Source organism: Cervus canadensis, chromosome 3 (genome assembly GCF_019320065.1).
Source record: "Cervus canadensis isolate Bull #8, Minnesota chromosome 3, ASM1932006v1, whole genome shotgun sequence".
NCBI lineage: Eukaryota > Metazoa > Chordata > Mammalia > Artiodactyla > Cervidae > Cervus > Cervus canadensis.
The window spans coordinates 29,461,722-29,605,900 of record NC_057388.1 but is presented as its reverse complement, the minus strand read 5'-3'; the positions used below and the strand labels follow the sequence as shown (position 1 = coordinate 29,605,900).

General features: G+C 36.7%; 1 protein-coding gene and 1 pseudogene across 2 annotated transcripts; one reads left to right on the top strand and one right to left on the bottom strand.

The window, feature by feature from the left end:
* Positions 1–28,190: 28,190 nt before the first annotated feature.
* LOC122437794 lies at positions 28,191–28,851 on the bottom strand (annotated as a pseudogene).
* Positions 28,852–35,793: 6,942 nt separating this feature from the next.
* Positions 35,794–124,573, top strand: FAM126A (family with sequence similarity 126 member A). Of its 2 annotated transcripts, XM_043462819.1 has the most exons (12): positions 35,794–35,979; positions 75,359–75,437; positions 80,927–81,028; positions 85,320–85,499; positions 86,362–86,442; positions 86,965–87,080; positions 87,459–87,554; positions 100,753–100,869; positions 103,816–103,903; positions 104,377–104,536; positions 118,642–118,937; positions 119,734–119,869. In XM_043462819.1, exons 2-11 carry the CDS (start codon positions 75,387–75,389, stop codon positions 118,908–118,910), a joined length of 1,260 nt encoding a protein of 419 aa, XP_043318754.1. In that variant the 5' UTR covers positions 35,794–35,979; positions 75,359–75,386; the 3' UTR covers positions 118,911–118,937; positions 119,734–119,869. The 2 variants fall into 2 exon arrangements, with proteins under 2 accessions (XP_043318754.1, XP_043318753.1); XM_043462818.1 differs by lacking the exon at positions 118,642–118,937 and having other exon boundaries at positions 119,734–124,573.
* Positions 124,574–144,179: the final 19,606 nt, after the last annotated feature.

Genomic DNA, 144,179 nt, shown 5'->3' with positions numbered 1-144,179 from the left:
GGGTTTTGCCCCTCTTTGTCCTTGCCATGACTATTACCTTAAGGTGTTTACAAGAGACAAACACTGGCTATTTACCTTGTTTCTGCTGTTACTTCCATTTTGCAGAGCAAACAGGAGACTGGTTGTAAATACCTTAAACTGGAGCCCACCAATGTCTTGTCTCAGAAAATGCTAACAGTTTTAAGTATCCAGCCTGAAGCCTTCTTCTTCGTGCCCGTGAAATGTAAACAGGAGGCCAGTTGTGAATGTCTAACCTGAAGCCCATCTATCTCCCACATCACTAACAGTTATCTACTAGGTATTTCACCCTCTGAATTTCTCAGCAAAGGAATCTAGATACTGAGTAACAGGCAAACACACCTGCCTAGTTGCTGTTGCAGATTGTAATAAATACTTTTAAGCAGAAGTGCTGCTGTGACAGTGCTTTTGGGCAATTCCAATACTTTCTTCTTCCAAAATCATTCCTCCTTCCTATCTTCAATAGATATGTAAGAGCACATTAGTTTCTTTAGAGTCCTGTTTTTTTTGACCAGAGGCTATAAGAGTGAAATCTGACAGATGAATTCGTTCCAGAGTGTTATAGAGAGTGAGCAGAAAGAACTGCAACTAACAAAACAAGATAAATGCATTTCTAACAGGAGTCTGGGAAGGTAGAGGTGTTAATATAGATAGAGGTCTTAAAGAAGACTCTCTGAGGCTGGTCACATCTCATGAGGTCTGCTCTCCATCAGAAAGCTTCCCTTGGCCCTGGTGGACTAGACTTCTGTATATACACACCCAGCAAGCTAAGCACAAGCTAGAACTCCAGTGGGAGAGCAGAGATCCACTTCCTTTGGCTTTATCTCTTCATTTGGGGGCAGGGTCTTTTCCTTAGACACAAACCAAGTACATTTAGTCACAGCAAAATAATATCTTTACACCTAAATAATATGAGCAGTTATAGCTATAAGCTTAATTTGTGTGCGTGTTCAGTTGCTCAGTCATGTCCAACTCTTTGTGACACCTATAGACTGTAGCCCACCAAGCTCCTCTGTCTGTGGAGTTTTCTAAGCAAGAATATTGGAGTGGGTAACCATTTCCTCCTCCAGGGGATGTTCCTGACCCAGGGATCGAACCTGCATCTCCCTCATCTCCTGCATTGCAGATAGATATTTACTGTTGAGCCACCAGGGAAACCCAAGCTTATCTTACTATTATTTACTTTTCCCCCGGTTACCTAAGGTTAGGCCTGCTCCCTGGTGAAGACATGAAGGTATTTTGGGAAAAAAAAAAGACCCAAACTTCAAGTAATTCAGGCCAGAAGACAAACTTCTGTTTTGAAATTGCTCAAGCTATGGCCCAAAGGTTCACCTCCCTTTGAAATTTATGGGGAAGGATTAAAAATATTTCTACTTTGGTAAGCACCAGGGGTTCAAAAGAGGACTTGTAGGAATCATGATTTGCTAGACAGCTATTCTGCTTTCTAAGATAAAGTGAAGATCAATTTTTAAGCCTAAGACTTTTTACAATGCAACTGACAGGCCAAAAGCAATTTTCAGTTTTTCACAAAGATCCAGGGAGTAATACTCTCTACCACACGATTAAACATTTCTTGGCAACAGCTTGCTAGATGGGCCTGAGAGCTCTTGGCGGAAGCCATCATTAAATCATCCTTCTTCCCTCTATCACATCAGCAAACCACAGTTGATTTACAGTACTTTCTGAGAAAGGCAAGTCTCAGTCCGAAGGGATATCAAAATGAAAAGCACACCAAATGAAGTGTTTAATTTCATCAGCCCAAGAATTAAGTACAACGTTTTTTTCTCTGTAGTGTTTATAATAGCCTTCTGTTAGACAGACTTGATTACAGGAGTATGTAAAAAGTAAACTTTTTGCATAGAGTATGTGGGCTCCCCAGGAAGATCCACTGGCGTAGGAAATGGCACCCCACTCCAGTATTCTTGCCTGGAGAATTCCATGGACAAAGAAGCCTGGCAGGCTACTGGGCTGCAAAGAGTCAGACACGACTGAGCAAACCCCGCTACCCCAAAAGATTATGTATCATTTAAAATTGTAGCAGAGAATAACATTAGAAGGTAGACTTGTTCAATTCATCCCTCATAGGACCACATGCACTTTCTTCACTGTAACAAATCATATGTCAGTATGACAGTTTATTTCTTCTTATTTTTTAAATTAATAAACTACTTTTTCTTTTCCTTTTTTTAATTGTTGGGGCATAATTGCTTTACAATGTTGTGGTAGTTTCTGTTGTACAACACAGAGAATCAGCTATACGTATACATATATCTCCTCTCCCTTGAGCCTCCCTACCACTCCTTCAGACTACTTTTTCTTACAATTGTTTTAGGTTTATAGAAGAATTAATCAGGAAGCACAGAGCTGCTATACACCTCCTTCACTGCCTTCCCTTCCCTCGAGTTTCTCCTATTAATAAGATTGTGCATTAGTGTGATACACTTGTTGAAATTGAGCCAATAGTCATCAACTATTATTGATTCAAGTCCATGGTTTACCATACTATTCACTCTCTCTGTTGTCCATTCTCTGGGTTTGAATAAATGTATAAAGATAATGAATGACATACCCATCATTACAGTATCCTACAGAATAGTTTTTTGCCAGCCCAAAATATCTCTTGGGCTTGTGGTTTATTTTGAGCTGAAAACAATCAAGGCCAGAGAGACTTAGGAAGAAACTTTGACCCAGGTGGCACTAGTGATAAAGAACCCACCTCCAATGCAGGAGACCTAAGAGACGCACTTTTGATCCCCGGGTCAGGGAGATCCCCTGGAGAAGGGCACGGCAACCCACTCCAGTATTCTCGCCTGGGAGAAACCCATGCACAGAGTAGCCTGGCAGGCTACAGACCACAGAGTCTCAAAGAGTCAGACATGACTGAGAGACTTAGGATGCATAGCATGCATGCATTCGTTGCCTAAAGAATTTAAAGGGTCTGTTTCCAGACTAGAGATATCACTAGCAATATATGAAAAGAACATGGGTGAGATGTGGTGGGGGAAATTTGGCAGGGCCTAAAGATCAGAGTCCACTCTGTGTCCCCTTGCCATTGAGTGGTCCAGCATACATTTGTTTACCAAATATTTGCTCTTCCAACTTTATGTGAATTGCCTTCCTCTGCTTTCAAGTCCCAAATTACTACCCCCAATATACTCTTGTATTTAGCTGAAGACGACATTTCAGTGAGGGTTTCAGTCATTTTGCAGAATTACTCAGTTTTCCTGGGTCTGTCCCATGTACACGTTATTAAACTTTTGTGTGATTTTTCTCCTATTAATCTGTCTCATGTCAATTTAGTTCTCAGACCAGCCAGAAGAACCTAGAAGAACATAAGAAATTTTCTTCATCCTTAAGGTTCATCCAAGTCTTTGCATGACTTAACAGTTTATTTATTTTCATTGCTAAGTAATGTTTCATTGCACAAATTCCAACCATTTGTTTATCTTTTGTTTGTCCATTCTTTATCGCTAAAGGACATCTTTGTTGCTTTTGGAAATTATGGATAAAATTGTTACAAAAATCTGTTTGCAAATTCTTGTGTGAACATAGGTTTTTAACTCATTTGGGTAAATACCAAGGAGCATGAGTATTTGGTCATACATAAACGTATGTATACATAAACGGGAGAAACATCAATAACCTCAGATATGTAGATGACACCACCCTTAATGGCAGAAAGTGAAGAAGAACTAAAGAACCTCTTGATGGAAGTGAAAGAGGAGAGTGAAAAAATTGGCTTAAAGCTCAACATTCAGAAAACTAAGATCATGGCATCTGGTCCCATCACCTCATGGGAAATAGATGGGGAGACAGTAGAAACACTGTCAGACTTTACTTTTTTGGGCTCCAAAATCACTGCAGATGGTGACTGCAGCCATGAAATTAAAAGACGCTTACTCCTTGGAAGGAAAGTTATGACCAACCTAGACTGCATATTAAAAAGCAGAGACATTTTACTTTGCCAACAACGGTCTGTCTAGTCAAGGCTATGGTTTTTCCAGTGGTCATGTATGGATGTGAGAGTTGGACTGTGAAGAAAGCTGAGTGCCGAAGAATTGATGCTCTTGAACTGTGGTGTTGGAGCAGACTCTTGAGTCCCTTGGACTGTAAGGAGAGCCAATCAGTCCATCCTAAAGGAGATCAGTCCTGGGTGTTCATTGGAAGGACTGATGCTGAAGCTGAAACTCCAATACTCTGGCCACCTCATGCGAAGAGTTGACTCGTTGGAAAAGACCCTGATGCTGGGAGGGATTGGGGGCAGGAGGAGAAGGGGATGACAGAGGATGAAATGGTTGGATGGCATCACCGACTCAATGGACATGGGTTTGGGTAAACTCCGGGAGTTGGTGATGGACAGGGAGGCCTGGTGTGCTGCGGTTCACAGGGTTGCAAAGAGTCGGACACAACTGAGCGACTGAACTGAACTGAACTGAAACGTATGTTTAGTTTTATAAGGAACTGCAAAACTGTTTTCCAAAGTGACTGTAACAGTTTACTTTCCTACCAACAACGAATGAGAGTTCCTGTTGCTTCACATATTTGTTAGTCTTTGGTGTTGTCCATGTTTTGGGTTTTAGCCTTTCTAAAGGTACATAGTGACATCTGATTGTTTTATTTATTTATTTATTCATTTATTAGTCTGCACTGGATCTTAATTGTGGCACTTGGGATCTTTAGTTGTGGTATGTGGGATCTAGTCCCCTGACCAGGGATTGAACCTGTGCCCTCTGCACTGGTATATGTGCTGCCGAAGCGAGCACTGCCCTCTGCGTTGGAATCAGAGCCTTAGCCACTGGACCATCCGGGAAGTCACTCATTGCTGTTTTAATTTGTCCACATTCATATTGAAGTATCTTAAAGCATATTGCTCCCTCCTGAACTGGGATTCTTAACCTGGAGGTGAGAGATGGGATTCAGGACCTTTGTGAAATGGCTTGTAAAATTGTATGTGAATTTTCTGGAACATGGGATCTATTTTTATTGTTAGAATTTATGAGCTTTATCAATCACAAAGATGAAGGGCTACCATTGTATTCTATTATTTTAAAAAAATGTAAATCACTGTTACAATATTATCAGATTTCATGCTTTTAAAGGTTGTGAAAGTAGTGAAAGTGTTAGTCACTCAGTTATTTGTGACTCTTTTTGATCCCATGGGCAGCATCCCACCAGGCTCTTCTGTCTGTGGAATTTTCTGGGCAAGAATACTGGAGCAGGTTGCCATTTAAAAAGGTTACTACCAGCGATTACGTTCATGATCTTCCAACACATTTGTGGAGCATCTTGTGAGAAGCACAATATTAGGTACCAGAGAGTCAAAGATCAAAACCACATGAGCTTTGGTCTTAAGAAATTCTGGCTAGTGCAGCTCACGTTATCAGTCAGTAATCATAAAGGAAAACTCAAAGACTGCTATGTTGTATTAAAATTACCTCTGGATGTTCAGTCCTGCTTGTGCCAGTAGATGTCATTGTAGTCTAGGCCAGCTCACTGATCAGCTACCTCAAAGACAAGGAATTCAGATTTTTTTTTTTTGTCTTGATGCATGAGGTACATACATAAAAGTCTTCATGCAGATTTCTCATGTAGATTTCTTTCTCTTACTGACACAGACACAGAACTGCCCTAAGTACAAAACTGTGGTTATTTTGAAAGTTAAAGGAGATTTTAAAGCCTAACTAAAAAATATTTCTGCAAAAAGAATGTACCTAACCAGTACTATTGTAACGCATAGTGTAATGTGTATTTTGAGACTATTATGCTTTCAATATGATCTTGAGGCTTATTAAAGCTTCCATAAAAGAAAGCAACAATTATTATTACTTACATTTAATACAGTTTGGCTATTCTCCTGTAAAACCCAAAGACAAATGGAATACTTCTAGCAAAGTGAAAGATTTAAATTTTAGTATTTATGATATATATGTTGTTTCAGAGAGTATTATTCTGTTCTGAAATAAGAGTTATGTACAAGGAAAAGCTGTACAAAGTGTAGCTTTTTCTAGTGCTCATTCATTCATTAAATAAATTATGCTGATGCTCAAGATTTTCCAAGCCTAGCACTAGCCTTGCAAATACAAAGATAATAAATTATATGCCATGTCCATAAAGAGATTATATTCCAGTGTGAAATAATTTTTTTTAAAACAAAAATTAGGGTAGCAATTACAGAGACGCAGACAATTATATTTAACATGTGTTTTTTGGCTATTCTCAAGCCAGTAAGAGACAAATGAGGTATATTAATATACAACTGTGCTGAGACTTAGAATCTTTTCTTTTATACTAAGTGTCTGAGGTTCTAGATTCAGTTAATGAACCAATGAGTATGTCTACCTTACTGCTTGTCATCCATATCCTAAAGAAGCTTTGTTGATGCACACTATTTTTCATATAAGGAGTCACTATGGGGGACTTACCCAGCAGTCCAGAGGTTAAGATTCAGCCTTCCACTGCAGGGGTTCAATCTTTAATTGGAGAACTAAGGTCCCACATGCTGAAGGGTATGGCCAAAAATTTAAAAACAGAGAAAAGGGAGTCGCTTTGAAGAGGCTCTTTTGTTTTTCAATGTTCGTCAAGTAAGTGGGTATAAATTGAAAAGCTGTCTAATTTGTACTGGGATGGTTGACATAGGAAATGGTTTTTATGAGGCCAACGTTATCATGATACTGAAATCAGACAAAATTATTTTAAGAAAATAAAACTATTGACTAATATTGCGCATAAAATTCCCAGCAAAGTATTGTCAAATCAAATCCAACAATATAGATAATGCATATCCAAAAAGGATAATGCATCTTGTTTAAGGAAGTTTGTCCCAGGAAGGTGAGTTGGCTTAATATTGTAACAAAATCAATGTAATTTACACTATCAATAGACTAAAGACGAAAAACTGTATGATCATTCCGATGGGTGCAGAAAAAGCATTAAACAAAATTTGACATTTGTTCATGGTATAAACTCTAAGCAGACTAGAAATAGAAACTTACTCAACTTAATAAAAGATCTATGAAAAAGCTATAACTAACATACTTAATGGTGAGAGACTGGGTGTTTTCTTCTGCTTTCAGAAACAAGGGAAGATTGTATACTCCCATCATTGCTATTTACTGCCCTATTGGAGGTTGTAGCCAGTGCAACAAGGAAAGGAAAAAGATGCAGAGATTGAAAAAGAAGAAATTAAGCTGTTTCTATTTGCAGGTGACATGACTGTCTACATAAAAAATCCCAAAGAATTTACAAAATAGCTTCTGTAACTAATAGGCGAATTTAACAAGGTTGTAGGATACATGCTCAATATGCAAAAATCAATTGTGTACATATGTTAGCAAAAGTTGGAAGGTGAAATAAAAAGTACCACATCACAATAGGACTAAAACCATGAAATACTTTGTTTAACTTTGTTTGTTAGGTATAAACCTAACAAAATATGTGTCAGTTTTATATGCTGAAAACTGTAAAATATTGGTAAGTATTAGTTGCTCAGTCATGTCCAACCTTTTGCAACCTTATGGACTGTAGCCCACCAGGCTCCTCTGTCCATGGAATTCTCCAGGCAAGACTACTGGGGTGGGTAGTCATTCCCTTCTCCAGGGGATCTTCCCAACCCAGCAATCAAACCCAGGTCTCTTGCGTTAAAGGCAGATTCTTTACTGCCTAAACCTTCAGGGAAGTCCAAAATATTGATAGTAGAATCAAAATCCCTAAAGAAAGAAGTATCTGTGTTCATGGACTGGAAGACTCAATATTGTTATGATTCCAATTATTCCCAATTGTTGTATATTCAGTGTAATTCTAATAAAAATTTCAGCATTCTTTCTTTTCTTTTCTGGAAACTGGCAGGCATATCTTAAACTTATATAGGAAAGTGAAAAGGAGAGTCAAAACAATTCTGCAGAAAAATGGCTAAAATAAATGAAAGGTAAAACAATTATGAAAAAAGATAAAAGTTGTAAGAATCACATCACTACCTGATTTCAAAACTTACAAGCCACAGTAATCAATACAGTGTAGTACTGGCAAAAGTATAGACACAGAATAGTCAAGCAGACTACACCAAGAGTTGTCAAACTACAGCCTAAAAGCCTAATCTGGCCTGCTCTCTGTTCTGAAAAGAAAGTTTTGTTGATGCAAAAAAATTGTCAGGCTTTTTTGTTTACATATTGTCCATGTCTGCTGCTAGGCTGTAATGACAGGGTCGATTAGTTACAGCAAAGATTGTAGCCTGCAAACCTAAAATCTTATCCATTCTTTTACAGGAAAAATTGGCCAAACCCTAGAACAGAATCCAAACATAAAACAACTCATACATGATCAACTCATTTTTGACGAACATGCTGAGAAGAATATGCAATCATGTGATGTAGAAATTCTAGGCTTTCAGTATGTTGCTGCTGCAATAACAGATGCTGGACATACATGTACAAAAAATGTGAACCTTGACTTATACCTTACACTATAGTAAAAATTTAACTTAAAATAGACCACAGACCTAAATGTAGAACCTAAAGTATAACATTTCTAGGAGGAAAGAGGTGAAAATCTTTGTGAATGTGGGTTAGGCAAAAATTTTGTAAAGAGCATCCAAAAAAAAATTCAAACCAAAATAGAAAAAGTTGATAAACAGGACTTGATCAAAATTAAAAACATCTACTCTTCAAAAAACAATATTAAGAAAATTAAAGAGAAGTCACAGACTGGAAATAAATATTTATAAAACACTATCTAGTAAAAGACTGATTTTATTAACGTGTTGCTGCTGCTAAGTCACTTCAGTCGTGTCTGACTCTGTGCGACCCCATAGACGGCAGCCCACCAGGCTCCCCCGTCCCTGGATTCTCCAGGCAAGAACACTGGAGTGGATTGCCATTTCCTTCTCCAATGCATGAAAGGAAAAGTGAAAGTGAAGTCGCTCAGTCGTGTCCAACTCTTAGCCACCCCATGGACTGCAGCTCACCAGGCTCCTCTGTCCATGGGATTTTCCAGGTGAGAGTACTGGAGTGGGTTGCCATTGCCTTCTCCATCATTAATGTGTAAAGAACTCTAACAACTCAATAATTATGAACAGACAATGTCATTTAAAAAATGGAGAAAATATGTGGACAGACACTTCATGCATAAATTCATACATAATGAAATTTCATGCATTTCATAAATTAAAACCACAATGAGATATCATCATAGATCTCTTAGTGTTGGTGAGGGGTTGCTGTGCTAGTGGAACTCTTATACACTGTGGGTAACATGAAAAATGGTGTAGCTACTTTGAAAAAAGAGCATGACAGTTTTTTATGAAGTTAAACATGTTCTTTCTACATGACCTAACTCATCATCCAGGTTTTTACCCAAAAGAAATACAAATATATGTTTACAAAAGACTTGTACATAAGTGCTTATAGAAGCCTATTCATAACCATCAGAAAAAAGATGCAAACAACACAGATGTTCATTATGTGTGAAAGGATGAGTAAATAACAGTATGTCTGCAATGTGTACACACATACTGTGATGCATTCCATACGATGGAATTCCATACCATGGACTATGACTCATCAGTACAAAGGACAGATGTCAAATGCGTTACGCTAACTGAAAGAAGTCAAACTTATCAGGCCACATGCTACCTGTCTCAACCTATGTGACACTGTGGAAAAGTTAAAACCATAGGGATAGAGGTAGGCCAGGGAGTGACCACAAAGGGGTTCACGGGAACTTTTGGGAGTGGTAGAAATGTATTCTATCATAGTTATATGACTGGATACATTTGCCAGAATTCATAAAATCATACATCTGAAAGGTGAATATGGGGAATTCCCTGGAGGTCCAGTGGTTAGGCCTGTGCTTTCAGCCTTGAGATGCTGCCAAAAACAAAGGTCAATTTTACTCTCTGTAAATCATATTCCAGTAAGTCTGATCTTAAAATGCCAGGAACTTCCTTGGGGGTCCAGTGGCTAAGACTCCACACTTCCAATGCAGGGGGCCTGGGTCCGATCCCTGGTAGGGGAACTAGATCCCACATGCTCCAACTAAGACCCAGTGCAGCCAAATAAATAAATAAATAAAAATGAATTTTAAAAAGTGGCCATAAAGTAAAAGAAGGATTTCAAGTGAAAGTAAAAAAGCTGACTATCTTGTGTTGGGAGGAAATTCAGAATTCAAGCTAGAGATTTAATTTAGAAGAAATTCAGAAACCCATATAAACTTTCGCAGAGTCAAACTTTTGGATCTGTGAGGTCTCTGGGCATATACCTTATGAATATCAAGGGGCTCTGATATATACTATAAAGTACAAGAGTCTAATAAGAATCTATTTTTCACATGAGAGATTTACAAGCATTTAAGGAGGAGTTTGGTAACTCTCCCTAGAGGATCAGGACAAGCCTAGTAGAGAAAATGATGTTACCTCTTAAGTAGCTTCTTAAAGGAAACTGAAACTTAAAGGAAACTGTTAGCCACTCAGTCGTGTCAGACTCTTAGAGACCCCATGGACTATACATAGCCCACCAGGCTCTTCTGTCCATGGGATTCTCCAGGTAAGAATACTGGAGTGGGTTACCATTCCCTTCTCCAGGGGATCTTCCTGACCCAGGGATTGAACCTGGGTCTTCTGCATTGCAGGCAGATTCTTTACCATCTGAATCACCAGGGAAGCCCTCTTAAAAGATGAGCCAAGGATAAAATTGAAGAGAAAGGCGTTCTAGACAGAAAGAATAACCTAATGAACTAAGGCTTGAAGGAGGAAGGTGTAGTAGGAAAGATAGCTTTTTTTTTTAGCTTTATATTTCACAGAAAGGGGTGTGTGAGTTAGTCTCTCAGTCGTGTCTGACTCTTTGTGACCCCACGCGCTGTAGCCCACCAGACTTCTCTGTCCATGGAATTCTCCAGGCAAGAATATTGGAGTGGATTGCCATTCCCTTCTCCAGAGCATCTTCCTGACCCAGGGATCAAACTGTGGCCTCCTGCATCACAGGCAGATTCTATACCGTTTGAGCTATAGGGAAGTCTTCATAGAAAGATAGGTATTTTTGAAAGATTTAAGTACAGTTACTCATTATATTGAACTTTTAAACTTTTCTCTTGCTTAATTTGTTCCCTTCATTTATTGCACGTGTTTCTGAGCACCTACTTCATGCCATGTACTGAGTAACATTTAAGGAGTTAAAGATAAATAAGCTGGAGTTTCTGTTCTCTAGGAGCTCATGGGATCTCTCTCTTTCACACACACACACACACACAAGTTACTATTATAAGATTTTAAACAGGAGTATATGCATGCATGTGCAAGTTGCTCTGAGAATAGAGGGTCTGACTCAACATGGTGGCTGTGAGCAACTGGTAGTGAAAGGCTAAGAAACCAAAAGCATACTGAAGTATGAGCAAGGTTTGTCAAATAAACAGGGAACGAATGTCTTGTAAGACAGAGGGAATAGCATGTGCAAAAACACAGAAGCAGAAGAAAACATGGCACTTGTAGAAAATGGCAAGTCATTTAGTAAAGCTTGAGAGCAAGGGACAGGGTGCATTTGAATGCACAGATGAAGAGGAGATGCGGTTGGAAGTGCAGACAAGGGTTGTTTCCAAGCTAAGGCATTTGAACTTGTTCCGCAGAAAATTGAGAGCTACAGAAATATTTTACCCAGAGTAATGAAATGATCAGATTTGAGTGTTAAAATGCTGTTTTTGCCAGCATTTTGCAATATAATTAAATAAAGAAGAAACTGGATATAAAGAAACCAGTTTGATGATTGCTGCAAAAATTTAATTGTAGGATGCTGAGGACTTTGCCTAAGGCATCAGAGAGATAAAACTGATGACTTGGGAATCAGTTAAAAGTGTGTGGGGAGAGAAGTGGTGAGGGGAAAAAAGGGAATGCGATGTCTACCAGAGTTCTGTCTCTTGAGAAACCTGTATGCAGGTCAGGAAGCAACAGTTAGAACTGGACATGGAACAACAGGCTGGTTCCACATAGGAAAAGAAGTACGTCAAGGCTGTATATTGTCACCCTGCTTATTTAACTTATATGCAGAGTACATCATGAGAAACGCTGGGCTGGAGGAAGCACAAGCTGGAATCAAGATTGCCGGGAGAAATATCAATAACCTCAGATATGCAGATGACACCACCCTTATGGCAGAAAGTGAAGAGGAACTAAAAAACCTCTTGATGAAAGTGAAAGAGGAGAGTGAAAAAGTTGGCTTAAAGCTCAACATTCAGAAAACTAAGATCATGGCATCTGGTCCCATCACCTCATGGGAAATAGATGGGGAAACAGTGGAAACACTGTCAGACTTAATTTGTTTGGGCTCCAAAATCACTGCAGATGGTGATTGCAGCCATGAAATTAAAAGACGCTTACTCCTTATTATGACCAACCTAGATAGCATATTAAAAAGCAGAGACATTACTTTGTCAACAAAGGTCCGTCTAGTCAAGGCTATGGTTTTTCCAGTAGTCATGTATGGATGTGACAGTTGGACTGTGAAGAAAGCTGAGCGCTGAAAAATTGATGCTTTTGAACTATGGTGCTGGAGAAGACTCTTGAGAGTCCCTTGGACTACAAGGAGATCCAACCAGTCCATCCTAAAGGAGATCAGTCCTGGGTGTTCATTGGAAGGATGATGTTGAAGCTGAAACTCCAATACTTTGGCCACCTGATGCAAAGTGTTGACTCATTGGAAAAGACCTTGATGCTGGGAAGGATTGGGGGCAGGAGGAGAAGGGGGCGACAGAGGATGACATGGCTGGATGGCATCACCGACTCGATGGACATGAGTTTGGGTAAACTCTGGGAGTTGGTGAAGGACAGGGAGGCCTGGCATGCTGCGATTCATGGGGTCTCAAAGAGTCGGACATGACTGAGCTACTGAACTGAACTGAACCAGAGTTCTGGTTTGAGTAACTGAATGGTAAAGCCAGTAACTGGGTTAAGTTATTATAGAAAAAGGAGCAAGTTATAAACATGACAACAAACGTGACAACAATAATCATTTTTATTGATCATTATTAATAGCAATCACTTTTCACATAAGAGATCCATGTGACTCGGATACACACATAATTAAATAAACTAAATTTAAGTACAACTGTAAACTAGAGAAATGTGTCAATAAAAAAATTCTGGATTCTATTCTCCTCTTCCCAGCCAAGGACATTTTTCTTTCCCCCTTTCCATTCAAATGCTGAAGCAGAATGGAATCTGAGACCTTGCAAACCATGTCCAGTTTATCCTTGGATCATTTTACTAATGATGCAATGGTTACCTTAGAAATGAGATAAATGGAAAGTTGTTTTCTTTTGTGTTTGGGATAATTGTCTTGTTGCCTAGGAAAAGTTTTAACCTCCGGCTCTTGATGAAAGGGTACCACCTTTTGTTTTCTTAGTTTACTTCTTTTTGCTTTGAGATTTCCATTGAAATCTCAAAACATGTTGTTCCAAGTTTCTTTGAAATGCCTGTGTCTTCAGTGTCTTGTACAATTATAACAATACTTACTGTCTACTTTTATCAGGCACTGTGTGAGGTGCATTATAGATAGTATTTCTTTTAATTCTCAATATTCTTATGAGGTACAAGTTAATTATTTTAAAGATAAAAAAGAAGCTCCATGAGTTTAAGAACCTCTTTACTAACTGGTTAGTGAAAAGAACTAGTATTTGCACTCTGGTTCACCTGCCTCTGAAGCCTTTGAAATTTCCATATGGTACACTCATAAAATTTATATATAGAAAAGCAAAACTTTTTAATGGAAAATTTTAAACATAAACAGAAGGATAGAGGATAATATAACACTATTTACTCTTCACTCAGCTTCTCCAATGATTAATGTATCGCCAATCTAGTTTCATTTTTACACATCTAATTTTTCTTCACTCCCTCCCTCTACCACTGAACTATTTTGTAGCAAATCCCAGGTATCCTATCATTTCATCTATACATATTTTTGTATGTAGCTTTAAAAGAGAAATATCCTAAAACAATGGCAACAAAAACTAACCACAATACCATTATGACACCAAAAGAAGTAAGCGATAAATTCCTTAACATCATCCTTAACATCAAATATACAGTGTTCATATTTCCCTGATTATCTTAAGTATTGCTTTTTAACACTTGGTTGTTTGAATTAGAATGATTGGAGCTAAATTTTACTTGAGGTACATTGTTTAAACTAGTTAAAACTCCACCTCATTTGGTCCATCTGTCATTACACCCACAGACACAGCAGGAACTTCCTGGCAAGTTTGTAAATGAACTATGGAATCATTTACAGTAAGTTTACAATACTTTCAGACTTGCAGGTCTCTCTTTCTCTTGTTTTTATTGAAATATAATTGATATATAGCATTACATTAGTTTCATTATATTTTTATAATAGCATTATATTAGTTTCATTATATTTTTTCAATATAATGGTTTTATATTTGTATGTACTACAAAATGGTCATCACAATAAGTCTAGTTAACATTTATCACTACATATGGTTAAAAACTTTTTCTTATGAGAACTTTTGATATCTAATTTCTTAGCAACTTTCAAATATACAAAACATTATTATCAACTATAGTCACCATGCTATATATTACATCCCCAGGACTTAGTTATTTTACACCTGGAAGTTTGTAACTTTTGATCCCCTTTACCTATTTCTGATATAGACCAAGACAGACATGATTGGAAATCAATCCTATTGGCTATCTGTGTAAAATGAATCATTACTTTGGCACTTGAGCCAACGTAAAAAAAATTCACAGTGTTTATCTGCCTAGGACCAGATCCAGTATCTTGGATCCCTTTGCTAACTGCCTCAGAAACAAGATGAATTAAATGAGTGCAGAAGTTGAATGTATATCTTCCATCAGATTAAAATGTCACACAGTAAAAAATGTAAGAGATTTAGTTCCTACACAACATCTAATAATGCTCAAGTATCAGAACTGGCTTTATAGTGTTCAAGTTTTTGGATTAGGTGATGTTTGTCTCTAGTTTCCTCCTTCTCTTTGTCTTTCTTCCCCAATTCCCTTGTGTGTTCCCCATGTCTTCCTAGAGACCTCTAATAAAGCACTTATTTAGGCCTGGTGTGACTCCAATTTCACCTTGTCTCTAAAACTGTCCATCTTTCATCATATCCTCCAATCAAAACCCCTTTCCTCAAGAACAAGCAAATGCAGTAGAAAACCTATGGACTTTGAAACTAGGCAGTCATGGAGCAGAATCCCATCTCCATCACTCTGTGAACTTAAGTTGGTTAACTTCTTTAGCATTGGTTTTAAGATTAAAACTTTTGATTTGGAGTCCCTGATTTGGAGGCAGGGGAACAGCAGGGAGGGGAGCACATGGTATTGTGCCTGGGACTATCCATACCAGGATCTGGAGAGGAAAAACATTCTAAATATTCACAGTAATTGGTGTTTTGTAGCCAGGCTAAGGGCAAGCAGAGGTTGAGCCAGGACTGCCTGGGTGGAGCTTCTTATTATACAATTCAGCACATTGTTCTGGGGCCCTTGCTGGCACACCAGAGGCGAGTCTTATCCCAGTAACTACTAAGTGAGACAGCCAAGTTCTCTAGGGTCTGAGAGGCAGATTTTAGAACGGCACTTTGGAGGGCCCTGGGGTCCCAATGATGATGGAGAAAGGGGTTTTCTATTTTTGTTCTATATGTTATGCTTTATTCAGTCTTATTTGTTGGGTCTGAAGGAAATATCATTTGGAAAAAGAGCAGAGAACTTTGCTCCTACCACTGCTACTACTACTCTTGGAGAAGGCAATGGCACCCACTCCAGTGCTCTTGCCTGGAGAGTCCCAGGGATGGGGGAGCCTGGTGGGCTGCAGTCCACGGGCCACAAAGAGCTGGACACCACTGAGTGACTAAATCCAAAATTTGTTATTCTTCAAGCTGGCAAAATTAAACAGCCTACCATGAACATTAGATTTTAAAGCAAACATCAGAACTTCTTAGTTTTCAAGTATTTGAAAGGGCTGTGTTTTCTAATTCTATGACTTTTCACCATTAAAAATGATGTGATGATAGAGCCACAGAAAATTTGTCAGTGAAACAAGTTTTTAAATCCCATGGGAGTGATTCATGAACTATTAACTACACACACCCTTCTGAGCTTGGAGGATAAAATTCTTTTTTCCTTAATGTAGCTGATTCAAAGGGAGCAGTCTTTCCTTGGGAGCCATGGCTTTTCTTGTCATGATTCAAATAAATAGCTTTCCCCAAACTCTGTCTGTGGGTGTTGTTACCCCTCCATTTGGGGGGCACTGTGAAAGGAAAGAATGGACTCCTTACCTCAAAGAGATAGTTTTATTTTGAGATTAACACAGGTTAAGAAGACTACTCCTCTAAATTTGGAAACAGTCTTCCAAATTCAAATGTAGACGCACATAGCCCACTTGAAAAAACTTTGGGAAGAGATTGTTAGGATAGTGTGGATATAGGGGAACTGATAGTGTGGATATATATAGTCTAGTGTTGTTCTTGTCCTGGATGTGGTCTTCTTTCTGTTCTTATATCTTCTGGGTTTTTATATCTAGAAAAATTTCAGCCAAGAGTTACAGGCAGAATTTTTCCATTTCTGGTATAACTTAATAAGGACACTTATGAATGAAAATATTTGGGGAAATTAATAAACAAATGTTCTAAAATGTTTCCTATTCATTCAGCAGATAACATTTCCCACCAGGCAATAAGCAGAGGAGGAAATGAACATTTATCGAGTATCTATTATAGTCCAGGCTCTGTGCCAAGAACTTTAAATGTATTATCTCCTTTAATCCTCACAAATGCTATGCAAAATGTTATTTTACAGATTGGAAATTAAAGTTTCAGAGAAGTTACATAACTTTCCCAAAGTCATATATCAGGAGAGTGGTGAAGCCAAGATTCCAATATAGCCTAAATGAAAAGCCCACATTCTTTTCGTTATGCTAAAATTTGTCTTTCCTAAAAAGCATAATGAACTCAACCATAAGAAACCATATGAATTACAGAATCACAAAGAATTAGTTTGATAGAGATTAGGGAAAGTGGGCCAGTACATGTGGAATAGTGGCTTAGCAGGTGTACTGTGAGGTCAGATAGACCCGAATTTCAGAGATTTTTCACTCAGTAGCCTACTGAGATGGAGGCAAGTTACAGACTTTATAGCCTGGGGCTTCCCTCATAGCTCCGTTGGTGAAGAATCTGCTTACAGTATTCAACCCGGATTTGATTTCTGGGTCAGGAAGATCCCTTGGAGAAGCAAATGTCAACCCACTCCAGTATTCTTGCCCGGGAAATCCTATAGACAAAGGGGCCTGGCCAGCTACAGTCCATGGGATTGCAAGAGTCGGATATGACTGTGACTAAACCACCACCACCACAGACTTTATCGGGGTTTTTCTTTTTTTGAATTTATTAATTTATTTATTTATCCACTCACATACCTATCCATGTACCCACCCGCCCATCTATTCCCCCATCCACTCATCATTCCTGAAGCTATTTTAAGTAGTCAATGATAGCATGCTAAATAAAATCCTTGGCAATGTGTGATTCAGAGTAAGTGCTAAGTAATCGCTGGCTACAGTCATTTTTGCTTTTGAGAATTTGAAGACTTTGTTTCAACACCCTTACAGAAGTAAAAGCTGGGTTTCAGAGAGTCCCAAGTTAATTTCTCAATGACACTGGCTTAAACAGTGACACAATTAGAATTAAACCTCAGCTCTTTTGAGTTCTGATATATTCTTATTGTCTTTCCAGGACACAGTACATTCACCAGAGGATTTCGAGAGAGTTTTGAAATAGTCATCTTAAAGATGATCATGTTTTACAACCCCAGTGGAAGAAAATAGTTGAAACCAGGGTTTTTTTTTTTTTTAAGAAATCCAGGATGTGGACACTGTTAGTAGTTCAATAGGCATAACTTCCACCTCCTCCTTCTTAACATAATCCCAGTTTGGTCCAGGTGTCTACTCCTTCCCCATCTCAAAGAGAGATTCTTCTTAGTCTAAAGCAGTGATCCTCAGTCTTTAGAATACATGGCATGTTTGTTAAAACTAAGATTGCTGGCCCCTCCCCTCAGCATTTCTGATTCAAGAGAGCTGGAGTGAGGCCAGAGAATTTGCATTTCTAGTAGGTTTTCAGGTTCCCGGCAGCTGGGAACTGCTTAAACTGCTGATCTGGGGACTGTCCTGTGAGAATCATTGGTTTAGGACAATCAGAGTCATTTCCCTGTTCTTGGAGTAGCCAAGCTTCCCTGGTAGCTCAGTGGCAAAGAATTGGCCTGCCATGTAGGAAACCCCAGTTGGATCCCTGGTTGGGAAGATCCCCTGGAGAAGGAAATGGCTACACTCCAGTATTCTTGCCTGGGAAATCCCGTGGACAGGGGAGCCTGGTGGGCTACAGTCCATGGGGTGGCAAAGAGTTGGACATGACTGAGTGACCAAGCACTGCACAGTAAATTGCCCCCATCAGACGAAAGGCAAAGGTGCACATCCCTTAGTTGGAAGATTTACTCTTTCCTGTTGCAGTTGAGTAATGAACAGTTATTGCTGGCACCCATCTTATCATGCTGCTGCTACTAAGTCGCTTCACTCATGTTTGACTCTGTGCGACCCCATGGACAGCAGCCCACTAAGCTCCTCTGTCCACAGGATTCTCCAGGCAAGAATGCTGGAGTGGGTTGCCATTTCCTTCTCCAAGCATCTTATCATGAGTCTCAGTAAACAGACAGTGGGGCAGATGGCAGAGCAGAGAGAGGATAGGGCCCAAGGCTGATGAAATCACTGAGACACTGAATTACCCGTCAGAGACTTGATCTTCCTCTGTACCTCCTGGTATGTGAGGTTACGCAAATTTCCTTGTTTAAGCAACTTCAAATCACAGCATCTGTTACTTTCTCCATGCTTAACCACTCGATGTCAGATATATTCCTAAAACTCAATGAAATGATACTAAATGCATTTGAAATCTGTAACATTTTAATTTATTCAATCTCTTCCTCTTCCAAATAACTGATAACTTTGTCTTTCATTAATGAGATAATACATATGTAAAGACAAATCTATTTCTATGCTTTAAATGGCAGAAAGTGCTCAATAAAAGCATGATCCTATTCTTAATGCTTTCATGGTATACTGTGGGCAGGAAAGACAATTCTCTTTCACAAGATTTGATGTGATTCGTTAATAGTTGTCAGTGAGAAACAAACTCTGGTACATCCCTAAATTAGGAAACACTTGAGATTCTCAGAGAAGATAAATTTCTTCTCAGGAAGCTTAGAAGATTATTCACATAATCGTAACAATTGCAGCTTGTTAGAACCTCCATTCTGTTTATAAGCTGAAGTAGGAGCAGAAGTGAAATGAATGACTTCAAATCTCCTTCATGCTTTATGTTATTACTGTAATTACAACTATGGTAAGAATATTAAAAATAAAAAAGCAAAATCTCAACAAACTATCTCTTTCTTCTGACATCACAGAACTGGAATATATATGTATATCTATTTATCCAGTTTATTTCTTCCTTGTAGAAACATGCCATTCATTGCTTGTGACTCTAAGCAAACAAAATTTTTATCTGTGGTTGTGATACATTTCCATATAAGACTTCTTTGTGTGAAGGGTCATTTTATTGTGGCTTAATCATTCAGTTCTCCTTCAGAAAATGTATGTCACCCCATGACAGAGCCCATCTAAGTCTTTAAGTTATTTTGAAGCGGAGCAATAGCAAATTTTTTTTTTTAATAGGAAGTTTTGAGTTTTTCTGTTTCCTTTAACCAGAGATCATGATGAATAGTAATAATAACCTCTCTTGCTACTTATTCTGTGTCAGGCATTGCATAATTTATAGGGACTAGCTCATTTTATTTAATCATGAATTCATTCAACAAACATTTGCGGAACACTTAACGTTTGCCAATCTGGTGCCATATACCATATAGACCATTTAGACCATTTTCAGCTAGATTTTTCAACAGGTTGGAAAAAGAGTAGTGATCTGACTTCAAATCCTAGGGTGAGAGCCCTGTTTCCCAGGAAGTAAGAAAGAGATGAAGACGATATAAATCATGTTTTCTCTTTCTTTCTTTTGGCTGTGTCCCACGGCTTGTGGGATTGAACTCACGCCGCCTTGCAGTGGAGCAGAGAAAGAGCAGAGTTCTAACCACTGGAATTCCCCTGTCCCTGAGTTTCTGTTCCCAGTATGATAGACTATGTTTTCTGAAGTTTGTTCCTTGATATTTCCATAAGAAGATGATAATAGGAGTGATTTTTAAAAGTTCCATGACCAAGAATTTTGTGGGGAAATGTGGGGACTCAATCATTAAACAGATTTCTTTACTAGAGGAGTTCTTAGTACCTTTAGTATGCTTTGGGGCTTTCCAAAGAGGTTGTCCACAGGATAATAAAGCCACATGTGGCTTTATTTCTCAGACTTATTTGATCATAATGTTCCCCAAACCTGTACCCCCACAGAAGGCACAGTGTTCAGGATCCTTGGCACACACTTTATAAAAGACTCTTGTAAGGTATTTCTGCTTTTAAAAGTTTCTTCATTCCTCTTTCTACTTCAAATAAGACTTTCTTCATTCCTCCTCCTACTTCAAATCTCTCTAGTGCTCTCAAAGCTCCAGGTTTTTTCCTCCACAAGGGCAAACTCCCCACCTCCCTGACAATCTTACATGTCTTCAGTACATCTAGTTTTTCAGAACTCACAGACATTTCTAGTAAAATCTGAGATATCTATGAAAGACATTTAGCCTCTCAAATTTCTTCATTCCTGGATGATGTAGTGGCCTCAATCCACAAGGAATGGGGAAGGAAGGAAGAAGAAGACATAGGGGAAAAGGTTATAATCAGAAAGGCTAAAAAACTGTAAATTTCAGTAAATAGATGAAACTTGGCACAGTCCTTCTGAAAAACTGCCAACTCCTGACTGAAACTAAAATGTATAAAAATTGGAGTTATGCATTGCGTTTATCTTGGATGCAAAGTGAAAGAGAAAACTTGGAAACTGCCTGCTTAATCTGGTCACGTTTCAAAGTCAAGTCCCATAATTATTGTTGGAGAAGATGGGGAGAGGGAGGGGGTGGTCTTTGAAACCTGGACCACGTAATTTGGCATTTATGTTAGCCAAATAACTTAACCATTTTCCTACCTGGATTTCTTCTGTGTGACCTGTGAGCCTGCATGTTGCTGTGAGTTGCTGCACTGGTAAAGTCCACTTGAAAAACAGCGGTGTTTGTAAAAATCTATAATGGAAAAGAATCTGAAAAAGAATATCTATATTATATAGATATTTATATATCTTTATATATATTTATCTTTAAATATATTTATATATATAGACATATATATATACACACAATATATGAAACTAACATAATATTGTAAATCAACTACAGTTCAATAAAAAGGAAAAAATTATGGAGGCAATAAAAAAAAAAAGGAAACCTCTTAACTCTGTATACCTTTCTCTCCTTCAAATAAATACATCCATCAGACCTCATCATTCTCCAGAAATGAGAAAGAGAGTAATAGCTAGCTAGCATCAGGTAGGGAGAGGGGGGACATAGGGAGTTCTTGAAACTTGAAACTTCCTTTCTTGAAGAGAAATTTTTTTATGAGCCAGGATCCTGGTAGGAAAGTGAATTCTCCTCTCAAAGTTGTTCAGTGGAAGAGGTTTTAGTAAAAGGAGTGTTTACAGTGATGAGGGCAAGGTTAAGGGAGCCAGTAAATATGATAAGGTACCCAGGGACTAGTGACAGGGGGAAGCTATCACCATTAGTAGGTCTGAGGGGGCAAAGAGAGTAAAGGTGCCCCATAGAAGCTGGACTTGTGGACCCAGCACATCAAAGCAGGAAGGAGTAGGGGGAAAAAAAAAACCTCTCTCTCTATCTCCTTCAGCTCTCAGTTCTGCAGATATCACCTACTGGCCAAACTCAGACAGAACCAGAGAGCAAAATAGTGCAGGAGATGCAACGTGAGTAGTGAGAGCCTCTCTGAAAACACAGCGCACAAGGCTTTGGGGAGAAAATGGAGAATAACCAGGCATCTCTTCCCATAATCTAACTTCTGGGTAAAAACTTTGAGCAAAACCCCAGTATGTCAAATAAAGGAACATTTTACTTTTAGCACAGAGTCCAATCCCCTCATTTTATAGATAAGAAAACTGAGACCCACAGAGCTTGTGCAAAGCCACACAAGATCACTATGAGGTTTCCAGCCCAATTCTGTCTTTAGTTCCACAATGCAGCTTTTCCACCTGGCCATTTTGCACCCTTCAGACCCTCTAGGCCTACTAATTATCTTGTTTCTCCCTCAAAATTTAGTTTCTCAGTTCTCCTGTGTCGTCTAGAGAAGGAAAAGAGAGATGAAGATTTCATCTCTGGGCAGATATATGCCACCAACACCAGGTTATTCACCTGAATAAAGTGCAAATTGCATAGAATTGAAAATGTGATTATATTTAAGCTCAACTATAGGCCCTTGGGTAAGCTGGGTGGCTAAGAAAAACCTGGCTCACCTGGTCAGCTTGTCCTTCCAATTGCGCCATCAGTGTTCGAGAGAGATCTGAATGGGTAATTAAGGTGGCCAAAATGCCAGGCCTGTTTTAACTTCGGTGGCAGGGAATTCAGGCCACTTAAGTTTCAATACTTCAGGGTCAGCCTTAGGGAAAATTGGGAAATGGTTGACCTTTGCCTTAAGTTGCTTCATGCTCACTCCCCCTTCCCAGATTGCTTCCTCCCCTTCACTCCCGATCAAAAACTAGTTACCAGCTAAGTCAGGAGCTGGTCTACCTGTCCCCTTAAATGTTCTGGAGTTTCAGACTGTCTCGGCCTCTGGGGCCTGTTTTGTCCTTTAGGATTTTCCTTTCAGTGATTCTTCAGCAGATCTGCTAAACAAAGGTGTGTCTAACTATTCTAGGTTGTTACGCATCCTGTTTACATGTTACTCTTCCTGAATACTCTCCCCATATTCTCATTCCTCTCCACTGTTTGCACATAGACAGCATCCCAACAATAAATAGAGCCTACAGTGGCATGGGTTCCCCACGTGGCACAGTGGTAAAGTATCCAGCTGCGAATCCCTGGGTCAGGAAGATCCCTGGAGAAGGAAATGGCAACTCACTCCAATATTTTTGCCTGGGAAATCACAGGGACAGAGGAGCCTGGTGGGCTCCAGTCCATGGGGTTGCAAGTCAGACACAACTGAGCGACCGAACGTGGACATGCAGAGTGGCACATTCATACACTCAAGTCAACCTGTGACAGGCAGCAGGGAAACGTCACCTAGTACCTCCTTTTGACTGAGGTGCAGAGGAAAGTAATTTGCAGTCTCTTTTTCTAGAACAGAAAAGAGCTTCTCACCAGCCCCTATTGCTATCTCTGGAAAGAATTGCCAGGTGGAATTTGAAGCCAGATAAACTTTTCCTTGGCCTTCAAAAAACCTCCTTTTCCCAGAGGTTCACTGACATTTTTAGAGAACCTGTCCTGTGAGTCAATCAAATGAAGATCTTTCTAGGAGATTTCTATTTCTCAATACCATCAAATACCTGTCAAAGTTCACTTTTCCTTTGCTCATGAGGACTGGTATAATAGGTATCAGTATTAATGATCCTCTGATTTTATGGCTGATAGGTTAAATTATTTCATTGTGGGAACTGTCATCAACTATTTTCAAGCTGTAAAATTTGAAAAACCAGCTGGTTTTCACTGTTTATACTCAACTCCTTTCCTCTTTCCCTGCCCTTGCTGGCATATTCTTCCAGTAATGTTCTCCCTGGAATGTCAGTGAAAATACACTGGCGCTAAGCCAGCAGATCGGACCAGAAATAACCTAGTCCAGAAAAACCTCTCACCACCATCTTCTGACCACGTGATTGGAGACAACGAACATATGCAGTCTCAGATTCAGAGAAGGAACTCAATGAATGACTATCAATCTTGCAACTAGTCAACAAACAGGGCCTGGAGATCTGATGCATGGTATGGGGAATATAGACAACAGTATTGTATTATAATCATCCAACTTGCTAAGTCTAGATCTAAATTATTTCAACAGCAAGAAAGAAATAATAATTATGTGACATGACAGAGGTGCTAACTATAGCTACAATGTAATCATATTACATAAAAATGTATCAAATCAACATGTTATACAACTTAAATTTACAAAGTTGCTTGTCAAATATGTGCTTCCCAGGTGGCACTAGCGGTAAAGAACCCACCTTCCAATGTAGGAGACATGAGATATGTGGGTTCGATCCCTGGGTCAGGAAGATCCCCTGGATGGCAACCCATTCCAAAAATCTTGCCTGGAAAATCCTGTAGATAAAGGAGCCTGATAGGCCACAGTCTGTGGGGTCACAAAGAGTTGGACATGACTGAAGCCACTTAGCATACACCCACATGTCAAACATATCTGAAGTGAAAAAGGATTTTTGATTCTGAATCCACATTTGACTGAGCAGTGATTTGCAATGAAACAGACAGGCAGAGATTCTTTAAAATTGCTGAACATGGAAAGGTCTGCATTAGTTATTCAGGAGATGCAAATTAAAACCACAATGAGATACCATTATCTATCTGCTAGAATAGCTAGAATTTAAAAGGCTGATAATACAAATATTGACAAGGATATGGCACAACTAGAATTCTCATATTCCACTGATAGATATGTAAATGATACATTTACTTAGGAAAATGATTTGATAGTGTCACGGTAAAGGAGAGCATAAGCTGACCCTATAACCAGAAATTCCACTCCTGGGTATTTACCACAAAAGTACACATACTTGAGCGCTGAGAGTCACATAGTATAAGAATGCTCCCAGCAGCATTATTTGTGACAGCCCCCCTTTCTGTGCTGCTCTTCTTAGTCGCTCAGTTCTGTCTGACTCTTTGTGACCCCATGGACTGTAGCTCGCCAGGCTTCTCTGTCCATGTGGATTCTCCAGGCAAGAATACTGGAGAGGGTTGCCATGTCCTCCTCCAGGGGATCTTCCCAACCCAGGGGTTGAACCCAGGTCTCCCACATTGCAGATGGATTCTTTACCATCTGAGCCACCAGGGAAGCCCAAGAATACTGGAATGAGTAGCCTATCCCTTCTCCAGGGGAATTTTCTGACCCAGGAATCGAACTGGGGTCTCCTGCGTTGCAGGCGGATTTTTTTTAATCAGCTGAGCTACCAGGGAAGCCCACCTTCTGACAACTACCCAAATGTCCATCAGCTGCAAAACAGTCAGATACATTTTGACATATTCATATAGTAGGATTCCATACAGCAATGAGAATGAATAAGCTATATCACAACAAGAAACATGGATGGAACCCAGAGGGAAAAGAAAGCCAGACTCCGGAGTATAGATTCTGTATGATTCCATTTATATCAAATTTAATAAGCATAGCTACATTAAAGTAATAGGAGTCAAAACGGAGGTTATCCATTTCACACCAGTCAGAATGACTGCTATCAATAAGTCTACAAACAATAAATGCTGGAGAGGTTGTGGAGAAAAAGGAACCCTCTTACACTGTTGGTGAGAATGCAAACTAGTACAGCCGCTATGGAGAACAGTGTGGAGATTCCTTAAAAAACTGGAAATAGAACTGCCATATGACCCAGCAATCCCACTGCTGGCGTACACACCAAAGGAAACCATTATTGAAAGAGACACGTGTACCCCAATGTTCATTGCAGCACTGTTTACAATAGCCAGGACATGGAAGCAACCTAGATGTCAATCGGCAGAGGAATGGATAAGAAAGCTGTGGTACATAAACACAATGGAATATTACTCAGCCATTAAAAAGAATGCATTTGAATCAGTTCTAATGAGGTGGATGAAACTGGAGCCTATTATACAGAGTGAAGTAAATCAGAAAGAAAAACACCAATATAATCTACCAACGCATATATATGCAATTTAGAGAGATGGTAACGATGATCCTATATGTGAGACAGCAAAAGAGACACAGATGTAAAGAACAGTCTTTTGAACTCTGTGGGAGAAGGCAAGGATGGGATGATTTGAGAGGGTAATGTTGAAACGTGTATATATATTATCACATGTGAAGTGGTTCACGGTCCAGGTTCGATGCATGAGACAGGGTGCTCAGGGCTGGTGCACTGGGATGACCCTGGGGGATGGGGTGGGGAGGGAGGTGGGAGGGGGGTTCAGGATGGGGAATACATGTGCACCCATGACTGATTCATGTCGGTGTTCGGCAAAAACCACTACAATATTGTAAAGTAATTAGCCTCCAATTAAAATAAATAAATAAATTTTTTAAAAACAAGGTTGTCTTTGGGAAGGAAGGAGTGAGTGGTGATTGGGAGCAGGCCCATGGGAGCTTCTGAATTGTTGTCAGTTTTTTTGACCTGGATCAGTGGTTGCATTGTTCACCTATGACAATCCACTGAGGCAACGTATTTTTGTTTTCTCTGTTTTTCTATATATATGTTATACCTCAATTAAAGCAAAATTGCAATTGCAGAGCTGGCAGGACTATTCCGCGTCAACATATCCTGTCCCTCCTTGACCCCTTTAACATTTTTTATTTTCATCAATGATCCACCTGATTCTTCTCATCTCCACATAGCATCCTACTGCCCATGGAGCTTCTTAGATACTGTCCCAGTCTCAGATATCTACGTTCCTGCCATCTGCCCTCCCCATTGTCTTTCCTAATGCCTTGCTTTGTCTTAGAGATAGGATAAAATAATCTCTATATATTTTTTTGGTTGTGCCCTGGGGCTTAAAGAATCTTGGTTCCCCAACCAGGGATTGGCCCAGGCCATTCACAGTGAGTGTGCACAGTCCTAGATGGTAAAGAATCTGTCTGCAATGTAGGAGACCTGGGTTCAATCACTCGGTTGGGAAGATCCTCTGGAGGAGGGCATGGCAACCCACTCCAGGATTCTTGCAGAGTCCTAATTACTGGACTTGGTTAGGGAATTCCCAATCTCTGCTAAGTTTTTTTTTTTTTCTATTACATATTTCATTTCTGTTTAATTAAGACATTTTTACTTTAACAGAGACAATGACCAGTGACAAACTAGAATGCATTCATAGGAAGACAGGCTAGTTGAAGAATTAAATAGAATGTTTATTGAACAAATGCAGAATAAATGAACTAGGAGGTGAGGTGGTTTTAACCTGAAGATACAATGAAGTGAAGTGTGAAGTGCTAGTCGTTCAGTCGTGTCCAGCTCTTTGCAACCCCATGGACTGTAGCCCACCAGGCTTCTCTGTCCATGGAATTCTCTAGGCAAGAATACTGAAGTGGGTTGCTGTTCCCTTCTCCAGGGGATCTTCCTGACCCAAGAGTCAAACCCGGGTTTCCTGCATTGCAGAGAGATTCTTAACTGTCTGATCTACCAGGGAAGCCTGAAGATACAATAAACAACTTCAAATATTCAGAGGGCTGTCACACAAAAAAATGCAAGATTTGTTCAGTATCTCTCCCAAGGGCAGAACTTGACACAAGGGATAAATATAAGCAATCAACAGGCTGCAGGACAGCTGTACAAAGTGTATCAATAGCTTCTTTCCCCAATAATGCATTCCACCCATATACTTTCTTCTTCTGAAAGGAAATAATACAAATGAATACTTCCCATGAATGTCTTAAGCTCATTCTCATGGCAAGTCCTCTGTTGCCAGCAATGGATGTAGTCACACTCTCAGAAAAAAAATCTAAAGTTAACAAATTGTTTTACTAAGGAAATGATCTTTTTATTCCTCAGCTCTCAGTGTTTTATATTTGTGATTCTTAGCAGCTGAGAGGAAAAGAGCATATTCTCCAAAGAGGATGAATTAGGGTCCTCAGCAATTCAGATACTGCCCCTGGGGATAGTCCGCCTCAAACTGTCGGTGCAGCTATCAGCCTATGGTACAGATGGGCGTGTGATGTGCACTGGGGCAGGAAAAGACAACTGACAACCACTGTTCTACATGAAGCAGGAAGGCAGTATTCTATGAGTCGGTAGGAAATATAAACTGACTGCTTAATACTGATGGGCTCCATCAAAACTGTCAAGTATTAAAAAATGAGAATTGTTTCAACAACTGTTATAATCTAGTTTATATTATATAGGTATTTTATCAAATATTTAGGAATGCTAAGGTGCTTAATCCATCTGATAAAATTGAAAATAAACACTTTACGTTTCTCTATTTGTCAGTATTCAGGATTCAGAAGGTGGATCTTGAACTCAGAATGATAAATGATAAGGAAAGCCACATAGTTGGTGAGTCAGGCTAACTGCCGCTCATTGGGAATGGGTGGAACAGGGGCAGGCTGTGATAAGGGAATAAACCTGTTAAAGGAATATCCAGGGCCCCTGCAAGTGGCTTTTTGGGTATGACCATCCTTGTGGTGGAATCAGCCTGCCGTCCTTCTCTAGTATACCTTTCACAGCCTCTTCCACTGGAAGTCCAACAAAGGCTGCAAAATAGCAGGTGACGATAGATGTATATGCTTGAGAGACCAGGGAGAAGGCTCTTCTCCAGGTTGCATCTCTAAGCACTTCCATGATTGGCTGGACCATCTCAGACCACTAGTGAGCTTTGATGGTGGAATAGATTCTGGGGAAATCTCTCTGCCAAATTCTTTGTCCTACTGACCAAGTTCAGAATTTGCAGGTTTTATAGTATATAGTATATTTTTTTCAAAAGTATCCTGCATTATTCATGTTATTATGGAGCAGATACAAATTTAGAAGCTGACCATACACTGGGGGTGTAACAGTTTCTCCTGGAGCCTCAAGCTCCTGGTTCTCCCACTGATCTAGCAACTTTCTGAAACTGAAGGAACTTGCCGCCATCACTGCCACTGGCATTTTCCTGGCTGGTCCTCCCCGCAGAGCCAGACCCCAAACTCTGCTAATTTATTTGTGACCAATGTGATATCTTCTCTTCCTAGTATAATTCAAATTTGAAAAAAATCCTTGAGAATGACTTTAAGGATTAGTATCACGATTCAAACCACAGAGGTAGAGGTTTTGGGACGACACCTTTGAAAAGACACAAGGGTGCTGGGCCTGGACATGTGTCCCGTGCCTGTGCTGAGGACTTGCCTCGAGTAAACAGAGAAGTCTAGAGAAGGTGTTCCTTGTTTTTGCTGACATAATGGGTATCAAGAGAGAACAGCTTGACGGAGGACTGAGTCACTTTAATATGATGGTGGAGGAAAAAAGGGTGATGGGCTTATCCTTACTGAACACTGGTTGAATTTGCTCACTGGAACTTTTTTTTTTGGCATAAATATCAGGGTGTGGTGATAGTGACTAAGTAAATGAGAGCAAAGTTGAAAAATAGAAGTATTATTCTTACATTGGACTCTCTTAACTCAAGAGTCACAGACCAGAGTGAACGGGTTGGCAAAACTCTTTGGGGATGCGCCGCTTCCTGCCTCTCTTTGTTACCCTTCTTGCAGCTGGGCCTCGACTTCCCAGACTCACCTACTCTTCAACCAGTACTTGTGCTTGTTAAATTGCTTCCAGGGTAGCACTGGGCAAGGGAACCAAGGAAGTGTGCGGCTCTATTGATGCCTCTCTTCTCTGGGTGAGAGATTAAGACATGAGAAACAGTTTTGGAGCAAAACTGTTCAATCAATTGTTCAACAATTGATACATAATGAAGTGTTACACTGCATACAACCGAAATACTCATCTGATGAATGCAATGAGTAGGCTGAAAAGCAGAGAAATCAGGTTTCCAGTTGGTGTATGGACATGTAGATAGGTGTGAAAACCTGAAAGAGATTCATCAACCAAACGAAGACAGAGGATGAAAACTGCTGTCTTTTTAGGTTCTCCTTTAATCTGTGTTCTAAAGTTCCTCTTTACTATTGTGGGGCACCCAAAGATGGCACAACACCTTTCCACTTCCTCTGGGAGCTGTGTTTGTCACAGTTGTCTATATATATTTTCTGTGTTTTCTGGGACCTCATTTGGAAAAGAAAATCTGCATACAAGTTTATGCGTCTCTTAAATAAGCACTGATGGGGTCTTTTGCTTCTCAGCAATAACAAGAGCTTCTCTGCGGGATTTATGAGAGCACTTTAAAGAATTTTGAATAATTCATTGGCTAAGAGTAAAAGAAAGAGTGTTTAACTGAGGTTTGCTTGGGCAGAATTAACAATAAGTGATGTCCAGTCTGCTGCCTTTTCACTGTAAAAATAATGTGCCTTTTTTTTGGTTGCAAAACTAACACCTGTTTATTATAGAACATTTGGTAAATTAAAAACATATGTGAAGAAGAAAATAAAATTCAGCCATAATTTCTCCATGCTTACATGTCCCTGACATATCTCCCAGACATGAATATTTGCACAGTTGTGACCATGTCATATTGGAGTTTTGTACCCATCTTTTTCCCATGTCATAAAATATTTTTCAGAAACATGATTTATAAAACCTGCAAAACAAGACCCCTTCAGCAATAATTCTTCTAGAAAACACTGGTTAATAAAATGTTTTAGAAGATACATGTGGATATTTTTTATTTCTAATCACTTGAGGGTAGTAGTTAGTAATTAGGCTTTCCACCCCTATCTATATGACTTTTTAGAAATATGAACAAGATTGGCTCTACTGCTAAAAGATAAGAGAAAAAAAGATTTTTCCCCTTAAAATATCTGTTACAAAGTTATTGAACTTTTAACTTATGATTTTTTTTAAGCTATAGAGAATATTGTTTTCTTTCTAGGATGTTAGTCCTAGAAAAACCTGGAACCAGCCTTGGAGGATAAAATTCTCTTTGCAAAATGCAGTTGATCCAGCTTCTTTCACTTGTTCCATGATTCTGGAAGACTGCTTATTGGTTTATACAAGTATGGCAGGCCCCACAATTTACTTAGAATGTCTTAGGTGATGCAGAGGGGAACCTTGTAGGACTCTGGAAACAGCTGCAGTTGGTTCTTACAGATGTTGAACACAAACACTGGGAACCGGAGTGATTCAGGGCAGCAGGGGAAAATGGGTTATTTCACTGTTCCCTCAATAGCAGAGTTGCATTGGTCCCCATCTTTATTATGGTGACTTGTTCTACCTGGGCTCTACTTCTACCGCTCCTTTGTTACCAATTACTTCATCCCCTACTTTGTACGTCTCTTCTCTGCCTGATGGCTTCAGTTTACTCAGGACTTGCCCCTCTCAAGGCCCCTCAGGGCTTCTTTCTACACCTTGAGAAGCCTTTCTACACCTAGCTTCTGCACCCACCACGTGATTGACTTTCTCTTCCCATTTCCAGTTCATATTCTTGAAAGAGAACGGGCTTAGGTAGTCACCGCCACCCTTGTTTGGGTGGAGTGTTCACATCATTAGGCCTGGCTTCCCTTGACCAGCATGGTTCTAAGAAGGGGGTTGTGTGGTGTAGATCATGCCTGTGGCCTCTGCCGGAGGCACTGGCTGAAGTGGCTTTCTTAGGGGAATCTGGCATGGCACAGCAAGACAGAATGAACTCTCAGCACATTCTTTTTGTTTTAAGTTTTTTAAAAATATGTTTTAACATGCTTGCCACTAATGTAACACATTCTTCACATTTTTTTTCAAGGTAAAATTCTTTTAACTCTTTCACTTAAAATAGTCATGGTACATAGAAACAAAGAATAGACTGGTGGTTACCAAGGACTAGAGACTGGGGGAAATGGGGAGTTACTACCGGTCAAAGGGTACAAATTTCTAGTTATGAGATGAATAAGTTCTGGGATATAATGTACAGCATGCTGACTACAGTTAACAGTACTGTATTGTATACTTGGAAGTTGCTAAGGGGGTAGATCCTACATGTTCTCATAACAGCAGCCAAAAAGAAAAGAAAGTTAACTATATGAAGTAGCAGAAGTATTAACTAATCTTATTGTGGTAATCATTTCACAGTCTGTGTATATCAAATTATCATGCCACATATCTTAAACTTACACAACGCTATATGTCAACTCTATCTCAAAAACTTGGAAGAAAATTGTCATATTACCCAGATGTTTTACAGTTAACTTTAATAGAAATATATTTGAGCTAAATTTTTCTTAAAGTTTCTGAAATTTAATATCACAAAATATATAATGTTCAACTGGCTTTATAATGTTCAACTGGCATTTAATAAAGTTATTTGCAAGAAGGTAAAAACATTTTAATAGTTAGTGTAGAATTATGCCGGTGGATACTAGAGACTAGCAAAGATGGGTAGTTAAGGTTTGGAATATGCTGACTTTCATAAAGAGGTTAAAAGCATTTTCCTTTTGAAACAGAATGTTCTTGGGCATTTTCCTAGTGCTTTGCTACTAAAATATAAATGGTTATGTGTAACTGTTAATTGCAGAGTGTTACTGTTGGAAATTGTTTTTGTGTGCACAAATTGTGACAGGAGAGTGGACCGCAAACATAAACTTGAGTTTTGGTTTTACTCTGACTTAGAAGGAAGGTGACTAAAATTGCCTTTTGTATCATCTTACCACTGTAAAACAGGAAGTGAAGTCAGCCAATAAATTGCTTCCTCTCTTTTTGCAGAAAGGAAACAAATATATAAATATATACAGGCAGTCTCAGTTTCTTGCCACTCAATCCATCCTATGTACAATATTGATTTAGTGTTAGTGAAATGTTATGATGTCATTCCTCTGTTTACAACCCTGGGAGTATGTTAGATTCACTTGGAAAGCTTTTAAAATAAACTCTATATCCAGGCCCTGTACCCCAGTTTTCTGATTTATTTGATGTGGATATTTCTATTTTTGAAAGTCATCCCAAGCAATTCTAAGGAACAGACAGGAAGCTACTAGGCAAACTGACAGAATCTGAACATTGGAGTTGGCTTTCAAGGCACTCTATTGTCTTCCTCCAACCTAGCTTGCCAGGCTCTGGCCAGTTCAAAGGCTTCCCATGTCCTCTGTACGCTGCTTGTATTTCTGTTCTGTCTCTTTTCCAGGAATTCCAAGAGTTTCCTTCTCACACTTTCCGAATTCAAATTTCTGCCCATTTTTCAAGACATGGCTCAGTGTTTACCTCCCTCTGTGATGCTTTGCTTTCTCCAACCACCCTCACCTGGAAGGCTTGCTCCCTGATCTGAAGTCACACAGCAGTTATTGCCTAGCACTGAACAATGAATCAGTCATGTACTGCTCTGTGCCATCTCTCCTATTGTTGTGATAAATGATGAAACTTTGCTCTACTTTTCACCTCTTTGTTACCCAAGGACCTATACTATGAGCTTCTGGCATTCCTTTGTATGCTTGACAAGTTGGTTCTGTGTATAGTGCAGGAAGTCAGTAGGTATTTGCCTCCATTTCCCATTTCCGAAGGTGTGGTTTGGCACTTTGTCTCTGCTGGAGTCTTGCCCTGCTCCTACTGGGCCTTCTTGCCAACAGACTCTCTGGCTCTTTAAATCAGGCCAACATATCCAGTGGCCCAGAGGGCTGATTGCCAGTAAAACTGATTGCGTGTGTATTCCTCTGCTCACCCTTGCTCTCTCTCTATTTTTTGATCCAGCTGAGGTTTTGGCTTTCTTTCCCTCTCTGACCCTTCACTCTCCTACTCCCTATCCTCTCAGGACTTGATGGCAGAATTCAAGTTCCTGGGATTTGACTGCTTGCCTTCTGTGAGAATGTTAGAGTACGACACACTCTCTGGATCTTCTTATCCCTCTTCCTTCAGCCAACACTTCCCCTAAATTATACTGCCAATCCTCCACTAGTACCCTGGTCTAGTGGAGGTGAGAGTGACAAGGAATCTAGTGACAAGGTTCCTGTCAAAAGAGAGACAGGCATTGTCTTTAGGATTCTCACCCTCTAAAAGAAAACTGATTGTATTGTTCACATGATTATAAGCTTCTGTTGGTTCATGATTGCCTGTAGAATAAAGCGTAAGCCTGAGCTGTTCAATATGGTAGTTATTAAAATTCAGATAAAAAATTGAGTTTTTCTTCTGTTCCCAGGTGGTGCTAGCAGTAAAGAACCTGCCTGCCAATGAAGGAGATTAAGAGATGGGACTTTGATCCCTGGGTCGGGAAGATCTTCTGGAGAAGGGCATGGCAATCCACTCCAGTACTCTTGCCTGGAGAATCCCTTGGATAGAGGAGCCTGGTGGGCTATGGTCCATAGGGTCGTGAAGAGTTGGACACAACTTAAGTGACTTAGCAAGCATGCTGTGCCATATTTCAAGTGCGGGATAGCCACTTGTGATTATCCTATTGGACAACACAAATATAGAACATTTTCACCATTACAGAAGTCTCTGTTGGACAATGCTTATCTACATACCTTAGTGTAGATCCTATGGCCTATATAATCTCTCTTTGTAATGTTTTGTTCTAACTTAATTTTTGGCTGCTACTTACCTTTCAAGCCTACCAACTTTCTCAGTGTTCCCCAGCTACTCAGAGCCCTTTCACAGCTCTGCATCTTTGAACTTGCTGTTCTTGCTTCCTGAAATGTCTTTTGATTTTCTTCTCTGGCAAACTCCTATTTCCCTATTTTTTTTTTTTTTTAATTTATTTGGTTTCACCAGGTCTTTAGTTGCAGCATGTGGGATTTAATTCCCTTACCAAGGATTGAGCTCAGGCCCCCTGCATTGGCAGCTTGGAGTCTCAGCCACTGGACCACCAGGGAAATTCCCTATTCACCTTTTTAAGATCCAACTCAAATATTACCTTGTTTGTGAAGTTCCCTGACTTTCGTAAACACAATAATTTTTCCTGTGTTCCCTTGGCTCATTGAACCTGGCTCTGTTGCGCTTATCACCATATTTTATTATTTGCTTATAAATCTGTCTATTCTCTTGGATGACAGATCCTGATTGTTCTATAGATCTACCCTAATGAATACCTGAAGTTGTTTGCCTGATGCTCTTTCAATATTAAGTAATATGTTTTCTTACTGTGGGCTTGCTATTTATGTGTTTGCCATGTTTGAAAAGATCTTGGTGCTTTAGAAGTTCTTCTTTCTTAAAAACTAGAGTGGCTTCCTGTCTTTCAGGTTGAAAGTTCATTTTCTTTCTAATTAATTCTGATGAGACTTGAGAGGGATGTGGTAGGAGAAGGGTGACAAGGTCAAAAACAGAGTAACTATATGTAGGAAACAGTTTGGATGTGCTTAGGTTCCAGTCGTTACATAAAATATTTAGTATCTAGGAGAAGAGAACGGAGGGAAGATGAAGGAAAAAAAAAAAAAAAAAACAGCTGATGGAACGGATACTGTGGAATTGTGTTTGACTTTTTCCAGACTAAGGCCAAAAGCAATGATGTAAGAGGAGAAGAGTTTTTATTACCATTTTGCAAAAACGTATTTTATTACCATTTTCCTCCTCCCACCCCCCACCCCCCACCTCAGGATTTGATAAGATTTTGAGAAATTCTGGTGACTCAAATTACTGTGAAGTAAATCCTCCTGACCAAGAAATAAAGAAACTAAAATATCAATTAGTTTCTCTTCTGCGATTACGGTGAACGTCATTCCGAAAGGCTTATTTTCATCTGGAAGAGCTGTAAATACTAAAGGCTGAGTCCAACAGACCTTCTCTGATCACTATCGCCTAGTTGCAGCTTCAATCTTAACAGTCAATCATCTCCCCTTGGGGACGCCGACCACGCCTTATCGCTTAGACCACGCCCACCAAGTCTCCCTCCCGCCCACCTCATGGCCCCGCCCCGGGCCTAGCAAAAGAAGATTTTCATTGGTGGAGAAGTTGCTCTGATCCCGCCCCAGCGGGCGGCGATAGGCCGAGCTGGCGTGGGGCGGTGGTGGTTGGCTGCCTGGGGACGGGTCCCTGGTCTTGCCCGTCAGAGTAGCTGGCGGCAGTGGCGGCTCTCGGGACTGGGTTGTCAGTCAGTGAGCGGAGGGGGAAGATGGCTCGCCAGGACCCGTTCTGCTAGGAAGAAGTGGGGGGGGCAGGTGGTGCTGCTTATTCGGAGCAGTAGCCGTCGCTGTCGTTGCGAGACAGACAAGTCGAGGTTCTGGAGGTCGAGCTCTGGTAAGTCCCGCAGAGAGAACCGCGCCGGGCCCTCAGGGCGGCCGGCGACCGATAACTTTTTTTGTCAGGGAGGAGCCGGGGCGAGGCGACGGCGGGGAGGGGACCGGGACTTTGTCCCCGGGGCGGCGGCTTCGTTGGGGGTAACGGCTCCAGCGCGAAGCGCCGCGGATGAACGCTAGACTCTGCTGGACGCCCAGGCGTCCAAGGGTCTGAGGGGAGGAACTCGGTGGTAGGCTGCGGCCGGCGGCTTCTCGCCCCGAAGTTGGGCGCAGCCCGCCTGCTGCCTGGGCGGCGGCAGCTTTGTGCGCGAGGACTCGGGTCTTTCTCCTTCCCCGGCGAGGAGCCTTCCGACCTCCGGGCGTGACCTGGGTGCAGCCGCCTCGCGCGGACCAGCAGCCCTTCAGCCGGGTTGCCTGGGGTGGGACACCCCCACCGCCCTGCAGCGGCTGATGCTCCGGTCCGACCTCTTCTATCCCTCCCACCCCTCCGACTCCTCCTTGCCACTTCAGCGAGGCTGCAACTACCCGTCCAGTCTAATGGCCAAAATGGTCACTGTCGCCCCCCTCGTCTTTGAAAGCAACATTCTTCCCCGTTCCCCCACAAGTCGAAGAGATTCACAAAGCAGCCACGATTCCTTCCTTGGTTATTTACACTGGTGAGCTCTTCATCAGTCCTTACCCTCTTTTTATTATGAGTTAGTCCTCCCCAGGTGGTGGTGGTTTAATCGCTAAGTCGTGTCCGACTCTTCTGATATACTCAAGAATCGTCAGGGTTTTGTCCGAAAATTGTAGCATTGAAAGACCCGCCGAAGTTTGCACGCTCTGGCAGAACTGGGTATCCCCCGCTTCGGTGTGCACAGGTGTGCGTTGTTCCCTCGGAGTATAGACGTTTCTGAAATTTTAAAATTTTGCCCTGGTAGTTTCGTACTGCACAGAATCAGTTCTCCGATACATTATCACACGCCGGCAGCCGCTCGGCTCTTCAGGTAGGGGGAGTTTGTTCAGCGGGCAGCTGCTGCTTATCTTCAGAGACCGTCCTACCGGCTGTAGGGCCAGGTTGTCCTTTGGCAAATTATTTGTCCTTGGATCACACAGTAGTTTTTGTAGCAGGTATGCCGCCTCTTTGGTTCGTGTATCACTTTACAGTTTGAAATTTTCAACTTTTAAAACCTTATCTGCATAAAGTCATAAATATTGGTGTAAAAAAAAAATATATTGGTGTAACCCTGAGTCAATGTAGTAGTCCTGGGAGGCTTGTTTCCCTAAGAACATTCTCCTAACATCCATAGATCACTGCTCTGAGTGCCTCCCCACCCCTTCCCCCAATTTCTAAGCATTTTTCTTTAGGTTAACACATTTTAAGTCTCAGAGCACCATATTTTTGAAGTGCAGGCAAGAAAGAAGAAAGAAAGAAAAAAAAATCTTTAGGATATGCTTGGCTGGCCAATAGTAGCTTCAAAGCCGGCTGTTGTAATAATTCATTTCAACAAAGTGGCAAGGGAGAAAATAATTGCCTGTTTTGGAAAATAAATTCTGGATTTGGCGTATTTATCCTTTTTTGATTTACTATAATTATAACAACAAAGGGTTTTAAACCCTCTTAGTTACCAGCATTCACAGTATCTGGGTATGGACATCAGATGAAGCATTGGTTAAGTCAGTGTGTTATCCCTGCTGTGCTTCGTTTTTTTGTTGTATTCCTGTTTGATGAAATCTGCTCTCCATTGCATTTTTAGAGCAGTGGTGTTTTGACAGTCAGAGTTTAATTATATCTTGTAGTCAACTGTTTTATTCAGGATCTTGTTGCCTGATATTTATTTTATAATGAATATTAGGAGATCTTTTAAAAAATGTTAGTATCAAGACCATTTTGGCGCTATCAAGTTTGCGTCTTGTAAATAATTGAAATTATATCAGACATAAATTTGCATTACCCCAGGCCGAATAGGTATACAAAATGAATGTCACAGCTCTTGTCATCAAGGAACTTACTATGTCATATACAAGACAGGTAAGTAAAGTAACAATTATAATACTCTGTGATGAGTGTGAATAGAAATTTGCCTAGCATTGTAGGTGAGCAGAGTAGGAGATGGCTAACTCAGCATGGATGTATGTAAAGTTGGGGGCACATAGTAGAGCTTTAAAGTATGGTATAATTTTGCCAAGTGCACAAGGTGAGTGAATACCTTTCCAGGAAAGTAGAGTAAGTGAGAAAACAAGGAGGCAGGAGCAACCCTGGCAGTTTAGAGAAGTCATTGTTGGTGACAAGTCCAAAGTTAGTAACATTGGTCCTGACTTGAATGCGAGGGTTAGATGGGAAAACAGTGGAAGATGAGAACAGTGAGGGTGATGGAGGGCCAACCCAGGATGTTGTATCCTTGGCTAAGGGGATTGCATTGAAAATGATGAATAAGAAACCACGTAATGGATTTGTGTTTTGGATTCTAATTCTGGTAGAGTGGGGTAGAACCTGATAGATCCTGTCACCTCAGGAAAGAAAAGAGGAAGAATCAAGAATCTTGAGGGTTCCATTGATTGGAAATGAGTTGCACGTAGATAGAGGGAAGATGATGCATTCTATTTTGGATTTTTTGAATTTGAGGAAACTATGGGACATTCAGATGAAGATGTAGATAGGTGTTTGAATGTAGGGTGTGAAACTTGTAAAGGAAATCAGGAATAGAGGGAAAATGGGGGGGTTGAATTGAAGAAGCTGTATTGACTTGGGTATGTTGAAATGACTCAGATTGGAAAAGACTTTAGCATAATAAAAAGCAGAAATTGGAGAATAGACAAATAAAAGGTAGATAAGTGGAAGAATAGTGTGAAAGAGAATTAGTTAGAAAGTATTAGTTAGAAAGATAGGAGGAACTTCAAGAAGGATGCCAAGGGTGGAGAAGTTTTCAAATAGAGGAGGAATGGGTCAACAATTTTGAAGGCTTTAAACAGGTGTCAAGTAAGAAGAGGACTCCAGGGCCCAGTGAATTTGTCAGGAGTTCATAGGTGACTTTAACAAGTACAGTTTTAGCTGAGTAGTGGCTCAGAAACTAGTCTCCAGAAGACTGAGAAAGAATGTTGTTTGGTCCGACTCTTTGTGACCCATGGGCTGTAGCATGCCAGGCTTCCCTGTCCTACACTATCTCTTAGAGTTTGCTCAAACTCATGTCTGTTGAGTCCATCCTGCCATCTCATCCTCTGTTGCCTCTTCCTTCTCCGGCCCTCAGTCTTTCCCAGCATCAGGGTCTTTTCCAGTGAGTTGGCTCTTTGCATCAGGAATGGATGATGAAAAGTAGACATGCTTGCATGAAGCATTTTAAGAAAACTAAGGAAGGAAGAGAGAATGACAGCCTTAGAGCAGTGGTTCTCAATCTTGTCTACACATTTTCAAATCATCTGAGGGAGTTTTTGAGTCCTGATTTCAAGGGGGAACCCCTATACCAATTTGAGGAGTGGAACAGGACCCAGACTTCAGTATCTATTTCAATAGCTTTATGGAAGTATAATTGGCGTGTAATAAACTACACATATTTAAAGTGTGCCGTTGAATGTTTAACATGTTTATATTCATTAAACCCATCACCACAATCAAAATAATGAATATATCCATCACCTCCAAAAGTCTCCTAGTGCCCCTTTGTAATCTCTCTCTCAATCCCTGAAACCACTGGTCTACTTTTTATTACTATAGATGAGTTACATAGATATTTCACAGTTCCTTAGGAAATTCCATAGGCGTAGTTGAAACTGCTGCAGAGGGATATGAGTTGAAGGGATATTGTGCTTGGATTTTTTTTTTTTAATATGCATAAGGAAAGTGAGAAGTAAGAGGAAAAATGAGATATCTATTGGAACTAAGTTCCTGAGGAAATAGTAGATGGAATTCAGAGCTTTGACCAGTAAAGAAAGGAAGACAATATCTTTAACAAAGAGTATGATATTAAAGATAGTGCATTTTTTTGCTATCAGCATCAAGGTTGTCATCATGTAGTATCAAGATGGGTTCTCAGTAGTACTCAGAAATAATTAGCATCTTAGTGTTATGAAAATGAATGCCCCGTAGAAAAACCCCTTAAATGTAGGCCCTGGCACTAGCATGTAATGCTTTGTCATTTTTTGGAGGGGAGCAGATGGAATTAACAGTTTGACTATTGCTTACTGTTGAGAGCCAAGTACTGCTTGAATCTTTTTGACCCCCTTGGAGTTAGGCTGCATGTCCGTACTGGGGAAAGAGAACATTTAACATTTACAAATCTCCTGTTTAAAGCATCTTTGTTCAGAAGAAATCCTGCTTATTTGCCCTTTGGATATATGCCTTTTAAACACATTAGAGGAAAAAAATCATTCTTCTCTCTACCAAGGGAGACATAGAAGAGTTGTGATTGGAAATTGTCAAAGGCCCACACTTTGTATCCCGAGAAAGGTAGTATCTATATTCCACACTGTCCCTTCCACCTTTTTTTAAAATTTCAGGCTCAAGTTTTAGATGTAGGTGAAAGCTGAGCCCTGCTGGTTCTGAGGTCCAGGGTTTGTTCATCACTTGATTCTTACTACCTTTGGTAGGAGCTGAAAGCAAATAGTTAATATCTAAATGTTATTTGACATTGCACTTGACCATAAATAAAGATGGGAGTGAAAACTTTTGTCTGATTGTTTCCTAGAGTTCTGAAAATCTCTTTGATTGTATTGTTCAGTTACTAAGTTGTGTTTGACTCTTTGTGACTCCATGGACTGCAGCATGCCAGGCTTCCCTGTCCTTCACTATCTCCTGGAGTTTGCTGAAATTCATGTCCATCGAGTTGGTGATGCTATCTAACCATCTCACCCTCTGCCGCCCCCTTCTACTTTTGCCTACAAAATCTTTCATTATGATTAAAGTGTAAAAATATGATCAGATATAGAGAGGGTAGACCTCCCTAGTTTTGGTGCAGCCTATGTAAAACTCAGCAGTGGCCACAGGACTGGAAAAGGTCTGTTTTCATTCCAATCCCTAAGAAAGGCAATCCCAAAGAATGCTCAAACTACCGCACAATTGTACTCATCTCACACGCTAGTAAAGTAATGCTCAAAATTCTCCAAGCCAGGCTTCAGCAATACGTGAACCAAGAACTTCCAGATGTTCAAGCTGGTTTTAGAAAAGGCAGAGGAACCAGAGATCAAATTGCCAACATCTGCTGGATCATCAAAAAAGCAAGAGAGTTCCAGAAAAACATCTATTTCTGCTTTATTGACTATGCTAGAGCCTTCGACTGTGTGGATCACAATAAACTGTGGAAAATTCTGAAAGAGATGGGAATACCAGACCACCTGACGTGCCTCTTGAGAAACCTATATGCAGGTCAGGAAGCAACAGTTAGAACTGGACATGGAACAACAGACTGGTTCCAAATAGGAAAAGGAGTTCATCAAGGCTGTATATTGTCACCCTGCTTATTTAACTTATATGCAGAGTACATCATGAGAAACGCTGGGCTGGAAGAAGCACAAGCTGGGATCAAGATTGCTGGGAGAAATATCAATAACCTCAGATATGCAGATGACACCACCCTTATGGCAGAAAGTGAAGAGGAACTAAAAAGCCTCTTGATGAAAGTGAAAAAGTTGGCTTAAAGCTCAACATTCAGAAAACTAAGATCATGGCATCCAGTCCCATCACTTGATGGGAAATAGATGGGGAAACAGTGGAAACAGTGTCAGACTTTATTTTTTGGGGGCTCCAAAATCACTGCAGATGGTGACTGCAGCCATGAAATTAAAAGACGCTTACTTCTTGGAAGGAAAGTTATGACCAACCTAGATAGCATATTAAAAAATAGAGACATTACTTTGTCATCAAAGGTCCGTCTAGTCAAGGCTATGGTTTTTCCAGTGGTCATGTATGGATGTGAGAGTTGTACTGTGAAGAAAGCTGAGCGCCGAAGAATTGATGCTTTTGAACTGTGGTGTTGGAGAAGACTCTTGAGAGTCCCTTGGACTGCAAGGAGATCCAACCAGTCCATCCTAAAGGAGATCAGTCCTGGGTGTTCATTGGAAGGACTGATGCTGAAGCTGAAACTCCAATACTTTGGCCACCTGATGCGAAGAACTGACTCATTCGAAAAGACCCTGATGCTGGGAGGGATTGGGGGCAGGAGGAGAAGGGGACGGATGACAGAAGATGAGATGGCTGGATGGCATCACTGACTCGATGGGCATGAGTTTGAGTAAACTCCGGGAGTTAATGATGGACAGGGAGGCCTGGCGTGCTGCGATTCATGGGGTCGCAAAGAGTCAGACATGACTGAGCGACTGAACTGAACTGAACTGAAAAGAGTAGAACTATCAGTGTTAACATGATTTTGGATACTGTTGTTACTAAAGTCAAAGCAATATTGTAAACATTCTGTATTTTCTTAGTTACTAATTCAATATATAATAATTGTAGGAAGTTTGGAAAATTCAGGAAAGCATAAATGATAAATAACATCTATAATGCCTTTATCCATTGATGGGCTTCCCAAATGGCACAGTGGTAAAGAATCCATGTGCAATGCAAGAAATGCAAGAGACGGTGGTTCGATCCCTGGGTTGGAAAGATCCCCTGGAGTAGAAAATGGCAACCCACTCCTGTATTCTTGCTTGGAAAATTCTATGGACAGAGGAGCCTGGCGGGCTATAGTCTGTGGAGCTGTAAAAAGTCAGACATGAATGAGTGACTGAGTGTGTGTGCACCTGTTGATAATCATTTTTAACACTGGTGAATATCCCATAGGTCCTTTTTAATGGGATTTACTCTTTTTTTTTTCAACAACTGCCTCCCCCCGCCCCCCACATATTGTACCTACTCTTTTGTTTGTTATTGTTGACACTGTTTTGTTTCTAGGTTATTTTTACACAATTGAATGAATGCTTAGCTGAGTCAATAAAGCATTACTCTTTTATAGCATACCATCATTTTAAATGTGTGGCTAGTAGTCCAGCATTTGGATTTTCCATTGCTTATTTAACCAACATTTCAATTGTTAAAAATTTAAGCTATTTCCAATAATTTGATGGATTAATCATTGCTTATATCTTTTATTAAGATAAATTCTAAAGTTAAAGGATACACATAATTATTTTTGATAGATATTAATAGATTGGTTTCCAGAAAGTTGTGATAGTCATTTTTATTAATTGTGCTTGAGAATGCCAGCAATCTCTCCATATTAAAAAACTGCTATTTTGATATGAAAAAAATCTCTAAATTTCTTTGTTTCATTTGTTATTAGTGACTTTAAATATTTGTATTTTTTGTGAATTATCTATTAATGTCCTTTGCTTATTATGCTATTGGATTTTAAAATACCGAGTTATAAAACCTCTTTGTATATAAAACTGTTAGGTATTGGTCAAACTGCAATGCAGATATTTTCTCCACTTTGTCATTTGCATCCTAATTTTGTTTTTGGCTTGAATTTTTAATTTTTAAACAAATTTTTAACATTTAGTGTTGCTAAATCTATCAAATTTTTCTTTTATGGTATCTACCTGCTTAGACTTTCTTGTGTTTGCATATTCTATAAGTAATTACTTCTTTTTCCTTATATTACTTTGAGAGTTTAAAAAAAAATTTACATCTTTAATCTATTTGAAACGTATTTTAAGGTAGAGCGGCAAGTCAATTATTTTATACTATTTACTGAATAATTGTCTTTCCCCAGAGATTTTCTGTTCTGCTTCATTTGACTATATTTTTTGCTCCAATAATTCCAAACAGTTCTATTTACTGTAACTTTTTAATGTATCTTACTATATGGTTGTGTGAATTCCTATTATCTTTTTCAAAACATTTCATAATTTCTCATTTTTTTCAGATTACCTTTAATCCAATTTGTTAAGAAAGAATTTAATTGAAAATATAAACTAATTTTTTAGAGATAGCTATGATATCTTATGATCTGTTTTAGAGATAGCTATGAAATACTTTACAGTATTTTCATCATTTCTTCAAGTCATCTTTTATGACTCAGTGTTTTGTAGTTTTCTTCATGTGGTTCTGCCTATTTTTAAAGTTGACTTTTGGTATTTTAAAATCTCTTGTTGCTATTGTGAGTGAAATACTTTTTCATTGTATTTTAAAGAGGGTTACATCCTCCTGATGGAACATAGAAAAGTTGGTGATTTGTTGTACTATTTTCTAATTAGTCATCTTATGAAATTCTGTTTTTTAAATTTATTTTTTATGAGATTCTTAATTGTAATAGTTTCTATTGGATTTTATAATAAGGCAGTTACAGAATTTGTAAATGATGATAATTTTGTTTTCTTGCCAATATTTAACCTTTTCTTTTTTTAAAAAGAATTACACTGATTAGGGTGTCTAGAAGATTGTTAAATTATAGTAATGAATAGTGAGCATCTTTGGCTCATTTCTTATTTGAATGAATGCCTTTAGGGTTTTCATAGTTGTGTATTCTTTTTGACAGTTTTTTTTTTTTTTTTAGTATGTTAAGGAAGTAGTCTTTTATTCCCCCTTTTTAGAATTAAGTTTAAATTGGATCACATAAATTTCATAATATATGATTATATGGCTTTTCTTCTTTGCCTGTTGTTTGATGAATCATATTAAAAGTTTTCCTAATAGATTTCACCAGTTTTGTCTCTTTGGCATGAAGACAACTTGGTAATAGCATACATCTTTAAAGCTAGATTTGATTGCTCTGTAAGATCTCTAGTGTTCCTTTTGTATTGTCTTTCTCAGGTTTTGGTTTCTGAATATGCTAGCTTTGTGAAATAGAATGGGGACTGATAAGTTCTGGCACTGTCTTCCTTGAAGGTCTGAAGTAATACAACTTCCTTGCTAACACTAGCGAGGGAGGCGTTCTCCATCCCCCTTCTGATGTCTGTGTCAGAAGCTTGCTCTGTCCCTTTTCGTACTTTAATCACACACACACACACACACACACACACGAGGTAGTTTAATAACACACACACACACACACGAGGTAGTTTAATAACACACACACACACACACACACGAGGTAGTTTAATAACACACACACACACACGACGTAGTTTAATAACACACACACACACACACACACACACACACACACACACACACACACACACACACACACACACACACACACACACACACACACACACACACACACACACACAGTAGTTTAGCTATATGAAAATGTCCAGGTCTTTTTGAATTGAAAACAGTTTGTTGATATTTTAATATCTGCTACTTTCTAAGTGAGTGAGTGAAGTCGCTCAGTAGTGTCCGACTCTTTGCTACCCCATGGACTGTAGCCTACCAGGCTGCTCCGTCCATGGGATTTTACAGGCAACAATACTGGAGTGGGTTGCCATTTCTTTCGCCAGGAGATCTTCCTGACCCAGGGATTGAACCCAGGTCTCCCGCATTGTAGGCAGATGCTTTACCATCTGAGCCACCAGGGAAGTCCACTTTCTAAGTACTTTGCATAATTGATTTCATTTATCTGTGTACAACTTGGCAAGGTAAGTATTAGTTATCCTTATTTTTCAGATAAAGAAACTGAGATGAAAGAGATTAAGATACTTGTTCAAAAGCAACAAACAGTGGTAGAGATTAAACTCAATTCCTCTCTGATGCCATAACTCATGATTTTTAATTATCCTAATTGCTTTCCTAATTAAGACGCTTTCTTTATTCTTTGTTACTGAGAAGTAGGCTTAATTATTTTATTTGAATGTTTTATGAACTGTTTTCCTCTTTGCCCAATTAGTTTCAGTTTTTGGTAACCCTATCATAATTATGACTCGTCTGTTCTGTGTTGATATCATATTTTCTGCTGTTTCAACAAACAGTCCAGTATGGTTATGATAGAAGATACTGGAATGGGAATGGGATGATATTTATTTAATGTACTTTATATAATTCACATTTTAATGTGTTGGATATTCAAGATCAGTTTGCATTCCTAAATACTGTTTGTACCCAGTAAAGAATGTTAAGCACAGCACATCAAGGAGCTTTAGTACTTTTACATTCTGGTTTAAATATTTGTCACTATTGAAGCTTGCATCACGGTAGCCTTTTAGTAGTAAATGTTAAATGATACTTGTTGGTGTGTGCTTTCTGGAACAAAGGGTCTTTTGAGTAGCAGATGAACCGTTAGTTGCCTTCTCATGTAAACGCGTAAACATTCATTCAGTTATTTGCACTGGACCTAAGGAAAACAGTACATATGAGTTTTCTTAAGCTGTACAATCAAAATTATTTGAGGTTTCAGCTATTTGGAAGATATACATTACTCTTCTATGAAGGAACTTAGAGGCTTGAAAATTTAAGAGAATCATGTAAGCCTTAAAAATGCTTAGTTTGGGCAAGCAGTTGTAAGTGCTGTTTCTATCTTTTTGAGCTCCTCTGTTTTTTTTCCCCTTTAGATGTAAGTCATGTTTAATTAATTCATTATTGGTTATAATCAACATACAGACTATAGTCACCACCTTTCACTGATGAGAAGCATGAAAATCTGCTAGTCTGACCTGGTGTTTATATACTCTTGATCTGAATGTCAAAGTTCCTGTTGCTTTGTTAATCTGTAGATATTGTGATGGACGGAGTAACCACATAGTCCTCAAAGCAGTACACACTTTAGTAGTTTAGAAAAGGGAGAGACTATTTTGGGAAATTATGAAACTTTGAGTGGATTTGGATAAAGGAATGGGGTGGAAGGTGGAAGTATTTTAGAAATAGGTGAGAGGAGACCATCCATTAAGTATGAAAGTAGAAATATGCAAATCAAATAGACTATTAGAGAAGTACAGAAAATCAGAAGAATGGGTTACATGGATGATAGAAGTAGGATATTGAAGTCAATGAAGTCTTAGTAGGGTTTCAGAAAGGAAGATCCTTGTGGCAAGGTTAAAGAGAAAGAATGAGTACTGAGACAGAACTAATAGAATTGTCATTTTTGAAGTCATGGAGAGTGTATGATGAGAACCAAATAGATATTGTAAAGGGGGTTAAGGAATAAATTGGTGTTGGAATAATTGGAGGCAGTGGCAGTAGATAAGGCTACTAAATCAGAAAGTTAATCAGTGAAGAACAAATAAAGATTGAAGTATTGTAACTGGAGGGTATTAGAAGCTAATGAAACTTCTCTCCCAATTCCATCCTAATCCCTTAACCCGCTCTCCACAGATCCTGAAATGCATTTTGTTCAGTTGAATGAAATGCAGATTGTCCAACTGAAAATATTTTGTTAGTGATAGAGCTATGGTCATGGATCATCTGTGATATGCCAGTGCTTTATTTATATTTAATCCTTAGAACGTTCCTGTAATACAGATGTTATTACTTACTTTTCACAGGGGAGGAAAGTTTAAGTAACTTGCTGGAAAGTGGGTATAGGTTTTTTGGGCTCTTTGTGTGTGTTTGTGTGTGTGAAATTTGAACAAAATCTGTACTTTAGTTAATAATACTGTATCACATGTTAATTTCCTGTTTTTTTTTTTTTTTTTTAACAACATAGTGTTTCTTCATATTCTCAGAATTGGATTAGAAGTTTCAAGCTTCATTCAATTTATTTTTAAATCACTAAGGTAATAAATTTTCTAGACTTTTAGCAGTAATACTATATGCCAAAATACATGGAACTATATCAAAGTTTTTAGTGAATATATATTAGAAGTCTAGCATTCTATCCATACTAAGTCAAACAAGTGGAATCAAAATGTCATAAATTTTTTAGACATGCAAAAATTCACAAGTTTTCTAAAATATACCTATTATATTGTACATACGATTTATATGTATACAAAGATTTTCTACTATGCTTGATAAAGGCTTGAGAAAGAATAGCAACAAGAAAAAGATGAAGAAATTGGAAAACATAAACTAAATGAAATGGGAGTACTAAATATGGAATACAAAAAATGAAACAAACTAGATAAAAGTAAAAGGTCGTCATATAATCCAGTGGTTTTTAAACTTGATTGCTCATTAGAAATACATTTGGAGCTTTGGAGAAAAAGAGCAATAGCTGGGCATTTGTGTTTTTCAAAAAATTACAAGATAATTCTGATATGCATCTGGATTTTAAAAAGTGATTACAGGTTTTCATATTAAATGGTAGTTTTAGTGATATAGAATTCTATTATTTTCTGCTGACCAATCATGATATAATGGTATAAAGAGAATGATAGTTACATAATCATAGTAGTAAAAGATGTTTATCAGTTTTCATAATCCATAGCCAGACAATAAATGAAACATAATTACAATTGCAAACTATAGTGAAAACATGATTAACCAGACAATAAATAAAACAATTACAATTGCAAACTATAATGAAAACATGATTAACCTAACAATATAAAATAATTACATACAATTTGGGGGGTCAAGCAGAGTGATGTGGTAAGTGGAAGTGCATACATGCACATGTTTTTATCCACCCAGCCAGTCTATGTCTTTTGGTTGGTGCATTTACATTTACAATAATTATTGATATGTATGGGCCTATTACCATTTCCTTAATTGTTTTGAGTTTATTTGGTGTAGGTTCCTTCCTTCTCTTGGGTTTCCTGCCTAGAAAAGTTCTTTTAGCATTTTTAAAGCTGGTTTGGTGGTGCTGAATTCTCTCAACTTTTGCTTGTCTGGAAAGCTTTTGATTTCTCCATCAAATCTGAACAAGAGTCTTGCTGGGCAGAGTATTCTTGGTTGTCGTTTTTTCCCTTCCCTCACTTTAAATATATCATGCCATCTCCTTTTGACTTGTAGAGTTTCTGCTGAGAAATCAGCTAATAATCTTATGGGAGTTCCCTTGTAGGTTGTCGTTTTTCCTTTGTTTCTTTTAATATTTTATCTTTGTCTTTAATTTTCATCATTTTGATTACTGTGTGTCTCTTGGTGTTTTCGTCCTTGGGTTTATCCTGTCTGGGACTCTGCACTTCCTGGACTTGGTTGACTTTCCTTTCCCCTGTAAGGGAAATTTCCAGCTATTATCTCTTCAGATATTTTCTTGGGTCCTTTCTATCTCTCTTCTCCTTCTGGGACCCCTATAATGCAAATGTTGTTATGTTTAATGCTGCCCCAGAAGTCTCTTAGGCCGTCTTCATTTTTTTTTTTTCCATTCTTTTTTCTATATTCTGTTCTGTAGCAGTGATTTCCACTATTCTGTTCTCCAGGGCATTTATGCATTCTTCTGCCTCAGTTATTTTGCTGTTGATTTCTTCCAGAGTATTGTTCATCTCTGTTCTTTAGTTCTTCTAGGTCTTCTGGGTAAACATTTCTAGCATCTTCTCCTTTCTGTTTCCAAGATTCTGGATTTTCTTCACTATCATAATTCTGAATTCTTTTTCTGGAAGATTGCTAATCTCTACTTCATTTAGTTGTTTCTCTGGTATTTTTCTTGTCCCTTCATCTGGGACATAACTTTTTGCTTTTTCATTCTGATAAATCTGCAATGTGGTTTTCGTTCTAGCTGCTGCAGGGTTGTGGTTCTTCTTGCTTCTGTCTGCCCTCTGGTGGATGACACTAAGAGGCTTGTGTAAGCTTCCTGACGGGAGGGACTGGCCATGGGAAAAATTGTATCTTGCCCTGGTGGGCAGGGCTGTGCTCAGTAAAACTTTAATCCAATTATCTGCTGATAGATTTGTCCCTGTTAGTTGTTTGACCTGAGGTTGCCCAGCTCTGGGGTCTCCCACCTCTATGGTAGGGTTAATGGTGACCTCCAAGAGGACTTACGCCAAGGGGCACCTTTCAGGACTGCTTCTGCTAGTGCTCCTGTCTCCATGGTGACCCACCGCTGACCTCCATGACCCACACCTCCACAGGGGACCCTCCAACACTAGCAGGTAGGTCTGGTTTAGTTTCCTGTGGGGTCGCTGCTCCTTTCCCCTGGGTCTTGGTACATTCTAGATTTTGTTTGTGGTGTCTCTATTTTCCCCAGTCCTGTGGAAGTCCTGAAATCAAATCCCACTGGCCTTGAAAGTCAGGTTCCCTAGGGATTCCCAGTTTTTTGGAATCTTTTCATTATGCCATGTTGCTTCTGTTATTGAGCTGTGTTAAAACACTTGGAGAAGGGGGTGGTTGTCAAAGGAATGTAAGGTATGATTCCTTTCCTCATAGAAAGAAGTGGAAGATAAATATTAGTTATGTTTGCTGTAATTTGTGTTAACTATTAATATATTTTCTATTTTAAATGTTTCATAAAAGGATTCCTTTCAATAAACTCTTCTATCATATGTATGTTATTTAAATTTTAAGAGTTTTATTTGGAGATGATATTTATCTGTGATAATTTATCTGTGATAATAGTATGTTGAGGTTAAAGGAAGGACAGTCCAAGAAAGATGATGTCAAGAAAAGTAAGGGGAAAATTTGTTCTTTCCACTGTGAGAGCTACACATATGTTATACAGTTTTCAGTAGCACTTTCTTTTTTTTATTTTTAATTTTTTAAAATTTTTTCCAGTAGCACTTTAGAAAGACCAGCTTCTTTGTGGAAATTGTATTGAACTGGTCGTTGGATGGTAATCAGGGCAGATATTTTTCATGACACCAGGTTATAAAACTCCAGAATTTATTGTAATATAATGTGATTTATTAAATTTGGGTTTATCAGTTAAAAATTGGTTATTGGTTAAAAAAAAATTGGTTATTGGTGACAGAATCCAAAGATATTTAATTTTCTGTTATAAGCCCTTTCTTCAGAAACACTGCATAATTGAATAGAAATACTTAAACTACTATAGGGATTAAACATTCTTACAGGACTTTCAAATACTTTGAAAGAACCAAGATAGAAATTTTTTGCTGTACTAATTTTAGTTTCACATTCAGCTGCAAAGCAACATCAGTTATACTACTACCATAAGGCTTAACATTATTAGAAACTTTATTGAAAAAATAAGTTTATAATTCAGCCTCTGCTAAAGCAAATTGACTGTTACCCCCGTGAATCAACATGATCTTACTGAACTGCTTATTTTATCTTTGGTTACTGTAATTTTTTAAACCAAGGAAAAGCAGCTGTATTAATAAGACCCACTGGGTTTCTGTTGAGGCAAGTAGGACTTTGTAGTGTGGTCAAGATGTGTGCTTTTATTATTATGGCTCTGTTAGTACACATCACCACCATCAACTGGGTTTATTTGCATTTTATCATTATAAACCCGCCCCCCGCAGCCCCCGTGTGTCCTCATCAGTTTCTAATTGAACATCTGAACTTCTGTTGGCAGACATCACTAATGGTTGAACATCTCATTCCAATTTTTGAAAGGGCAGTGACTCACCCTAAGACATCAACCTAACCCATGAGTCACTTCAAATTTGTTTAACATTTCTCTCTCCTTTTTCTCTAACACTAGAAAAAGGAAAACTGCTGGTTAAGAATGCAAAAAAACGTTGAAGGAATTAAAGTAGAGCTGTGCTTTGGAAAGTGTATTTCTTTATGCTGTTATTTTGGGGAAAGAGAAAGAGGGGCAAGTGATAGCAAAATGATTGCAAGATAATATTTCCACTAGACTTCCTTCAACATTCCTTCTCATTTTTCCTCATAGTGTTTGCTTTTATTATTTTGTTTGCTTATACCCTGATTTGCCTTGATTTGTTTCAAAAGGGATGAAAGGACACTCATTTCTGCCGTTTAGGTTTACTCTAATGGTTTCCTCTAATGGCCTCTGAATCCCTCAAGTCAGGAGTTATATCATATTCATTTTTGTAAATCTAGCATCTAGGACTTAGAAGACATTTAATAGTTTATGAATAAACAGATGATATTTCAGCAACTCTAGTACAAGAGATTAATTGCTGCAACCCTAGTTTATTGCATGTAGCTTTGATGGTGTTAGCAGGCTGAACCCCCACTCCAGCCCCCTTTCATATGTTGAAGTCCTAATCCCCAGTACCTCCTAATGTAACTATTTGTTGGTAAGGTCTTTATTTAGGTAATTAAGTGAAAATGAGGTAATTGGGATAGCTCCTAATCCAATGTGACTGGTGTCCTTATAAGATGAAGAAATTTAGGTATGACTTTACAGATAGAAGATAATGGGAAAGCACAGGGAGAAGATGACTTCAAACCAAGGAAAAAGGTCTGGAATAGATCCTTTCCTTAACGACTCTCAGACGGAATCAACCCTGTTGACACCTTGATTATTAGACTTTTAACCTCTGGAACTGTGAGAAAATAATTTCTATTGTTTAAGTCACTCAATATATGGTACTTTGTTACAGCAACCATAAGGAACTAATACAGCTAGTTTGAATGCTTGGTTGTAGCAACATCTCAGATACTCTTAACTTGTCCATCTCCAAGAAGCAGTTTGCTAAACTCAGTGCCAAAACCTTAGAACTTTTTAATCTTCCCCTAGGCAAGGCAAGGGAGAGAGAAATTTTTATAGCTTAATGGAGAAGGTAATAACTGTCTCAGATAAATAAATAGATAACTGTTTGTCTCCTTCCATCTCCTTATAAATATAGTCAATGGCAAGCAGCTAGCTCATTCTCTAGTTCAACTGAATTTTGTTTGATTTGGCATGGAGGAAGTATTTATGAGTTATTTATGTTTTAAGTGTTCAGAAGCTTCTGCCAATAAACCTGGCTGCTTTTTCAAAGTAGAGATGGAAGAGAAAGACTGAATAAAATAGTTTTTATTATGACATTAATTTGAACTAATTGCTTGTACATAATCTCAGCCACCTTACTTTGCCTGTGTTATAATAATAGCAGGGCAGAGCACTGTGTCTTTTATAGTGTTTTGAGACACTTAGTTGAAAGAGAAAATTTTGGACCTGTACAAAAAAAGAACACTTGCTTTTTTATCATTTAGAAGTAGTTTACCAGAGTACTGAGAATAGGGTAAACTAAATAATCAAATTGAATAAAAGTCTTAGTCCTAGATTAAAAAAAAATTATTTGCAAAACAAACAACAAAACCCTCCAATTTATGGGCAAATAAAAATTGTAACTTAATTCCGGCATTTAAGCTTCACTTAGCATGACAGACTCCGTGGACATGAATCTGAGCAAATTTCTAGAGATAGTGAAGACACAGGGGCCCGGTGTGCTGTAGTCTGTGGGGTCACAACTTAGCGACTGAACAACAACAACATATCCACACAGTCTGGAACACCCTTATTAACAGTCTGTAGTTACTGTGGTAATTATCAGTAATATACTTTTTCATTCCCTTTCTTTACCTTCATTCTAGTTGTTGAGAAAAGCACTGAAACCAAGAATTTTCTCAGTCACATGCTACCAAGGGGCAGAGGTGTGTTTCCCTGTAAAATGAAGAAGACTTTTGCTTGGTTACCCTACCATGTTTTTCTGTGACCCTATAGTTCTCAGCTTGGCTGCAAAAACAGAATCACGCATGTAATTTATTTTCCCCTATCAATTTATTTTGAAATGAAAATATTCTAGTTTTCAGTTTAGTATAAAAATATGAAGAAGTAAAGGATAAAAGAGTAAATTATTCTAAGAGACAGTGTACTGTAAACTTTGAACTGTTGTGTGCTGTGGGTAGGGATTGTTGAGAGCATGAAGAGTGATTGAGAAAGGGGACTCTCGAGTTGGGCTGCTTGGGTTCTGATCTTAACTCAGCCACTTATTAGTGTGTGACCTTGGACAAGTTATTTCTTTAAGCTTCATCTTCCTTTTTTTGTGAAATGGAGATTATTTTAATTTACCATTTAAGAAGGCTGTGAGTATTAACTGGAAATTCCCGTAAGCACTTAGCAAAGTGCCAGATACATAAGGGCTTGAGAAATGTTAATCATTATCCCAACATCATCCTTGGACATCTGTTGTTGACACATTTGACTTGCACTGTTTTCTAGACTATATTCCTGATGATGCCAGTTATATCTGGACCATAAAGGATCTAATGGTCCAGTACCCCTGGGAAAATATTTCATTCTAAACATCGTTCTTGGAGGTTCAGGACACAGATTTAGCACATTAAAAGGCATTGAGAAATCCTTTGATTAAAAAGAAAGAAAACTCTTTAACTTTCTTGAATAAAATTTTCACAGGAAAAGCTTTTTCTTCTTTGGTACTACTGTTAATATCTTTTGGAACACTTTTAAGAACAATTTAGGAAGCACTGCTCAAATTATAGTGCATTTACCTGGTTCAGTGCATTAATAAGGACAGTGATCTTTTTATTTTCCCTGATTATTTGTACTCTACAACAAGAATATGATGTGTACTTGAAAGGAGCCAGGAGTTTGGTATTCTTCTAGTATTTCTGTAACTGTGTGGAAGAGTGATCTTATATTTAACTTGTATATGTGCCTTGATTTCCTAGTGGGAGATGGATAGGTTATATCTTCAGAGTTGTTTCTTCTACCTCAGAAATTCTGAATTATTGGGCTTCGCAGAGATTTCAAAGAATATATCTTTCTCCCCTTTAAACGTAACAAAATAAATGAGAAAAATGATTGTAAGCAGCTAGTTATGTTAAAGATTTGTCATTGAAATGACTTGCCTATTAGATTTAACTTTTTTCCAGCCTTAATACCAACTTAGTCATACAGCCAGCATTGCAAATAAGTTATATGAATAGGAGCTATGTTCCTGACGAGTTCAAATGCTGTATTTGGTTAAAAAGTTGAGGTTTTTGTTTTTAAACAAACTTGATTTAGATTACATTGTCATATTCTGATAAGTTTGTAGCCTAACTTATTTTAAAAAATCGTAAAATCTGTCCTCAAATAGAGATAATTTTTAACATACAGAAATTTGTTGCATTTCTTTATACCAGCAAGAAAATATCATAAAAGGAAAGTTAAAAAAAATCCTTTAGAAATTACGCCCATAAATAAATAAATAAAATGCTTAGGAATAAACCTGACCAAGGAGTGAAAGAGTTATATGCTGAGAATTATAAAATATTGATAAAGGAAATTAAAGATGATTCAAAGAAATGAAAAGACTATGCTCTTGGATTAGAAGAGTTAATATTGTTAAAATGGCCGTATTATCTAAAGAAATCTATAAGATTCAATGCAATCCCTATCAGATTACTCATGACATTTTTCATAGAACTAGAACAGATAATCCTAAAATTTGTATGGAACCATAAAAGACCCAAAGTTGCCAAAGCAATCCTGAAGAAAAAGAACAAAGCTAGAGGCATAATAGTTTCAGACTTTAGACAGTACCACATTTGATTGTCTGTAGTAATCAAAATAACATGGTATTGGCGTAAAAACAGACGTATAGATAAACGGTACAAAATGGAGAGGCTGGAGCTAAACCCACACACCTGTGGTCAGTCTTTGATAAAGCAGAGTCCAAAGCATGCAGTGGTGAAAGGACGGTCTCTTCAGCAAGTGGTGTTGGGAAAGCTGGATAGCTACATGGAAATCTTTGGAGTTAGAATACACTCTCACTCTCTAAGCAGAAATGAACTCAGAGTGACTTAAAGACTTAAATATAAGACATGACACCATAAAACTCCTAGAAGAGAACATAGGCAAAATATTGTCTAACATAAATCGTAACAATGTTTTATTAGGTCAGTCTCCCAAGGCAGTAGAAGTAAAAGCAGAAATAAACAGGACTTTCCAGGTGGCACAGTGGGTAGGAATCTACCTGCCAATGCGGGGGCTGTGGGTTCAGTCCCTGGTACAGAAGGATTCATGGGGCAGAACAGTGGAGCCCATGCACAACTTCAGAGCCTACACTCTAGTGCCCATGCGCCTCAACTGCTGAGCCCCTGTGTTTCAACCACTGAAACCTGCGCACCCTAGAGCCAGCAAGCTGTGACTACTGAGCCCACGTATCGCAACTACTGAAGCTCCTGTGCCTAGAGCCTGCATTCCAAAAGAGAAGCCACTGAAATGAGAAGCTCATGCACCACAGTGAAGAGTGGCCCCCCACTCTCTGCAACTAGAGAAAGCCCATGGGCAGCTACGAAGACCCAGTGCAGCCAAAAATAAATACTTCTTTTAAAAAAAGCAAAAATAAGCAAATGGGACCTAATCGAACTTACAACTTTTTGCACAGCAAAGGAAGCTGTAAACAAAATGAAAAGGCAGTCTATGGACTGGGAGCAAATATTTGCAAACAGTGCAACTGACAAGGGCTTGCTTTCCCTAATATACAATCAACTTACGCAACTCAACAGCAAAAAGAACAAACAAAATGAGTAGAAGGTCTAAAATGAGCAGAGTTCTAAGTAGACATTTCTTCAAAGAAGACATACATATGGCAAATAAGCATGTGAAAAGATGTCTAACTTTGTTAATTTTTAGAGAAATGCAAGTCAGAACTACACTGAAGTATTATTTCATACCTGTAGACTTGCCATTATTAAAAAGTCTACAAATATATGCTGGAGAGTGTGTGGAGAAAAGGGAACCCTCCTACAATGTTGGTGGGAATGTAAATTGGTGCAGCCACTGTGGAAAACAGTATGGAGGTTCCTCAAAGACTAAGAATTGTCATATTATCCTGCAATCCCACTCTTGGGCATGTATTCAGAGAAAATTCTAAATAAAAAAGATAAATGCACCCTAGTGTTCATAGCAGCACTATTTATAATAGCCAAGAACACGGAAGCAACCTAAATGTCCATTTATGATGAATGGATAAAGAAAATGTGTTACATATATATGATGAAATACTGTGCTGTGCTGAGTTGCTCAGTTGTGTCTGATTCTTTGCAACCCCATGGACTGTAGCCCTCCAGGCTCCTCTGTCCATGGGAATTCTCCAGGCAAGAATATTGGAGTGGGTTGCCATGCCCTCCTCCAGGGGATCTTCCCAACCCAGGGATTGAACCCAGATCTCCCACATTGCAAGTGGATTCTTTACCATCTGAGCCACCAGGGAAGCCTGATGAAATACTATTTAGTCATAAATATAATTAAATAATGCCATTTGCTGAAACATGGATGGACCTAGAGATTTTCATACTAAATGAAGTAAGACAGAAAGAGAAAGACAAATACCATTATATCATTTATATGTGGAACCAAATTATATAGGTCCACTTATTATGAAACAGAAGCAGGCTAACAGACATAGAAAACAAATTTATAGTTACCACAGGGAAACAGTGTGGGGGCGGGATAAATTAGGAGTCTGGGAATAGCAGATACAGACTACTATATATAAAATAGATGTTAAACAACAAGGTCAAGTTCCTACTGTATAGCACAGGTAACTATATTCAACATCCTGTTATAAACCATAGTTAAAAGAATATATATATATAACTGAATGTATATAAAATTGAGTAGATACATACATGTAAACCATTCGTCGGTGACCTGCTTCTGGGTTGGGGTTTCGTATGTAGCAGAGCAGCTCCCTCATTGTGATCTATTGAAAGCCTGTGACACAAGGGTTTGAATAAATTTTTTACTCAAAGGGCTTCCCTGGTGGCTCAGCTGGTAAAGAATCCGCCTGCAATGCGGGAGACCTGGGTTCGATCCCTGGGTTGGGAAGATCCCCTGGAGAAGGGAACAGCTACCCACTCCAGTATTCTGGCCTGGAGAACTCCGGGGACTCTGTAGTCCATGCCGTCCGCAAAGAGTCGGACGCTACTGAGTGACTTTCACTTTCATACATGTATATGTATATATATAACTGAATCACTTTGCTGTACACCAGAAGCCCTCACATCCTTGTAAATTAACTGTACTTCAATTAAAAAAAATAATAGCTATACCCCTCTACAGACAATAAAGATCATTTGTCAAATAGCATTTCCCTAAGCTAGTAGTGATACTTATATTTATTTATCATACTGTAATTTAGAGTGTTTTCACATGCTTTATTTTCTTTATTTTTCTGTTATGTGTGGTAGGTAGGACAGCTATTATTTTTTGTGCAGAAAATTTAAATCACTTAAACTTTCTGAGCCTTAGTTTCCATGTTTGCCTGGTCTTGGAGTAATTGGTAGACACAGAATTATGGCCCCAGCTGCTGTTCTTTGGCATCCTTAGAATATTGTGTACTGTCACCCATTCAAATTTCTTGTATTAAAAATTTCCTATTAATGTATCCTGGTGTTTTAAAAATCCTCTTACTGTTTTTTAAGTACCTGAATTTCTGTATGTAGTCATATCTCCCATCCTTGTTTGTCCAGTTCATTTTTTAGAGTTAGCTATGTGATCTTCACTTAATTTTCATTCAGCTTTACCTTTTGAGATTAAGTGCATGATACCAAGCTGTCACAAGAGTGTCCTTTGTATAGGTATTAACATGACTAAAATGTTTATGTCTGTGAGTGTGCAAAGGGTGAGAAGGAATTGTCATAGGTTGTCTGTGGTAGTGATAGTTCTCGTTTGATTGTGATCTAAATAAGCAAGCAGTTTTATTAGCTATGTAGGTTTATGTTTTTTTATTGGATTATTTATTTTTGAAAAATTCAGAAATCTTTTCATAAAGTAACCTGAAACTTTTGTCCTTTGAGCTGCATTGTCAGCATCTCTTCATATCATTTCCATAGCAGCAAACTTTAATACTTGAACATTTAAAATATGACATGCCAACTTAATGACAGAATTCATGTAGGTAAAATTAAATTAACGCTGAAGGAGAATAAAAAATTTAACTGTTGTGTGGGATGAACTTTAGATAACTGTTTCAGTTGGATTATTAGAAGTGAAATAAACAGAATGCAGAGGAAGACAATGGCTTTCCTAAATACTTGAAATAAGCAGTTATAATTAAAAAGAAAAAATGGAAGGTGTAAAAAAAGCTCATTTATAATAACAGTGTGAACTAAACCCTATTAGATAACAAAATGCACAAGTAACCTTAGACCCAGCAGTATTCTTGAGTCTATCCTGTAGAAGTACTTGTAGAAATATAAGAAAGTTTGTCACAGCATTTTCACATAAAAAAAAATGGAAACAACCATTTTAAAGGACTGAAAAAAATTTCAAAACTGGGCAATATCTGTAACAATAGACTTAGCTAAAACTGTAATATTCAGAATTTTTTTTTCCCCCAGGAAAACCTAATTTCTCTAAATGTGTCTTAATGGTGTTTTAATTATCTGTTACTGTGTAACAAATTACCCCAAAACTAAGTGGCTTGAAAATAACAAAGATGTATTTTTCTCATAGTTTTATGGGTTGACTGGATTCAGCTGGCAGTTTTGCCTTTGCATAGCTAAAAGCAGTCGAGCTGAAATCACCGTGCAGCTGCATTCATCTGGGAGCTTGGCTGTGGCTGAAATCCCCAAGATGGCCTCTCATCCTGCAAGGTCTTTCTTCATGTGATTCTTATTCAGATGAGCCTTTATAGCATGGTGGCTACCTTCTATGATGGTGTTTCAAGAGGACATGCCCTAGGTGCAAACTTCTATTTAGCCTCTTCTCATGTTTGATAAAGGCTTCTGGTCAAAACAGGTCACATTGCGAAGCCCAGCATCTGTGTGGAAGAGAACTACACAAAGGTGTATGTGATAAGAAGGGCTGCTTGTTGAAGGCCCTAAATATAATAGTAATAGTCACACACATAAAGAAAAGTGTCCAGGATATGTTAGATGGAAAGGTTAAGGCTCTGTGGATTCTAAGATTCTATTTTAGAGAGGAGAGGGGAGTCAAAACACCAGCTGATCATCATATCCATATCAGTTTGAATGCAGAAACAGTTATAAAGGTCCACCTCTGTTGTGTTAAGCTAAGACATTAAAGAAATTTGAAAAAATGTGAAACAAGACCAGTCACTCTTCCGAGTAATTTCTTTGTTTAGGGATTATTAAAAATAAAGATGTTGATACCTAATAGGCTTGTCATTGTAATATTTAAATTTTATCATCAAAAATTTCAAATATTGTAAATGTCAGTAAATATATCTACTGTAAAAAAAAAAACCTCTTTGGTGTTCTCAATACTTTTTAATAGTAAACAGGTTTGAGAACTGCTGATTATATATATACTTAGAAGAAAGTTTGAAATAATACAGAGTAATACAACAGCATTTTCCTTTGAAGAGTGGGATAGAAGCAGTGAGAAGGATGAATATTTCTTTTAATTATGTGAAGAAGATTCAAGTGTAACAATGAAAAGATACTTTAATAAAGAAAAATATTAGTGGAAATGAAAGATTAATGTTCTATGAAAGTATTTATAATTTTTTTTGGTTTATTTGTTTTCTTGATGAAAATTTTATAGTTTCTTGGTATTTTCATAATAAGCAGAGCCCTTGTTTTATGCTCTACATTATTGATTTTGTGTATTTCTCATAATTTTATCATGATTCTAGCACTTGTAATTATTCCTCTATAAAACATTTTCCTTCTCAGTATCCTCCCCACTTCCTCTGCCATCTGGATTACTGGCTCCTGTGGACACAGATCACATTTTACTGTTCTTTTACTAACAATACAAAGTCATAGAAACACTTTGTATTATACTGAGTAGGCACTCAAGGCTTGTTGAATTATTAATATTGCAATTTTAATATATGATAATATTGGTTTTTTGCATGTATAAAAGTACTGAGTAAATTATACACATGACTGATTCTCATCCTATGTCTGTTTTTGTCTAGTCTTGTTCTCTTTTTTTCTTCCCACTCAGGCCCTGTCTAGCTGCTGTCTGGATAAATTGTATGAGCTAGACAGGGGATGGATATATAATCTGTCAACTTGAGGTCCTGGTCCAATGAATATGTAAAAAGCATTACTGATCACTATACTACTTAACTTATACAATAATGACATCAGTGAATGGTTTTGAGGTAACTTTTGTAGTTTGAAACTTTTATAATGTGTCAACATAAACTTTACAGTTTGTGTCTTAGGTGTCAGGGTATCACGGACTTTGATTTACTGAAGTAATACTTGAATCATTTAGTATGTACTGTAATTATGTTTTGTAAAAAATGCTACAAACATTTTGGAAAAATCATAATTCAACTAATAATTGCCCTTGTAGATTTCTTCCCAGTATTAAATTTAAAATAATTCAGTTTCTGATTCTTTTATTTTGTTATTATATTCCTTATTTTTATTTTATTTTTAATTACTTTTTATTGGAGTATAGTTGACTTACAATATTGTGTTAGTTTTTGATGAACAGCATAGTGAATCAGTTATACATGTACATATATCCACTCCTTTTAGATTCCATGCTATTACAGAGTATTGAGTAGAGTTCCCTGTGCTATACTGTAGGTTCTTATTAGTTGTCTATTTTATATATATAGTAGTGTATATATGTCAACCCAGTCTCCCAGTTTATCTCTCCCTTCCTTTCCCCCTTGATAACCATAAGTTCATTTTCTACATCTGTGACTCTGTTTCTCTTTTCTAAATAAGTTTGTCTGGTACTTTTATTTTTAATGAAATGCATAACTTCTATTAGTGGAATCTAGAATTCTTGTAAAAATATTCTTGAAAAAATTCTAGTAAGATTTTTTTCTAAGTCAAGGTCAGTCAGTTAATCCATCAGTCTTTAAACAAGTCAATCAAATGATGCTTTTGTGGCTCACAGATGTCGTGCCATAGTTCTCTCCTGACAGTTTGCCTTGCCAGCCCTTCATCAATGCAGGCCCTGAGTATTTCCTGGGAAGGCTATAAAAAACTGAGGCATAAAAGGAAGATACAGTAGAGAGGAAAGGCATAGGCAGGCATGGAGGTTGGAATGACAAGATGCATTTTGGAGAACAGCAGTAAGTAAAATTTAGATAGATAAATTGTGGCTGTATTATAAGGGGAGCTTGAAGAGGTAGAAGATCTGACAATTACGATATGGAAAAGTGTCATAGTATGTTTCAGGAGAAAAGCAGTGTTTTAGGAAGATTAGTTTGGTGGTAATATGTATAGTGCCCTGGAGAAGAAACAGGAGCAGGAAGGCTGTGTGATTGGAGCCTACAGAGGCAATAAAAACCGAGACTGAGGGTGTTGCCGTAGAGATGGAGAGCAGATGGCATGTTTGACAGGCATTATGAAGGATGAAATTTATTTCTCTATTCAACAAATCTTTATTGAATACTTGACTGTATATATTCCTGCTTCTAGTATCTGAACTGAACTTTGCCTGTAATTACCATACAGTCTTAAACTTTTAAAGTTATGTACACTAGTGGTGAAGTTCTTCATAATATTCTCTTTTCTGGTGATTTGTAATTAAAAGAAATAATCTTACAGATCTTTTGGCCACCAGATGCGAAGAGCCAACTCATTGGAAAAGACCCTGATGCTAGGAAAGGTTGAGGGCAGGAGGAGAAGGGGGCGACAGAGAATGCGATGGTCAGATGCCATCACCAGCTGAATGGACATGAGTTTGAGCAAGCTCCAGGAGATGGTGAAGGACAGGGAAGCCTGGTGTGCTGCAGTCCATGGGGTCACAAAGAGTTGGACATAACTGAACAAAATGAAGAGCAAAAACTTTTTCTTAATCTTCCAAAATAATTTGTACTTTATTTGATTAACAAATTGAAACCAGCCACTTAATTATAGGTATAAGAAATCATCTGGCAGGCAAATGGAAAGTTCTTAACCAAAGGGCTTTATTTTTTAAGAAACCTTATGTTTTTATTTGTAAAGACTAAGAATGTTCTGGTGTATAAAAATTCTTTTCATTATAGTCTTGTAATACCAGCTATTACTGTGCCATACTTCTAGCATCTTGTTAGTATGATTTCTGCATCAAGCAATGCATAAAGTAGGTTGTTGGTTTAAAAGAAACTGAGGACTTCCCTGGTGGTACAGTGGTTGAGAATCCACCTGCCAGTGCAGAGGACACAGGCTGGATCCCTGGTCTGGGAAGATTCCACATGCTGTGGGGCAATTAAGCCTGTGTGCTGCCAACTGCTGACTTTGCATGTCTAGTATCCATCAGCTGCAACAAGGGAAGCCACTGCAGTGAGAAGTCCGTTTACCGCAACTAGAGAAAGCCCTCTTGCAGCAACGAAGTTTCAGCACAGCCAAAAATAAATAAATAAGATTTTAAAAAAGGAACTGAAAAGCATTGATACTTTAAGTTCAAGGTCATTTTCTCTGGTTAAAGCCAATGAGGGGGCTTCCCTAGTGGCTCAGACAGTAAAGAGCCTGCGTGCAATGTGGGAGACCCGGGTTTAATCCCGGGATTGGGAAGATGCCCTGGGGAAGGAAATGGCAACCCACTCCAGTATTCTTGGGCTTCCCTTGTGGCTCAATTGATAAAAAATCCCCCTGCAATGTGGGAGACCTGGGTTCGATCCCTGGGTTGGGAAGATCCCCTGGAGAGGAGAAGGGCTACCCACTCCAGTATTCTGACCTGGAGAATTCCTGGGACTGTATAGTCCATGGGGTCCCAAAGAGTTGGCCATGACTGCAACTTTCACTGAGTTTCTTGATTATAAGAACTGGAAAATTTCCATTTTAATGGAATTGTCTTCATTGACAACAAGCAAAAGTAATTTTTCTTTCTTTAATTGTAAAAACTCTCTGACTATACTGCCTATGTCATTTTTTTTTTTTTCCCTTTTTCTCTATTAGATCCCAATGAAAGCGCTGGCTTTCAGTGCTTTCATTTCATTGGAACTATTTGTTTTCTTTGTTGTCTTCTTACACAGTCATAAGATTCATTGTTATAATTCTTGTATACTTTGATTTTCTCCTTGATATTTCTCCTGTTATCTGTTTCAGAGATTCCTATTTCATTGGCTGATCTGGAACTTTGTTCAGCCTAGGCCCCTATTCCTTCTCCGTTCTAAACATTGAAAATAGATTTTTATCATGTATATGTACTTAGTTTGGTGCCTTCTGTACTTAGCCTGTGTCTACTTTGGGAAAAGTTATTTATTTTTATTGCACTAATAATTTCTTACATATGGATAGCTTTACAACATATCTCTAACCCCATTTCCTTACTTTTCCTCTAGTACAAAATTCCTTGCCTTCAGGATCACTTTTATTGTATGCTATGATGTCAGCTATGATGGAGAGCTAATATAACAAGGTAAATGTTATATTTAAAAAACAATGGAATTCAGGGCCCAAATCAGCAAAGTTTCAAAGGTTTGCTCACTTATTCATTCACTGAGCAGATGTTTATGTATCTGTGATGTGTGAATCAATCTAAAATGCTAAATTGTCACTTAGATTCTTAAGAATTGATTGGTTAAGTATAAGATAGGAGTGACCTGGTTTGGAAACAGTTTGTATGAAAAAAGTCTTGAGGTTTAACTGACTCTAAGCATATGAGATCTTTCTGTGAGACATGATTTCAAAGGGAAGTTTAAAAAAAAAATTAGGTTTTCCTGATTGAAATGTTGTGTCCTGGTATTCAGCTTGTTAGATTTCTCCTGGGATATTATATCTGTAGTAGATTCTAGATATGTTTACTGTTTTTGCCCACACAAAGCCCCTTCAAAATAAACTTGCATCTATATTTGTCTATATCTTTGATCTCAACTTTTGGACCAAGTGGAGATATCTGTCCTCAGGTTGGCCAGTTTCCAGGTTGGCTTTGAGTTGTGGGCAGGATCAAAATAAGGAACTGGTACAGAGAATTACTTGAAGAATTTAGTTTTGGGAATTGAGAAATGCCGATGTGGTGCGGAGGAGAGTATGTGTCTGGAGCATAAAAGTTGTGATAGGACTAGGATAGCTATAGGGGACATAGACAAGATGAGTAAGTTAGAAAGGCATTCAGCAAATAAAGAATGGAACATCATCACTGTGAAAGCAGCCTGTGTTCATCCTGTGCTTTGAGATGTGGCTATTGGACACATGGGTTTTGTAGTCTTATGCATATATCCCTTTCTGTAACTTTAAGATGGTACATTGTTATAACATTTTACTCAACTTTTTTTTGAATAATTAATCTATATATCGATGTAGGATGAGCAGGGACTTTAAGAATTTTTCTAGTTTACCTTTCAATTTTCATGAGACTTTATAAAATCCTAGACAGATGAAAAATCTATCATAGTCTATAATTTTGGAAATTGTATGTTTTCTGTTAAAATTTACATTGGGGCTTCCAATAATAAGGGTTATTAATTAATTGTTCTAGCAAACCTGAATCCCTATTGTATCATTTAAAATTTTTTATTATTTCAAAATTTGCAAAGATCTATACTGTAAAGAGGCTTCCCTGGTGGCTTAGAGGGTAAAGAGTCTGCTGCAATGCGGGAGACCCAGGTTCGATACCTGGTCGGGAACATCCCCTGGAGAAGGAAATGGCAACCCTCTCCAGTACTTTTGCCTGGAAAATCCCATGGACAGAGGAGCCTGGTAGGCTACAGTCCACAGGGTCACAATGAGTCGGACACGACTGAGCAACTTCTCTTTCCTTTTTCCCTTTTCCTATACTATAAAGAGGGTTTCCCTGGTGGCTCATTGGTAAAGAACCCACCTGTCAATGCAGAAGATGCAGGTTTGATCCCTAGGTTGGGAAGATTCCCTGGAGAAGGAAATGGCAACTTACTCCAGGATTCTTGCCTGGGACATCCCATGGACAGAGGAGCCTGGCGGGCTACAACCCATGGAGTCGCAAAAAGAGTCAGACACAACTTAGCAATTAAACAACAAGCAGTACTATAAAGAAGAAAACCAAGATGCAACATCATTTTTTTAACTGAAAATTTAAGTGAAATCATTTGATGTCTTAGGAAAATCCAGAGGTGCTGGTATAAGGATATGTACAAAATGAAATAGTTTATACCTAATGAATAAAAGCAACTTTTACATAGTGTATTGATGACTGTGATGGTTACTCTGATAAGCTGGCTCTGTTGATTAAGCATAGCATTTAAGATAAGATAGTTATTAATTGAGTTTTGTTTTGCTTTGTGGCTATGGACTTTTCCAAACTTTGAATTCTGGCCAACTATATCACAATGTCTCATCATTAACAGTAGGATAGGCAAAAAGTATACATTAGCAAAATGTAAACATGTTAATTGAACATTCATAGGTTATGTCCCATTTATAATAAGTTTTACTACAACTTTTTAGAGAAAAATCTAATTCCTTGATGGCAGGGATCATGTTTTGAAAAATCTGATATTCTCTAATAAGAGCACACTGCCTTGTATGAAAAAGGTATACCCTAGATATTTGATTAAGATGGTGTTCTGGTTATCTGTTGCTGCCTAACAAATCATCCCCAAACTTAGTGGCTTCAAACAGCAAGTATTTTTGATCTCTCACAAATCCAAGCTTGACTAGATTAATTATAGCATGGCAGATCTGCTTCATGTTGTCAGCTGAAGCTATAGTCATCTGGAGGCTTGGCTTGGTTGGAATATCCAAATGGCTCAGTCTTGTGGCTGGTACTTGGTACTGACTCTCAGCCAGGGTCTCGGTTCTTTCCCTTGCAACTTTTCATGATGGTATGGTGGCTGGATTCTAAACACATGAAAGTGGAAGCTGCATAATGGTGATGTAGACATAGAGAACAGACTTGTGGACTTGGGGAGGGAAAGGGTAGGACAAATTGAGAGAATAGCATGGGAACATATAATTTGAAAAGTGAAAAAAGTGAAAGTGAAATTTGCTCGGATGTGTCCGATTCTTTGCAACCCTGTGGACTGTAGCCCACCAGGTTCCTCTGTCCATGAGATTCTCCAGGCAAGAATACTGGAGTGCGTTGCCATTCCTTTCTCCAGGAAATCTTCCTGACCGGGGATCGAACTTGGGGTTCTTGCATTGCATGAGCCACCAGGGAAGCATATACATTTTCCATGTGTGAAATAGATAGCAGGTGGGAATTTGCTGTGTAACACAGTAAACTGAGCTCAACCCAGTGCCCTTGTGACAACTGCGGGGGTGGGATGAGCAGGGAGATGTGAGGGGTGTTCCAGAGGGGGGATGTATGGACGTATGTCTACCTGTGGCTGAGTCATGTTGATGTATGGCAGAAACCAACACAATACTGTAAAACAATTATTCCCCAATTGAGAAAAAAAAGTGAAAGCTGCAGATCAAGTCGTAGCATGTGTTCACTGCATTCTTTTGGTGAGAGCGGCTCATGGGGACAGTCCAGATACCAAAGTTGTTATTGACAAAATTTTTTTTTTTTTTCCCTCACTTACATTATTTGAGTTCAAATCAGATATCCTTTCCCCGGACAAAAGATTCTTCTGAAGTCCTGGAAGTTTTGAGAAGAATAGGAAGCTGGAAGTGGGGAATGAGAAGAGGGATTGCTACCTTTCTTCCAGTTGCCCTACCTTTCACAAAAGAAATACACTGGCCTGGTTGCCATAATACTTTGGTTATCCCAGCACAGTTGTATTTGTCCTTGGGGTAGGCAAAAGATGCTGAATTCGAAAGACATTTGCCATAGTCAAAATCTCTGCTCTATTTTTAATAACCAGATATTTTTGATTTGTGGGGAAAATAGGCCTAAGTTATGGGTCTTTGGAAAGATTTCCGACACCTCTGCTATGGCTGTAAATTCTATTCCCCCCGTGCCCTGAGAGGAAGCTGCTCACTTGAGAACACACGTGGGCACGAGGCAGCCAGCACCACTTCTTTTCAAGCAACACCAGGTGCCCCTGTTTCATAGAACTCTCCAGTTGTTGGTCATTTTCTAAGCAGTAAAATCACTGAGATTAAACTAAGTTTATTCTATAACATAATCTGAACATTTCGTTCTGCTCTGTTTTCCTAAAATTCAGCTAAGAATCTTGATAATCTGATAGCACTTAATTTACTTGTAATGGCCCTATTTCATAGTACAGAAAAGTTAAAACTTTGTGATATGTTATTATCTGCCTACAGAAATTTGTTTATTCTTTAGATTTATAGAAACTTGATTTTCATGACATATAAAGCAAATGGTTTTAGAAGATTCAGTATTAATTTCTAGTTAATACTTCATGATGCATGAGAAATAATAGTAAATATATTTTTTAGAGTTTTGCAGTGAAAATTATAAGTATTCTTTTTTCTTTTTGTGTTCTTCCTTAATTGGATGAGAATAAAATGTAATAAGGTATAGACTTTTTGTGACAACACTTTTATGATATGTTTTCTGGAAAGTTTCTTGAGGAATTCAGGAATCATTATCAGGGTTAAAATTAAAATATAATGCAGCGACTAAAGAATAAGAGATTTATAAATGTTTTATTACATACTGAAAATATAAAAAATTAATTTCACACAGACTAACTCTGTGATCTACTGCATTGAATCTTAGCAAGCTTTCTAATACAATTTTAAATATTCTTTTCCAAGATATGTTTGAGAAAAATAGGAAGTTAGTTACACAGTATGAAATACCTAATTTTGTTCCTTTTGCCTTTAAGAAGAATAAAGATTTTTTTTTAGTGTGAGAATATATTTTAAAATATTACTTGAGATATCTAATTAGTTTTCTAAAACTTCAAAGTTACGTAATCAAGACTGCCATAAATGTTAAAAGATTACATCTTAGATATGAAATGTGGGGGTGAGATAGCGACTGTAGAGAGCTTCTTGCTGAGTGCTGGTAGACAGAAATAGTTTTTAAAACCCTGTTTCAATTTTGTGGTCCGTTTACTTCTTGTCCTAGCTAGTCGTTAGTCGTACCTTTAGTCATAACTGTTATTCATCATGGAAGCCAGGACTAATGGAGAGATTTTTTAGAGTGTTGCAATGTGTGGGAAGGACAAAGAAAAACTTCTCTCAGCTGGCACACACTCTTGCTTTTTCATCTTCTGTTTCTCTAGATACTTATTCTACATTTTATAAAATTCCATTAACCACTTCCTTGTATAATGCATTATTGTTTCCGGTCTCATTTTAAATATTTGTACATTTTCTATTTTTCTTAATATACTTTTTCCTTTTATGAAATTTTAAAAAACTTGTCATCTAAAAGAATTTATAAGCTTTATCGTATTTAGATTTGTTTCAAACTGGCTTGACTTGGTAATTTAAAACTGCATGAATGCCAGTTGAAATTTTTACTTTTTATAATTTTATGGTATAGTTAAATATTTCTATGAAATTACAAATTTAATTAAAAATATTTCTATATTGTGCTGAGGATTTTTGACCCCATGGAAAGACAACGAAAATGCTTGAGTTTATTACTGTGCTTAAAACACAACTAATGATAAGTAAACATGATTTGAATTTTCATTCATGTTTGTAATTTAGTACTATAATTATTTCCCTTTTTTTAACTTTCAGCAACTAGATAAGAAATCTCTTCATAAATTAGTTTTTTTGTCACCTCCGTTTAGTGGAGAGAGTAAGGTGTAATGGAAGAGAATTTGCTCCTTAGGTTTGCGAAGCCCTTGCATAATGAAGTATTATGAAAGTATTGAAATTGAAGCTTTAATAACAAATGGTGTAGAACGTTATCAGAAGATATGAATATGTGCTTGTGTGTTGATGTACTTTAATGTTTTGTTTTTGAATACAGTATCTTTTGGATTGGATCCTAGAATAGAAATACATCAGAGCTTCAATAATTTTTAAACAATTTTGAATTTCTAGAAAAGTTGCAAAGATCGTACAGAGAATTCCTGTGTATTCCACACCCAGTTTCAGTTTCTCCTAATGTCATGTTATCATTGTATATTTGTCATTACTATTACATTGCTGTTAACTAAATTTCAGTCTTAATTAGAAATTCACCAGGGCTTTATTTTTTTTTTGGTGAACTGTCCCTTTTCTGTTCTGTTCAATATGATCCAGTCCAGGTGACCATATTGCATTTATGGTCGTGTAGTGTCACCTTAGGCTCTCTGGCCTATTAGAGTCTCTCAGTATTTTTGATTTTTCATGACCTTGTTCATTTTGAGGAATATAGTTCAGATATTTTGTAAAATGTCTCCAAAATTAAGTTTCCTCTAATGTTTGTATCATGATCATACTGGGTTTATTGCTTTTTAGAAGGAATATCACAGAGATAAAGTAAGTGCCTTTCTCATCATATCAAGGGTACATGGTATTATTCAGATGCCATCATGGGTGTTGTTAACCTTGGTCAAGCCAGTGTTTATCAGATTTCTCCGCTATAAAGTTACTGTTTTCCCCTTCTCAATACTCATCTTTGGAAGCAAATCACTATGACCAGCCCATTTTGGTCCATAGGGAGACATGGACTAAACTTTCTGGAGAGGGACGTATCTACATATATTATCTGAAAGCAAGGCTTGTCTCTTCTTCTTTGATATTTGTTTATTTAGTCATTTATTTATTTCAATATGGACTTGTATATTTATTTTATACTTTGGATAATAATTCACTACTATGCTGTTTGTTCTGTTGTTCAAATTGTTCCAGCTTTGACTGTTGGGTGTTCTCTCAGGTCAGCTCAATGAATTAATACTAATATTTAAAATATTTTAAAAAATGGTCCTGACCTGAATTTTTGGTTTAGGTTATAATCATATGACTGAGTTGCTGAGACAGGGAAGAAGACAGTATTGCTGGAGGAGATTTTTAGGAATTAAGAGTTCACTGAGTGAGAAGAAAAAACACTAAGATATTAAATAAGAGTAATTTGAAAGCATGACAATGAGCCGAGCTAAAATCATCTAGAAATGAAGGAGAGGGATGACTGGAGGGGAGGGATTGATTGATAGATGACAGCTACATGCGTTTTGGAACAGCGTTGGGTGGATGGGAGAGAGGGAGATTGATCTGAAATGGTAATATTACGTTTAGGGCCAGTGGTTTCTTCCAGGGATATGAGAGGAAAGGCAGTCACTCTTTGAGAAGCTTTCAGGGAAAGCGGGTATCTTCAGAGAAGAGCCAGGCTTCTTGTTAGAACAAGAAGAAAGTGACATTCAGAAAACTGTTGAGGGTTTAGAGGGTTTTGCTGGTGACAGATTGTTAATTTCAGAAGGCTCAGCGAAAGAGAACTTCCTTCCAGAATTAGAGTGGAATAGGAGATGGGGATGAAATAGAGGGCCTGCAAAGAGCTATGAACATGTGCAAGTGTAACCTGGGAGCTGTAGTTTCTAGTGGTTCCTGAGATCAACAGGGGGAGGGAAAATGACGCTAATCCTGGTGGGCCTGCTGTGAGAAGTGGTGGCGGGGCCGTGAGGGTTCAGGGCAGAGGAGGTGCTCTGGAGGGCCGTTCTTTTGGGCTCTGCAGAGGAAGGCAGAGAAGCATGCGGAGGGACAGTTTCACTGAGTAGTCATGTAAACCTAGATCTGCGGTTGAGGGCTCCCATTTGACCTCTAGCAAGTGAATAAGAGGCGCGGGGTGGTCTGGTGTTACTACTGTGTAATTTGCTGCTGTTCAGTTTCTATGTTGTGTCTGACGCTTTGGACTGTAGCATGCCAGGCTCCTCTGTCCTCCATTATCTCCAGGAGTTTGCTCAGACTCATATGTCCATTGAGTCGGTGATGCCGTCCAACCATCTCATCATCTGTCGCCCCCGTTTTCCTCCTGCCCTCAGTCTCTCCCAGCATCAGGGTCGTTTCCAGTGAGTCAACTCTTCGCATCAGGTGGCCAAAGTGTTAGAACTTCAGCTTTAGCAACAGTCCTTCCAGTGAATATTCAGGGTTGATTTCCTTAGGATTGTCCGATTTGATATTCTTGTAGTCCAAGGGACTCTGAAGAGTCTTCTGCAACCCCCAAATTCAAAAGCATCAATTCTTCCTCGCTCAGTCTTCTTTATGGTCCAACTCACATCCATACATGACTACTAGAAAAAAACATAGCTTTAAGTAATATACACACAGAAAAATGCACAAATCATCTGTTCAGTTTGCTGAATTTTCACAAAATGAACACTCTTGTATAACCAGCTCTTAGCTCAATTACTAGAACCCAAGAATTAACTCCTTCAAGAATAGCCACTCTCCTAACTTTTAACACAATTGATTAATTTTGCCTGTTCTGCAAGTTTATATAAATGTAATTATATAGCATGTACTCATATTTTTTTCCTTCCATTTCCCAATATTGTGACCTTAATGTAGTTACAGTTTGTTTATTGTCATTGTTGTATAGAACTCCATGTATGATGTACTATAATTTATCATTTCTACTCTTGGTGGACATTTGGTTTCTTTCTAGTTTTTGACTATTTATAAAAACTGCTACTCTGAATGTTCCTGAACACATCTTTCAGAGACATACATCCACATTTCTGTAAGGTATATTTTTATGCATGAAATTGTTAGAGTGTACATGTGTTCAATTAGAGGGTATTAACAAAGTTTTTCCAAGATGCTGTATCAATTTACATTCATGCCAACTGTGTATGAATATTCTGATTGCTTCATATCTTTTTCAACATTTAGTATTGTCTCTTACATTCTCACCGTGTGTGTGTGTGTGTGTGTGTGTGTGTGTGTGAGTGTGTGATATTTCCCTGATGACTAACAATCTTGAGTACCTTTCATATATTATATTTCCATTTGGATAAGTGATGTGTTTGCTTTTCCTATTGAATTTTCTGCCTTTTTCTTAATAATTGATGAATTCCTTCTATTTCTGAATATGAGACTTTTGACAGAATTGTTAGTATCTTCTCCCACTCTGGTTTTGCCTTTTCATTCACTTAGTGGTATCTTCTGGTGACTAGAAGTTCTTCCTTTCCCCTGCCCCCGTTTTACTGAGATATGATTGCCAAATAATTATGTATTTAAGGTATACATGATGTTTTGTTATACCACAATCAAGGTAATTAACAAATCTATCACTACACATAATTACCAATTTTTATGTGTGTAGTGAGAACACTTAAAATCTACCCTCCTAACAGATTTCAAGTATACATTATTTTATTAGCAAATTTCAAGTATACATTATTTTATTAGCATGGTTACTATGCTGCCCATTAGGTTACCAGAACTTACTAATCTTATAACTGAAAATTTGTACCCTTTGGCCAGCATCTCCACATTCCTCCACCCCCCACCCTCCCCCCTCCCAGCCCCTGGAAACCATGACTTTACTCTCTGTTAACATGAGTTTGACTTATTCTACACACAAGTGAGACCTTGAAGTATTTGTCTTTATGTGTCTGGGTTATTTAACTTAGCGTAAGATTCCCAGATTCATCCATGTTGTTGCAAATGGCAGAATTTCCTTCTTTTGAAGGCTGAATAATATTCCATTGTATGTTTGTGTGTATATCATATTTTCCTTATCCATTCATTTGTTGGCAGACAGAAATTCTTTTAATGGAGTCCAATTTATAACAATCCCTTCATGATTAGTGCTTCTGTGTCTCTTGTTTAATTTTTTTTTTTTTTTTGCCTACCCCAAGGTTTTGAAGGTATTCTTTTATGTTCTAAAAGCTTTGTTTTGCTTTTTAAAATTAGATCTGTGATCCAACTGCAACTGCCTTTTGCATATGGTGTTAGCTAGTTAGTTATGGTTCTCTTTCTACCCCCTATTCCATGTAGCTGTCTAGTTGACCTAACCCCATTTTTTATAAAGATTACTCTTTCCCTACTGCATTACATAGTCATTTTGGTCATAGGTCAGATCATCATGTATGTATAGGTCTCTTTCTAGCCATTCTGCTCTGTTCCATTGGGTTTTATTGATAGTAATAATATGATAATACCACACTGGCTTAATTACCATGCTTTTAGTAAGTTTTGTAGTAAGCCTTAATATTTAGAAGTCCAAGTCCTCCAGCACTGCTGTTCTTTAAGATTGCTTTGACTATTCTCAATCCTTTTGCATATCCCCCTTGATTTTAACCTTTTAAAAGTTAATTTTAATTAGAGAATTATTTTGAACTTTTGTAAAAATTTTATCTTCCCAATTCTTTGTAACTTCTGGTTCTATTTGTGATTGCTTTCTGTCTTAATTTACTAGATGAGCAATGGATAAGTAAAAAAGAAAACTCATGTGTACTTATATTTACCTTGCTTCATTTTGCTTCACAAATGTGTATAACAGGATGAAAAAAAAAAGTAGATCTAGGTAGAAAGAAAATAAGGGAACGTGTGTAATATAATATTATAAATAGAATTAATCCTAACCACTTTTTTGTGGGTAGAGTTAGGGCAGAAACTTTGACTCCCATTTTATTAAAATCAAAGCAAAGAGAATCTGCTAGGAGATTCACAGTATCCATAATATAAAAGCAAACCAGTTACTCTAAAGGAGAATTTTTCATTGAATTGAAAACCAAGAATGTGAATATTTTGCTCCTTTGAATTTTAAAGGGGATAACATATGATCAAGCAGAGTTTTCATAACATTTTGGGCATAAACTCAAAGCCTGGTTAATGTGAATGAACAGTACTATAAAATGAATAATACAGTACAAATAATGTGGTTTTTTAATAGTTTGGCTTGATCAAAGGATAAAATTTAGAATAATAAAAGGGCTATTTTTTAATCCTAAAAAAGTAAAATGTATATCTCTCAAGTAATTCTTCATATATGAATAAATGAATCAACAAATGTATGTATTTTCTTAACCATTTTTAATAGAAATTAGACAATAGAAACATTAGAATGTATTCTTTGCAAGAACCTGTGTTGTTTATTTAAGATGTATCTGTATACTTTGATAGACAACTAAGCAAAAGTTGTATGAGTTGATCGTCTTCAATAATAGTATTGCGTAGTAAAACAACACTTTTATTGCCAGGTGCTTTTATTTACATTTTTTCATTTAATTTTCACAGTAATCCATTGAAAGTATGTACTGTGGTTTTCCTATTTCATGAATGAAAAAAGGAAGGCAAATAACTTGCCCAAGTTTATACTACAAGTAAGAATAGAATTAAGATTCAGTTTCTGTCAATTTTGCCTCAGTTTCTTCTACATGATAATTCTGATGAATATTAAGAAGGTTAATGCAGGGTTTGTGCCTGACTTAGGAATTTAGCAAGTTCAGATAGAACTAATAAAGTTTTCCCTCAAGAAACAGTCCACTCTCTTACAGATGGAGGTGTGAAGAAAACTATATTGTATGTTGACAGAAGTTTTGCTTGAGATAAATTTGTTTTGCATTTCCTTTAACTTCCTTTTTTTATTATTTATACTTAAGTAAATTCCAATCTTATGAATAGCTGTTATTGCATATAGTCATTATTTTGGATATTACCACTTTTACTTCTGTTTTATGAATATTAAGCTTCCAGGAAACCAAGTGGCTTGCCTAGATAGTTATTGTACTAAAGAACTGAAATATAAGCAAATTAAATTTTCTATAAAGTCGTTTGGATGCATGTCTTTTATATTTTCACAATTTTAAGATGTTTTTTTAAGTTCCATTATCTCTTTGGAATTATTTAATTTAAACTAAGGAAAAATGTCCAGTATGTTTTGCAGCTGACATTACTAAAAGATGAATGAAAATTGAAGAGCTAATTTCATCATGTTATAATCATTTATACTTTTGTTATGATTCTTGCATTTCAATGCTGTTTGTATACATTGATTTTTGATAGTAACTCAGTAATTTATGTTTGAAACTGTTTTAATTTCTCAATAAAAAGTAGCTAAATTTTATAGGATCACTTCTATCCTTGGTAATCTGACTATAAAGAAAATGTATTAAATATTTTAGCATTTTTCTATGTTAATTTTCAGGTTGAAGATTTAGAACAGATGTGGAAAGATGTTCACTTCAGAGAAAGGGGTTGTGGAGGAATGGTTGTCGGAGTTTAAGGTAATATTTACTGTTTTACTATAATAACTATATTCCAAAGAGGTTTTATCTGGGTTTTAAATTCCAGTGGCTTTCTTTTTTAATGACTGAAAAGCTAAATATCTGTGGAAGCAAAAGAATATTCCAAAAAACTTATTGGGGAATTATTTACACATAATAATCTTTCTGAGGAAATTGATTTCTTTGCCAAGTGGTTTAAAGGTTTGTCTTCTCCCTTTTATGGCAACATCACAAAGAATGATTCAGGTCTCTGAAAGTTGATGTCACTCTCCCTAACCACCGTGAACGATTCATGGCTGAAATGTTTCTCCCCATTTGGGGCGGCAGGGGAAATGGACGTGATCAGCGATGAGCAGAAGATGGGAAGATACTTGCACAACTTTCTATCAGTGCCTCTTTCTTTAGTTGGCCTACCCAGTGCCTGTAAAGGGGTATATAACTTTTGGTTAGTGGATCAAAAACAAAACCTCTGTTTGTTTATCTTACGAACTCTTCTCTATGATAGCTAAAGTTATGTTTCTTTAACCAGTTAAACTGGAGCTTCCCTGGTTGCTCAGTGGTAAAGAATCCACCTGCCAATGTAGGAGAGACATGGGTTTGAACCCTGGGTAAGGAAGATCCCCTGAAGAAAGAAAGGGCAACCCACTCCAGTATTCTTGCCTGGGAAATCCCATATATAGAGGAGCCTGGTGTGTGGTAGACCAAGGGGTTGCATGACTTAGCGACTAAACAATAACCAATTAACCACCTTCTTTTTGTCCTCTGTCTCATTGTTACACATAATTATGTCAACTTCCTGATCAGGAACCACAAGAATGAAAAGTTTGGGCTGACACTTTGGTTTTTGTTTTTTTGTCTAGCTTGATTAGCCCAAGACCTTGGACAAAAGTCAGAGTTATTAGCTTGCTTCAATGAGGGACACCATACAATAGGTACTGTGTAGGCATCTCACTGAACAAAAAAATAAAATCATTACAGGATTTGGAGGAAAGGTGTTCAGATGAAGTTTAAGTGAAATAGTATTTTGATAGGCTCAAGACAAAGCAGAGCTATGTGTAATGGGGTTAAAATCAGACCTGGATTGTGAAGTGGACCCATGGTCATATTGTCCTTAGAAACTACAAAGTTAACATCTGTGTGGAATGTTGGGTTCAGAAACCCCTAATCTGAAGCCTGGTTCTCTGTGTCTAGGTGACTCATATCCTCCAGGCAGGAGTCGGATATTTCATTCTTATCGATACATGTTTAAAAAGCAAAACTTTTGATATCTCTGATTTTAGATAAGAAAGCTCCTCACTGAGTAAGAATACAGAAGTCATTCAAAAATGGAGGTTCGAGAAGGAGAGGACATACGTATACCTATGGCTGATTCTTGTTGATGTTTGACAGGAAACAACAAAATTCTGTAAAGCAATTATCCTTCCATTAAAAACTAATTTTTTTTTTTAATGGAAGTTTTTATGACACTTTTCAGCTGTAGTATGTCCTTGAGAGAAGCAATGTTTCCTGTTAATTTTGTAGCTGGCCGTAGCTGTTGTTGTTATCTCATCCTGATGAATGAAAAAGATTTTCATTTTGTCAGCTTCTGTAGTCATAAATTATCTTTCCATGGATCCCCTAATTCATAGAGTGATGTAGTTATGCATGCACTTATAGAAGTTCACTGTCTATAGTCCACTGCATACAGTGCCGTCTATATATTTTAACAGTTTGAATAAATCTGGTGTGTCCCTTTTTTTCTTACGTGAGTTGTCTTGTATTTTTAAGCTTTTTTTCTGTTTCATGAGAGTTTAATATGGTTCATTATCATGCTTATTTTGGCAAGTTGATGAAAATTGTCAAGTCTAACAGCTGAGTACCACTTCTGGGATATTCTTCTGTTTAATGGTGAAGTAAAATTTGCAAAAGGAAATATAGCCATTAAACCATTTTTTAAAATGGGAGTTGTGGCAAGAGGGCATGATGAAGGATGGGGAACATAGAGGAGGAGTCAACTATTAAGGCAAATAATTGAAAGTTATGGCTAATTCTCTTCCCTTATCATCTGTTTATTTATTCTCTTCCATTCCTGGGAAGTAAACTTTTTCATTGAGAGAAGAGAAGTAAAATCCTGGACCCCATGAACTGAAAAGTTATTTAACTTTCCCCTAACCATCCAAAAGTAAATATAGTCAATTTGATATAACAAATGATACAAATTTTTGTCAAGTATAAGGGAAGATATTTCCTACTCTTTGGTTTAATATGGTAGGCATTTCTGAAAATTATCTTGATTTGTGTTAATGTGCATTGAATTCAGCTCTGTTTATGTTTGGTAAAGAGGTTAAGGTTACCAGACTAGGTTAGCAACATACTAAAAATAATAGAAAATAGGAAAGTACATAAGAACAAATCTCTTTTAAAATTAAAGTATCTTGTCTTTTGAAATGATTTGTGATGTTAGTTACATATTTTGGTTAAAATATTTAAGAAATAAAATTTAGAGATTATTTATCTGTCATTCTATCTGAGTTTCTGCTTGGTTGTTTAATTTAATAACCGTGGTGCTAATAAGCCAAGGTCATCATGATTGATAAAATAAGTGGTACAGGGCACTTGAGACTGAGAAGTCAAATTTTTCCTCTAGGTGGTTTTCCAATGTTGGACAAATTGCATAATTTCTTTGGGTCTCAATATCCTCACCAGGAAAACTGAAATAGGTGGTGTGTGAAGATGATTTTAGCTTTACACTTTTCCATGGGTGCAGCCTGAACCTCACTCAGCATTCTCTCAAATGCACAAGGTGACGTAGTTTGTGTTGTGCTTTTTTTTTTCTTTTTTGCCTTTGGACAAACTAGCATCTACTCCAGCTTTGGGCCCTCATTAATATTCTCTTAGTATACCAACAAAGTGATTAGACTCAGACTTCATTATTTTAAGATTTCATGAGTTGTTAGTTCAACCTCTATATTTCAAATACTTATTTATAAAGTGTTATCATATAGATTGTATTGTGTTTTTCTTAATGTTATGTGTAGATTTATATAGCAGATTTTTTAGTTTTCTGGTAGTCACTGAATCACAATATGTGACTCAAAATCTAGTCTTATATGTAGTGTTGTTGGTCAGAGTTGTTTTATTTATTGGTTCTCTATCCATCTGTCCATCTTCATTAATTCTCTTCCATCTAACCTGTATCACTTCCTTATATTTTATAAAAGCCATCTGCCAAATGATACTTTAATATGAAGCATCTGTCTTCAAATTTTGCCAAGGCTAATTTCTTACCATATTATCCCATTATTACTTCTTTTGTCTCTAGTTCTGCCTTCTTCAAAGTGAGAAAACTTAACTAGTACTTAAGAAGGCCAGTACCTTTGAACTAGTACAATGTAAATTTAAAGGTTTGTTGTAATGATATTTAAATCCATAGGCTCTTTTAGATCTTAAGGTTTTCAAAGCACTGTTCATAAACACAGCAATTGTATTTTCTCTCCTTCTATTGACAAAAGTTAACTTTTCTCACATTCACAAAATGAAATAATGACAGAATTTTTTTTAGGAGACCTTTCCTCTCATTTAGCAGTAGTAGCCTAGGCCCAGAATATTTTCTAGAACTTGTCTTTTCGGAAAAGAACTGTGCTGTTACTTTTGGCTATTTCACAAAAAACATTTTACCTCATGAGGGTTAATTGGTACATAACTGAAAATTGTAATTCACACTTTTAATGACTGTTTCAGTTTTAGGCTAGATAGTGCGTGTAAAAATCTTTTTATTCACTAATCATTTTTTAAGATTTATTTTTCAATTCACTTAGTTTGAAGTTTTGTGTTTAGACACACATGTGCACACATGCACACACACACACATTAATGTGTTTTATGTATATAGCTTAGGTTCATTATCTTCCAGGCAATTAGGCATCTGTTGTTTACTTGACAGTTACTCCCTTTTATATAAATTCCACCAGTATTAGGTTACTCTTGATCAAATAACAGAAATGGAATGTTGCCTGGAGATGTAATGTTGTTACATGCTTTTGAAATATTGAAGAAAGCCCTAATCTCCTCTTTATGTAAGCAGTTGCAGTGAAACTGTCTCCTCCCCACCCGAAGAATGGTGGAAGGTTCCCAGATAGTTCACATTTACTTAACCATTCTGGTAAACAAAACTGTCCTATTACATTAAAAAAACAGTCTATTCACTTATATATCCTAAGGTAAAATGTGACCTATTTTTCAAGAATCTACTGAAGAGTAACAGTGACAGTATTTATTTCTTATTTTGTTCATCTATTATGTAATGTCTGCAGCAAAGATTTGAGTACAAGGCCTTGTGCTAAATCCTGTGGGTGGAGAGATAAGATAGTTCTTGCCTTTGAGGAATTCACAGTAAAGTTAAAATGAATCAAATATCCTTATTATAAACATGCTGTTTGATTTTCTATGTCTATTTATGCATACATACACCTATATACACTAACCATAACCCATTTTAAATCATAAAATACTAGGATATGGGACATGGAAGAAATGATGTATATCTTACAATGACTGTTAGGAGTATCTTGAGACATCATATCTGCTGCAGGATGAACATTGTTGATTAATTGGTTGGTTGATAGAATACTTTTCCTAGGAAAAAATAAAGACTTGGAAGACAGAAATTGTTAAAGAAGGTCATACTCTAGAAGGATAGGTTTTTGTCATTTGTTATAATGAAGTTGTTGTTGTTATTGTTTTCAGATTTCCCTACTACCTTTACCCAAAACTGTCTGACTTACTACTGGAGTTTTATCCCTTCCCATTCCTTTCTGGTCATGGTGTCCTTTCTGAAAGGGTGACCCTGCCAAACTGTGGTTAGTTGTTGACATTTTAAATGGCATTAGGGAAATTTGTTGGTAGTGTGGCTATCTTCTTCTCCGTTCCAAGAAGTAGAAACTTCCCCCTAGTTCTGTAAAGGAGAACAGTCTTACCTAACAGTCATTATATGATCTGTGGCTTTAAGGTTTGAAACATTAGATCCTTACATAACATGTTTATTAAGAAACAGAATAAAATACTGTTAATGAGATTGGTAACGTGTATGTTGCTACAAAAAAATCTCTGGCTTTACAAATGATTCGTATTCTTATTTCCAACTCCAAACTCTGATCAAAGATGCATTGTTGATATTAATTTGTATCCCTGTTGATGTTGAGGATTAAATGTATCTTTTGTTTTATTTTTACCATTTTTTTTGTTGAGATATTGTTCACATAATGAAAAATTCACTGTTTTCAGGTGATAATGCAGAGGTTTTTGCTGGTTTTAAAATGTTGTGCCGTTAACACCATCATCTAAGCCTAGGATATTTCCATCACCCCCAAAAGAAAATCTGTATCTAGTTAGTCACTCTCAGTTCTACCTCTTCCCAATTCCCCCTCCCCCTGACAATCTGCTTTCTGTATTTGGATTTACCTATTTGGGACATTTCATAAAAGTAAAGTGTATTTTTCAAATTTGTTTAGACGCTACCGGAAACATCTTTACCAAATTATGCTACAAATTTGAAGGAAAAGAGTTCTTTAGTTTCATCTCTCTATAAAGTTATCCAGGAGCCACAAAGTGAGGTAAGTACTCTAAGTACTCTCAGAGTTCATCATGCTAATAGTTTTCATTTGATTGATTTTTAACTTCTTGTGAAATGTAATACATATATTTTAAAAAGTAAGATAAGTAGAGTTTTTAAAACTGTAATATATATTTTGGAGTGTTTAACTGATTCCTTTTGAGAAATGAATAGAAAGGTAAGAATACTTTATATTCAGAAAAATGGCAGAATAAAAAAAAATTATGATAAAATGAGCTCCAATGTATCATCTCTCAGGCCAAGAAATAGCATCACCATATTCCGAAGCCATCTCTGAACATGTTAGTGCTCATCTTTCTATGTATTATGTATGTGTCTGTCTGTCTCTCCATCTGTGGGGATAATCTTGGAGAACCTGGGTCACTGCATTCATTTATTCATTCAGCAAATATTTGTGTGTCCATTACGTGTCAGCTGCAGTGCTAGGCAACAGAAAACTCAGAAAACAGAAAACTCATCAAAGATGAGCAGCACATGGCCTGTGTCCCAAAAGAGGAAAGGGAGAAAATAAGTAAATACATACTTTCAGCGCAATGCTTAACTGAGTCTGGATGGATTTGCACACGTTTCCCAGGTGTAGAAAGTTGAAAGTAAAAGGACATTGCAAGCTGAAGGGAATAGCATATGGAGGACTGAGAAAATGCACGAAATCTGAGTAGCTAGTAGTTTGGTTCTGGTGGTAAGTTTTTCCCAGCCCTTGCTGCTTTTCTCTGCCTTCCCCTCTCCTGCATTTCCTTTGCATTTTTAGATAGCAAATTTAGTTTGAAAGTGATAAAGTGAACTCTACTCCCAGATTCTGGTCCTTATAAATCCTACCATTCATAGTAGAAGTAGATAAGGATTGGAAATGGTGAGGAAAGTCAAAATGTATGGCATGTGGATAAAAGCAAATAATCTAGTTTTTAGCCTGATAAATGTTGTAAAGACAGTGTGTATCCTGTATTCTTAAAGAGAAAACTCAGTCTTAAAATGTACTCAGAAGTATTTCTCAGATATAACAGTATGATCTACTTTTCGGGCTTCCCTGGTGGCTCAGCTGGTAAAGAATCCGCCTGCAATGTGGGAGACCTAGGTTCGATCCCTGGGTTGGGAAGATCCTCTAGAGAAGGGAACGGCTACCCACTCCAGTATTCTGGCCTGGAGAATTCCATGGACTGTGTAGTCCATGGGGGTCACAAAGAGTCTCCTTTTGCTCTTTAGAATATTTTGTATCTTAATGTGGAGATACAGTATTCCTGAAAAGTTGATATCATTGTCTTTTGGCACATTTGAAATATTGATTCTACTTTATTTGAAATCTGGGAAATTTGATATTTGGATTTTTGAAAATAGTACCTTTTCATTATGTGGTTAAATTCATTTGATAAATATTCATTGAACACATAATAATGTGTCAGAAATCACTTAGAAATGTACAAAGTAGAATAAATTCTTTATCTTATAGATTAGAACTTATATTCTGGTAGGTAAGATAAACATTAAACAAACACCTAAATGTATAATAAAATGTCAGTGGTAAAACTATGAAGATAAGAAAGCAGAGTAGGGGAAGTATATGTTGGGACTGAGGAGGTGATGGTTGAATGAAGGTCTGAATGAATTAGAGCAAGAAAATAAAACTGGGGGCAAGAGCTTTCCAGAGAGGAAACAGCACAAAGGCCCTGAGGTAAGTATGTGCGTCAGGCTTAAGAAACTCTAAGGAGGCAGTTTATGGATGAAGTGAAGTTTCCTTGACTGGTGCTTTTAATTGACTGTAGCTTTAAGATAGGCATAGGATTAGAGGCTAAAAATGCTTAGGTTTGTTAGGAAGCCAGCTGTTTTTTTTTTTTTTGAAGGAGCCACATGAAATCTTTTTGGTGTTCTAAACATAGGGAGCCCAGAGTGAGAAGTCAGTTCACTGGCTGCTGGCACCTAAATAGTAGTCCCCTCCAACTTCTCTGTATCTTTGTCTTACCCATATATTTTCAGTAATTGTTCAATGAAAAAAAAAGTTTGGAAAATTCTCTTGTAAATTTACCCAAAGTTAGCTTTTTCCCATCTTCTTTAGTCATTTAAAGGCATTTTATGGTACATTTCTTATTACCATTAAAATTCTCTTAAGATATAGATTCTTACTTATGAATGGATGATTGTAAAAATTCATTTATAACTCAGTTGTTATAGAATTTATAATGTATTTTAGAAGGTAAAAAAGGTACATGATGATTAGACTATAGAAGGCCATTTAGCATATCAAAATTATTAATACTTGAAGTACAATTCTCTCTTAATAGTACTATGAAACCTACCTAATCAAGTTTAGTAATGTTTCCTTGAGAAAATACATTAAAAAATTTGAGCAAGACACTAGGAATGCAGCATATTCTAATGCCCCATTATTTGTCTCAAATATAATCAGGTTAGATAAGTTCAATACTGCCTGTGTTTCCCACATTGTATGTTGTCTTATTCTTTTCTGACATTTTTCAGGTACGTTTATAAAGTAGTTAAAAAGTCTTGGCTTCAGTCTGACCTTCCTGAACTGTGTGATTATTTCTGGTTTTGGTAGCTTCTTTCTCTCAATTTGCTTAAGTAGAAAGAATACATTGTTAGGGTAAAGACATTGCACCCTATAATATTGTGGGAATTGAATGGGTTTACATATATGAAAGTACTTTGCAAGTGTAAAACCCTGCATAAATATTGGTATTTATCTCTAATGGTTTGACGTACTTAATTTCATCTAATCTTATTGCAGTGTGTAACTGCTACATCCATTTTGAATCTATCTTCGTTTGGTTCTGCTTTCATAAATCAAAACTCTGTTTTAGATGTTAAACGAATTTAAAAGACAGTTTGGAGTGTTTTAATTAAAATTGATTATGTGCTCATGCAGACTATTGAATAAATTTTCAGCATAAAGTTTTATAAGTTTACAAATATTTGTTAGACTATATTAATTGATTTAATTAAAGATTCCCTGGGTATTTAGAGATGAGCAATGTCACACCATAATTTACAAGATTATTGGGACTGGTCCACAAAGAAATTTAAAAAAATTCCGTTCTGAAAGCTAAACATTCCCATAGCAGTCTTTCTTCCACTACCCACCTCTTCATTCTTCTAAATTAATTCCTACCCTAAAAACTTTTCATGCAGTCTTTAAGTGGCGTTACTTTGCCTCTGACCCTTCTGTTTCCCGTTACCTTTGCCGTGCCACAGTGGACACCTCTTGCCCTCTAACAACCATTTTGAGGATGGAAATACGTTCTTGAACTGTAAGAAGATAGTATTTCAGTAGGAAAGACCAATTTTGTCAATGTTTATTTTTGTTGTTGTTGATGTTTATTGAAGTACAACTTTTTCTTTACCTTGCATAAATAATTCTGACTTTAATTTTATCAAGTTTACTTTACATATTGAACTTTTTTGAAATCAAGGCATCCACTTTAAATCAGTTTTTGTTCATTCCAATTATTTGCAGTAGAAAATCTGTTTCCTAAGTTGATCTAAATCTATTGCCTAAGTTGAGGAAGTGAATGAACTCCTGTTCACTGAAAGTATAATAATAGCCTGTTTGAAAAATAGTTTGAAAAATAGCCCTGTGACTCTCTTGACATATTTGTGGGTGACCTGTGTGTGATTATTGTATATGCTTTAAAGATACACTCATCTCTATTAAATGAATACCTGTGGGGTTGTTGGGAGAAAAATGGTTATCAGTAAGTCCAAATGACGTCTAAAACAAAATGACAGAGGTGTTTAGATTGTCTAGGGGCAATTAGTCATAGTTACAGTAAGAAACTAGATCTAGGGGCTTTATGTTATTCAGCTACTCTACATACCAGTCATTAGAGTCAGATGCTACCTAATTATAAGCTCAGGAAGGCCAGGTGACAGTAACTACCTAAGATTCCCATTTCAATTTCTCCAACTCAGTAGCCAGTCATTTGTATATTGGCATGTTTTATCTGGAAGAAAGGATATTAAGGAAGAAAATTTATTTATTTTAGGACGTTAAAAAGATACAGTTTTAATAACAATGCTACTTGAGAGTTACAGAATGTTTTAAACTTTACAGAGTACCTGTGTATACACTTAACTTTGCAGTTTGGCCTTCCACTAGAATTCCTGGTTTACTAACTAGGTTAGCTGTGAATAGTCTTGCTGCCAAAAATGGAAATGGTTGCATATTTCAGTAATTACCAATCAGGAAAATGCTTTATGTTTTATATATCAGTGTCATTCAAATACAGTCCAATCCTTCAGTTAATGTTTTGTCTTTCTTCCAGTTGTTGGAACCTGTCTGTCACCAGCTCTTTGAATTCTATCGCAGTGGAGAGGAGCAGTTGCTTCGATTTACGCTGCAGTTTCTTCCAGAACTGATTTGGTGCTACCTCGCCGTCTCCGCCAGCAGAAATGTGCACAGCAGTGGATGCATTGAAGCTCTTCTTCTAGGGGTTTACAATTTGGTTTGTATTTAATGGAGTTAACAAAATGTTTTAAAAGCCAAATATCAGCAAAAATGAATACATAATAGCAACTATTTTTCATTTTAGTAGAGCTAATGTTTGTTTTTTTAATTACATCAGATGACTCATTGCTCATTCTCCCCAAAATAACCTTATGGAGGCTAAAGGCTGTATGGCCAGACATACAATTATGTAAATACACATTTTTACTGATTGGAGACCATTTAAAAATCAGACCATTTAAATTCTTTAATGGAAATATTTGAAAATATCAGTGTTAAATTTTTAATTTTTTAAACTTAAAAGCTACTGTCTATAAATTATTGTGACTTTCACAAAAAGTTTGGAGAAAAGATTTAAATTAAGATCTACCACTAATAATTATATAAAATCTGGACTGTCTCCAAAGCTCACACCATGGATTTAATATATAGTTTGCATTACTGATAATGTTTGTATATAATATTAATATTATATTAAATATTTTAGATACATACTCAAGGTTTGTACTTTTTTAAATGGAAAAATAATTTAAGGATCATTTTGTAATATGTTTCAGGACTGTGTTAATTGATTTAGAAAATGGAACTTTTTACATGAGGAAAATCAAAGATAATTAAGACAAGACATCTGCATTTCAGCCTTAAAACTATATTACTTACATTTTAAGGAGAAGGTTAACTCCTAATGTTTATGAATAATGGATTATCATAGTTTAAGATTTTAGTTGACTTTAAAATTCCTTTCTTTTCAGGTCTTTTTTATTTTCACTAACAATTTATGTGTAAAAAATAAATATTTAAATTTATGTGTAAAAAATAAATATTATGAGACATTTTCTTTCACTTTCTTTTGTTTGTAGGAAATAGTTGACAAACAGGGACATAGTAAAGTATTGAGTTTTACGATTCCATCTTTATCCAAACCATCTGTATATCATGAAGTAAGTTACATTTTTATCAAAGTAAGTTTATTAGTCCTAAGATTTGCAGTTGCTGTAAATTAGGGTTTGGTTGGTTATTGAGGCGAAAAATTTGATCAGTTTGCTAGTACCTTAAAAAGTATAAAATTTCACACAAAGTATTTTGCTATTCCCAAAGTAAATGGGAAATCAAAATCATTAAAGTTTAAACTAAAACCTGATTGTAAAAGATCTATTAAAAGTATTAATTTTGAATATTTTTCCCTTTATCTGACAAATAAGATTAGATTTTATGTGTGTGTGTGTGAATTATGTATTTCTGGGGTAGAATTTTTGAAGTTAAACTATTTTATATTTCTATTTGTGGTTTGTTTTTAGTCATTTGTTAAATCTTTGAGCAGAATGCTTAGTAGGCAATCTGAATATTTCTGAGATATATGATGTTTATAGCAGTCATTCTAAATATATATATTAGTATATATATTCTAAATACCACACGTTAAACAGAATGGCTTTTTCTTTATTCACGTGTCTTGTCTTTAGCCTTCTAGCATTGGGTCCATGGCTCTGACGGAGAGTGCCCTATCCCAGCATGGTTTGTCAAAAGTTGTGTACAGTGGACCTCACCCCCAAAGAGAGATGCTGACAGCACAGAATAGGTATACCGTGGGGACATAACCTACTGTTCTACCATGCAGACTTGTAAAGAAATTATGTCAGTAGATTTATAAATAATGTTTAACGAGTTGTGTATAACAAGTTTTAAAATGTGGAGTCATTTCATACAAGAGAGACACCCCATCTTCCCTGTTTGTCACTTAAATTTTGTTTTAGATGTCATCTGGCGCATTGAATTTTTAAGGTAATTTTCGTATGACTGTTACTTCTTTTTCCTTTTGGTTTTGTATTCTTGTTGGTGTGATTATATTGGACAGGTCTGTTCTGTAACACAATATCCCTCCCCAGTGCTTGCTTAATTATAACTGACTTCTTGGAATTCTCAAGATTTGTAAATAACTCTTTTGGTTTGTTTTTAGGTTTGAAGTGTTGACATTCCTTTTGTTGTGTTACAATGCTGCCTTAACCTATATGCCCCGTGTTTCTCTTCAATCACTGTGTCAAATTTGTTCAAGGTAAATTCAAATGTTTTTAGTGTTGAAGTATATGAATCTAGTATTGCTTGTTTGTTACATATCTACGTTATTTTTTGTTTAATCATTTGTTTGAAACACTAAATAAGTTAATATGAAGCTGCACCTAGTCAACATACAGAAAACTCTCTAAAGACACAATGAAGTCATAAAAAACACAACAAAAAGGATAAAACTGAATAACGATTCAATGGAAAATTTTGATGAGAAAAGGCTTATACTGTACAGTTAAAAGTATGGAACTATTATGACCTTTCAGTTTTTGACATGGTTTCTGTTTTGTTTGCTTTTTATCTGTCTATCTTATCTAGTTAGTTATTTTTATTGTGTTCTAATTTGGTACCAAGAAATAAATAGGAGATACTGGTTTTTATTTTTATTTTTTATTATTTTTTATCTTTTTTTGAGATACTGGTTTTTAAACTTTTCTTGTTAAAAAAAAATTTAGGCAAGAACTTGGTTAAGTTCTTGATTATGTTAAATTATGATGATTGTTGGGTATTAATATATGCAAATATTTAAGAATTCTGATTTAAAAGAGTATTTAATGATAGTATATATGGTGTGATTTCAACATTAACTGAATATGACCAGAGTATTAACAGTAGCTATGTCTGCTTGGTGGAATTATAGTTTATTTTAATTTTTTTCCTGTGTGATTTTCTGTCATTCTCTAAATTTTCTGTGTTGAACATGTTACCTTTCTTTTGGCTGTGCTGTGAGGCTTGTGAGATCTTAGTTCCCCATTCAGGACTGAACCCACACCCTCAGCAGTGAAAGTACTGAGTCCTAACCACTGAACCACTGGGAAGACCCTGCCTTTTTTTTTTTTTTTTTTTTTTTTAAGAAAAACAAGACAGAGAAAATGCCCTTTGTAATTCAAGTAAATAAGGGAAAATGTAGAATTCAGGAACTTGTAAAATAATTTTATATTTGGCAAACTTACTTAGAAAATGTAGCTTTGGGCAATTAATAAGAGGGAGGTTGCATAGAGAAGCATAATTTCATTGCCTGCCCCTTGGAGGATGGTACCAGTGTGCCGTCACTCTCAATTACTGACTCTTCCTAATATGTTTCTTGTTTTAAATATTTTAAAAGTGGAAGTGCCCAGGGTTTTTGAATTTCACAGATCTATAAAATTTCAGAAAAGTTGAAGTGGGTATTTACATGGTGTTGCCAACTTTTTCTTTTGTCAAGTCATTGTGGTATAAATATCTTCCATCAACATCATTTAATGAAAGGAGAATATTTTTTCACCCGAAAGGGGTAGAGTGGAAGGCTAGGACAACAGTTTATAAGTTAAAAGTGGGAAGTTTAGCACTTTTCATTTCTCATTTCAGTATGGTCCAGTGAAAATGTTACACAATAAGATGAGTGTAAGAACCAACACTTCAGAAACATTGGCTTAAGGAGTAACTCGATGCTGGAACTTTCACCTGTGGAACTTAAAACATACTACTCTAAAGCAGGGTCTTAGGTGGTAGGACCCAGGGATGTGTGTGTGTGTGCATGTGTGTGTGTGCATACAGATGTTCTACTACATCCACCTAAATGAGATCCACTGTTGATATTTTACCGAAATTACTGATGACGAAGTTAGGGGAAAAAATGTGTTGCTGGTCCTGTTTAACTCCAATGGACTGTTTTCTAAAAAATTACTTTTATCTTCTGGGTAGAAAATAGCTAGTATATCAAGTTTACCAAAGCAGGAAATTAGATAACCGTTTTTAAGAATACAAGTAGGGGCTGATTTTGAAAACAAAGAGAAACACAGATTACTTTAAAACTGTCTACAGGATACTGGCCAAAGAATATTTTAGTAGAAACGTATTAGGTTAACTCTGTGCCACAAGAAAACTCAAATGTATATTCACCAGCTATAAGGAAATGAAGGAGAGAAGAGATTTATGTAATTCAAAAGACTTAAAACTATTTAACAATGCTAACTCTTATGGCACAGAACATTCATAATAGGATCTCTATCAGACTTATCATTTCCATCTTTTTTAGTTTGCTTTTGTTTTTGTTTTAGAGTCTCTATTATTGTATGATTTCAAATCTACTTCTCTTAATTCCTCATTTCCTTAGTCATTTATCAGATATTCTAATTAAGGTGTACATATTTTAAAGATGTATAGATAAAAGTTAGAAAGCACTAGGATGGGCTTCCCTGGTGGCTCAGAGAGTCAAGAATCCACCTGCAATGCAGGAGACCTGGGTTCGATCCCTGGGTTGGGAAGATCCCTTGGAGGGGGGCATGGAAACCCATTCCAGTATTCTTGCCTGGAGAATCCCCATGGATAGAGGAGCCTGACAGGCTACAGTCCATGGCGTTGCTAAGTCAGACACAACTGAGTGACTAAGCACACAGTATCCAATCAAGCAAAGCCTAGTCCGTAGCTAGGGAAGGGAAATTGGTTATAGAACTGAGGTGATATAAGTTTTAAGTGATTACATAGTTAAAGTATAAGAGCTTCCTGTTGACCTCAGTCCTGATGCAGGTTTTCCTGAAGAATAAAATAAAGTGATCACACTGTGCTATGGCTAATCAGGTTGTCTTGGCCCTGTGGCAGTTGTTTCAGGTTGCTGCTTCATTTGGTTGTTGTTAATGATTATGCAAAATGATTGACTAGTCTATCTAGGAGGACAGACTCATAATACAGCCATAAAAATTTCTTGGAATATATGAGCTAGGTTCAGTGACAGATGTGTTCCATTCTATTTTTAACCTTCTGATTATAATGAGTTGTGGAATTAAAACAATCCTGGACACTTCCCACCCTCCACTTATCTATTCTACTGGGCAAAAATCTGTTCAGTTAACTATAAGCTTTGCTTCTTGATTCAGATTGATGGCCAGTTTGATGCTTGTGTTTTCCTCATACGTAGTGTGCACAGACCCCTGAAAGGGGAGATCTGAAAGGAGGCTAGATTGAATGAATTTTAGTCAACAAGTTTTTATCTTCTACTAGTACTAAATATTACATTGTTGTTGTTTAGTTGCTAAGTCACGTCTGGCTCTTTTGCAACCCTATGGTTTATAGTCCACCAGGTTCCTCTGTCCATCAATTTCCCAGGCAAGGATACTAGAGTAAGTTGCCATGTCCTTCTCCAGGGGATCTTCCCGACCCAGGGATCTAAACTACATCTCCTGCATTGCAGGAGAGGTCTTTACCACTGAGCCACCAGGGAAGCCCAAATAGTACATATGACCCTCCTAAAAGCAACATAGCCACCAATTCTACAGATAAGTTTTATTAGTACATTCCTAAGTCTTGTAAATTTGTGAAAATATTTTTCTTTTCTTTGAGCATCTCTTTTTTTTTTTTTTTTTTTATTTCAACTACAGAGGGCAGGTCTTTATTCCCAATCCCAATCCCCCCTCCCACCTCCCTCTCCACCCGATTCCTCTGGGTCTTCCCAGTGCACCAGGCCCAAGCACTTGTCTCATGCATCCCACCTGGGCTGATGATCTGTTTCACCATAGATAGTATACATGCTGTTCTTTTGAAATATCCCACCCTCACATTCTCCCACAAGTTCAAAAGTCTGTTCTGTATTTCTGTGTCTCTTTTTCTGTTTTGCATATAGGGTTATCGTTACCATCTTTCTAAATTCCATATATATGTGTTAGTATGCTGTAATGTTCTTTATCTTTCTGGCTTACTTCACTCTGTATAATGGGCTCCAGCTTCATCCATCTCATTAGGACTGGTTCAAATGAATTCTTTTTAATGGCTGAGTAATATTCCATGGTGTATATGTACCACAGCTTCCTTATCCATTCATCTGCTGATGGGCATCTAGGTTGCTTCCATGTCCTGGCTATTATAAACAGTGCTGTGATGAACATTGGGGTGCACGTGTCTCTTTCAGATCTGGTTTCCTCAGTGTGTATGCCCAGGAGTGGGATTGCTGGGTCATATGGCAGTTCTATTTCCAGTTTTTTAAGGAATCTCCACACTGTTTTCCATAGCGGCTGTACTAGTTTGCATTCCCACCAACAGTGTAAGAGGGTTCCCTTTTCTCCACACCCTCTCCAGCATTTATTGCTTGTAGACTTTTGGATAGCAGCCATCCTGACTGGTGTGTAATGGTACCTCATTGTGGTTTTGATTTGCATTTCTCTGATAATGAGTGATGTTGAGCATCTTTTCATGTGTTTGTTAGCCATCTGTATGTCTTCTTTGGAGAAATGTCTGTTTAGTTCTTTGGCCCATTTTTTGATTGGGTCATTTATTTTTCTGGAATTGAGCTTCAGCAGTTGCTTGTATATTTTTGAGATTAATCCTTTGTCTGTTTCTTCATTTGCTATTATTTTCTCCCAATCTGAGGGCTGTCTTTTCACCTTACTTATAGTTTCCTTTGTAGTGCAAAAGCTTTTAAGTTTCATTAGGTCCCATTTGTTTAGTTTTGCTTTTATTTCCAATATTCTGGGAGGTGGGTCATAGAGGATCTTGCTGTGATTTATGTTGGAGAGTGTTTTGCCTATGTTCTCCTCTAGGAGTGTGTTTAATACGAGTGTGTTTAATAAATGGCTTACCTTGCCTTTTGATGTTGAATATCAATATTAAATATGAAACTATACTAAGCTGTAAGTTAAACTCTCCCCCGTTGTCTAATCAACTGTCCTGATGTTGTTCACTTGCTGAGTCACCTCACTGAGTAACTTGAATATGTACTGCTAGGGATTCTTGATCTGTGTGTTTTTTCCTGTATGAACATTCCTTGTTTCTGAGTCAGCCTTCTGATCACCTAATAGATTTCGTCTTGTTTTCTGTCTGTTAAGGACACCTTTGTGCAAAGACACCGTCCTGTGGATTAATTTTTGTGACTGATGAGAGAGAGGGGAACAGGCTCCTAGCACAGTGTATGCCACTTTGTTATCATTCAGTAAAGGACAGCTATTATGTATTGTGACCCAGTGATGAGCACGCATTTCCACTATAGATGCACAGACACTCTTTCTTTTTCCCCCACCTGTTTGAAGTTAAAATCCGTTCTAGAGCATACCTTATACTAGGTCATTCCTTGTTGAAGGAACCTACCATTGACTTTTCATGGCTTATTATTTAATTTGTAAACCGTCCTATCTTTATAAATCATTCCTTTACAACCCATTTGAAATAATCTTTCCTCCAACAACTTCAGTACTAGTTTTGTATATGGTACTCTCTTTAGGAAAATGAGAGAAGATGCAGCCTTTACTAGGCTCCTAATTTCAAAGAGCAGAAGCATGAGAAAAGAAAAGTGCTCATTGCTGTATAGGTAATTCTTCCATTTTCTCTTTTCTCCCTTATTCTTCCACTTTTCTGCTCTCCTGGCCTTCTCACCTCCACTCTTCTCACTATTTAAAAAGCAGAGCAGAAAAGGAAGAGGTTTTGAAATTGGTTAGTTTTATGTCATGGTATATGCTTTATCCAAATAGATATGGAATAGAACTGGACAGAATTTTAAATATTTCTCAAGTTAAAAAAATAGAAAAATTATTGTTTCCCTTTTTTTCTAACTAATTTCTACTCACTGGTCTTATGAGCTAATGATGGTAGTAATCTATTTTTTTTCCTACTTTAAGTTCTAAATAAATAGTCTCTCCAGTCAGTCCCACTGGAATTGGACTTTCTAATCATTTTGTGGTTTGTAATTCAGTACATTGACAACAATCTCACAGGTTTTCTTTCAGTCTAAGAATGAGATAGTAGTGTCTCTCAACAGAGAATGAGAATCATGACAGTAATTTTCCTCACTTACAAATTGATACTTAGATCTTCTCCCCAAAATATGTTGACAAAATATGCCTTCCAAAAGGAATTTAATTTTTTCATGGTTTATTATGAATTTGGGAGGTATCTATATGTGACCATATTGTTGTTTAGTCGCTCAGTCGCATCCACCTTTTGCAACCCTGTGGACTGTAGCCCACCAGGCAGGTGGATTCTTTACCATTGAACGACCAGGGAAGCCCATATGTGACCATCAGTTCAATTCAGTCGCTCAGTCATGTCCGACTCTTTGCGACCTCATGAATCGCGGCACGCCAGGCCTCCCTGTCCATCACCAACTCCCGGAGTTTACTCAAACTCATGCCCATCGAGTTGGTGATGCCATCCAGCCATCTCGTCCTCTGTCATCCCCTTCTCCTCCTGCCCCCAATCCCTCCCAGCATCAGGGTCTTTTCCAACGAGTCAACTCTTCGCATGAGGTGGCCAAAGTATTGGAGTTTCAGCTTCAGCATCAGTCCTTCCAATGAACACCCAGGACTTATCTCCTTCAGGATGGACTGGTTGGATCTCCTTGCAGTCCAAGGGACTCTCAAGAGTCTTCTCCAACACCATAGTTCAAAAGCATCAATTTTTTGGCTCTCAGCTTTCTTCACAGTCCAACTCTCACATCCATACATGACCACTGGAAAAACCATAGCCTTGACCAGACGGACCTTTGTTGGCAAAGTAATGTCTCTGCTTTTTAATATGTTATCTAGATTGGTCATAACTTTCCAAGGAGTAAGCGTCTTTTAATTCCATGGCTGCATTCACCATCTGCAGTGATTTTGGAGCCCAAAGAAATAAAGTCTGACACTGTTTCCACTGTCCTCCCATCTATTTCCCATGAGGTAATGGGACCAGATGCCATGATCTTAGTTTTCTGAATGTTAAACTTTAAGCCAACTTTTTCACTCTCCTCTTTCACTTTCATCAAGAGGCTTTTTAGTTCCTCTTCACTTTCTGCCATAAGGGTGGTGTCATCTGCATATCTGAGGTTATTGATATTTCTCCCGGCAATCTTGATTCCAGCTTGTGCTTCCTCCAGCCCAGCGTTTCTCATGATGTACTCTGCTTATAAGTTAAATAAGCAGAGTGACAATATACAGCCTTAACATACTCCTTTTCCTGTTTGGAACCAGTCTGTTGTTCCATGTCCAGTTCTAACTGTTGCTTCCTGACTTGCATACAGGTTTCTCAAGATGTGACCATAGAGTAAGTTTAATACCGCAGTAGGGGTTAGGTCACTCAGCTGCTCTTTTGTAAGGTCGAGTTCTTATGTTTTGGATTTGTAAAGGGAAATCAGATAACTTCAGGATAAACCTCTAGTGATTAGAGGAGTCAAGCACTCATGTGACATGTAGCTTTATTGTTGGTTTTTGCTTTGTTATATATCTTAGTGTAAATTCAGTGAAAATAAAATAAAATCTGTGCAAAAAGAATATCTTTGAAGAGAGCAATCAGAGTACTGAAGAGTAAATCAGAATTCTTAAGTATTAAAAAAAAAAGAATGGAGAAGAGAAGGTAAAGAGATGCCATTATCAGTTAATGCTGTAGCTATTAAGACTAGATTATTTTGGATGTGGCTCAATGTCGCCTCCTTGGAGAGGTCTTCCATTATCATCTTTTCTATAGTAGCACTTTCCCACCCACCCCAGTTTATTTCCTTTTAGTGCTTATAACACTGTTATTACCCTGTTTGTTCATTTGGTATATCCTGTCAACTGCTGGACTATCATGAAGTCAGGAACTTTGATTTTTTCCACTGCTGTCTGCTCAGAGTCTCCTCAAGAGAAAGGTCTGGCATACAGTAAACTTAGTAACTATTTGTTCAGTAAATGAATGAAAGATGATCTCTTTCACTTGAGATTTGTGATCCAATAAGTACAGTTACAATTAAAGGAAATAATTAAGTTTTAGTTTTTTCAAAATCTTTCATTGATAAAGGAAAAATTCTTGAAGTCACTTGCGGCAGTTGGTGTAAAGTTTTAGTAGCTATTAAAAACTATCAGCTAAAAAACAAACAAAAACCCCTAATGGCTATGATCTGAATGTTTGTGTTCCCACCCACCCCCAGATTCTTATGTTGAAATCTTAATGTCCAATGTGATGGTACTAGGAGGTTGGGCCTTTGAGAGGTACCTCGGTCATTCATGAGGATTCCTCTTGAATGGGGTTAATATTCTTAGCCAAGAGATACTACTGGTCTCCCCCTCCCCTTCTGTCATGTGAGGATATGGCAAGAAGTCTGCAGCCTTGAAGAGGGCCCTCACCTGACCATGCTGGCACCCTGATCTTGTGATTTTAGCCTCCAGAACTTTGAGAAATGAATTTCTGTTGTTCATAAGGTACTCAGTCCGTTGTGTTTTGTTATAGTAGCCCAAATGGACTAAGACACTAACTGTCTGCATTTCTGAAGAAAGAAGTAAATAAACCCTGTAATACATGACTGCTTATCTCCTTAGGTAGCTAGTAGAGAAAATGAGAGGACCTAGATTCCTATATCTTGTGTAAAGTGAGAGCTCTGGCTCTTTAGTTCTTACCTAAAGTAAATTTAACAGTTGATTGACCATCCTAGACCCAAGGCAAGGTTGTTTAAAAAAAAAAAACCAAACTGTGTAATAATAACAGTAAATGGTTTCTGACCATATTTTCTTTTCTAAACCATATACTTTCCTTCCTGATTTCTAAACCTATGTATCCGATTCAGTAAACATCTTCACTGAAATGTCCCATAAATATCTTATGAAAGTTAGAATTCTTTCTCTTATAACTGACTGATATCTGCATAAAACTGCATTATATCATTGGGAAAATTTTTGGCTCCTAGTATTTAGAGAAGACTTCTGAAAGTCCCTTGGACAGCAAGGAGATCAAACCAGTCAATCTTAAGGGAAATCAACCCTGAATATTTGTTGGAAGGACTGATGCTGAAGCTGAAGCTTCAGTATTTTGGTCATCTGATGAGAACAGCTGACGTTTTGGAAACGACCCTGATGCTGGGAAAGATTGAAGGCAGAAGGAGAAAAGGGCGTCAGAGGATGAGATGGCTGGATGGCATCACCGATGCAAGGGACATGAACTTGGGCAAACTTCGGGAGATGGTGAGGGACAGGGAGGCCTGGCGTGCTGCCGTCCATGAGACTGCAATGAGTCAGACATGACTCGGGGGCTGAACAACAACAACTTGGGAAAAGCAGAGATGGAACTTACCTCAGCTAGATTCAGAGGCTCAAATGATGTTAGGTTATCAACTCTTGGCGTTGTACATTTTTTTTCTGACAATAGGCTTCTTTCATGTGGTGAGAGCAGTGACCACAGGCAGCTAAAAACTGACATTGTCTACCTTTAGTGAACTCAGCAAAAAAGAACGTCTCTCCCAGGTTCACTGTGAAAAACAGTCCAGCCAAAGTTTCTGATCATGCTGTCTGAGGCTTGAATAAACCCTTCTAGGGCCAAGTTGTGTAGCAGTATTATTGGAAGAATACTGTATGTATCAGTTTAAATATTGGTTGGACTGTTTTAACAGAAATAACGGTAACTTAAAGGAAGTAGCTATTCACTTTCTTTCACATAAAATCCCAAGTTAATAGATGGCCTGAGGGCAGATTGGCTCTGTTTCTAAAGTGTTCATGCTACTTCTTTCTTGGGATTCTGCATTCTCTTCGGTGTCCCTCTTCAGTGTCTGTATGATGATGGATCACTGCTATTACATCTGCCTTCTATCCTGAAAGTAGGGAGAGAGTGGAAGGCAAGCAGCTGCTTTTTAAGGGTACAACTCAGAAGTCGCACCACTTCAGTTAACAAACCGTTGTCTAGAACTAGTCACATGATCAGACTTACACTAGGAAGGCTAGAGAATATAGGCTCCATCGGGTGGCCATTGTTCTAGCTAGAGCTGGTTGGGAAGTGCGGAGGGGTGTGTGCCTTTATATACATTATTAGAAGGAAGAAGGGAAAAATAGATCTTAGAGTAGTGATCTCTTGTCACAGGCAGTTTCATTGGCAGCCTCACCATAATCACATGGCTGTACCTGATTTTATAGGGGAAGACTAGTTCCTAAAGGTAAGAGGGATAGAGGGATATTAATGGAAGATATCGGAGGTGAAAGAGAGAGCATGACAGACAAAAGTAACACCTGTATCATATACCTAAAAATAAACACATCTGAAACTTAGCATCTTTCGAAACAGTATATATTTGTCCAAATTGATTTAATGGCTGCCAGCCAGTCAGCTGTCCAAACTAAATGTAGGGCTAATTACACACTTCTCTTATTCTTTCCTTCTCAGTCCCTGTTGATACTTAATTGATGTGACTCCAGTCCCATGGATTCTCCTCCCCACAATTACTTCTTTAGTTCAGGCTCCCTTCCTCTCACTCATGGGATATTTGGACACTCTCCTCTCTAGTCTCCAAAGAGAACCTGAGTGATATCAAAAGACCAATCTGATCATGTCAAACCCTTGCTTAAAACAACAAAACAAAAATCTTAGTTGCTTCCCATTGCCTTCATGATAAAGCGTAGCAGGTTATAAAATGCTCTGACTCCTAACTAGCTAGCTTCTCTTACTTTTTAGTGTCCTAGCATTCTATTCCTACTAAAATCCTACCACTCTCCTCAATATCACACTGTTTCATCTTTCTCTGGTTTTGCCCTTTACTATATTTTCACCTAGGGCTTCCCTGGTGGCTCAGTGGTAAAGAATCTGCCTCCAATGCCATAGACGTGGGTTCAGTCCCTGGGTTGGGAAGATCCCCTGGAGAAGGAAATGGCAACCCACTTCGGTATTCTTTCCTGGGAAATCCAAACACCGCTTTTTCTTCAAGGGGCTTCCCTCGTGGCTCAGACGATAAAGATTCCGCCTGCAATGGGAGCCTTGGGTTCAATCCCTGAGTTGGGAAGATCCCCTGGAGGAGGGCATGGCAACCTGTCCGGTATTCTTGCCTGGAGAATCCCCATGGACAGAGGAGCCTGGCGGGCTGCAGTCCATGGGGTCGCAAAGAGCTGGACGTGACTAAGCAACTAAGAACACACGTAGTTCAAAGAAATCTCTTTCTGGGAAACTTGCTCTGGCCCTCTCCTTCTTCCACTAGCATTTACTTCTCTCTCCTTTTGCTACCTCTGTCATCTTAGTCATTGCAAATATTTGTTGACTACAGTCTTTTTGATTTGATTATGAATCCCTGTGGGACCTATATCTTTTATCTATATCCCTAGTGTCTGACACAATATAAATCCTTAATAAGTATTTATTGAATGAATAAATGAATTGAGAAATCTTATCTTTCATATAATGGTTCTCAGTTATTTACTATCATCCCTATTATAAAGGTGTAAAGTGTAAGAAGAAATTGTTCTAAGTTTGCTTCTTTAGGTAATAAGAGGAGTCTCTTTTCTTATTTGCGTATAAGTTTTTATAATATAAAACAAAATTTGAGTTTTTATTTCATGGAGAGCTGATTTTTCTGAGCTTCTCTCAGGTGGCTATAACAAAATACTGTAGATTGAGTGGCTTAAACAATAGTTCTGGAGGCTGGGAAATCCAAGGTGAAGATGCCAGACTTAGTTCTAAGCAAAGGCCCTGTTCCTACCTTACAGGTGACTGACCACCTTCAGATGGCTGAGCATCCTCTGGCCTCTCTTCCTCTTTATATAAGGTCACTAATCCAGTAATGGTCCCCACCCTCATGACCTAGTTACCCTCAGGGTGTCCCACATTCAAAACCATCATATTGGGGAATTAGGGCTTCAACATACAAATTTTGAGGGAAAGGAAACATTCCGTTTTTAAGTATCCCTGCTCCCTCTTACTCTTGGTTCTAAAGAATTTTAAGATCCTGTCAATATCAAATGAGTTTATATTTATTCTTTAAAGTTGCTTTGAATAAATGATATCCTCAAAGGGGATATTTTTTGGAATTGTCTGTGGCATACCCGGACATGTTTAAGTGAAGGCTTAGGTTCATTGAGTAGACGGAATATTAATTTCCAAGTAGTAATTGAATGGAGGGGTAAATTACAGGCTGTTTTCTAGTACCATATTAAGTGAAGGTTGTGCTGGTAAGAGGTGATGTGGGTGGTGGTGAGAGGTGGGCAAAATGAGTGAAGGGAGTGAAAGTGTAGAAACTTCCAGTTATGAAATAAGTAAGTCCGGGGATGTAATATACATCATAGTGACTGCAGTTAGTACTGTACTGCATATTTAAAAGTTGCAAAGAAAATAAATCTTAAAAGTTCTTACCACAAGGAAAAGATTTGTAACTGTGTGTGATGGATGTTAACTAGACTTATTATGTGATCATTATGCCATATATACAAACATCCAAACATTTTATGGTATATCTTTAAAATAATATGGCTATATCTCAAGAAAGAATAATAAAGTAAATATTAAATCAGATAATAAAGCAAAAAAAAAAGTGAGGGCTGTGTTGTATCAGTCACACCATATTATGAGAAAACAACTGGTTTCCAATTTTATTAGAGATAGAAGCTTAGTGTTTATTTAAAAGCAGTGCATGTGGGTCATAGAAAATTTAGAAAATACATATAAATGTAGAGAAGAAAATAGAAAACTCTGTGTCCTTGTATATGATTATTTTACAGTGATATGCCTTTCACCTACTTGTTTGTTATAAAATGGGATAGGATACATGGGTTTATAATTTTTTCCCTGTCATTTAAATTGACTTTCAAAACATGTTTATTTCATATTATTCTCTGAATGATATATATAATTGGTCCCCAGGGTTAGACTTTGAAGTGGCTTTGTATTTACTAAACTAAATACTCTTTAAGTATTCTTTACTAAGATTCATACTTCTTGTAGTTTCTTTTAAAAATGTTAGTAAAATCTATTGGTCTGTAAGATTCTACCTTTGGTGTCATGTTTAGACATGTGAAGACTAGTATTTTATTTTTTATTTATGGTATTTTAATAAATTTTTCAGTCTGTCTGAAATTTATTAAATGTACTGTATGAAGTTTGAGTATAATTTTAGAATATTTTTTTGGAGCCTGCAGTTTATGTCAAGAACTTTGTCAGGAATAGAGGATCATATCACTGTGATCTGTTCATGCTAAATAACACTGAGTTTCATGTTTTTTATGATAACCAAAAATCATTAATAATACGATCAATAATAATGATTGAACAGAATTAGTGAACTAACTCTGAGAATCTGGTTCACTTATTATATTTTAACATACCTCTAGCTTTCTACATATTTTTCCAGTCTAACTTACTCAGGAAAATGTTATAGACAAATGTTCTGTTTTGAAAGATTCCTTGTTTCATTGCTATTTGGTTTGTAATGAGAGCATACCTTGTATATTGTTAACTTACAGATGTTACAAAATATATTATCTGTATTTTTACTAATTTTGCAAATATATTTATTTTGGTCTTTCTAGAATCTGTGTTTGTGGATATCCTCGACAACAAGTAAGAAAATACAAAGGTATAAGTAGCAGGGTACCAGTTTCTTCAGGATTCATGGTGCAAATGTTAACAGGAATTTATTTTGCCTTGTAAGTTTATTTCATATACAAACTTAACCTTTGATCTCTTTGGAAAATTATAGTCTTATTTTATTGTTACTGCATTATAAATGCAGTATAATAACATTTTTGTGAAAATATGAATCAATATCCTAATAAGTTTTATTATTTAAAATAAATCTTTTAATATTCTAAAGAATATATAACCAACTAAAACACTTTGTCATCTTTAATTGAAAGACAGAATGAAAATTATTGATACGTAAATACACTCACAGTTTCTTTTGTCATTACTTATTTTTATTTTTTTGCTGTAATTTCCAAATAGCATTTTTCCCTAATGAGTATCTTTTTTCCATTTCCAGAAATTTTAATTATTGAAAAACATCTTAAAGTCTCTTTCATCACAAAGTTTATTATGAATATGCTACTAATTTCTAAAATCAATGATATCTTGTTTGTTGCTTTAGGTGTTAATACTTTTCCTTGAACCCGATCTTTTACTTTCTAATTCTCTTACTATATATATTATATTCGCTTGATACCCTAATTTTCTCCAGTAGATTATAAACTTCTTCCTTTTTTTTTTTTCCTTTTGGCCACACCACACAGCTTATGGAACCTTAGTTCACTGACCAGGAATCCAACCCACATCCCCTGCATTGGGGAAGCATGGAGTCTTAACCACTGGGCTGCCAGGGAAGTCCTGATTATGAGCTTCTTAACTGAAGGAAGAATTTATGATCTTTGGACCAAATCTGATCTGCTCCCTTTAAAAAAAAAAAAGTTTTATTGAAATGCAGTGACATTCATTTATATATTGTCAGTGGCTGCTTTTGTGTTACAGTGACAGAGCTGACCCCACGAACCTAAAACATTTATTATCTGGCCCTTTAAGAAAAATTTTGTTGACTCGTGTTAGACCAGTAATATTGCTCCAAAGCTCTTGGATGTTCTGATCTATTTTGCTTTTTCTCTTTTTTGCTGTGTTTCTGATTGAGTAATTTCTGTTGATCTGTCTTCATGTTCCTCGATTCTTTCCTTGACTGTGTTAAGTCTACTAATAAGCGCACTGAGAGCATTCTTTATTTTTAGCCTTTTCATTTGGCTTTTTCTTATAGTCCCTATCTCTGCTGAACTATCCATCTATTCATGCATGTTGCCCCTCTTTTCCACTAGAGACTTTAATATATTAATCTTAGTTATTTTATTTTCCCCAGTAACTGTAGCATTTGAATTTGGTTCTGTTGTTCTTTGTCTCTTGACAGTGGGTTGTTTTGCCTTTTGCTTTTTGTGTGCTTTGTAATATTTGACCATCATTTTGTTCACGAGTAGGACAGTAGAGATTGAGGTAAATATTATTTATGCCTAGAGATGGATATGCCTCTTTTCTAGTATACTAGTAGAGTTATTATAGAGAGGAGTGAGCTGGGACTGGATTTCATTGTTGCTATGGTTACCTATATTGCACCACCTACTTCAGATTCCTTTTATGTTACCTGGTACTTACAGCTGGAGAGTTTCTCCTCAATATTCTTGCTCTATCCTCAGCTTTCAGCTTTCCCGGTGTGTCTGTACCTCAGAGAGGGTCTCTCTCCATGTTCTTCCCTCTCCTCTAGCAGTAGAGTGCTGTTGCATGTTTCTGATATGTACTAGCCTGGTTCGGGATGGTGGGGAGGAGGAAGTGGTATTTTCTGTTGTTCTGGTCTAGTCTCATTTCTAAGCAGGCCCTGTGTCCTTGCTTATCAGGGTAGGAGTTCCTCAGTGGTCCTGACTCTTCCCTGCAGGTAGAGGTTTTTTCTTTTTCTCCCCCTCACAGCCAGAGTTGGTCTTTGCCTCTTTCCTCGGGGTGAAATGGTTTGCTGGTCTTTCCCCAAAGGCTTTAAACTTTTGTTCTGCTGGAAGGGTCTGGCTGGACCTTGGTGCCTTTTTGGCTGTGGCGGCCACTGTTCCTTCAGGCCTGCGCTGCCAAGAGCAGCTTTCTCTGGTCCCCTGCTTTGTGCTTAGCCTTTCTTATGAGTGCCTAAATGTGGCTTGTGAAGAAGAGCTAATGAGTGGGTATGAATCCCCTTGTATCTACTTCCAGAGTGTCTGTACTCTTGTCTGGCCCACACTTGGCTTTTAGGAATTTGTTGAAAAGTTTAGCTGAATTTCTCTTACCCACCTGCATTGTGGCCTGAGTCTCCTCAAGGGCACTTGACTGCTGTTGAGTGTTGGGCTACTTGGTTGCCCTGTGACCATAGCTCCTTGTTGCTTTCATGAGAAGTTATGATTTTTTAGATTACGTGGCTTTATCTTGTGTTTAGGGTGAGAGCAATGCTCTTTCCATTTTTTAGGCCTCACTTGTACTCTTGATGTAATTCACACTCCTTTATTTTGTTGTCGTATGAGAAAGCCATTATTTCTCTGTCCATTCCATCATTGAGCCAGTTTTTAGGAATGGTTTGGCCATATCTTTGAAAGTTAGTCCACACACACTTTTTCCTCTAATATCTCTGTGCTATGTGTAGCATATATCATATACACTTCTAACTGACTATGTGAATGCAAAGAAATAACTACTTAGGATGCTGCAAGCCACAGTAGTTGTAGATTTTCATTAAAAACTGTGGGAGTTACAGAGTAATTTGACCATAAAGTGTTCTGAACATTATTCCAAGGTATATAATTTATTATGCTCTGACTTGCTTTGAAAGTAAAATGCTTTGAAATTGCCTAGCTTTTTGGGTACATGTTTTATAAATAGACATGTTATTTAGAGAAGAAATGCATATCTATAAAATTTTCTGTTAATAGACTTTCAGATATAATTGAAAGGAATTCAAAGATTTAAAAATACATTTTTAATGAGGGTAGAATGCTAAGAAGTGTGCTAATATGATCGATTATTTTCCTCATTAAAGATAAACAGTTTCTCATTATATCTTATTTAATTTATATAGAATTAATTTAAAATAATTGTACTTAATTTTATAGTTACAATGGAGAATGGGATCTAGCTCAAAAAGCATTGGATGATATTATATACAGAGCCCAGCTAGAATTATATCCAGAGCCATTGCTGGTAGGTGCCTCACTTATTTATGTAAATTAAAATTTCTCAGCTTAAAACTATAAATTAAGAAGCCATTTGGAGTGCATTAATATATTATTAATACTCAATGATTCATGCTCCTGTTGTAATAGAAAACTTTTATACTTGAAAAAGGTATACATAATTTGAAATTTTCATTAAGCTAACTTCTTAGCCTTATAGTTCTTTTCATATGTAAGAATGTTCTCATTAACATGCTAGAGCTGCATTTATTAATTAGCATTAGGAAATATAATTTAATATTTTGGAATTCTAAATTTCATCACATATATTTTTAACTGTGAATTTTGTTCTTCTTAATTTAGAGGATTTATGTATCATCTTATGATATATCTTGGAGGAATTATTCTTTTTAAAAACCTGTTAAAATTTAGCATCTTGTTTTATCTGAGTAATAATACATCTATTCAATGACAATCTTAAACTATATTTTTCCTTCTTAGGTTGCCAATGCAATACAAGCTTCATTGCCTCACGGTGCCATGAGATCTAGTAAGGAGGGTACAAGGTGTATTCAAGTTGAGATCACACCAACTTCCTCTAGAATATCAAGAAATGCAGTAACCAGCATGTCAATAAGAGGTCACAGGTGGAAAAGACACGGTAAGAAACAAAACACTCTTCAGATTAGAGGATTGTTAGTGCTGTCCCCTTCTTTATACTTAAGGTGCTGTAACTTCTAAATTTAGTAAATAATATTATAGTGGCATGGAATAAAGAGCTGTTGGATCACCTTTAGCTTTTCATTTACTATCCATGAATGGCAGTCAATAGGAAAACAGAGCCCTTATGTTACACATATGGATGAAAATTTATTTAAATGTTGAATTAGCTTTAAATTTTATTTCAACACAATAGGACAGTAGGAAATACATGTTTCGATTATTAATACATTTTGTGTTTCTATCCACAACTGCTTCCAAATATTCCTTAAGGTTCTTGATTTTTGAACTCTTTAGCAGGTATACTTGCATACAAGAATAGGACAACTATAATATAGGGACTTAAACATTTTCTTCTGAAAGTCTTAGTAAAGAATCCTATAGTATTGATCCAACTCTAGATATTTCTATATTCTGGAAGTTAATTTTCTTGCAAGATTATTTGTTTTATTATTCCTCCTTGATTGCTTCATTTTATTCTTTAAATATTCTACTGGAAGTTAATTTTATTTACCATGACCTTTTCAGTTTTTTCCATCACTCTACTTTCTCTCATACCTTATTTTTTATTTGATTTCTTGTTCTTTTTATAACCCTCCTCCTACCTAGAAGTTGTTGTAGTGGGCGCACATCTATGTAAGAAGACTACTATCACCTTTCTAGAAGTTAACCACAGAATGGGAAACAAAAAGCTGCTTCTTTGCCCCAAGCAAGCATATGTATTGGTGTAAAACAAAATCCACTGTTTTCTTCTTCCTACAAACTGCAATGAAAATGGTAGCTCCTTTAGTATATTTGATAGTTCCAGTTGTCTCTATGATGTCTATAGAGAAAATGCAAAAGTGCGATGATTCACTGTGAAATAGAAAGTTGATAGCAGTTGCCATTGTTCCTCGCAGGGAATCTAGAAGGCTGTATGTCCAAAAAAAAAGATGATGGTATTCTCCAACTTAACCAATGATCATTTTCAGTCTTGTCTTTTTTTAAAGTGGTGTAATAAATTCCTGAAAGTCCTTTAGGAAGGCACAAAAAAATGGAAATATGTTTGCCATTATCAAGGCAAATTATGCTATTGTTTAAAATATAGGGTCTAAACATACATCAGTTTCTTCAGTGAAATTTATGCTACAGTTTGACTAGATGACAGACAGAAAGTCATTTAATTAGATATCACCATGTTACCCTAGAGGTCAGTTTTTTATTTGGGCACTAATAGGTGAAAATAGGCACAGAGGTGATGAATCAGATTGTGTGGGTCCATTATGGCCATAATTGCTCAAAAACTACCACTACAGGAAATGCAGCGATGAATTTTAATTCCTTTTCCACTGTTGCTTCTTTCTATATAGGTGGACGTATTGGGAACTAGGGGGAAAAATATAGGTCTTGTAGTTAAAAATGTGAAATATTGAAATTTTAATGCTTAATTGTATTTGTATATATGTACATGTGAAAGAGGAGGTTTGGATATGTGTTCATAAATGCATTTACCAAGATAAGATGTGTACCCAGCAATAAAATAGAAACCATTTTTCAGAAATATTGTATAGCAGTAAATTACCAAAACAAGAAAAGACTACTTGAGTATACTGTATGCACTAGATTTTTACATATCTTCCAGATTTTATTTTGGCTACCACTTGAAGGGTTGGCACAGTGTCTTAAGGCTCCAGCCTCATAGGCTCCAGCCTTTCTCACTACATTTATTCAACCTTCAAAACTCTGGCACTTGGGCAACTCCTATTTATGATAATAAAAAAATCAAGGATGAGGATTTAGAAGAGAATGCAGTATGAAAAGCAAGTCAGATGCATGTAGCAGAAACAGAATGTAGCTTAGTCTTGACCATTCATCTGCAGTGTGAATTCTCTTTATCCAGTGGACTCTAAAATATTCCTAGGCCAAGGTCCTTGTTTATCTCCACAGGTAGACTACATTCTCCCTTTATAGAGCAATCTTGGCTTTCCTTCCTAGAGCAGTATTTTTCATTGTTTTGCTGAACTGAAAGCTTTTCTGTTTTCCATCACCATGGTCCTGATTCCTATCTGAACACCTTATCATTGTTCTGGCTCTAGCTGACACTGGCTTCTTGTGGGGAAGATAAGTATCTTTACTATAGTTTGTAAATATTTAGATAATTCTCAATTTGTAAATGAATTTTTAAATTAAATGTGTTTATATAGATTATGTTTATTATATTCACATATGAATTATATATAAATTATAAATGAATTTAATTTATACATTAATTTTTGCAGAAACAGTGTTAAAGGGCTTGTGGATTCCAGGGTGATCCACAAAAGACTTACTCTCATAATGTTTCTAAAGCATAGCACTGTAGAATGTAAGGTTAGTTTATGACTATGTGAAAACACATTCAGAGTTTCTTTGTTTGGTGGAATGCTAAATGCATTTTGTGTTCGACCTATATCTCTTATCATTCCCTTCCAACACCAACCCTCCCAGAAGGAAGGATTTCTTCTCAGACCCTGAACTGTATCACATGGTAGGAACATGGAATATGCAACTTGAACTCAGTGATGATGAGGGTTGGGATAGGAGAAGGGACATGAAACATGAATGTTAAGGAATATTCTTTTTTTTTCTCCTTGCTTCTTCCCTTGTTACTGCCAGTGCTGGGAAAGAAGAAAGCAGTTGTTCTTTTTTTTCTTTTCTTGGATCTCTTCCCTTTTTCTTCTTATTTTAAAAATGAGATATAATTGACATGTAACATTAGTTTCAGGTGTACAGACAGGCATCAATATATGAATACATTGTGAACTGATCAGTAAAGTAAATCTAGTTAATATGCATTTCCACACATAATTACCTTTTTGCCCCCTCATAATGAGAATTTTTAAGATCTACTCTCTAAGCAACTTTTAAAATACACCATACAGTATTATTATTAACGAATAATCACCATGCTGTACATTACATCCCATGATTTATGTTTTTATAACTTGAAGTTTGTATCTGTTGATCACTTTGACCCATTTCACCCGCTACCATTTCCCACCTCTGTTCTCTGTTCTCTGTATCTAGTTCAGAGTTTTTGTTTGTTTTTTAGGTTTCACATATTAGGAAGCTCACATGGTGTTTGTCTTTCTCTCTCTGACTTATTTCTTAGCATAATGCCCTTAAGGTCTATCCATATAGTTGCAAATGACAGGAGTCCCTTCTTTTTTATGAATAAATAACCTATCACATTTTTATTATTTATTCATTTGTTGATGGCTGTTTAGGTTGCTTCCATATTTATGTCTTTCTTTATTGCCTCTCTTCTTATTTCTCCATTTTCCATCCTAGCTGGGGAGGAAAGGGGCAGGAGTAAATAAGGTTACTGAAGCAGTCAGTCAGAATTTTGTTTTGTTTTTTTTGACTTTTTTTTCTTTACATCTCCCTATTTCATTAAGAAATATAGATAATTAAGCCATATAAATGTATTTGTTTTTTTGCATAGCTGAGTCACCAAAAATTGCACATGCAAACAAATACATTAAATTGGAACACTTAATCACATGTTTTCTTTTTCTTATTTGTAACAACAAAAAAAAAACTATCTTTACAGCCAAAACCAATTCATATTTTAGTATGAAACTAATTTTGAACACTTTTAGTCATTTGCATTCAAAAATTTTTTTCTGAACTCTTTTTGAATGTATTTCAGTATTCTCTGAAGCTTCCCAGATCTGCCATTCTTTTGTTAAAGTTAAGAATTTATCTATAATTTATATATTAATGGAAAGCATTCTTTTGGAACACAAAAAAATTGCTTTAGCTTTAGCATTTCCACACATTTCAGAACATAGATCCCTTGCCATGACCTTATTATTGTTAAATAACAACCCAAATTTCTAGAGTTATATTTTGGCAAGTTCAATTTTTAAATTATTATTATTATTAATAGACTTTATTTTTTCAAGAGCAGTTTTAGGTTCACAACAAAATTGAGTGGAAAGTACAGGTTCCTGGATACCCTCTGACCACTACCCTTTATCAACATTCTTTATCCTCCCAACAGTCAACACCCCAAGCAAGAGAGATGTTGCAAGGCCCTGTCATTCTAATTTTGATGAGACAGTGATTAAAGAGAATGATTTTTAAAGAAAAGTTAGTTTCTGCTGATGTATTATTTTGGAGAGACATGTTTGACCATTGGCGTCTTTGCCTGATTTTCCCCACTTTTCATTTAGTTTCTTTGATATTGTACTGATGAGGCATAACTTAATGTTGTGTTTTCAGACTTTTGAAATTCTGTGTATAAATTTTTGAGAAAGTTTTAATGAATTTATAATTCCATGTCAATATATATGTTCAGAAACTAAAATTATAATGTAGAGTTGCTGCTTTTGACTTTCAAGGGTCATAGTTTCATAATTAATAGCTTTATTTATATATATTATTAATTCTTTCAAACATACTGTATTTCATTTAGTGTATATTTTTTAAACCTATATTTTCAAGCCACTTACAGATTGAGGGCTATTTAGAAGTCATAATTTGAAAGTAAAATGCAATTAGAGAATGATAATAATAGAAAAAAGATTTTTCAAAGCATTAAGTAAGGTAAGAGAAGAATGTGAGTAGATTATGACCATAATAAGAGTCAAAATGAAAATTCCAGTAATAAAGGTAAAACTGTGAAATAATCAATTTTTTAAATTAATAATAAAAATGCAATTTTATTTTCTTAAATATTTATTACTTTTAAAAAACAGAGCTAAAAGAAAAGCAGAAGGTATTTCTTTATAATAATGCTTCTTTTCTATAGTTATTCTTAAATGTTGCTTCTAAAGCTTTTTTCATTATCTACCATTTCAGCTATAAGTCCTATTTCTTAAATTCCTGAATAATTCTCCACAATCTATACTTATTTATTTCCTTTCACTTTTCCATTCCTTCTCTTCCAGAGCAAATTTAATTTCTTTTTTTTTTGTCTGTTTCCCCACCACCACCACCACCATTATGACTCACTCTTCCACTTTTTCAAATTATCTATACTTAGAACAATGCAGTCAACTTTCCTCCTTTCTTTTAAAATGGTATTGAAATACCCATTCCATAGAAGTCCCCTAACTAAGTTATAGTTGCAAATAATGTGTACTTATAATTTTTACCAGCTTGTTATCTGCTAAAGTCTTATCTAGTGAAATCCTAATTTTTTATTACTTCCTACCATTTTTCCACTAGTGCATTTGTGAGATAAGTGAGACAAGTCAGTGAAAAGCATTTTGGTATGTTTTAAAACACTACATAAAGCCTGATTGTTTATTAATTAAAAACTGTTTGCTTCATTTTATTAACTGAACAATAGTATTCTTGATAAGCTTTTATTAGCAAGCTTGCTATTTAAATGATCCTGTGATTTACTCTTTCATTGACTTTCCTCAATTTGAGACAAACATGTTGAGTTTGAGTATATCAGACAAAAAATATGTGAGACATACATGATACAATGTGTGATACATATGTGATACAATAGTAATAATCAGTTTAGTGGTATCTTTAAAATTTCTATAACCCTGAAGTTTAGTACTCTAACTCTACTATCTGACATTTATATCACCATTACAGAAATATATCACCATTACAGTAAGGATTTTTTAGAATGTTGTTTTAATACCTGCTGTCTGCATTCCAAATTCACATGTAAATAGAATATATTGAACTTATATTCTCATTTATGTATGATTACAGCTGTTTGCAACAAGTAAGTATAACAATAAAAGTGATATTTATAGTCTAGATTCTTTCAGTTTTGCCCTACTTTTGGTCCTGGCACATGTTAAATGATTTATTTTTATAATACTGAATTTCATTATTTTGACTTAGGAGATCCAAGAGTACAAAGCTTTAGATAGTTAAAAAGAATTGAGGGACTTCCCTGGTGGTCCAGTAGATAAGACTTCACCTTCCAATGCAGGGGGTGCAGGTTCAAGCCCTATTCAGGGAGCTAAGATCGCAAATGCCTTGTGGCCAAAAGAAATCCTCCAAAACATAAAACAGAAGCTATTGAAACAAATTCAATAAAGACTTTAAAAATGGTCCATATCAAAAAAACTTGAAAGAATTATATATATTTTTAAGTCTTCTTAGTAATATCAAATCAGTACCCTGAGAATTTTAGAGTATTTAGTCAATTGTATGGAGTGTTTATGTGAAAAATGAAGCACAATACAGTTCACATAGATTGGATCTAAAGAAAGTGAAGTTTCATGTTGTTACAGCTGCTTTATTGCATTTCCAGCATTAAGTTTCTGTTTAAAGGATGTTAAGGTATTTAAATGAGTTTAAATTATTATGACAGAATTCAAAGATAACCTGTGATTATGTTTTTTTAAATGACCAAAACATGTGATTGATTTCAATTTGCTCAGAGGTTTAGTACTAACTTATTAGATGAGAAAAGAAATGGAACAATAGAAAAGATGCAGTTCATGTTGCAAAATAGTTTATTTAAAACCAGTTATTTTTAAAACCTGGTTATTGATTTTTTAAATGTTAATAAATTTCTATTATATAATATATTGATAAAATAGGGTAGTCATAACTTTCTAATGAACAAATCTGAATAATTATAAAAGGTATGCTTTGGAAAATCCCATGGACGGAGGAACCTGGTAGGCTATAGTCCATGGGGTCGCAAAGAGTCGGACATGACTGAGCAACTTTACTTTCACTTTCACTTTAGTTAAATATCTTTAAAAATTATTTAAAACGTTTAAGCTGATCTTTCTAGATAGTGCAGAAGGTAAATGCCATAAATCTTGGAATGAAACATTTATTTTGTGAATCAGATTTTATGATTTTATGAGTAAATCATTTGGGGAAAAACAAATTTGCCAATAATTATAAAAGCATTTTGAAAAATGCAGAAATGGTAATTTTAAATGAAAAAGTAGCAAACTTTAAAGAATTGGCTATTGGAATTCTGCATTTGCAGTTAGATATTTATAATACTTATGTTTTTATTTTTAAAGTTTCTTATACTTACTAAAGACATTTAGAAAAGAAATCATTTTGAGAAACTCCATTATTTTTAGATTCTAAAATGCTATTTGAGGAGCAAACTTTCCTTTCCTGATATAGATGATAAAACATTTGGACCAAAAATAAGCATTTCCTTCTGACCAAACAGCATTGCATGAATTTTAACTGACATTTTTTATATTGGCCTTTTATTCATGGAAGACAAAATAACATATTAGGAAATATTAGATGACACAAGGAAAAAGGACATATTAACCAGAGAACTGAAATACAATTGACATATGTGAAATTAGACTTAAAGAGAAAGATAGTAGTCTTAGAATCCTGGCCAACTTTAGATGAAAACAAAAATTCTTAATTTATTTCTAGATAAAATAAAGTAAAATAATTTTCTATACAGAGAAGCAGAGTATTTAAAATTATTGGTTTTATGAGACAGAAACGGTTGTTTGTAAATAAATGATTATGTTCTATATTTTTTTACTAAGGAGGCCTTATATAATTCTTCTCGTAGTTGAAGAACTTATTTTTTATTTTGTTATTTATTATTGAGCTCTACCTCTTCCCCCCACCTTTTAAGTAGCATTTGTTACACAATGTACATGGAGGAAGAAATTAGCTTTTATGGGTAGTTTTTAGTAGATATTCCTTATCTGTTTTTGGCCTGTCTGGTTATGAGGAACTTTAATCATGAAGGATTCACCTGATCCAGCAGCAGTATTGCATTTCTCACAAGAGATTTTTTTTTTTAATACTTGAGACTTAGTAAAGATTACAGAAGAAGTTACTGAGAGTGATTGAATCACCTCACTGAGAGTGATTTAAAAACCTCAATAAGGAGAATTATAAAAACAAGTTAAAGACTTGACTGTTCTTTACTTAAGGAATTGGGTAGTATTTCCTAACCAGTGTGTCCATAAATAAGTTGTTGTGGTTGAGACTGTGTTTTTCTGTGTAACCCAGGCTGCTCTTCTCTTACCTGGAAGTTCTGGCTTCAGGACTAGGATGACTAAACCTCAGTCTTCATTCATGCCCTTGCTCCGAGTGCAGCGCCGTCTCACCTGCCAGGACCTCACTCTGTGGTTCTCTGTCAGTGCTCCTTTCTTCTAATCTGCCTTGCAAATTGCTGGCCCAGGCTCTGGGTTTTTACATTGCTGTTTTTTCTAAACCAGGACACACTTTGGGCATAATATTTTGTGTAAAATGTGACTTCTTTGATAAAGATTACTAATAGAGTACCCAAGTAATTTATCTCTATACTTGTCAATGGCTATCTATTGCAGTCAGAACAAAGTTTAAGCTCTAACATTACGGCATAGGTGGCCCTAGTGACGCCTTATCTACCACTGTGACCGCACTTGAAGACCACTCTCACCTTTCCTTCTAACCTTTCAACCTTCTAAGACATTTCTACCTTGGGGGCTTTGTAGTAGCAATTGGGGACGTTTGAGCTGAGCTTTGAAGATTTTAAAAAGAGTCAGCTTAAACTCTCTTCCTCCAGATTGTTGTGTGCGTGCTAAGTCTCTTCGGTTGTATCTGACTCTGCCACCCTATGGACTATAGCCCGCCAGGCTCCTCTGTCCTTGCGATTCTCCAGGCAAATTGAATGCTGGAATGGGTTGCCATGCCCTCCTTCAGGGAATCCTCCCGATCCAGGGATCGAACCTGCATCTCTTACGTCTCCTGTGTTGGCAGACAGGTTTTTTACTGCTAGCACCAAGATTATTGTGTAGCCAGTGCTTTTTATCATTCAGATCTCAGCTCAAATATCCCTTCCTCAAAAAGGTCTTCCCAGACTATCCATCTGAAGTAGACGTTCTTCTTTACTACCCTGCTTACTCTTTTCCATTATTCTTGTCTTCACTGTATTTTCCACTATCTAAAATTCTCTTGTTTGCTTAATTCCCATTTGTAAGGTCAGTGTCTCTGTCTGGTTGGCCATTGTATCCCCAAAGTCTAAAACAGTGTCTGGTACAAAATAGGGGCTCAGTAAATAGTTGAGTGCATGAATGAGTGAATAAATGATAAATTTATACTGTAGACTGAGCAGTTTCTTTTTTCCTTGAAGAACAGTGCAATAACATAATAGTAAACTGGGTAGAGGAACATTCACTTATAATCCTGGTACTCAAAAAATTAACATTTTGCAGTTTTTTTCCCATATGTATTTTTCATAGTTATACTCTATTTAAATTATTTTTTATGTTTTGCTTTTGTTCAGTTAGGCTTGTCAAATATTTTCCCAAGTTCTCCTAGTGAGTCCATTTTTTAATGGCTACATAATATTACATTGAGCTGATATTCCATCATTTACTTAACTGTTTCCTTAATATGCTAAATAATTTGTTTCTAACTTTTTGCTATTATAGATAACACTGCAATGAATAGCTTAATGAATATAGAAAACATTTGTCTTCCATTGAATAGAATACATTTTAAACTTTAAACTGACATGATAGTATGAAATTGCTCAGGTATTTTATGACTTTTAAAATATATCTTATAACAGAATGTGTATAACGTTCTTCTGGGGTCTACTCTAAAATACTTGTCTTTATTGATGTTAATAATTGTATGATACAGATATTTGAGGTACAGATTTTGATTGATTTTGCAAATAAATTTGCAAGTGCCTTAGGGCATAACCAGATTCTTTTTTTTTTTTTCCAGATTCCTTTAGACTTGCAAATCAATCTGAGTATAGATTTGTGTAAATTCTGTGAATAATAAATAGTTCATTTGTTTAAATTATCACTTTCAGTAAAAAGGGCAACTGTGAAAAAAAATAAAAGCTAAAGTCAAATGAAGAGTTTCATGAGCAACAGAATGGAATAGATATTTGAGATTCTAAAACTATATATGAGAGATATCACAACTTTTCATAATCAGCTTTAATGATATTTGCAATTTGTTTTACCTTTTTTTTCCTCTCAAAGCCAGAAGACATTTTGTAGGGAGAAACAATGCCCTTAACTCTCCTCATTTCTGTATATGGAGAGAAGGTGACCTATTTATAGAGGTTATACAAATAAAATATTCTCTGAGAAGTTTTTCTTTGGATGTTTTTTGAACTTTTCGAATTATTTGAAGTCAAATGTAAGTATTGTTTTTTATAGGTATAGAACAATCATGATACATTTTACATAAAATTTTGAATCTGGGCTTTTAAGCAGATTCTGTTTTCTTATGCATTTGTATTCCCTTAAAACATCTCTTTTATCGTCTTTTTCAAAAAAGAGTAATTCTTAACTATGTTATCCTCTGGGTAGACTTAAAACTATAGACTTAAAAATAACTCTTTCTGATGTGAACAATCATTTTACTAAACCTACATTTAGAGGCAGATACAGCACTTTTCCAAAACAAAGAGCCTGTGTTTTTCTTTGCCATCTAAAAATTCTTTTAAGCTGTGTGTTATTTTTTTGTTTTATCAAGTCAAGTAACACATTCTCAGCTTACGTTTCTCATGTCTTTTCTGTGTTCTTTCAACTTTATTTAGGGCTTCCCTAGTGGCTCAGTGGTAAAGAATCTGCCTGCAGTGTAGGAGATGTGGGTGTGGATTCGATCCCTGGGTTAGGAAGATCCCCTGGAGAAGGAAATGGCAACCCACTCCAGCTGGTTTCTTGCCTGGAGATCCCATGGACAGAGGAGCTTGGCGGGCTACAGTCCATGAGGTCGCAAGAGTCAGACACGACTTAGTGACTAAACCACCACCACCACACCTTTATTCTAATAATAATTTCATCGCATAACTGGAGACTCGTTCAACTTATCAAACAAATATTATTGGGCACTTACTTAATGCAAGGTACTTTCCTAGGAATGAGGTATACAGCAGTGACCAAACAAGAATCCCTGACCTCTTGGAGCTTACATCTGGTAGATACGGTAAATAAATAATTGTAGGTTGGAAAGTGATGAAGCGCTGAGAAGGAAAAGAAACAAAGTAGGAAAGACAGTATATGAAACATGGGTAATATTGAAGCTTGATGGGATGATCAGGGGAGATTTCATTGAGAAGGAAAGTTTTGAAAAAAGACCTGAAGGAAGTAAGAAGGTGAACTATGTAGCTATGTGGGGAAGAGCGTTCCAGGCCTAGGGAATAAAAAAAACCAGTAAGTAGTTGTGTGTAGGAGGGGTGGGTCACAATTATATAGGGAAGAAGTTGGAGAAATAAGAGAAAGATCATGTAACAGATGTTTGGTTTTTTTCTAATTATCTATCTTTATCCTGTAATTTTCCTGAGAAATATACTTCTTTTATTTCCAGGTTTTCTTTCTGTGAATTTAATAAACAGTTTAGAAATTTTGTGGTTTTTACCATTTTTGAGTGATAATATACATAAATTGGGGTTTCCCAGGTGACACTAGTGGTAAAGAATCCGCCAAACAGTGCAGGAGATGCAAGAGACATGGGTTTCGATCCCTGGGTCAGGGAGATCTCCTGGAGTAGGAAATTTTCCAGTATTCCTGTCTGGAAAATTCCATGGACAGAGAAGCCTGGCAGGCTACAGTCCATGAGGCTGCAGAGTTAGACATGGCTGTGTGACTAAGCACACATAAATTTATTAAAGATTTTTGCCTGTGGAAGAACATATCTCATTTACCACTTGCCATTTAATTAGATGATTTTTAAAAATTAGTATTACTGTTTCTTGGGCTGTAGATCTTTACCATTTCCCCAGTAAATGTGATTAGTAATCCAACTGCCTAGTGCTATTTTATATAATATTCTTGTCATTTCTAGTTTTTCTTGCAAAATTCTAAATTTTCACCGTTGCAGCAGCATTTTCATTGATATATTTTAAAAAATTAACCCAATTTAAAATATAAATTAACCTTGAAGATTTTAACTTATTTAGGTTTTCTTAGAGATTTATTTGATCTTGCTGTGTATTCAAAGTAAATTGTTTGCTTTCTATGAAATGACCAGGAATCTAGGCACATAAGATTTTTTTTTAATTAAAAAATGTCTGTCAGAGAAGATTTAACTCAAATTGACTTTAATGAATTGAAGAGTTAGTATTTATGGTATGTTAGAATGGACATTTTGATGTCAACAAAAGATTCTACTATTTAGGTCCCCCAAACAGTAGTTGTTGTAACTGTTTCTGATCTTCAGTTTCCTTGTCTGTAAATGGGAATCAAATTGCCTGCTTCCAGGGGTACACCAACACATTGTTTTGAGAATATAATTGAATAATACATGTGAACGCTTTCAAGAAAACTATTAAGTGCCAATCAGTGTGGTAGCATTGTTTTCTATTCTGTTAGGCCACTTATGCTTATCTTTTAAAGTTTTGTTAAATTTTAGTAATCATTGGCTTTGTTAAAATTTGGATAACAAAGCAATTTATAATTATTTTGGACTAATGATCCTGTCAATAGATCTTTTGTGAAACTGCTTCTACAACGAAAACGGACAAGTCTTGGTTTCACCCAAGTGACCAAGTGCCATGCTGATTTTACTCTCAGTTGCAGTGGCCTCTGGCATTTACTTCGGTTAGATTTTACTTGCCCTCGCTTTGAAGACAGCTATTAGCAATGGGGAATGGGCTTGTTTAGGAGTTCTGTTAGGGAAGCTGAAGCAGCAGTGTATTAAACACTAATACCTCACCAATATCCTTTGGCCAGTCTAGGAAAGGATTTCATTTAGGGTATATGCAGTCAAAAGTTCATGAAGCACTAGGTAATTGGAAAATTAATATGCCAACATATTGACCTACCAGCCCAGGGCAACATGAAGCTTTGAAGACCTTTGGAGGTGCATGTTGCTGCTCGGTAATGGAGTACGAAGGGCATCCATCTTTCAGAATTTGCCACACATTGGTCATGTGGGAAATTTATAAAATCCTAATGCCCAGGTCATAGCTCTTACTATTTAAGTCAGAATGTTGAGGGTGAGAGCCAGGCATCAGTAGTTCTTCAAGATGCTCAGCAAAGTGGGGACCCGTGGGAATATGTGGCCCTGGCCTCCATTCTTCTACCTATTATTGTTTCACATGCTGTAGCTCCATTCAGTAGAGCTTGATGTTCTATCATGAAAAATATTTGAAAGTATTGGGTAACATCACTCACTCAGATTTGTGTTCTACATTTTTAAAGACTGCATACTGTTTTACATAGTCTTATGTTGTTTTGAACTTTAACTTTCGTTACCAGCCCATGGTAGATATATTCATGTTATTTTTTTCCATCTGTTACAAATATTTCCCTGACAACTTTAAATGAACCATGGCTTTGTGATTTGAGACACAAAACAATGTCTACAAGTTTTAACTATTTAGGAGTTTCATTGTTTTAATTACAAATTACCATTTTCAGAATAAGGGACCAACAAGCCACTTTGATTTTCCAAATCCATTTTTATTTATTTCCAGTTTAGTAATGAATTGTTACAAGTGAGCCTAAATTTATGGAATTAGTATGTCTGAGGGAATAGACTGTTTAATTATATCACAGCTGCATTAATATTTACTAATATACAAGATGATTGGTGTGTGAAACAAAAACCATACCTATAGTACTAACCGTGATATAAGTGAATAACCATTTTTCCAACGTCATGGTTCATTAAGGCAGACTTAGTGTAATCTAATTAAAAATAATTATGCAAGAAGAATTCCTAAATGGCTTGGGTTCCTCATGTTGACAGGAAGGAACTAGTTTTGGCTGTAAATCCTTGAAAACTTGCCTAAGGCTTGACATAAGTTCAAGTGGTCACAGTATTACCTTAAAAATAGTAAAAATTCTATTTTAAGTTATAAAAGAATTTGTTTCACAGTCCATGTCAAATATGTGTATGAAAAAATACAGAACATAAAATGATGCTCTGAGTTTTTTCATTGTCATTTGAAATTAAAGAACATGACCCCGTTTCTCCAGTACTGTCAGAGTATTGTAAATTATGGGAATTCCATCAGGGCATATATTTGGCTTAATACCTAACATTCAGTCGTCCAGTTTTTGTTGTGGATCGTTTGCTTTTCTTGTTTTGCATTTTTGTTTTGTTTTGTTTTCAGCCATCATTTTGTCTTATCATCTTCAATTCTAGAGCAACCTGACAACAGTAATGATACTACTGAATTGGGCATCCTTGTCATTCCTGAGATTAGTGTCACAAATGTGGCCGGAGAGAGAACCGGGAATGGGGAAAAAGGCAGAACACTAGGAGAGATTGATGCCCAGCATATACAGGGTGTACAGGAAACAGCCACAGATCCTAGAACTGAGAGCAAAGGCTTGCCAGAGATCAGGAGGCAAAAATCTGTAAGAAAAATGATGGAGGATGGAATAAACTCACCTGGCAGAGTGCAGTTTTAGCAGAGCACTTTATAGCTGCACTCCAAGGTATCTCATGGCAAAGGGTCACTGCTGCATGTTTTAAGCAACTGTTGCACAGCCACAAAAATTTTGCATGTCATCTAATCAAAATGCATGAATTGTGTGCTACAGTTTCTCAATGACTTAATGCTCTTTGGAATGGTCATATCTACTGTCTCTGAGTAAATTGTTAGGAAAATGAGGCAGAAAATGGTTTCCAGAATAATTTACTGCTTATGTTTTGAGATCTAAAATTACTTTTTTATCCTTGTATTTTTGCCATCTTTGATATGGAAGATAATATATAAAGAATTTTAACAAGTTTGTGGTTATGATATTTATGGTCTATATATTTTTCTTTTAGTAAGAAAATCTAGAATGTGGAGTGCAACCTTAAAAAAAAATCTTTAAAATACTTTAATAATATTTTTTTTTAAGTTCCTTGGTATGATCTTTGACTTTACACTGCTTTGCTACTAGGGGAGAGTTTACCCCCTAGTTTTACTGTGTGGTATTTTTCTACTTGTCTCTGATCTCTTGCATGAAAAGTAAGAAAACTTTTCTAAAAACACAGTGGGGTGTGGGGCATGCTTTTTTATTTAATTTACTCTAAATTATTCTAATTTTAATGATAAACTATTGTTGACATTTTATACAATGTTTTGATTTATCCTTTGATTTTGGTCAGTAATCTGTTGCTTTACATATTATGCTAAAATTGTTCTAAAATTTATTAAAGTATATTTGATTTGGTACTAATCATGAAAAAAAGAATTACTTAAAATGTTTAATGTTAATTAATCCTTGTTATTTCTTTGTTTAGGAGATACAGAATTAACAGGTCAAGAAGAACTGATGGATATATCCGAAGTTGACGAGGGATTTTATTCCAGGGCTGCCTCTAGTACCAGCCAGTCGGGTTTATCAAACATTAGTCAAAATTGTAGTAACAAGACAAGTACAGGAAAGACTCAGAGACGGTCAGGAGGAAACAAAACTGGAGGAAAAGAGAAAGAAACTACAGGGGAGTCTTGCAAAGATCACTTTGTTCGGAAACAAACGCAGAGAGCCCAAAGTGAGAATCTCGAGCTTCTCTCCTTGAAGAGACTTACACTGACAACCAGCCAGTCTCTGCCTAAACCTTGTAGTCATGGTTTGGCTAAGACTGCCACCAGTGTTTTCAGTAAATCCTTTGAACAAGTCAGTGGGGTCTCGGCCCTGCATAACCCGTCATCTGCTGTCGGCTGTGGGGCTGGGACAGATGCCAATAGGTTTTCTGCTTGTAGTCTCCAAGAAGAAAAGCTGATATACACTTCTGAAAGGACTGAACTTCCAGTGAAGCATCAAGCAGGTCAGCAGAGACCTCCTAGTATTAGCATTACTTTGTCCACAGATTAGTTTGTAAGGGTTTCCTCACGTAAGCAGTTAATCTGGAAATACAACTTGGCTTCTTCATGCAAGTTCCCAGGGTCATCGTTCATCCCTGCTCCTAATGGGAGCCCTGATGTCTTAAATTCTGATGGCTACCTTGACTTTATGAAGGGAATAATGTCTAGGTTGTAGTAAGTTGAAATATGGTTTTGCTATTTCTTGGGTTATATTTTTTCCCCTTGGCTTGAGTCTTTTTTTTTTTTATCTTGTTTCTGTTGCCCTAAGATTGACATTGTGATAGTACATTTTGACAGGTTGTGTGATCAGATTGGTTACATCTCCTGTAAGGTTGTGAATCTTTTTCTTTAATAACTCCTATTTTGGTAGCTATATATGTTTGGCCTTCAATGTAAAGGGAATCTGTGTATGGAAACCGTCTTTTCAAGGATGAGTCTAGGTACAACTCCAGGAATTCTACAGCCGGCTGTTTAGCAAGCCACTCTGAAAAACAGGCATGTGAGAAAACAAAAATGACACGTATGAAAAGTGCCTGATAAAAATGTTTGTAGCCAGATCGTCTTGAAGATTAGTAGAACAGTTTACATAAAGCACTGGAAAATGCCTCATAACTCAGTACCCTAAAATATTATATGATTCCACGGAATGGGAAGAGGGGTTGCCGTCGTTTATTTGGAACATTTTATATCAAAAGTCAGGTTGCAAGTAGATGTGTTGTTTTGAAGTGTTTGATCTGGATTTAGCAGGTGAAAATCCTTTTCAGTTCCTAAGATGTAATAGGCCATAAAGCTGGCTTACCCTGCTGTTGGACTTCGGAAATACTGCTTAGTTTGGATTCCCATAATTCAGAGCACACATCATTGAAGACTTCACTGTAAATTTTGTACCTCAGCTCTAAAGATACCAGTGTTCACCGTGTTGAATGGTTTGTCTACAAATGAAGGAAATTAGGTAAATTTTTCATCTATTAAATATCATTGAAAGAAAATAAAAATAGTGAAATATGGACAAAAGACATTTATATATTAACTAATTTAGGTTATTTATGTTTGTGTTCTTAAATTTAAATTTTTAAATATAAAAAGTATTGAATGTGTTTCTTGTTTTGTGAACAGGCCTATTTTAAATGTTCTTGTTAAGATATGAAGAATAATCAGTGGAGTTGCCCCCAGCCAAAAAAAATAAAAATAGAAAGCTAATTTAACAGAAGCTGAACAAACGTGCATGTAGCTATAGAGGATCATGTGACTTACAAATGGATGTGAAAATTTGGTATCTGCTAGTGGTGGTAATTTCAGCTATGGTGAGGTTCCTTTTAAAGCAAGTGCTTAGTAATAATCTAGGGTAAGAGAGAAAAAAGCAGGGTTGAGAATGACAGAGTAAGTTGACTGGGGAGGAAGGCCTGGGGAGCTGTTCCCTTTTCAGTGGTTAGTACACAGTGTTTTCCTTATTCAGAGTCCTTAGCTGTGGCCACACAGAGAAAATGCTAGTTTTCATCTTGTACCTGTTTATGCAGAGCTCAAATATGTGAAAAAGTTGTATGTCTTGAGGACTGCTAAAGAATTTACATTATGAATGCAGTTTTGACTGTAACTACTTTGGCTGTTGTTTTAAATCTAATTTTTCAAAAATCATTAACTAGTTTTCATTGAGTAATCCTGAATAAAATATGGTTTTTAACATAAGTGAACTTGATATTTTTAGTTCCACTGGTAGAAATGAAATAAGATCTATTGGCATACATTATAGCTTAAAAAAAAAAAAGGCAAGTCAACTGGACAGTGAAAGTTGACAAAGTATTAATGTACTAAGAATCCTGTGTTCAATTTAAATCCTGTGTACAATCACTGTGAATTTCCTATTGTCTTTTTGTAATTCTTTAACAAAGAATTTTTCCTAGGCATAGCTGCTAACAATCTTAATAGTCTTTAAGAGTCTTAAGAACTAATTTAAAAGATTGGCATTGGAAGCAAGTTAAGGTGCTTAGGAAATGTTGTAGATGGTTTTTGGGAAACATTAGTTTGAGGACACATTAGCCAGCATACAAAAGAGATCAGGTTTTAATGTTCAGCTGTTGTGATGGAACCTCATTTTGGTATTATTCTAGATCATTGTGGTCTGAGGAGCAGTAAGGAGCATTGGCATCACCTGGCAGAATTTCAGAGCCACCTTAGATCTACTGAATCATAACCTGTCTTTTAATAAGATCTCAAATGATTATTATGCACATTAAAGTTTAAGACAGTATCAAAGTGCAAACAAATCACTTAGCTAATATTTAGAATTCTCAGTGCTCTCACAACCCTAGATCAAATATGTTGGATACTATAATCCTCACTGTTTTTAACAGCTAATTAATTTTTTACAGTGTCAACTCACTTATGTCCCCTAATTCTAAATCTTTAATGAATCTCATTTGTTTTTACAGTAAAAATGGTTAATATTTTGTATTTTTTTTATAACTAAAAATGGAATCAGAGCTCTACAGTTTTAAGTATGAAAGGGGTACCACCCTTTTATACAGTGCACAGCAAATCTGCATGTGTTTATTCTTTTAAAAACCCTGAAGGATTACCCAAAGGAATGGTTCTGAATTTTTGCTCCAAGTAATTTGCACCAGTTGATTTTCTGGAACGTGGAATTATGTGGAGTTGTGTTAACAAGAAAATTCTTTTGTAGTATCTTTGATGCTATTTCAAATAAGGATTATACATTTGAAAATTTTTATAGCAATTATAAATACTGGGTAATGCTAACTTATTGTAACAATTGTGATTGTCTCTACTATTCTTGTCCCACTTATTTTTCCAAATTTGAAAGTTGGGGTGGCTTTTGTAGGTCATTTTCTTCTGAAGATGCTGATGTGACCATTTGGTCACAGACCTCTATATATTCAGAGTAATATCTTTTATCGCAAGAAGGATTCAGCACAAAACTGGGGCCTTGTACCCCATAGCTCAGAGGATCTGAGTAGACCCTGTAGTCCCATTCCACATTTTAAACCTCTGAAAGATTCTTGGAATTACCCAACCTCTCACTCTTCAAATACCCAACTACCTAGGATATTCTAGTGAAGCTGGATGCCAGATTTTGCCTTTTGGAATCCAAGTGGAGAGAGAAACAAAGACTTAAAGGGAGTGTCCTAGGGCAGGTGAGCACCCTGGAATCCCTTGTTATACCACCATGGAGCTTTTAAAGGCAACTCTGTAGATTTGAAGAGTAGAAATTCTCGGTCCTTAAATGATTTCAGTGGTTTTGAAAAAGCAATATTTCATTGTTCTCTTCAATTATGAAGTAACTGCTTAGCAAAAATTATTCATTTAAAGACAAAAGAGTTGAAATAAAGGGAAATAAAAATTTTAAACCAAAATAGATAAAAATGATCCCATTTTCAGGGGATTTTGCCTGTTTGGAAGAATAAAATTAAAGTGTTGAAACCTTTACATTTAAATTATAAAGAAAAATACACTCAGACTTAATTTTCAGCAAATATTTAAAATAAGGCTATTTAACATTTGAGTCTATAGGCACTGTAAGTCTACACTTTATTAAAGGGAAGCACATCAAGAAAATATGTATGTTAAATAATGTAACTGAAAAAAATTTTTTTGAAAAGCCATTTAAAAAGAATAATTTGATGAGTACTTAAGCATTGTAGATAAAAATTAGTGTATTAATAGTGTCTTCCCAATCTTTGGATGAAAAAATTAACTCTCTAGTCCTTTGATTAGCATGAATTTATACTTTTAGATTAATTGCCTAGTAAAATTATATATAATGCTTTGAGTTATTCACATTTATATTTAATATTGATAAATTCTTCATCAGAGAATATAAGTATGTTGTCTTCTGTATTTTGTAACTTGTGCATATCTTAAGAGACTAGCAGTGAACATTTTAGAAGATGCTTTTGTATTTTTTAATAGTAGAGTTCTAGAGTATTAATGTCTTGATATAAAGTTTCTACTAGTAAACCCAAGATCTTGTTTCACATACTGTTGTGTACCTCTAATCTTTACTTCTAATTACGTAGTGATACTAATCTTTTCATAGTAAGTATATTTGTTTCTAATTGTATTCCTAGAGTTTACATTCCTAAAGAATAAATTATGACTTTGGATATTTTTATGTGCTCCCTACCTTTTTAAGGTTATGGAAATAAACTGGAGTTTAGTTTTTTGACGTTTTGTATATTTGTGTAATTGTTCTCCATATATAATACTTTTTACAACAGTGCTGCCTCTTGTTTTATTGAAATAAAAACAGAAAAAATATTTTTTCCAGATCACTTTACTCATTAAAAAACCATCATAAAATTTTGCAAAAGTCATGATGTGGAGGAAGAAATTAAAGAAGGAAAACTTAGGTGAGTTGAGTCATTGAGAGCTTTTGGGAGTAAGCCATAGGACAATGACATTTCATTCTTGGCTTTATGTTTTACATGGCCTATGGATAAGATGTGTGACAAATTCATTAGTATTCATCAAAAAGAAGATGAGCTCCATGAGTCATGCACCACTGACATTTGTCATACCAAGAGTACAGGCAACTTTAGATAACAATGCTTTGCCCTTTTATCTGTTGTATGAGTCTTTATCTCTTGAATGCAGAGATTATATGCCTCTTGGATAGGACTTTGTGCATTGTAGATATTGATAACACTTAATGAATGTGTGAGTTAGGTTGATGTTAGTGTTGGGAAAGAATCAAGGATAAGCTCCCCAATGTATTATATTGCAGTAAAATTTTAAAATTCCATTTACTGACTCTAGGAAATCTCCATGACATTACCTTGAAGAGGATTACTGTGTGTGCTTAGAAACAAAACTCTCTTAGAAACTTGAAAAACAAATCCTGTTGTATAGTTGATTATATATTTGGATAATTCCACTTCATCTAAAGAACTGAGTAATTTTGGAAATATTTCCTAAACTACTATTAGAGGAGCATTCACAGAGAACAAGAGAAGTGATTTTTGTAAATCACATGTTAGCCCTGTGGAGGAGAAACTCCTCTAGTGACTTTTAATAATCCCCATAAATAGTTGACTCACTTCATAGAATTTGTAATACCAGCATAATTATTAAGAAAGGCTTTGACAGATAATTCTAGTCACTTGGTAATTTCCCTTGTGTTGTTACTGAGGTAGCAGTAATAGCTAATATTTTTAACTAAAATTGTGATCTCATTTAACCTTCAAAACAGTCCTATAAAATGATTAGAATCCCCATTTTAAAAAGAGGAAACGGAAGCTCTCAAAAGGGCAGAAGACTTGCCCAAAGTCACAGGGCTGCTGGGTGGAAAGCTAGGTCTTGTGACACTCATTTTTTTTCTCCATCACCTGGTAAAAGAAGATACTAAGTGATACTGTATTATATATTTGATATTCATTCATTCCATAAGTGACAGTTAAGTTTTAAGGTGAAAATAAAAGTTTTCTAAAAATAAATTATGATACTTTTTGTAGAACTTTAGGTAATTGTGTTCCATTCAATGGTAAACTGAATCCTAGTCAGTCAGATATTAAAAACATGGTAAAATATAAATTAAGATTTGGTTTATTTTTTTACCTGTCGAATAAGGATTTAAAAGATTGAAACTAGTATTGGTATAGGTGTTGGGAAATTTAAGTCCATTGGCAGGACTTAAATTGGTACAACTAAATTAATGAGCAACTCAGCAGGATCTATCAAACTTTAAAGTGCATATGTCTTCTGAGCTAGCAACCCTACTCTTCTGTGTTTATTCCACTCTCTATATTTTTTGGAAATTTTAGTATAAATGTGCAAAGATATTCGTTGCAGCATTGCTTGTAATACAAAAAAAAAGCAGCAGTCTAAATAACCATTAATAGAGGGCTGGATAAATTATGGTGCATACATACCTATAGTGGAAAATGATGTAGCTGTGAAAAAAATGCAGGTTTGTAGGTGATGATTCAGAAAGATTATTTAATTATAATGTTCCCTGAAAAAAAAATTTCATAGAACAATTTCATTTTTATAAGACTTGTGTAGAACATTTAATATGGATATATATGTATTTATATATACATACATGTACATGTGTACAGCACATGTGCGTTTGCTGGTATGTGGGGAGAAAATACTTATTTCTCTAAGTATGATCTCATGGTAGCCTGCATCAGGGAAAAAACGGTGCTTTTAAAAATAGAGATTCTGAGACCTTGTGCTGAACCCTCTAAATCAGGAGCATGGAGTGAAGCATGGAAACCTTTATTTGTAACAAGTTCTTCAGTTGATTCTTATGTAACCTTAACATTTGGTCTAGTAGCTAACAGCAGTGAGTTGATTATCTTTCTGGTAGCAGTCTGTAGTTAGGAAAAACAAATATTTTAAAAAGTTAATTGTTAAATTGAGGTGTAGTTTACACATAATGTTAAATTAGTTTCAGGTATACAACATAATGGTTCAATATTTGTATATACTGCAAAATGATCACCAAAGGTAACTGTAGTTAACATTCATCACAATACATGGTTTTTTCTTTCGTGATGTGAACTTTTAAGATTTACTCTCTTAGCAATTTTCAAATAAGCAATGCAGTATTAACTATGGTGATCATCCTGTACATTACATCCTCATGACTTTTATAACTGCAAGCTTATACCTTTTGACTCCCTTCACGTATTTTACCACCTCTCCACCCCTGCCTCTGACTTACTTCACTTAATATAATGCCCCTAATATCCAACCATGTTATCACAAATGACAAGTTCTTCAGCTTTTCTATGACTGGATAATATTCCTATGTACACGTGTGTATGTGTATAGTATATACCTCATTTTCTTTATCCATTCATCTGTTGATGGACACTTAGGTTGTTTCAGAAAGGACAAATTTCTTGAACAGATCTTGTGTTCTAGATGAGGCTTCCCCTAAGATAAAGCCAGTTAAAATTGATTAACATCATTAATACAGACCTGTTAGTGAAAAGTAAATTGGCTTGACACAGAGAAATGATTCTTTTGTATAGTACGTGCCAATTAAATGAGACATCCTTAAAAACAAAAATAAATTTTGTTATTGTTGAACTCTATCATCCGATGACCTAATAAAACAAAATTAAGTACTAAAACTTACTGTAGTAAGACGACGTGCCCATCACCTTCATAAGCTTACCTGTGTCTCAGAACCAAAAAATTAGCCATTTGTTGAGTTTTGGGATCCCCATGGACAGAGGAGCCTGGTGGCCTACAGCCTGTGGGTCACAAAGAGATGAATACGACTGAAGCAACTTAGCACACATGCCATCCTAAAAAGCCAAAGAGTCATGAAATTCTCCCTCTCTGTTCCTGAAGCCCAAACCCATGTAAACAAGCACTTTGCACGCTTACTATTAACACTTGAGCTTTGCCATGAAAAGTTATCAGGTGTAGTCTTTGATTAAATTAAAACTCAGGTACTCAAAAGTGAAGTCTAAACAGGTAAGCCCTAATTGAGTAGCTACTTTAACATTATAAAATATAAATACTAACATGAAAAAATGAGAGAAACATAATTTCTGTTGACTTTTGCAGATTTTTTCCTGAGTGAACATACTTCAGAGAGAATAGGCATACCTCTGAAATATTTTGTTATAGTAACTCACTAGATGTTAGCTAAAATTAGTCAGCTGGGAAAGCAACAGGAAAATGTAGTGATATATTTTATTTCCCAAAGTGATTTGATTGCTTTGGGACCTGTGCACAAATGGTTTAAGGCATACCTGTCAAAACAGGGAATTGATTGGATTTGGTAAAGTTAACGAAATGGTTTAGGATTGGTGGACACAGCAAACAAGGGCCTTGATGAGTCTTTATAAGTTAAACTGTTGTTTGATACCCCAGCCCTTTACCACGTGGGCAGATCATTATCTCCATCCCATAGGAACTTACGTAAACAAAAAATTAGATTGTTTCTGTCTTTTGGTTTGTTTTGTTTATCACCTTTCCTGGGCAAAGGTTTATTGGAATAAACAATTAACTCATATTGACTAGATGGGCTATAGTCTTATCTAAGCCATATTGACACTGATGGTTTCAGGTCTGTTTACCTCTCCCCATTCAAAGACTGTAAGTCAGTACTGTGAATACAGCATATTGGCATGTCTTAAATGACTTCTTAGGGTTCTACAGAAGCTCTCAGAAATTTCTTTTGAAGTTACCTGGTCAACCTAGGGGATCAAATTCTAGGGTTTGTCACTGCTCCCGGCAGATTGAACTCTTAGTAGTGGCAGTAATCAGGATAGCCTTGATGAAAGGAGGGCCATATTGTTGAGGTCCATATATATAGCCTTCATGCTTCCAGTATAGCCACTTTGTTCATAAGCTGATAGAACAAGAACCGGGATATGAAAGAAAGCTACGGACATCCTCAGAATTATCTTGACCATCTGATTACTTAGCATCTCCTTCAGATGGGGCCTTCATTGAGTATTTATGTAGGAAAGAACTATTCCTACAATCTGAGCCCACTGGAACAAGTCTCACCATAATTTTAGTGCCTAATTATTATCACTCATCCTCTAAACTTGTTACTTTCATGTCTACCACCTGGCCACCTATGAGTCATAAAATGGGGGCATATCTGCATCTTGGATATCTTTACCATCTGTGAAGAGCAGATAAGAAATACTGCTCAGATTTATTCTCCCTGTAAAGAGTTCCTCTCTTAACTGTCCCCCACCACCATTGCTGAGTGGGGCTACAGGGCCACAGTTACCTCTAACTCGTGCCAGCATACTGTAAAGGTAGTGCTCGTATAGGTTTGATCCCTGGGTTGGGAAGATCCCCCAGAGGAAGAAATTGCAACCCACTCCAGTATTCTTGCCTGGAGAATCCCATGGACAGAGGAACCTGTCTGGCTACAGTCCATGGGGTCGCACAGAGTTGGACACAACTGAAACGACTTAGCATGCATGCACACAGCACGTGGACCATTTCAAGGCTCAACAATTCACTAAAAGGACTTACAGAACTCACTCGATGCTGTTCAACTTATGGTTATGGTTTATTACAGGAAAAGGATACAGATTATCTTCAGACAGTGAAAGAAGGGCATGGGGCAAAGTCCAGGAGAATTCCACGTGTGGGATTTTCATTTGTCCTCTCCTAGTGGAGTCCTGCATAACACCAACTTCTCCAAGTGATGATGTGTGACAACACGGATGGAGTGCTGCCAACCAGGGAAGCCCGCCTGAGCCTTGGTGCAGTGATTTTATTAGGGCTCAGTCATGGAGATGTGTTGGACCACTTCCATGACTAACTTCTAGTCTCCAGTCCCTCTGGAAGCCAAGCTGATGATGCATGGCCAGAAGCTCCTACCCAAAATCTTTCCATTAGACTATCAGTGTGGTCCAAGGCCCCAAGGTAAGCAAAGACCCTCTTATTAGGGAGGACATTCCACTGGCTTAGAGATCACCTCCCAGCAGCTCAGGGCAAAAACCAGACCTCTCTTGTGGGTAAGGTCAATTCTTTACTACCCAAAGCATGAAGATTGAATTCTGGCTGGGGTACAAAATGTATTTGAAGCTGAAAATGTGGCTAGTGGCAGAAAAGAGAATCACTGATACAGTGACAGTGGAGAAGGAGTTAAAGTCATTAGCAGAAGACATAGATCTAAGACATGCAAGGAATTAACCAGCAGGTTTAGGGAATGTGGTTTTTATCATTACTTCCCTCCACATTGTGCCAGGAGGACCACAATAAAATGTAACAAAACCAAAATCATAAGGAAAAAAAAAACAAAAACAGAGCCAAGTTGTGTCTGTGTCCTGGAGCATTGGGGTATGCATTTCCAACAGTGCTACACCAGAATAACTAACCAAGAAAAGCTGCTTAAATTGAGTACACAATGGAAGTCACAGAAAAGAGGAAACTATGGTTATCAAGGCTCTTGTTATCTAATCAAGAAAACCAAATTCTCCAAAAGAAATTTGTCAAATGGACCTTTCTGCTACTCCATTGTACACTAATCTGCCTTACTCATTTCCCACTTTTCATTACTTAGAATATTTTAAATTATTTCCACTTTAAATTATTAAAAACAAAATTACAGACTCAAAATTTGGGAGCAAGAATGATCTTAAAACTCCTTTAAGTCCACATTTTATCCTAAAGGTAGCCCCCCAAACTGCCTGCATGAGAATTTTTCTGGACCTGTTTCTCAGCCACATCAATTTTGGTACAGTTGGTGAGGCATGTGGAGCACAGAAATCTGCATTTTAATAAGCACATCCCTCTGTATCTACTTTGCCTTTTCCAGAATGTTTTGCATACTCAATGGTTTCCTCACAATGATTTGTTTAGATTAACTCCAGGAAAACTTTTGTTTCAGTGAAGTGTCTTGACACTTAGAAAGCCCTCAATAAATATTTTTCAAGTAGTATTTGATTCTCCTGTTCCAACAGATCAGCTAGATTCAAGAGTTTAGTTGGAGAGATTGAGGGTTCTCTGTGTAGGTTACATGGTGGGAACTAAGGTAATGTGGCAGCCTCAGCCAGTCACCAGCTAGGTGTCACTAGGCAGTGATGTTTTTTTGTTATTTTTAACCTTTGTTTCATAATAAAGTTTTGTTTTAAATCCAGGCATATCTTACCTGAAATAATTAACAAGTAAGGAGAAAAGGAAAATTTCTCCACCTCTGCTAAACATCTTATTCTTTGATGAGAGATTGGACCAACCTTGGTCAGGTGGATTACTTGTACACTGAATGTGACAACCATGGGCTTTAGCCAAACCATCACGCATAGTTAGAGCAACAAAATCAAGACCAGTCAAATGATTTCTCCAAGGTAGTAGCGATGCTTTGAACATATGGGTTTAAATTATTTCCTATATAGTCCCCTAAGTGGAATTACAATTTAAAGACGTTAATTCTTTAACAGCCCATTGCTAGGTAGATTTTCTGAACAATCAAATAAAAATTGCACTGCTGCAAATTATGTATCACTCTCCCTGCCCTCCAACCCCGACTGCCACCAACCAGTGCTTCTAATTTTGAACCTTAATTTATTTAAAAGTTTTAATTGTTGCACAATTGTGCCCCAGAATGTCCATTTTCATGTCAAAGAAGCCTAGCAAGGCTGTGCATTTTTCATTTTGGTAATTTGATATCTGCAAGTCTGCATGTGTAAATAGTTTGTTGATTCTAACTATAAATCAAGTATAATGCATAATCTTATACCTTTAAGATTATTGTTTGATAATTTGGATAGTAAACTTTTATTAATAATAATTTTCTTTAAAGATATTAATACTTATGTGAAGAAATTAAAGATGGTGACTTACATAAAATATTTTCTTCTAAGATGTGGGTAAATCCCTTTTCCTCTTGAAAGCATACTGGGTATGCCTAATTTTACTTTACCATCCGGTAGTAAGCACTTGGGATCTCAAAGACAAATTTGTTTAAAGTTTGAATTACTAAGTTTTCTTTAGAATTTTATAATTTTTACATTTTATATCTTATTGATCTTACTATATTATGTATTTTTTTGCCTTTGTTTTATCAGTTTTCATATTGTATTTTTAGTATTTTTATAGCTGTCTCCTAGATAGTAATAAAATTTGTTGAAATAGAAGAAAATTATATTTCCCTAATTTTTCTTCAATACTTTAAAAATTTTAAATATTTTAGAAACATTGACTTGGAGAATCAATAATTTTTAATATTTTGCCATGTTTACTTTATGTATATTACACATCTAAATTATAGTTCTGTTTTTGAACTCTTATAGTTTTCTCTATTTTCAATAACATGTTCTTCAACAAATATCTATTATGCATCAGTAAATTCTACTAAGTAGTATTTTCTTTTTCTCTTTTCACTATTAGTGCTAATAGCTGTTTTGTTAAAAAAACTTTTTTTGCAGAATCAACTATTGGCGTTAATTTTATTTTTTCTTCTCCTTAGTATATATTTACTCTTAGTTTTATTATTTCCCTTTTCTTACTTTTTCTTGGCTTGCTAGTTATTTATTTATTTATTTATATCTAAAGTAGGAACACAGTTGATGTTTCTTTTTACTTCCTAGTACTGGAAACCTCTGAAACAATACAATTTTCTGTTTTTTTAAAAAAAACTCTTCTGTGTATTTTGGTGCTTAAGATGCTCCTTGAAAGCATCAGATTTGTTTGATTTCTTTTTCAATCCAGATATTTATCATTTTTTAAAAGGAGGCTTAGCCAAATCACATTTATTATTTTAATAAATTCCTCTGCATTCATATTATTACATTCCTTTATAAGCTTAAATATTGTTGCTATGTTGTTACACTTTTTCTTTTCCTTAAAGGAAAACTAAACCAGTTTTCTTGTGCCTTTCTAAAATCTGTGCCTCCCTTCAATTTGATTCTTAGGCAATCGCTGATCTGTTTTCTTTTCTAAAGATTTGTTTTTCCATTTTCTAGTATTATATAAATGGGATCATAAAGTAATACTTTTTTTTTTGGCCTGGTATCTTTCATTCAGCATAATTATTTTGCAATTTATCCATGTTATGGTATGAATCAATTCAGTTCAGTTCAGTTGTCAAGTTGTGTCCAACTCTTTGCAACCCCATGGACTGCAACACACCAGGCTTCCCTGTCCACCAGCTCCTGGAGCTTGCTCAAACTCATGTCCATCCAGTCAGTGATGCCATCCAACCATGTCATCCTCTGTTGTCCCCTCTCCTCCCGCCTTTAATCTTTCCCAGCATCAGGATCTTTTCTAACGAGTCAGCCTTTCGCATCAGGTGGCCAAGTATTGGAGCTTCAGCTTCAGCATCAGTCCTTCCAATGAATATTCAGGACTGATTTCCTTTTGGATGGACTGGTTGGATCTCCTTGCAGCCCAAGGGACTCTCAAGAGTCTTCTCCAACACCACAGTGTTGGAGAAGCATCAATTCTTCGGCACTCAGCTTTCTTTATGGTCCAAGTTTCACATCCATACATGACTACTAGAAAAACCTTAGCTTTGACTAGATGGACCTTTGTTGGCAAAGTAATGTCTCTGCTTTTTAATATGCTGTCTAGGTTGGTCATAGCTTTTGAATCAATAGTCTGTTCTTTTTGTAGTCAAGATAGCTAAATAGTACTCTAGTATATGGATATACCACAATGTGTTTATCCATTCACTTGTTGATAGACATTTAGGTTGTTTTCAGTTTTGGGATACTATAAATAAAGCTCAGAACAAGCATTTGTGTACAAATTTTTATGTGCAAATATGTTTTCATTTCTCTTTGATACATGCCTAGGAGTGTGTTTTAGCCTTGGCTGCTATAATAAAATACCACAGATTGAGTAATTTATAAATTACCCAGAAAAATTCATTTCTTGCAGTCCTGGAAGCTGAAATTCTGAGATCAGGACACTGGCATAGCCAGTTGAGGGCTCTCTTCATGGTATCAGACTTCTCTTTGTGTCTCATCTGGTGGAAGGGGCTAGGGAGCTCTATGGGGTCTCTTTTATAAGAACACTAATCCCATTTGTGAGCGTTCCACTCTCATGATCCAAGTATCTCCCAGAGTATCTCTGTTCTAATATCATCACATTGGGCATTAAGATTTCAACGTATGAATTGGGGTGGGAGGGGACACAAACATTCAGGCCATAGCAAAGTAGTATTGCTGAGTTGTTTGGTGACTCTGTGTTTAATCTTTTGAGAAACTATTTTCTACAATGGCTGCGCTATTTTATACACCTTCCAGGATAGTTCATGAGGGTTGCAATTTCTTTGCTTCCTTACCAATACTTGGTATTTTCTGTTTTTATTTTTTTCGTCCAGCCATTCATTCTAGTATGTGTGAAATGGTATCTTATTATGGTTTTTATTTGCCTTTCCTTATTGACTAATGATCCTGAGCATCTTTTTATGTGCTTATTGACCACTTATATGTCTTCAGTTGTTGAAGTACAGTTTGTCATTTTTCCTTTTGTGATTCACATTTTAGAGTTCTTATCTAAGAAACTTTATTTTACCCCAAGATTACAAAGATCTTCTCCTTTGTTCTCTTCTAGAAGCTTTATAGTTTTAGATTTTACATTTATGTCTGTGATACAGTTTGACTTAATTTTTGTGTATAATTTGAAGAAAGAGCTGATACTTATTTTTTCCCATACATATATATAATTATTCCAGCACCATTTGTTGAAAAAAATTTTCTTTTCACATTAAATTCCCTTGGGACTTAAATTAGTTAACCATATATGGATGCTCTGTTTCTAGACTGTATTCTCTTCTATTGGTCTACATGTCTACTTTTTACCAGTACCATTTTGTCTTGATTCCTGTAGCTGAGGGCTTCTCAACCTCAGCACTATTGAAATTTTGGCTCCAATAATTGTTCGTTGGATAGGTAAGAGTTATCCGGTGCATTGTAAGATGTTTAGCAGCATTCCTGGCCTTTATCCAGTGGTCCACATCCACTGTAGACAGTGTTATCTATTAGTTCCTTCTGGTTTGTTTTATTTTCTTTTTTCTGGCGTTGTCTGGGTTGCTTAAACATTGTTTCAGAATTCATGACTTTTTTTTATTCCATTTTCTTTCAAATCCATATATGTCTTTTTGTTTAAATTATGCCTTTTGGGGAAATCCCTGGTGGTCCAGTGGTTATGACTTGATGCTTTCTCTGCTGAGGGCCTGGATTCAATCCCTGGTTGGGGAAACAAGATCCTGTATGCCATGCAGTGTGGCCAAAAAGTAAATAAAATAAACCATGATTTTTGTAGGGAATATATATTTTGATCTTGCTTTCTTTTCCACTCTAATAATCTTTGCCTTTTAAAAAAAATGTTGAGATCATTAACCTGATGTAACATTGCTATGGTTAGACTTAGGTCTATAATATCCTTATCTTATAATTTGTACCCTCTGTTTTTTGTTCTTCTGTTCACACTTTTTTGCTTAAAAATTGTTTCTTACTATTACATTTTAATTGTTGGTATTTTAGTCACCTCTTTATATTATTATTTTTTTTAGTGACTGCTCTAGGAATTAAAAAATTCATTCCTAATCAGAACTTGTCTTTTTAATTCAGTACATCAAAAGCTATTCTGGAGCACATCTAGCAGATGTTTATTACCATCTTGTCGGCCAAAACTGTGTCTCATCATACCTTTATTGCAGTGTTGTCCACAGGCACTAAGTTAGACAAATTAAAATTCATATTCTGGAAATGGTTGGAGAAATCCATCTGCAGTAAAAAGGAGGGACTCTGCTTGCTACCTGAATAAGTCAATAATTTGTTAGCAGCAAAGGGGCTTGAATATTAGGGTAAACAAGAATCAGTATCTGTGGCAGTAATTAATTTTATCTATTTTACTTTACCAAGACTTTAACATCAGTATCAGTTCAGTTCAGTCCAGTCACTCAGTTGTGTCAGACTCTTTGTGACCCCATGGAATACAGCAAGCTAGGCTTCTCTGTCCATCACCAACTCCTGGAGCCTACTGAAACTCATGTCCATTGCGTTGGTGATGCCATCCAGCCATCTCATCCTTTGCGTCTCCTTTTCCTCCTACCTTCAATCTTTCCCAGCATCAGGGTCTTTTCCAATGAGTCAGTTCTTCGCATCAGGTGGCCAAAGTATTAGAGTTTCAGCTTCAGCATCAGTCCTTCCAATGAATATTCAGTACTGATTTCCTTTAGGATTGACAGGTTGGATCTCCTTGCAGTCCAAGGGAATCTCAAGCGTCTTCTCCAACACAACAGTTCAAAAGCATCAGTTCTTCAGCTCTCAGCATTCTTTATAGTCCAACTGTCACATCCATACATGACTATTGGAAAAACCATAGCCTTGACTAGATGGACCTTTGTTGGCAAAGTAATGTCTCTATTTTTTAATATGCTGTCTAGGTTGATCATAGCTTTTCTTCCAGAGAGCAAGCGTCTTTTAATTTCATGGCTGCAATCACCATCTGCAGTGATTTTGGAGCCCAGGAAAATAAAGTCTGACACTGTTTCCATTGTTTCCCCATCTATTTGCCATGAAGTGATGGGACCAGATGCCATGTTCTTAGTTTTCTGAATGTTGAATTTTAAGCCAACATTTTCACTCTCCTCTTTCACTTTCATCAAGAGGCTCTTTAGTTCTTCTTTGCTTTCTGCCATAAGGGTGGTGTCATCTGTGTATCTGAGGTCATTGATATTTCTCCCAGCAATCTTGATTCCAGCTTGTGCTTCATCCAGCCTGGCATTTCACATGATGTACTCTGCATATAAGTTAAATAAGCAGGGTGACAATATACAGCCTTGACGTACTCCTTCCCCAATTTGGAAGCAGTCTGTTGTTCCATGTCCAGTTCTAACTGTTGCTTCTTGACCTGCATATAGATTTATCAGGAGCCAGGTCAGGTGGTCTTGTAGTTCCCATTTCTTGAAGAATTTTCCACTGTTTATTGTGATCCACACAGTCAGAGGCTTTGGCATAGTCAGTAAAGCAAAAGTAGATGTTTTTCTTGAACCCTCTTGCTTTCTCGATGATCCAGCTATGTTGGCAATTTGATCTCTGGTTCCTCTGCCTTTTCTAAATCCAACTTGAACATATGAAAGTTCACGGTTCATATGCTGTTGAAGGCTGGCTTGGAGGATTTTGAGCATTATTTTGCTAGCGTGTGAGATGAGTGCAATGGTGCAGTAGTTTGAACATTCTTTGGCATTGCCTTTCTTTGGGACTGGAATGAAAACTGACCTTTTCTAGTCCTGTGGGCACTACTGAGTTTTCCAAATTTGCTGGCATATTGAATGCAGCACTTTCACAGCATCATCTTTCAGGATTTGAAATAGCTCAACTGGAATTCCATCACGTCCACTACCTTTGTTCGTAGTGAAGCTTCTTAAGGCCCACTTGACTTCACATTCTAGGATATCTGGCTCTAGGTGAGTGATCACACCATCTAGATTATCTGGGTCATGAAGATCTTTTTTGTATAGTTCTTCTGTATATTCTTGCCACCTCTTCTTAATATCTTCTGTTTTTGTTAGGTCCATACCATTTCTGACCTTTATTGTGCTCATCTTTACATGAAATGTTCCCTTGGTATCTCTAATTTTCTTGAGGGGATCTCTAGTCTTTCTCATCCTATTGTTTTCCTCTGTTTCTTTGCATTGATCACTTAGGAAGGCTTTCTTATCTCTCCTTGCTATTCTTTGGAATTCTGCTTTCAAATGCATGTATCTTTCCTTTTCTTCTTTGCCTTTAACTTCTCTTTTCTCAGCTGTTTTTAAGGCCTCCTCAGACAACCATTTTGCCTTTTTGCATTTCTTTTTCTTGGGATGGTCTTGATTACTGCCTCCAGTGTCACAAACCTCTGTCCATAGTTCTCCAAGCACTCTGTCTATCAGATCTAATCCCTTGAATCTATTTGTCACTTCCACTGTAGAATCAAAAGGGATTTGATTTAGGTCATACCTGAATGGTCTAGTAGTTTTCCCTACTTTCTTCAATTTAAGTCTGAATTTGACAATAAGGAATTCATGATCCGAGTCACAGTCAGCTCCCGGTCTTGTTTTTGCTGACTGTATAGAGCTTCTCCATCTTTGGCTGCAACGAATATAATCAATCTGATTTTGGTATTGATCATCTGGTGATGTCCATGTGTAGAGTCGTCTCTTGTGCTTTTGGAAGAGTGTTTGCTATGACCAGTGCGTTCTCTTGGCAAAATTCTGTTAGCTTTTGACCTGCTTCATTTTGTACTTCAAGGCTAAATTTGCCTGTTACTACAGGTAGCTCTTGACTTCCTACTTTTGCATTCCAGTCCCCTATAATGAAAAGGACATCTTTTTTGGTTGTTAGTTCTAGAAGGTCTTGTAGATCTTCATAGAACCATTCAACTTCTGCTTCTTCAGCATTACTGGTTGGGGTATAGACTTGGATTACTGCAATATTGAAATGGTTTGCCTTGGGAACGAACAGAGATCATTCTGTTGTTTTTGAGATTGCATCCAAGTACTGCATTTTGGACTCTCTTGTTGACTATGATGGCTACTCCATTTCTTTGAAGGGATTCTTGCCCACAGTAGTAGATATAATGGTCATCTGAATTAAATTCACCCATTCCAGTCCATTTTAGTTTGCTGATTCCTAAAATGTCAATGTTCATTGTTGCCATCTCCTGTTTGACCACTTCTAATTTGCCTTGATTCTTGGACCTAACACTCCAGGTTCCTATATGCGATATTGCTCTTTACAGCATCGGACTTTACTTCCATTGCTTGTCACATCCTCAGTATATTTTAGCATAATTCTTTTTGTTTTTTCATTTTTTTGTCATTAATAGTTTATTTTACCAATGAAAACTGTCCCCTTCAAAAAATACATGAAGTCTAGCTTTTAGTGTTTGTTGCCCTATGCCTCTTATTTCCATTTTATTATTTACTTGGGCTGGGAGTGCCCTTTATAATAAATTGTGAAGATCTGTACAAAATGGGTCTACAAAGTAGTAATAATTATAATTTATTAGTGAGTAATTGAGTAATTAGTGAATGCATAGAAGTTGCTATTTTTTGACTAAAAATCAAATTTAATAAAAGAAAGTTTTATTCTAGCAGAATTATTTTGTCATAAAAGAGAGAATCTTAATTAAAATCAAAACAGAAGTAAAAAGCTTAATTTATGCCATTGGGTTGTTTTCCATTTTTAAAAATGGTAAGTGTGATAAACAATTGTTACTTGTAATTTTGTTTTAAAAAGTCTGAGTTAAAAAAAAAAAGTCTGAGTAGCATTTGAGTATGTTTCACTTAATATGTTTTAGCACACCATAGATATTCTTGGAAAGTATGCCTAATTAGGGGAAAAATAATTGGCATTTACAAAGCTTAATTACATTTAAAATGTTTGCCTTATGAAAACCCAGCCTGTGATTTTTTTTTTTATTTTTTTTTAATTTTTTTTCCAGTGGGTTTTGTCATACATTGATATGAATCAGCCATAGATTTACACTTATTCCCCATCCCGATCCCCCCTCCCATCTCCCTCTCCACCGATTCCTCTGGGTCTTCCCAGTGCACCAGGCCCGAGCACTTGTCTCATGCATCCCACCTGGGCTGGTGATCTGTTTCACCATAGATAGTATACATGCTGTTCTGTTGAAACATCCCACCCTCACCTTCTCCCACAGAGTTCAAAAGTCTGTTCTGTATTTCTGTGTCTCTTTTTCTGTTTTGCATATAGGGTTATCATTACCATCTTTCTAAATTCCATATATATGCGTTAGTATGCTGTAATGTTCTTTATCTTTCTGGCTTACTTCACTCTGTATAATGGGCTCCAGTTTCATCCATCTCATTAGAACTGATTCAAATGAATTCTTTTTAATGGCTGAGTAATATTCCATGGTGTATATGTACCACAGCTTCCTTATCCATTCATCTGCTGATGGGCATCTAGGTTGCTTCCATGTCCTGGCTATTATAAACAGTGCTGCGATGAACATTGGGGTGCACGTGTCTCTTTCAGATCTGGTTTCCTCAGTGTGTATGCCCAGAAGTGGGATTGCTGGGTCATATGGCAGTTCTATTTCCAGTTTTTTAAGGAATCTCCACACTGTTTTCCATAGTGGCTGTACTAGTTTGCATTCCCACCAACAGTGTAAGAGGGTTCCCTTTTCTCCACAGCCTCTCCAGCATTTATTGCTTGTAGACTTTTGGATAGCCAGCCATCCTGACTGTGTGTAATGGTACCTCATTGTGGTTTTGATTTGCATTTCTCTAATAATGAGTGATGTTGAGCACCTTTTCATGTGTTTGTTAGCCATCTGTATGTCTTCTTTGGAGAAATGTCTGTTTAGTTCTCTGGCCCATTTTTTGATTGGGTCATTTATTCAGCCTGTGATTTTGAAAGCACTTTTCCTACTTTCTTCTCTAATGGGAGCTTGTAGCTCTCTTTTAATGATGATTGGGTTATAAATACTCCAGGGCAGAGAATGTATTAGCAACTTGTGTGTTTAGAGAGACTGCTTGTTTAGCCTCATGATGATTTACAGTTTAATAAATGCATACACAGGCATTATCTTATTGGATTCTCTTAACTTTCCAAAGAGGTAGTAAAAATTCTCCCAGTTTATGGATAAGGATGCTGAGGCTGGACAACAATGAGTGAGTGATCAAAATCCACATGACTTGTATTTTTAGAGTTGAAGCAGAGCTACCCCTCAACCTGAGGCTCTTTTTTCTGCCCCAGCATCCCCAGGTCTCCCATCTGCTGGTATACCACCTCCCTGGAGTTAGCCATATGCAATCTGCATGAAGACTTTCCTGCCACCTAGCTGTTTTCCAGAGGGCCAGCTTGGGCACTTGGGATAGGAAATCATTTACTGTGCAGGATTTGACCCACTTAGCATTCCCAGACCTCACCCACTATGACTGGCACTGGCCCCCAGTCATTGCAACATCCTGAAATGCACCCCCATTACCAGCTGCACCAATGGTTTTGACAAAGCATTCTGAATGTCTTTGACCAAACCCATAAGCCTTTTCATATGCAAGTCTGCTCTAGAATGCAGAAAGAAATGTTTGGGGGGATAAAGGAGTATATGGGACCCCTGAGCAAGGGGAGTGCCAAAGCTTGGAAAAGTTGCTACCAGTTGGGGGAGAAGAATCATCTCAAAATCATCATGATGATAACAGTAGTGACGATGGTAAAACTGAGTTATCACTACACAGTAGGTGGTGGGTTACGCCACCAACATGTATTGTCCCATTTTATTCTCACTATAGCACCATTACCTCGTGGTGTAGAGTAGTGAGCTACCATCATCCCTGGTCACAGCCATAATAAGTTCCTCTCTGGTCTTGCTGCTTCCATGGTTACCCCCATACAGTCCATTCTTCTCTAAATCAACCTGAGCCATTTTTATGATGTGAAATCAGGTCGTGTCACTCTTCTGATAACTTTCCATCTACTTGGTGACACTGAGTACATTCTTAAGTCCCACAGTGACCAGCAAGCACACACGCCCTGGCCACATGTACCTCCTGACCTCACCTCCTGCTGCGTCCAATATGGCATCACTATAGTCACACTGGCTTCCCGCTGGCTGCCATCGGCAGTCACTGTTCTCTCCTTTAAGTCAGACTTACTCCCTCACTCCATTTAGTTTCTGCCCCAGCCTCACACCCCGGACAGCCCTTCCCAATGGCTCTGTCTAAAATAGCTTCCGTTTCTCCCTCTTCCCTTCACCATGCTTTACTTTTCTGCACAGTAATTCGTGCCACCTGACATTATTAAATACCTGTTTATCCGTTTATTATTTCTCCTTTCATAATAGTGAGAGCTTAGTAAGGGCTTTGTCTTCCTCACCCCTTAGGAAACGGCTTGGCACACACTGATTCAATATTTGCTGAATACATGTGGCATAGAGAAGTTAAGTCATTTGCCTAATGTTCAGAGCTAACAAATGGTAGATTTGTTCTTTGAACTCCCAGACTGTCAGAGAAGCCTCCTCTTTGAGAAGAAATAAGATACAGATGGCAGAGAAGCTTAGGACAGGAGATGGGAATGAGACAGGTCTTTCTCTTTTCTGCCAGGAAATGCTCAGTGTAACTTTTTTTTTTAAATACATGCAGTAACCAAAGAGAATTGTACAAAAGGAAGAGTTAAGGTGCAGACACGTTCAGAGACCTCAAGTCAGGAGTATGCAGGTAAACTGCAACCAAAGTCCACTTTTCTTCCTGGAGTATGAGTTTTGCCAGATGGTTACATGCCTTAGCCTGGACACTTAATTTTCATGTGAAAGAAATTCATGCAACCTTGAACTATGTGACCTTCAACTAGCTCTGTAGAAGTCATTATGAACAAATTAATTCAGAGTGAGTTAGTTCATTTCTAATGGTAGGGAACAAACAATAATTTGGTATGTTTTGCACTTACTACCATCTCTTAAAATCTTGAGAAAATCACTGTGTCATCTATGGGTACTTTTTATTAGGAAAGAAGTTATCCATTCACACTTGAGACTGCAGAAGGAATGGAACTTCATCTTGCAATTCTAGAACAAACTTCACAGTAAGAATTAAGTTTTCACAGGGTGGAGAAAAACAAAAGAGAGGGGGAATATCCCTCAGGACAAGGTTTCTCAAATTTGGCTGCTTTCAGGGATGTATTCTTGGGGGAGGGGACTGCAAGTTTTCTTTGATCACATTTAAAATTTTATGTTTTATTTTTGTTCATAGTCTAAAAAATACACACTTGTTTGGGACTATCTGGACAACCATCTTCTGTAACAGAGTGCTACCACAGGAACCATATCGCTAAGCCAGAACTGCAGTCTGTCCGCTAATTCTTGCTTTGCTTCTTTGCTTTACAGTCAGGTATTCTAATATAGAAATTTTCCTCTTCCAGCTCTTAGTATTGTTTCCTTTCATCCCTTTCTCCTTCTGTACCAAAACTCCCAGGGAGCCTAGCTTGCTGTATGTTGAACCCTTGTCATATTTTTTGGTTATATCAAATTTTTAAATGGTTTGTCTTTTTGACTAGGGGGAAGCAAGGGAAGTTGACAGAATAGATCCTCAAGTGATATGGACTCAATTTCTTGCTGGAATTTGCAAAGCCAATTTAAGTACGATCTTAGTTGTCAGAAGATTATTTTTTAAATGTAGAAATTCAAGAAGACAGCCTTTGAGAATGCAAATTTTGAAGAACTTGGAATCTTTTTTTTCATTTCAATTATAGTAGTAACCACAGAGCTCAGCTAGCAGGATATCACAGCGTGTTCAGCATAAGGAAATCACAGTAATAAAAACAGCCTCTCTTCCTTGGGTGTTGGGTGCTCTCTTTGCCCCGCACCATTTCCTGCGTGTTATTGATTAGAGGAATAGCAATAAAGAGCTCTACAGGGGTGGAAAATTAGATCATGGTGACCAGCTAAGTAGTGATGAATGGATTTGAGGAGAAGAAATACGATGATTCCTTACAATGTAGAAATGATGCTTCCAGAACTTTTCAGGATTATTTGCCTCTCTGTTGGGGGCGAAATAAGGCTTATGTGAGGACAACAAAAAAATGATAAGAATGCCTGAAATTCACAGTGATTAAAACAAAAATGAAGGCAAAACAGTTCACAGGGGAGAGGCATGGATGGAAGAGAGGCCTTTAACTTGAGATATCCCTCATGCCTGCAGACTTCAAGGGCTTGGGCTCCCAGAGGGATGAGCTGGTTTCAGCACTTGTTGGGACTGACTTGCTGGTCCTGAAACCTCTGGGGATGTCTCCTCACACTAGCATTTACAAATACACACCTCTATTAGAACTACATTTTAATAGAGTCCACTACTGGAAAGGGTCACACATGAATGAAGTTGAGAAAGAAAGAATGTTAGACCTTCTATTCAATTTCACTTATTCATCTTTTCACCACACCTAGAAGGCTGTTGGTCACAATGGAAACAAATTATAATTTGAAAGAAATTACTTTATTAAATTCACACCCGTATACAATACACATTGTCATTCTAATCTCTATCTAAAATGAAATTTAGAATGGAGTTTTTGATAACTCAAATATTTTCACTTAAAATGGTAATTTCACGATTCCAGTCAATGCTTTTTCTGACATCAGTTAATATGTGTGGGATGATTCATGAGAAAATGAGTGTATATATACATGAACAGCATACATGGAATATTTTTGAGAATTTCAGCCAAACACAAATATAGTAGTTTTAATGACTGCTTTTTAAAGTCCAAAGTGTTTTTGCCAAAGTGCTCATATAATCCAATTTTAGTGTACTGATAATTTAAGCTTGTTTTACATAAAAGTTGATTTATAACTTGTAATCTGTTCTATCTCTCTGAATTGGAAGCATACAGCAATTTCTTTCCCTGATTTCAGCCCTCAAATGTTCAGAACGAAAGAGATATTAAGGAAATTCATAGAATAATGAATTTCTCTTATT

Excerpts from the sequence above, each read along its gene's own strand:
- FAM126A (XM_043462818.1), top strand. The coding sequence starts at position 75,387 with ATGTTCACTTCAGAGAAAGGGGTTGTGGAGGAATGGTTGTCGGAGTTT. Across the intron at positions 87,555-100,752 it reads CTGTGTCAAATTTGTTCAAG|AATCTGTGTTTGTGGATATC; the intron begins GTAAATTCAAAT and ends TGGTCTTTCTAG. Across the intron at positions 103,904-104,376 it reads TATATCCAGAGCCATTGCTG|GTTGCCAATGCAATACAAGC; the intron begins GTAGGTGCCTCA and ends TTTCCTTCTTAG.